The sequence below is a fragment of the Garra rufa genome, chromosome 8, assembly GCF_049309525.1.
Source record: "Garra rufa chromosome 8, GarRuf1.0, whole genome shotgun sequence".
Taxonomy (NCBI): domain Eukaryota; kingdom Metazoa; phylum Chordata; class Actinopteri; order Cypriniformes; family Cyprinidae; genus Garra; species Garra rufa.
Window position 1 is genome coordinate 11784993 of NC_133368.1, and position 136027 is coordinate 11921019.

Here is a 136027-nt window from a genome sequence, read left to right on the forward strand (position 1 = left end):
CTTAATTGACATACAAATCTAACATATTTTTCCTTAATATATACATGTATGTGTGTGTGTGTGTTTATATATACATAAGAAATATACACAGTACACACTTATAGTATGTAAACATAAACTTTTATTTTGAATCGATTAATCACGACTAATCGTTTTGCAGCCCTACATGCAACCAAATAATTAGTTTGTCATCAGACTGATTACAAACTTTCATGTAAGCAACTCAATCGTTAAATCGAACATGAATAAAAAGAATTTGACTATTTTTGACATGTATGTATGCATACTTTTACATAATAAGGATGTGTGTTTAAGTTTAAGTTTCATGAGTTACTAACTAGCCAGTGGAGGAAAATGCACACTTACTTAAAATATTTATTAAAAAAGCTCTTCTAACATATATGTCAGCTTTCTTTTTAGACAGGCCATCAAGGCAAAAACTTCAACATGGTGACTGGGCACAGCATCGTTTTCATTTTTTTTCTTTGGAATAATGCACATGTAAACAATTAAGTGAATCAAATTTCAACATTTATTGTTTATATAAACAGAACTTTCATAACCTGAAATCGATTGGATTTATTTGGATTGAGGAAATTTAGTGCAATTTAGTAAACAGACCTAGTGTAAACAAGGTTTGATCCCAAAAAATTGAAGAATTTAAGGTAATGAAGCTTTTGGACCCCATTGATTTTCATTGTATGGCCAAAAACAGATTTTCAAAATGTCTTTTGTTGCATTCTCCAGAAGAACAAACACTTGGAACAACATGAAGGTGAGTAAACGATGACAATTTTCATTTTTGGGTCAACTACGCCTTTAAATTGGATTATGGTGATCACATGACTTATGGGTAACATATGGGAACTCCAGCTGCTCCAGTAAGACAGAAACAGAGCGGGGAATATGAGAAAACGGAGAAAAATTACCTAAAGAGTGAAAGTTGAACAATCCGCACCTTTAGCGCTATACAGCCTACAGCAGGCCAGTTATCTTGGGCCATCTGTGTGTGTGCGGTAGACCAAAAAGATTGAAAAATGTAGGTCTAAGCTATATGATGGCCCAATGTCAGGCTGTTATCACATTCTCACATAGCCTGAACCGAAACAGTGTGCAGGAGCAGTGAGATCTTATCTGTGCACTGCAGAAGCTTGCGTGAAAAAAGCAAAGAGGGATTCGAAACAGAATCTGATAAAGCTGAGAAAAAAAATAAATAAGAAACAAGTGTCACATGCAGATAGCTTGCTCTCGAGCACATGTTTGGGTGAGTGTGTGTATCCATCTGTTGTTGTGGGTTAATAAGGCCTCAGAACTAAATCTCTTCCCGAATGCTTGCTCAGGCTAATTATAATACATCATTTGTTTACGGCCTGACAGATATGTTTGTTCAAGGACTACGAACTGATGGCATGTTTGTTTTTACTAGAGTGCTCCGGCGCACGCCTACTTTTTCAGCGGCCTTGGTTTCGAAAGTATTTTTCCCACTCGCTTTTCCCATAGGGATTTTAAAAGGTCTTTGTTAAAGAGTTATAAGTCATAAACCAAACCAGCTATGAGGAGAATCACAACACTGTACTACAGACTGTGTAGTTAACAGCTTTAATAAGGGAAAGAACTACAATCCCATGAAGATTGCGAATGACAATCGCATTAAAAACAATGGAGAAATACAAAAAATTGAAAATTGAAGGAAAAACAATACAGCAATATGTTCTCCAAATATAATGTCAAGAGAGCACATGATGAGTTGTATTTATAGCAACATTTTAAAGTAAAAATACAAACTTATAGGGCTGCGCAATCGATTCGGCTTCAAACAATCATGAAAATACTGTAATTGAGATAAAACGATTATTGCGCCCCATTCCGCCCCTTTCCAGTGGTGCGCTTCCGCTCCTCCATAAAAGCCTAATTTCGCATGCAAATCAGCAAAATCATGTAACGTGACTTTCATAAAACAGGACGTGCTTAATTTATTAAAGTTTCTTTGATGTTTGTTTTTAAAAGCGAGAATGAGAACTCGCGCTGTTCTGTGTATGCGCTCAGAGACGGAGCAGAACACGGACATGTAAAGTTCTTTTAGCTCAGTTATGTCTTAAATGATCATAAACAGTTGAGAATAAAATACGTGTGTAACAGTATAATGGATCCGTGTGGCTCTTAAAGCGGCAACAAATTATGTTCTTTCGTCTCTGTGCTTAATATTAATGAAACGTAAAAATACAACGAGAAAAATTACTCACTGCTCTTAAATGAAGGACTTTTGTAGTTTTAATAAGAAACAAAGCATGTTTAACTATTATAGTGAAGACGCTGTTTTATTTTAGATTCAAATAATTACATTCGATTTCTGTAGTATTGTTAGCTTATCGAAATTTAGACTTGCATAAAAGTATTCAGTATTTTTTTTTACTCTATTTTTTCTGCTGTGTTGCTATCTTTAAATTAATCACTAATATAAAGTCATATTCGTGTTAAATATTTGTGATTACAATATTGACCAAAATAATCGCAATTATGATTTTTGCTAGGGATGTAACGGTATCAAAACTTCACGGTACGGTAATACCACGATATGAATGTCACGGTACGGTATTTATTGAATCATTTACAGGAAAAACAAAACTAATGAAGAGACTCGAAAAAAGTGCCAGAAGTGCTTATTAAACAGTTTACACGAACACTGAACATATCAATGGCATACAAATTAGCCATCTATCACTTTGAAACAGGAACTTCAATTTTAATAACAAAAAATTATTAAACCATGTAAAAAAAAAAAAAAATAAAAAAAAAGTTTCAATTTAGTATTCTTGAAAACTCAGAAAAAATAGAAATAGCAGCCTACTTATTGCAGCTGGCCCATGTGCTGAATGAGTATTTGAGAACACTCACCTCATTCACTCACACACTCACTTATTCAGGCAGAGACAGGTTTTTTTTTTTTAAAGGAAATCTAGCATATTAACATTATCTGGTAAAAGCTGGGATCTCTGGGCATTTACAATGTCCCCTGCAACAGAAAAAACCCTCTCACTTGGGACCAGAGTATGTGAGCGGAGTGGAGCGGCAACAATTTCCCCTCCGCGCTCTGTGCATTTAATAATCACTCCGCTCCAGCTCCAGCTCCGCTCCGGGTTCACAATTTTCCGCTCCCGCTGCACTCCTCGCTCACTGATGTCAGAAACACCGCTCCGCGTCAAAAAAAATTCAGAAATAATGTTTGAAATATAACGGTCCTGTTCATAACTTATATTAAAATAAATCCTAAAATAAAATAACAGGAGAGTTTGGAACACTAGTGTGCAAACTTTGTTCCTACCACATACCAAGCTAATAACATCAGCATTAAAAGAGTATAATTGCTGCTTTATGCAGTGCAAAGTTTGTAATGAAAATAAAAACACATTTTCGTCAGTTATTTTACTTATGGATCGCTGCATTTCGTACAAATTTCTGCTCATTCGAAATCGGATACCATTACATTTGTTTTAATGCATTAACAGAGTGATTGCGTGTGAAAATGATGTCCATTGCCGTCATCATAGCCTTCACATTATTTCTGATTTGAGTGATCCATCTCTATCAAGCGAAATATGTTTAGCATGTGAATTCCTGCTTAATATGCAGTTATATTACGGTCAGTTGGCGTGAATTGTTCTCATGATGGAGCGATGGTGGAGCGGTCCATAGACATAATAGAGATAGACGCCACATTGGCTGCTGGAAACGAGAAATGCGGCCGCCATCTTGGACCGGTCATACTCTGGAATTCATTACATCGCGTAGCAGCAGCAAAAGTGAGAGAACATGCCTGAACACTGTGTAGGATAGGTGTGTGTGTGTGTGTGTGTGTGTGTGTGTGTGTGTGTGAGCGAGAGAGAATGAAATACTCCAAGTAGACTCTAATGTAATATAGTATTTCTTCAACTCATTAAAATACCTTTACCGTCACTATCTGTTTCTGCTTCTCTATCATATTTATAGTGTGTGATTTGCAAAATTCCTATCATAGCCTACACCTCATATGGTTATGGTTGCGCTTTTGTCCAAAGTGACATAAATACAAAACAATATAATACTTAAATTTAACAGGGAACAGATTGAGATGTCAGATTATAGGCTAGCTAATAAGGAGAATAGCAAAAATGAACAACGTCAATTCAGTCAATAGCATAATGAAATAAACAATAAAAATGAGGGAAAACAGCAATAATCAACAATGTCAATTCAAGCAAAATATTAGTGATGTGACGTTAAACACCGAAAGCTTCGAAGCTTGTATCAAAAGAACGAAACATCTCACAGTGAAGCACTGTACCCACGTGACTGCTTCATATTCTGATTAAAATAACGCGTTTCAAGTGTCATTCGCTTTTTGTTAAGAATGCATCATAATACGAATAAATATGTTATTTACAGATTAATTCAAGTAAAATTACATTTATTTTTTATTTCTGACAGTTTTCGTAGCACAAATTGATGTATTTGATGAAACTGTCCAAAATCGCTTTGAGATCTGGGACGCAAAGGCAACTTTTCCCACCTTTGAACACAAGATGTCATTAGTGTGCAACGTGTTGAAAAGCTTCGAGTAATGAACCTTTTTACGATACAGTTGAGGGGAAAGCCTCAGTGCTTTGAAAAGCTTCATTTTACCATCACAACAAAATATAATAACAGCATGGTAAGACTACATTAAGGAGAATATCAGTAATGAACAACAATGTCAAATGAATAAACAGCCAAGTGAAAATAGAATAAAACTATACAAACCATAACGCATTAGAAGTGCTTAAATCCATGTTGTAAGTCTTTAGACCCTCTTAAAAGACCTAATACTATCACAAGAACGGAGATATTCATTATATTACTGTTAAGCTCACTATCAATATTAAAATATGCCAAACCATGTGTCATGTTTCACAGCTATATTTATGACCTTTGCAGCTAAAAAAAACGCGTGAAAATCAGTTCGATATTCCGTGAGGTATGATTAATTAAATGCGTTGACAGCTCATTACACCTGCCAAACAGATTACACTGAGTGGAGCGGGTGACCGGTCCAAGATGGCGGCCCCACGTCTCGTCAGCGCCAGTAGGGAGTATCGGTCGATGGGGCGTCTACTCTCTATATATGTCTATGGGAGCGGTCTTGGAGCGAGTTAAAACCAAGACGCTCCGTCTTTTCAAAAATCCGCTCCTCCCTCCATTCAGAATCACAACAGACCGCAAAGGATGATGGCCACGCCTGGGCTGATGGGAATTGTAGTTCCCGCTACCTCCCGTTCGCTCCATTCGCCTGAGCAAACTTTTCTCAGAAGACCTATCGTTTTATCGAGTCATGCGACCACGGTAGTATCGAAAAAAATTGCTATTGCGGTACGACGGTATTTACAATACCGTTACATCCCTAATTTTTGCCAAAATCGAGCAGCCCTAATCGTAGTATTGTGCTACAGTGTGCCTCCCTCTCAATATACTGTACAACACGACATACATTCATTCACAGGACACTGCACTTATTTGTATTCGCAATCACAAAAGTACATTATTTGCATGTGCTTCAAAGCCTTGCCGGTGAAATAACATTATTTCGTCCGCGCGCTGTTTCGGCATGCGCTTAATGAGTGCGTAAACCTGAAGCCACACATGAACCTGAAACTACAGATCTGGCCATTAAAAATGCGTCTATTTTCACGCGGCAGCCTGCAATTTGGAACGCGTGATCACGGATCCCCCTGCAGGCGCTTTTTCTGATTTTTTTAAAACATTGTTACGCTTCATATAATATCCACCAGGTGGCGCAAGGAACAACATTCTGTAGCCAAACACCATGGCCAGCTCTAGGGGGCGTTGGTCACAAATACCAGTACAATAGTCCAATGATTCCTCTTTCCTGAAATTATGGTTCAAACCAATAGCAAAAAGATATTCATAAGCAGGTGCAGTTGTATTGTTCTTTTCTTTTCTTTCTTTGTTTTCTTGACGAACATTTAGTAGACTTCATCGGAAATAGAAATGTTAATTTGGGTTATTTTATTTTTCCCAAACGACAACTGACGTCGTTAAATTATTTATCGACCGACAAGATTATGTTAAATTACAATTAAATTACAATTATTTAAATCTTTGATATTTCTGTTTTCACATTTTTATTATTTAAAACATTAATCTCAACATGAATTTATGATTTTGATTGCACTCATGTCACTTCTGAGCCTCATTAAACACACGAAAAGGTAAAAACAAAGGTAAAAAAACTAAATTCCCCTGTTAATCACTTTGAGGAGTCAAATATCACCTCGTAATGGGCAGGCAAATTTTTATCAGAGTTTTGAGTATTGTTTAGAATGCGCTCCTAAAATTTTGACTGTGCTCCTAAATTTAAGTTAGGAGCACAAGTGCTCCTAGCAAGAAAAGTAAGCGTAGAGCCCTGAGCCATTATTTTATTTATATTGTCAGACAGCTAAAACATTTTACAAAATGTGTTAAATCAGCTACACAAAGGCATTGGCATGCTGAAAAGATTAGTCTATTCTTTTTTTTGTTGAATGATAAATATACTTAAAAATCACTTTAACTCTGCATTTACAGTCGTTTTATATATTCTATTAATATTAATAATATTGTATTCTATTGATGTTGATTTTACTAGTAATATTCTAATCTGTATTCTACCTCAATTGATAATTGTTTGGAAAGTATTTGTCATGTTCTGACAATAAACCATAAATAATAATTAACTGTCTGGTTTTTCTTTTATTCAGGAGTAAAAAATCTGCCCTTAAATTTGATAGATATAAAGATTTGACATTTATCGTGATGATTATCGATATCGACTGATATGAAAAAAAATATCGTGATAATTTTTTCTGCCATATCGCCCAGCCCTAGGACTGTCACTAATGATTATTTTGGTAATCGCATAATCTGTTGATCTGATGATTAATCGAGTAATAGGATAATTATATACACACACACACACACACACATATATATATATATATATATATATGTAGAGAATAAAAATAGACCTAAGTGAACAATAATTCAAATAAAGTATTAAAAGCAAGTAATAATATGGTTTCATTGAACAAAACTGTTAAAATACAGCTAATGTACATTACGCATTATAAAAAAATTGTAATAAAATATAATAAAAATTATTTTATAATCCTTTTTTTATATAGACTCAACATTTAATAACATTTAAATATTCACTTAATCTTTAATATTTGACCATTTCTTTACGACAGAAATGCTACAGCCAATTTCTTGAATATGTGGACATCAAAACGCGTAAACTCAGAGTGAGGGTTAAAAATTTTACAGTTAGCGTATTGAGAAAAACATTGATGTATTCTCCTGTGTTTGCGTAGGTTTAAAAATGATTTACCTTACAAATCTGGTGAAATGGTGCATGTTGCAGTCCCAGATGAATGTTATAATAAACCCAAACTCAAAGCAATATGCAGAGATGGAGTTTGCAGAGATGGTTTGAGATGCTCCACACATGTAAATGATAACAATTTGTATAGCAGCATTTACTGTGAGCAAAGCCGCTCTGAGAACCTACACGCATATAAATAATTAAAGTGCATATATTAAACCTGCATGGCATATATTTATTTAATTAAACTGTAGTGCTTTTGAATTCACAATTAATCGATTATTCATCAGAATAATCAACCAATTACTCAATTATCAAAATAATTGTTAGTGACAGCACTAATATACAAATATTTAAACTCTTCTGGTGCAATTTGCTTGTCGCAGTTCTCTGATTGGTGGAAATTTCTTTGCAGCATTATGGGTAATGTAAGGTCTCACAATGAATTTAAACATGAAGATAACTTGAAATAATACAGACTTAAGATTTCAACAAAAGCAAAAACCATTGACTAACAACAGCGTAACTCACAGTAGGTCCGTCTTTAACAGTATAAAATATAAAAATTCCCCTAAAAATTAATAGGATCTGAATAGTATTTACATGAAATATGAAATCCATGTAAAAAATATTTTAAAAAGCAACACCAAAACAACTATATAACAACACTTGTGTTCTATTTTAATAAAACTGAATGCATTATTAGTGTTCTTTTGGAATTCTGATTATCTCTAATGGAAAATGCAAAAAAATAACAACAGGGTTTAAAAAGATTGTTTACACCGAAATAAAAATTGTCATCATTAATTCACTCACCTTCAAGCTATTCCAAACCTGCATGAGTTTTTCTTCTGTTAAACACAAAAGAATGCTGGCAACCAAACAGCTGCTGGTAGCCATTGACTTCCATAGCATTCTAAGTCAATGGCTACCAGCAACTCTTACAGGTTTGGAACAAAATGAGGGTGACTTAATAATGGCAGAATTTTCATTTTTGAGTGAACTGTCTTTTTGACCACAAAAGAAGATATTTTTAAAAATTTCTTTGTTTTTGTCCATACAATGAAAGACAATAGGCACCAAAATGGTTTGGTTACCAACATTCTTCTGCAGAAACAGAAGTGGGGGAGGTGGGGATGAACTATCCCTTTATCTTAAGAGGAAAGTGTTGCAACTGGTTGCAGGCCTTTGATGGAGCAAAGGAGCTTGATTTCTACTGGCCCAGAGAATTTCCACAGTACTGAACCTTGCTCAGCAAAGCTAGGCTTTCTGACTAAACCAGCGTTCACACCTGAATGCTGAACTAGGTCAGACTTTGATGCTTTGAGCATGACTCTGTGTGGGTGGGGACTGCAAAGGTAAAAATGATTTCTAAGAATTCAGCACGGAAAAAGAGCACATTTACCCCAAGCCTGAACCCCAGCGGCGTCTTTATGAGAAACAGGAGGACATTAACATGAGCAAGTGATGGCGCTGGCTGCTGCATGTGATCTGTGCGGACAGCATCAGCAGGGTCAAATGATTTCCTGAAATCAACAGATGTTTATGAGATCACTGGCTGTTCCCAGCTTATAAAGGGGAGTGGCTGGGTGCAAAACTTAATACACAAGATGTGATTCCTGTCATAACACCCTGATTTGAATACTTAATTCTGTGTAATACTGTCAGTGATGCTTTAAATACGACCTATCACGATTCTCCAACGCTGACATACACCGCCAAACCGCCATTTGACTATTTATTAAACGTTTTGAAGCGTTCACGACGTCTGTTAGTCTGCAATCATGTAGATGTCATATCTGGTGCTTATTTCTCATTTTTGGTTTGATGATTCATTTGTTTTCAGTTTCAGGCTTCGCCTGGATAGCATTACGAGTGAATAGCCGCTAATTTTATTAAAAGACAACGCGTGTGAAAGCGTTATCTATAATATGTTTATAGTTAATGCTAAAGCCTGACGCTGTCATTAGAGACGCAGCTGGCTCGCGCATTAGCATCAGGCCTGAGATAACATCAGTCGTGATCCGCACCTTTGGCACCATTCGATGGGTTTGTACCTACTCTGCGATACGGGATGAATGCTGGAAAATGACATACGAATGAAAATGAAGCGCGTCTCACCTTGTAGTGACAGAGCCATGCAGTGGGCAGCTAGCTGCTCTTACGTCCGTTCATTTCATGAAAACAAGACGAGCAGGCGAACATAATCAAACCCAGAGCGGCGGCTGGGAGAAGACGAGCGCAGAGACAACGATGGGAGTAGGATAAACTTGACAAATGAGTTTAAAATACGATTTAACGTAGGTTTTTATTGTTGTAACATTATTTCTGTCGTCTTGTGTTATCTTGGAGTGGATTATATTAAAAAATAACAGGTTTGCAGTATCAGTTTTATAATATTTACCAGACAATTTGTATAGTTAGCATATGTTTCGCTCTTTAAACTGAACAAAATCTATATTTAGAATTTGAAATGTTAGTCTTAGTTAACTACAGCTATTTTGTTTTTATGGTAGCACCAGCTTTTCTGATTGGTGGAACTTACTTCAGAATTATGGGTAGTGTAGTCCTGCACTGGGTTTTTAAGCTAGTAATCACACATTGTGGCTTCTACAGAAGCATATATCATCACTTAAAGGGTTGTTCACCCAGAAATTTAATTTCTGTCATTAATTACCCACCATCATGTCGTTCCAAACCTGTAAGACCTTCGTTCAGCTTCGGAACACAAATTAAGGTATTACTGATGACATCCAAGAGCTTTCTGACCCTGCATAATTTTAATTTAATGTAATTTTATGAAGCTATAAAAAAATTTTTTGTGCAAAAAAACAAAAACAAAACAAAAATAACTTCATTCAACAACTCTCCTACTCTGCGTCAGAGAGTATCACGACACATGTGCGCACTTTCCTCTAAACGTGAACAAAGTGTGTTCTGTGTCAGCAGCATGCGTTGTTTACATGTGAGGAAAGTGCGTGCAAAATGGCGCTAGGCTGACACAAAGGAGAAGATTTGTTGAATAAAGTTTTTTTTTTTTCTGCACAAAAAATTGTTCTTATAACTTCATTAAATAACGACTGAACAACTGATTTCACATGGACTTTTGTCGATGTTCTTGGTACCTATTCTGGGCCTTGAATGTGGAAGGAGCCTTGCTGTCTATGGAGGGTCAGAAAGCTCTTGGATTTCATCAAGAATATCTTAATTTGTGTTCTGAAGACGAACGAAGCTCTTACACGTTTGGAACAACATGAGTAATGACAGAATTTCATTTTTGGGTGAACCATCCCTTTAACTCTGAGCTTATGGTAGATGCATTTCATTGCTTAAAAGCAATTTGTCTTGAATATGAATGACTGATTCTTACACTTACTCTGTGATTCCTCACATTCATTTTTTTTTTTTTTACTGTCTCCATCTCAAACCGGAATCTATGTAATCTAAAACTTATTTTGTACAGAAATGAAATGCTCTTCATGTGAATAGTCAATAACTATGCCTCAGAGATACAGTTCAAAGGTATGTACAGTATAGGTATAAACTGTTATCTTGGAGTGGATTATATTAAAAAATAACAGGCTTGAAGTATCAGTTTTATAAATTTTACCAGACAGTTCTGATAGTTAGCATATGTTTCACTCTTTAAGCAGAACAAAATCTATATTTAGAATTTGACATATTCCTGTTAGTTAACTACAGCTATTTTGTTTTCATGGTAGCACCAACTTCTCTGATTGGTGGAACTTACTTCAGAATTATGGGTAGTGTAGTTCTGCACTGGGTTTTTAAGCTAGTAATCACACGTTGTGGCTTCTACAGAAGCATATATCATCACTTAAAGCAGGGGTCACCACACTTAGTCCTGGAGGGTCGGTGTCCAACAGAGTTTAGCTCCAAACTTAATCAAACACACCTGAATGAGCTAATCAAGGACTTAATAGATATGCTTGAAACTTCCAGGCAGGTGTGTTGAGGCAAGTTGGAGCTAAACTCTGCAGGACAACGGCTCTTCAGGATTAAGTTTGGTGACCCCTGACTTAAAGATATAAAATAATAATAAAAATTCTGTCATTAATTACTCACCTTTAAAGTCGTTCCAAACCAGTAAGAACTTCATTCATCCTCAGAACACAAATTAAGGTATTCCTGATGAAATCCAAGAGCTTTCTGACCCTGCATAGACTGCAAGGGTCCTCCACGTTCAAGGCCTAAAAAGGTACTAAAAACATCGACAAAATGGTCCATGTGACATCAGTGGTTTAATCGTAATTTTATGAAGCTATAAGAACACTTTTTGTGCGAAAAAAAAAATATCACGACACATGCGTGCAAAATGGCGCTAGGCTGATGCAGAGGAGATTTGTTAAATAAAGTTGTTGTTTTTTTTCAGCACAAAAATTGTTCCAAAAACTGAACCATTGATGTCACATGGACTATTTTGTTCTTGGTACCTTTCTGAGCCTTAAATGTGGAAGGACCCTCGTTGTCTATGGAGTCACGGAGCTCTCGGATTTCAGCAAAAATATTTTAATTTGTGTTCTGAAAATGAATGTAGGTCTTACGGATTTGGAACAACATGAAGGTGAGTAATTAATGACAGAATTTTCATTTTTGGGTGAACTATCACTTTAACTCTGAGCTCATGGTAGATGCATTTTATTGAAAAATCAATTTGTCTATGGAGAAATTGAATGGGTTTCTTATATGAATGACTGATTCTTACACTTACTCTGTGATTCCTCACATTCATTTTTTTTTTTTACCAGATGTCTGTCTCCATCTCAAACAGGAATCTATGTAATCTAAAACTTATTTTGTACATAAATGAAATGCTCTTTATGTGAAGAATCAATAATGAGCATCAGAGATGTATACAGATATGTATTAACTGGCAAATGAAGTTTCAGTGTAGTCAGTTGAACATTACTTCATAAAGGCATCTACCCTGTGTTTTTGTTAGAGACTTGTAGATCAATGCTTCCAAAAGTGTGAACAGCATCGCCCGGTGAGCCACAGAGGTACAGCAGGTTAGTTGTGACTTAGGTTAAATCAAGATAAAATATTAAATTAAAATATTCTCTAATCTCTCTATCTCTCTATAAAACAATTAACTGTATTGTTTCCAGATCTGAGGTATATGTGTGAGGTTAATGTTTTTAGGCACAACTATCCACCTTATTCTTCAGTGCAGAAGTAAGCGTATAGGCGGGACTTCCGGTTCATTATCCGCTATTGGGAAATAAGGAGAAGAATAACAATGTGGATGAGACCAGAAGACCCATAAAATTTACAAATGGCCATGGCCACTCTTACGAGAGAAATAAGGTGGATAATGTATGTTTTACAAAATCTTTACCATAATGTCATATAGCATTATTGAAAAAAAAAGTCTGTTATTCTATTGTCTTTCTTTCTTTTGTCGTAAGGAAATTATGTTTTTTGAGGATTTCTCTCCATATAATGGACTTCTATGGTGCCCCTAAGTTAGAACTTCCAAAATGCAGCTTCAAATGGCTCTAAACGATCATAGCCGAGGAAAGAAGGGTCTTATCTAGCAAAACAATCGGTTATTTTCTAAAAACAATTATAATTTATATACTTTTTAACCTCAAATGCTCAAATGCTGTGTAGAGATAAAAAGTATATAAATTGCAAATGTTTTTAGAAAATACTAATCGTTATTCATCGATCATTCAGAGCCCTTTAAAGCTGCAGTTAAACTGCATTTTGGAAGTTCAAACTCGGGGCACCATAGAAGTCCACTATATGGAGAGAAATCCTGAAATGTTTTCCTTAAAAAACATAATTTCTTTACGGCTGAAGAAAGTAAGACATGAACATCTTGGATGACAAGGGGGTGAGTACATACATTATCTGTAAATGTTTGTTCTGAACTCCTTTAATGTATATTTAATGTACTTAAAAACATACAAATTTAAAAGAATAAGTCAAACATTAAAGACACAAAGTGTACTGTGTATGCATTCAATTTTATTGAAGAAGGAAGATATCAACTGGCAGCGTTTTACCACCTCAAAATGTACAACAAAATCGAAACACTTATTTAATCAGGATACAAAAATACACATCTCAGTGACCTCCATATTGTAATAAATAGTTAACCATGCATCTACGATAAAAAGGCACAGAAAACAGTCACTTAGTAGTCATAAAAATTACCTACTACTTACCAAAATCATCCAGATATCAATACAAGTGACTACCGTAACATTATATCCCAATAGTGAAAACACATACACATCAGTTGTTTAACCTTAATAAATATGCAAGTCTTGTAAATATACCTATACATGTAGTCTTAAAAATGAAACTGTGCCATTGTAAACACAATGTAAACAAATGAAACTCACATCGCACTTCTCTTAACTGGATACAAATCATGTCAAAGATATGTTACCTTGCTCTACAAATTGCTCTAATGAATTCGTTTGTGAAAAAACAGGCAGTTTGCAGCTTTACCTTCGCCATCGATAAGCCGAAGCCCACTGTCACTCACGGTCCAATGAAAAAACACTCATGTGGTGGCTTGAGAACTGAACTGAGGTTCATGTGATCATGTGCACATGTATTCAGTGTGGCATGAGAGGAAGACTGCACTTGTGTGATTTGAGTCTGTCGTGAAACAAATGAACTATACAGAGGCACCATATAAAAGGTCAACCTGCTACAGCTGTCAAACAGAGATTGTGTAAGGCCAATTAAACCGGGCAGCTTTCGTAGTGTTCTGGAAATGATCTTGGGTCTTTGGTCATGATTCTAGCTAGTTGGGGAAATTACCTTTTGTAATGCGGTCCGTCGGAAATGCATATCAGTACATTCAGTCGTGTTTTAGAATGCGTGGAGGTACGTGCACATAGGTTTCAACAGTATAAATCCACAAAGAGAACTGCTGCTATAAATGAACCATTTGATGGTCAGATCAAATGTTTATCACAAATGTTTATTTAATTAGGTCACCTATGAATAAACCCAGAAGACATTTTCGGCACTGCTTTAAGGGGTGTATATGACTTTCTTCTTTCAGATGAATCTAATCAGAGTTGTCCTGGCTCTTCTAAGCTGGCAGTGAATAGCTGTTGAGATTTTGAAGTCCAATAAAGTACATCTATCCATCATAAAAAAAAAAATCAGTTAAATAAAGGTCTTCTCATGTGAATCGATGCGTTTGTGTAAGAAGAAAAAAAAAGCATAATCTAACAACAGTTAGTGGAAACTTGGAGATTATAGTTTATAAAGGGAGCACTTTTTATGATGGATTTATGCACTTAATTCGACTTCAAAATCTCAACAGCCATTCACTGCTATTATAAAGCTTAGAAGAGCAAGGACATTTTTTAATATGACTCCGATTGTATTCGTTTGAAAGAAGAAAGTCATATACATCTACGATTGCTTGAGGGTGAATAAATCATGGGGTAATTTTCATTTTTGCGTGAACTATGCCTTTAAGCTGGCCAACATATTTCATAAAGGAATACACAAGTGAAAGAGAATGTGTAAAACTTGATGCGCATCCCAATCTGCTGAGGTTTTTGCTGGCGCAGATTTGACGTGGGCCTGCCGATGGATTAAACAGCCAACCTGAAATGCCTACAGGCAAATGCTGAAACCTCAGTAGATGCTCGCTACTGAGAAAAGACGGGAAGCGAGAGACATTAAGTTGCCAATGAAACCGCAAACGGACAAACATGGATTGCTGAAATAAGCAGGCTGCACTGTTGGCTCTCAACTGCTAGAAAACCATTAAAGGAGTAGTTCACTTCCAAAACAAAAATTAACAGATATGAACAGATTTACTCACCCCATTGTCATCCAAGATGTTCATGTCTTACTTTCTTCAGTCGTAAATAATTATGTTTTTAAGGAAAACATTTCAGGATTTCTGTCCATATAGTGGACTTCCATGGTGCCACCGAGTTTGCACTTCCAAAATGCAGTTTAAATGCAGCTTCAAAAAGCTCTAAAGGGCTCTTTATAACCTCAAACACTCATCTTGTCCAGCTCTGAGTGAACTCTGTGTTCTCCGCTTGCTTTATGACAGTTAGGGTATGTTGAAAAACTCCCATCTCATTTTCTCCTCCAACTTCAAAATCGTCACACAGAGTTGTACATATTTAAATGCAATATGTGCATTTTTTTTTTAAGAAAATAATTGTTAGTTCCTCTAGATAAGACCCATCTTTCTCAGCTGGGATCATTTAGAGCCATTTGAAGCTGCATTTAAACTGCATTTTGAAAGGTGCTTCACGATGCCATAGAAGGACCATTTTTGTCTAAATGGTTCCATAAAGAACCATTAACATCTGAAGAACCTTTCTGTTTAACAAAAGGTTCTTTGTGGCTAAAGAAAGTTATTCAGATTATAAAAAGGTAAGAAACAGATGGTTCTTTAAAGAACCTTTGACTGAACAGTTCTTTGTAGAAGCAAAAATGGCTCTTCTATGGCATCGCTGTGAAGAACCTTTTAAAGCACCTTTATTTTTAAGAGTGTATGGAGAATAATCCTAAAATGGTTTCCTTAAAAAACAATTTCTGTACGACTGAAGAAAGAAAGACATGAACATCTTGGATGACAAGGGGGTGAGTACATTTTTGTTTGTTTCTGGAAGTCAACTACTCCTTTAACTTGCATGTAGTTAGCATAGAAATATAAATACGCTTATCAACTTTTAAAAGAAAGGAGAAAATGTTTTTCTCATGTTTGAGTTTGTACATCCAGCATTGTGTGCCCAATCAAACTGGACGGTATTAAGTTCGTCTTTCATTTGGTGGAAACTAGGCATATTGCGCAGATGCCAATATGGACAATGCCAAACGACATTAAATACGGGTTCACTTACAACAAGAATAAACATGGTTTGTACAAACCACAATGTGTTTTGTGTGGTGAATTATTGGCTGCCGAGAGCATTAAACCATCAAAACGTAACTGACGTTTAGAAACCAAACACACAAGCTATAAAAAGTGTAAATCACACGTTTGCTTGCGCATTCACAAAATTGTCAGTTCATGATAATATCAATGACTTTAAAAGACATTTTCTTGTTTCTTTGTGTAGAATAAACTACGTTTGGCGCCATGTGATGTTGTAATTATTACTGATTAATGAATGCAGTCTCATTTCTAGTCTCATCGTTTGATAATAATGCCTAAACTCTCACCGAACTCTTCCAATGTGTATTTTTCTTTTTAAAAACATCCTGCTCAGTTCCACCCAACAAACCAAAACCAATCCTCCATATTTGTTTGAATCTCACGTCAGGTAAATTGTGGCTAGAATTGGATTTCTCGGTTGGGAACACGTCTTTTCCGACTCTCGCTCTGTGTATATATCAAGTACTGCTTTGATGTTATCGAACACCCTCTAGAGGGACATTATAATATAACATAAACTAAAATCCACTGTTATGAGTCCCATGTGCACCGTCGGTCGGGTTGGCTTATGTAGAACTACGTGTAGCTCCGAGCTTGAAATTTTCCATTTTGCGGAAAAATCGAGGCACAACAGTTTTATAGTCGGTGTGAGAAAACATCCAGCCGTCTAGCAAATTATCCTGGAAGCACGGTTTGACAGGATCAACGATTTGCTTATGGAAGATTTATGAATTTTGGAGAGAGAGAGAGAGCGAGAGAGAGAACATGGCATGATTCGTCTGACCCAAAGTCCACCTTAATCCAAAACCGAAAAAAGAGGAGTGTGTGAAGTTTATCTTTTTTAGTTTTCCATGGAAAAACCTCACGTCATAAAGCTTCGTAGAGAATAAATGTATCAAAATAAATACAATATTGCACCTTCCATCGAGTACAACAGCACTTAACGTGTAAAGGCGATTACTAAACAGAATAATTCACAAAGGTGTTATGGTGCTCTATACACAAATAAATGTGTCATCTGATAATATCGTGTAAGCGTTCTATTATACAAAGGCTTTACTCATAACTGGAGTTAACAGTTTAGACTTTTTAAACGTATGTACAGTGCATATATTAACAAACAAACAATCTCTTATACCCTGTAATGCCACCGACCAAATGTAGATGATCCTATCGAACTTGCACTGGGTTCCTGAACTCAGTAAATATCAACTATGTAAAGTTGCAGCTCAACTGCAATTCCTTATTCCAAACAATAAAAGTCCTATTTCAACTAATACATAATAAGAAGAAGTTTGAAGCTAAAAAGAGTTGTGTCGCTGTGTTCAATTGTTTCTGAACCGCTTCAGATTTGACCATTTTGGAGGGAAAACTAAACTTTTTCGCTTTGAAAACCAGGGGACATTCGCTTTGGTACTTATTTCACCGACTTACCTAACGTCCTACTGTAAGATTAAAACGTTTCTTACTGATAAAGCTCATCTGACAATAAATATGGCACATAACACCGCTTTTGACACAAGGTTTCCATGCAGACAGATAAATAGAAATAATAAATCAGCAGTCTACTTTGACCAAAGGGATGCTTCAGTAGTAACAAATGGCGTTATACTAAATTCATATAAAACTTGTTCAAGTGTTAGTTTGTACAATAAAAAACAAGACGCAGATCATGCAGTAAAACAGCTATCCAAATATAGCAAGCATACCATGCATCAGTATGTCACTGGCGAAGGAAACCCCTTTTGACCTTTCCTGGACTGCGGCGGCGCACTACGTTGATTGCCGTTTGATTGCGATACTCCAGCAGTCTTTTTCCCGTCTCCTTAAAATGTAAACAGTGCTGTCAAAAGCAGAATATTGCTGACACATCACATCGCCCTCCTATTGTTGCCATCTACCGCAAGGCAAAGAGCCAGTGAGCTACTCAGAGGCCGTGCGCTCCTCTCGGGTTTGGAAGTCCTGTTCTGCTACTTGATTTGGAATCTGTTAAAGAGGCCGGAGGTCGCGTGCACGATGAGAATTGCATACCTGATTGTGCCGTCGATGCGATAGGGTGAGGAATGGCTTTTCTATGGGTCTAAAAGTCTCGGACGCAATCCTTGTCGTTTTGGCACCAGCGCTTGCTCTAAAACAAACATTCCTAGCTTTTCTACAAGCTATTCCAACATAGATCCACGCTTCCCACACCGGAGCTCCCGCTTCAACTCCTCTTCGCCCACGAACGGAATGTGTGTTGACGTCTCTCTCACAGGTCCACCATCGAACTCTTGGCCAAGTCTTTAGTTCCCTGGAGAATTCTCTTCATATGACCCACCTTCGAGATCCCCAGATCCTAGAGGAAGCAGACAAACAGAACACTCTCAAAAAGGATGTGTTAATTTTTAACACATTGTTTGTGTTATGTCTACTTTAGCACATTTTGTGTTATTTTGTGTTAAATGTGTGTTAAAAACGAAAAAGAAAAAAGAAAATATCCAACACAGTGTGTCCAACACAATATGTGTTAAATATCAGCCAATCACATTGCTGCTTGCGTCACTTCATGAGCCGTTATTCTACTGACACAAGCAAATTTCCTCGCGCTTCAAGTTTTCATTGTCAGGACATAACTTCGATGTGTGAAGGTAAGAGAAATGTTTGTATTTGCCATTATACGTTTTTAAAATGTCTTTTGTGATCGTTTGTAGATGGTAGCCGGAAAACTGCCTCACGAATGGCCATGCGAGCTGCGCCCGAGCCTGCTGCACATCTCAGCGGTGGGAGCTTATTTTAACAAGCTTTATAGTTTCTTTTGTTAGATTTATTGTGAACAGAATCGCTTTTAATTCATCATTGACACGTTGTAGTGCTTCACATGAGGAAATCTATGTCGTTGATCACGTCTTTCTCTTTGAAAATGAACAGCTTCGTGGTGCCACGTATGGTGCAAATTGCCCTAACGTTAACATAATCTCTGATGCTTAAAGGTGCCATAGAATGGAAAACTGAACTTACCTTGGCATAGTTAAATAATAACAGTTCAGTACATGGACATGACATACCATGAGTTTCAAACACCACCGTTTCCTCCTTCTTATATAAATCTAGTATCTGCAAAAGACCAACGAAAAATAGGCCAATTCCAACATAACAGGTCTGTTACGCAACTTCCGGGATCGTTAACGGTACGTTTACACGGGGCGCTAGCGTCAACGCTTCCCATTGACTTGAATGGGTAACGTCACGCGTTGCCGAAAAGAATTGTGGACTGGCGTTGCTCGTGGCAGAAGTTGAAAAATTCTCAACTGCCGACGGAAGCGACAGCCAATTAGATCGCTCTATGCAAATACAGTTGCCAGGCGGCAGCCAATCACGTTCCTGTCTAATTTCATTGGCTGACGCTGCTATGACCATTGCGTCAGTGCCAAACTTCAGCCATGCCTTCCGTCAAGCGTTGACGCTGACGCCCCGTGTGAACACACCGTAATAGTTACGCCTCCAACATCTGCATCGCCCAATCATCACTAACGTCAGCACCTCAGTTGAACAAGGTAAAGTCTAGAAGGGATACAGCTATGGCTACTGGGCATGCGCACATCAGTCTAACGTTATTTTTGTCACACTGTACAACAATAATACTTTTTTTGTATTATAGTAAGGGCTAAGTTTAGGGTTGGGGTAGGTGTAGACGTTAATAAAACACAATCTAATAGGTAGAACAATTAATTTCATTGTTAGTTTCCGGTCTGAGCTGTATACCCTCTAGCCACAACTGTTAAACAAGGCGAGTCACTCAAGGGACACGGTTAGCTTAATGCTAGCGCTAGCCTGTTAAATTGCTATACATAGGATTTCACTTACCACATAAACAGAGAGATGCATTGTAACTTTACACAGAGCACATGCATCACAGTAATCAGACTAATATATCCGCGATTCAAAACGGCAGATTCAACAAACTGCATATTAAAAGCGGCTAGAGCTCCTAATTAAATATATATTTTTATCCATGTGCGAGCTATTGAGCTCTGTGAAACAGCCAATCAGAGCAGAGCTCATTAATATTCATGAAGCTTCCAAATAACAGAGCCTTTCATTCTAGGGGCAAATCCTAGGGTTGTAAATGGACCTGTAAAACCATTTCTGGAGATTTTTTGCCCTTTCCTATGCCATATACCTTCTATGTAGATATCAGAGAACAATTTAAAAATATTGTATAAATGCATTCTATGGCACCTTTAAGCTTTTCTTGCCTTTTTAGCTATCGCTATTTTACAATATTCGTTATGTGTAGCCTATAAATAACAAAAGTATCTTTATTTTACTCTTGCAGCTTTGAATGGAAGACACTCTTGAAGTGCTTGTGGCAGTTAGTGACGAGACTGGAGACAAACGAGAGACTTCATCTCACGACCCTCACCACCACTTGTACGCAGATGAAAATATGTAAATAAAACGATTAATGCTTAAATGGTTGTCAAATACCACTTTTTTTTATTTAAAGTACAAACTTTATTAACCATTAACAACTTTTCACTCAAGGAACAATTAAAATGTTTAAACTGCTGTATTTTGATTGTTTACCTCTCTTTTTTTTAATTATTGTGTTTTTATGTAATTGTTAGTAGCAGGTTTAATAAATGGTGTATAAACTATACGTTAGTTTGCTGTGTCTTTATTGCATACAAGATTTATTCAAAAATAACACATATTTGACACAAATTGTGTATTTATAACACATAGTGTGTAGAAAAAAATCAACACATTTTCTGTGTAAGAAGGAATAACACATTGGTTGAGTTAAAACTAACACAAAATGTGTTGTCCTTAACTAGACACAAAGGTGTGTTAGGAAACAACACAGGTTGTGTTGTTTTTAACACATCCTTTTTAAGAGTGAAGCACTCAGAATGAGCCGTTTGCAGAGCTCACACTTGTCTGACAGTCTTCAGGAGTTCTTAATTACGTTTGGGTGTTTGTTTTGTAGAATAAAACACCTTTATTTCACTACAGACATCATAAACCAACTAAGCTGCACTTTTTAACCCAAGTTTAAACCAAGTGCTTTTTAAAGCACAAAGCATCAAAGCTTTATTTTAGTGTCTTTGCTACACAAGTTACAAGTACGTACCATGGTAATAACAGCAAATTAGGCATAATTACAAGCAACTATCCCTAAAGCGAACTCCAAGCCTAAAGCTATAGTAAGTACAGGCTTTAATTATTGTTACTTAGTACTGATTTGTCTAACTACACTGTAAGAGGGACACCTTTAAATTAAAGGGATAGTTCACCCAAAAATTTTAATTTTATGTTTATCTGCTTACCCCTAGGTGACTTTGTTTCTTCAGTAAAACACTAACAAAGATTTTTAACTCAAACCGCTGCAGTCTGTCAGTCATATAATGGCAGTCAATGGGATCCACAGCTTTGAGAGTCGAGAAAACATACACAGACAAAACTAAATTAAACCCTGCGGCTCGTGACAATACATTGAGGTGTTGAGACACGAAACGATTGGTCTGTGCAAGAAACTGAACAGTATTTATTTCATTTTTTACCTCTGATCCACCGCTATGTCCAACTGTCCTGAGCGTGTTCACAACAGCCGGCACGTGCTGCGTCAACGTGCTCTTGCATAGTAGATGCATATGTGGAAGCGATCTGTTGCGCGTATACCTCTCTCATTGTGTACACAGTGCATAGCGGTTACTTAAAATGGTAATTACTTGCGCTTATCCTGAATCTGGCAACCGATTAAAAACGAAAAAAGATTACGTTTTCTTGTGCAAGCTCATCCGGGAGTACTGACTTTTCACCGACTACTATGCCAGAGCATGTTGACGTGTTTAGGACAGTTGAACATTGTGGTGGATCAGAGGTAAAAAATGATATAAATACTGTTTCGTTTCTTGCACAGACCGATCGTTTTGTGTCTTAACACCTCAATGTATCATCACAAGCCGCAGGGTTTTGTCTGTGTATGATTTTTTAACTCTCAAAACTGTGGATCCCATTGACTACCATTATATGACTGACAGACTGCAACGGTTTGAGTTAAAAATCTTCATTTGTGTTTTACTGAAGAAACAAACCTACACCTACATCTTGGATGCCCTGGGGGTAAGCAGATAAACATCAAATTTAAATTTTTGGGTGAATTATCCCTTTAAGTTCAAAGTCAAATGTAATTTGAAAATGAAAACAAACAGCATTTAAATAATTTATGTTCCATGCAATAAAATTTGATTAAAGAAAATACCATCTGTATTATCTTTTAGACATTATTAGCATTATTAAAGTAATAAATGAACAATGATCATTTAAAAACAAATATACTCACGTTTCTTAAAAGGTAATACCAATGTTCAACCACCTTTGTATTGTTACAATGTCTGTTACTGATTCCATATGTTTTTGATGACAAAAATTGTAGTTACAGTACTAATGTAATCCATTACATTACACTACTTTTTAATTACTTTTGCTCTAAATCTTTTATCACATTGATTTAAATAGGATGATCTTGTACCATATCGACATAAAAATACAAAAAGAAAGAAAAAATCATAAGTATAAGTATAAGTAGCACGAGTATATTTGTAGCAATAACCAACAATAAATTGTACATGTTAAAATGATCAATTTGTCTTTTATGCCAAAAATAATTAGGATATTAAGTAAAGTTCATGTTCCATGAAGACATTTTGTAAATGTCCTACTGTAAACATTTCAAAACTTAATTTTTGATTAGTAATATGCATTGCTAAGAACTTCATTTGGACAACTTTAAAGGCGATTTTCTTTATATTTTGATGTTTTTGCACCCTCAGATTCCAGATTTCCAAATAGTTGTCTCAAAATATTGTCTTATCCTAACAAACCATACAACAATGGAAAGCTTATTTATTCAGCTTTCTGATGACCCTTAAAAATGGACCCTTATGACTGGTTTTGTGGTCCAAGGACACATATATTTCATTAATTGTTATTAAGCATCACATTACATCGAGGTCTCCCAAACTGGGGTTTGTGAGTTTAATGAAAAGCTAATAATTAAATTATACAAATGTAAAATTAAAATAAATCTAAATAAAACACTTAAAATGACAAAATATTATACTTGTTTACCTGCATCTCATATGAAACTGTGAATAATATGTAATCAAGTAATCAATAATAGAGTAACTGTAGTCTGATTACAAGTGTTTTAAAATGTAATGCAACCTTAGTAAAAAAGTAATATTTACTAACACACTAGAGATTTACTGATAAACATTTTCATTAAACTTTATTTGGAGTACTACTTGTGCACAATGCACATTTCTTAATATTAAGCCCAAAATGTGTTTTAATGTCACTAATTATGAGGATTGTATGATCTTTAAATGCAAGATATGTAAAGTGTATCTGAAGTATATTTGCAGTAGTTCCAGTTTTACTTCAATATATCTTTAGTTGGACTTCAGCACTACTTCTGGCCATTTAATTCTGATTCTGATTACGTAATCCAGATTATATGTAATCGGTTACAGTATATGTAAATGAACAATGTGTACTCTTTCTCACACCGAGATATTCTGTTCATTTGTTAGCAAAAGTCAGATGGATGATGGATGTGTCATCTCATAAACACCTTTGTGAAATTTGGCCCAGCTCACAGACTTTTGGATCGAGTCCAGTGCATTATGTGTGTTGCTGTTTCCCTACTTTTTGGCAATATGAACACTATACGCCTTTTTCTCTAGTCACATAGCAATGCTTCTTTAAATTTCTTTATACTTTCAACTACATGGTCATCTATATTTTCTTAAAAGCCCATTTTGCCAGTGGTGAATTACACCTTGAAGCAAGACTATTAGTTCAAATAAATGCTATGTGAACAGGGAGTCTTAAATGTGTGTTTTGCAGTATTGACAATACATTTAAGTATAATCAAAGTCAGGCAATTCCATAATCATTTTAATATGACCATCAGTCAAACTGTCAGTTTAAAATGATTATGGAAAAGCCTGACTGTGGTGTCTCCCAAAAGTATAATGAAACCATCTAAACAGCAGGTTTGAAATAAAGCCGCAGAAAAAGTGACATCTAGTGGCAGTCAAGCTAATCTAAATGAGACATTCATTTTGTTGAAGCCTTATACCTTATTTGCTATTATTTTAATTATATACTACTGATCACATTTGTATCAGAATCAGCCACAGCAACACCAATATCAGTTGACCAACAGTTAAGAAAACCTAAGAACCCTGGTTAAGCTCGGGTTAAAACAATGCAGCTGATCCAGTGACAGCAAATGTCACAATACCGCTTCCCTGGTTTACAGCTGAAACACTTTGATCTATTTATGTCCCAATTAGGCTTTCAAAATATGTTTGAGGACATCCCTAAAGACAGAATGAGGTTAGACCAGATAAATGGCAGGGATGTTTGAAATGGGGGGACATAACAGAGGCGTATAAATGGCACAGTCCAAGGTTCACTAGTGCTTGTGATAAGTGTGACCAGAGCACCTTACACATACACATTTAGCACTACACAACACTGAGCTGCTTTCACCTACCAACTGGAAGGTGTGATTTAAGAGGGTTTATAAAACATATCGAATGTATTATGACAAATTTATATTTCTTTAACAAGTGTACATGAAAGCGTCATTTGGTTTCTGGTGAGGATGTTTATAGTACTCTGTCACTGTGCTAAACTGTATAATGAACTGGACAATTCAGGTGATAACCCTAGACAGTTTTACTGTTTAAAATAGCTCCACTATACAGCAATAACCTATAAAACATTGTAAATGAGGCCCAGTTAACATCTCATAATTGCATCAGTCTCAGGAGATTTGATTATAAGTGTGCAACACTAAATACAGATGTACAGTTGAAGTCAAAGTTTACAGAATCTGCAAAATGTTAATTTTCTACCAAAATAAGATGGATCATACTAAATGCATGTTATTTTTAATTTAGTACTGACCTGAATAACATATTTCACATGAAAGATGTTTACATATAGTCCGCATAAGAAAATAATAGTTGAATTTATAAAAATGTTCAAAAGTTTACATACACTTGATTCTTCATACTGTGTTGTTACTGCTTTTTTTGTTTAGTGACAGTTGTTCACGAGTCCTTTGTTTGTCCTGAACAGTTAAACTGCCCGCTGTTCTTAAAAAAAATCCTTTAGGTCCCACAGATTCTTTGGTTTTTAAGCATTTTTGTGTATTTGAACCCTTTCCAACAATGACTGTATGATTTTGAGATCCATCTTTTCATACCGAGGACAACTGAGGGACTCATATGCAACTATTACAGAAGGTTCAAACGCTCACTGATGCTTCAGAAGGACAAACAATGCATTAAGAGATGGGGGGTGAATACATTTGAACAGAATGAAGATGTGTACCTCTTAATGCATGGTTTTTCCTTATGAAGCATCAGTGAGCGTTTAAACCTTCTGTAATAGTTGCATATGAGTTGAATATGAAATTTAACTTATTTTGTCTCTTGTGGACTATATGTAAATGTCTTTGTTGTGAAATATCTTATTCAGGTCAGTAGTAAATAAAAAATAACATGCATTTTGTACAATCCCTCTGATTTTGGTAAAATAATTAACATTTTGCAGATTCTGAAAGGTGTATAAACGTTTGTTTTCAACTGTTTGGGTCACAAGCTACTAGTTGCAGTGACAAAAATAGTAAATTTAGCGAATATGTGTGTAAAAATCATAAGAAACACATCTGCAATTAATATAATTTAGTTAGTTGACTAAAATAATGCATACCGCTTGAAATATTGTCATATTTCTGGTAAAAATGTGCCAACTTTTCTGTACTAGTTTTTACTTTATAACAGCTTGTTAACATGCAGTAACACTGTGATATAGTGGGTGACACTATTGATTAAAAGTTTGGGGTCAGTAAGATGTTTTTTGAAAGAAATTAATACTTTTCTTCAGAAAAGATGCATTAAATTGATCAAAAGTAACAGTGAGATTGTTTATAAAGTTTCAAATAAAATGAATGAATGTATCATGGTTTTCACAAAAATATTAAGCGGAACAACTTTTCAACATCAAATCAGCAAATTGGAATGGTTTCTAAAGGATCATGTGATGCTGAAGACTGGAGTAATGATGCTGTAAATTCAGCTTTGCATCACAGCAATAAATTACATTTAAAAAGTATATTACCATAGAAAACATGCATTTAAATTGTAATAATATTACACAATATTTCTGTTTTTACTGTATTTTTGATCAAATAAATGCAACCTTCTTTCATTATTACATTAATATCTTACCAACCCCAAGTTTTTAAACAGTAGTGTATGTAGTCAAGAAAGTAGGGATGTGCCGCAACAGTGAATCCGTATTCGGGAAAGGCACGGAAAACAAATAACGTGTTCTACGGAGCCACTTAAGTGACATGGTAGCCGGTTACATTACAGTACATAAAACCTCACTTTCCACAGTAAGAAGAGATGACTGATAGGACGATGGCGAATGATTTGCAGATCCTCCGATTCCAATACCAGTATCGGAAATGCCACCGATACCACAAAAAATTCTAGCATCGGTATCGGTGAGTACTTGAACCCACGTACCGATCCGATACCATTTTCTTAAACAAGACCTAGTTATGCCCGCTAGCTTTGCTTAACACAAATCGGAAGTCAATTCTCCTTCGCTGCTCAGAATGCAAACACAGGAAGTTGTGCTGTGCTGCCACAAGCAACCACTGTTTAGAGCAGCGAAGAAGAAATACAAATGTGCTAGCAGTATGTCCGCCTTTTAGCAGCATGTTAGACTGGACCAACCAGCCAGTAAAACAGAAACATGTCTTATATGTAGGGCCCTGATTTCCACAATGCGGAAAACGTGGACGGTATCATGAAAACACTGAAAAAAAAAATCATAAAAACGGAATTTACAGTTTAACGTGGAATGTCACGGAATTTGTCAAAGTTTGGATGAATTAATCAAAAGTAACTCATTACGCTCATATCAAATCACAATATGTACAAATATTTGTAAATATTATGCCGCAAAATGACTATTTAAATATGAATTCTGTGTGTCTCTGTTTTAATGATTGGCGCAGACGTGCGGTTTTGTTTACAACTCGTACTGAAGTGCGCGTGACACTTGTGGTAATATTACAGGGCTCCAGACTGCAAACATTTTTTCTGTCGGTGCGACTAATTTTTGTGAGCGGTCGCACTGGCACGATCACCGTGACCACAGCATAAAATAATTAGAGATGCTCCGGTACCCTTTTTCCTTTCCTGATACCGATTTCGATACCTAGGCTCAGGGTATCAGCCGATATCGAGTACTGATCCGATACCTGGGTGTGTATCTGAATATACACCTGTAGATACTAGCCCTGTGTGAATTGAGAATTGGGCAGAATTTGAAAGATTCTCACTAGATCTCGCAGCAACCTTATTCATTGTGCGGTGAATTCAAACACTTCTCACTGGATCTTGCAGCATTAAACAGTGTCGTGAAATCAACTTTGGCTCCAGAATAAAGCTGTTCTGGACTCGTGCAAGTTTGTTTGCGTTGTGGTCTGAGCTGATAAACGCTTGGCGCAGTTTAGTTTCGCTTTCGTTTGCCATTTGATGTTTCTCATATGCAACAGAAATGCCAGCGCTTATGCCTTGAACAACGTGGTAATAGCGCCAGTGCGACCGCTCACAAAAATTAGTCGCACCGGCAGAAAAAATGATCGCAGTCTGGAGCCCTGTAATATTACCGCAAGTGACGTGTGCTTCAGTACCAGTAGTAAACAAAACCTCACATCTGTGCTATTTATTAAACAGAGACACACAGAATTCATATTTAAATAGTCATTTTGTCGCTTAATATTTACAAATATTTGTCCAATTTGATTTCAGTGTAATGACCTACTTTTGATTAGTTCATCCAAACTTTGACAAATTCCATGACATTCCGCGTTAAACTGTAAATTTTGTTTTTATGCCTGGATTCCGCGATTCCGTTTGCATTTTCCGCATTGTGGAAATCAGGGCCCTACATATGAGACATGTTGCTGTTTTACTGGCTGGTTGGTCTAGTCTGACATACTGCCAAACAGCGGACATACTGCTAGCACGTTTGTATTTCTTGAACTGACTTCTGATTTGCAGCATTAAGCAAAGCTAGCGGGCATAACTAGGTCTTGTTTAACAAAATAGTTTTGGATCGGTACATGGGTTCAAGTACTCGCCGCTACCGATGCTAGATTTTTTTTTTTGTGGTATCGGTGGCATTTCCGATACTAGTATCGGAATCGGAACAACTCTAAAAATAATTCTATCAGTTCATACAGGGCTAGTAGTATCTACAGGTGTATATTCAGATTAGAGATGTCCCAATCCGATCACGTGATCGGAAAATCGGGCCCGATCACGTGGTTTCAGACTCGATCGGAATCGGACGTTACGTCCCGATCAGGACTCGGATATATATGTATATATCAGAGGTCGCATTAACCGAAAATTGTCCGTCATTGACGGAATTTTTGTTGGAATGACCGAAAAATCTGAAGGCCGTCCGTCACTTCGACAGATTACACTGAGGGTGATATAGTGTAATTATTAGCTGTAATTCCCACCCCTGTCCAGTTGGTGGCGAGTGCGCTCCAGTGTGGCAACAGAGCACTTGCTCCAGAACTAAAACGACACTGTTACTAATCTTTTGCCTTTTGCTATGCGTTTGATTAAGCACAGGCGCAGTAGTACTAAGGAAGCTACAAAGATCTATCATGCCACATTAAAGAGCGCCAAAACGGTATTTATTGCTTGAATTTCCTAATGATATTGAATTTGAAATTTGAGACTTTGTTTCATTGCGATTTATTGGATGGGAGGCGCACCTGTACCTGTTAGTCATCGACTGAAAACAGCATAGACCAAAAGATCGACTGGGATTTACTGATCAATATTGCTCATTAAAATGAGAATATATTAAAATAGATGTCATCGGTGTGGTGTTGAACATGAAAAGTTAAGCAGTCTCATCTGTTCTCTTCAACATATTAAAAATTAAAACGTGAACAAAAATAAATGCAATTATATGTGTTATAATTAAAATATGAAAATTAAAATGACGGGTAACAACGAATTATGACGGAATTTTTACGACCCTGTCCGTCAAAATGACGGGCAATGTAACAGTCTAACGCAACCCACTAGTTAGACCCCTTGACTGCACACAGAAACACAGCAAACATTGTGGCACTTTTATTTTTTTATTTCTAGGTGCTATTTGTTTTTATATTAGACTTTTTTTATATTTACTGTTGTACTAAAGTCCAGAAGTGAAGAATTTACGTAATTTATTACTTGATTGTTGACGCTACCTCACAGAAGTGCTCTGTTTGTTAACAGAGTTGTTGAATGTTAAAATAAGGAACATCCAGGATCTGTTTCGTCGCTCTTCTTTATTCTTTTTGCTTATGTATTATAGAAGTATCGGATCGGGACTCGGTATCAGCAGATACTCAAAATCAAATAACTCGGACTCGAGGGCAAAAAAAACCTGATCGGGACATCCCTAATTCAGATACACACCCAAGAATCGGAACTGTACTCGATATCGGCCGATATCCTGAGCCTAGGTATCGGAATCTGTATCAAAAAAGGGTATCGCAACATCTCTACCACTGACAAACATCTAATCTTGTAAAATGTATGGAAAGTACTGCCACTCCGTTGTATAAACAGAGTATGTGTGATCGCCAATCTCGAAAGTGAAAGTAAAAAAGCGAGCGCACAGGCCCTGCATGTAAATAGCGGCTCCCTATAATTGCGAGTGAAAGCACTGAATATATTTTTACACTCATCTCGTATTTATTCCCTTTAGGGGTTCCGTAGTACACGTCATTTCCTTTCCAAACACAGTATTTGATCACTTACAATCAGATCACCTGAGACGCATGTGTGAGCAGGTGTGAACAGAGCCTGATTTGTTGAATCACACACACATAAACATGTTGACTGTACTCATGAGCTACACAAACAGAGGCATGTCTGTGTGGAGCTGCCCATCCCACAACCACATCTTCAGATCCCTGCTGGCGTCCTTCGAGCCTAGCCGACTTAAAATAGCCCTACGTGCGTCAGGCGGTTAGTCGTGTCAGTATTCGAAGACCCGAACGACACTTGCACAGAGGAAGCCAAGCAGAGCAGTGCAGCACAAAATAGCAAACAGGGTGACAGGTAAGATGACAGAGAGAAAGAAAGAGAGTCAAAGAGCGAGATGGACAGAGAAAGAGCGTTTCGGTCATTCTGAGGGACATCGTGAGGCACAGAAAGGGGTTGTGTGTATACCTTGAGGTCTCTCCTTTCCAGGTGCAGGAGCTCGGAGCCGCGGATGTCGTGGCGGATGAAGGTCTCTTTGTATTCCCCCAAGCTGAGCTGCTCCAACCAGGCGGCCACCTCCTCAGTGCCCCACCTCTGAACTACATAAGTACAGAGCGAGAAGCCCCCTTCAGTGTCCAAGCCCCGTACACTCGCAGGACACAAGCAAACAGGGTCAGGCCGAGAGGAGGAACAAGTCAAAAAACAACCACAAAAGGAAAAAGGGGACCAAAAAAAATCAAACAGGAAAGAGAAGACACAGAGAGAAGTGGCGGCAGCAGCTGGCAAAGAGAGGGTTAAACAGGTTCGGTTTGGTCACTGGCACACCCGGAGGCGTTTCTGGCATGCAGGTTATCACAGTGGCACGTCCACCATCATCCCATTAAGAGCAGACACAGAGACAGGAGAAAGAGGAGGAGGAGGACGAGGAGGAGGAGGAGGGAATGGGAGGCTGAAGCCTGTGCGACTCTAACGCCCTGCGCTCGGATCGGATCGTCCGCCGACAGGACGGAAACACACTGCACTCTGTTGTTGTTGTTGATGGCGTGTTAAATCCCCGCAGCAGACGTACATGTCAAAGCCAGGGTCAATCTATGTTCAATTTAACAGTGTGGACTGTGGACGCATTTGCGAATCTGTTATGACATTCGCCTGGATAAACACGCCTGAAAATGTCAAAGAATATCATGGATTGTATTTTGTAAACAGCTAAAGAGCCTATTTTGATCCCCTTGCAATCCTTTTTGGAGAGTGTGTACTATGTTTGCACTATCCTCGAAATCTGGTCTGTTTCAGCAAGGATTAAAGGTGATGTGTGTAATTTTTTGGATATGTGTGTGCAGACAACTCCTGGAAGAATAAGTTGCTTGAGGATAATGGCATCAAATCTGCACTAATAAATAATCTATAATCTGCAAATTATATTATTATTATTATTATGTTTATTATTATTATGATTATTATATCTTATATATATATATATATATATATATATATATATATATATATATATATATATATATATATGTGTGTGACCCTGGACCACAAAACCAGTCATAAGGTTAAATTTTACAAAACTGAGATGTATATATAATATGAAAGCTCAATAAATAAGCTTTCTATTGATGTATGGTTTGTTAGGATAGGACAATATTTGGCCGAGATACAACTATTTGAAAATCTGGAATCTGAGGGTGCAAAAAAATCAAAATCCTGAGAAAATCACCTTTAAAGTTGTCCAAATTAGGTTCTTAACAATGCATATTACTAATCAAAAATTACATTTTGATACATTTACAGTAGGAATTTTACAAAAAATCTTCATGGAACATGATCTTTACTTAATTTCCTAATGATTTGTGGCATAAAAGAAAAATCAATAATTTTGACCCATGCAATGTATTTTTGGTTGTTGCTACAAACATACCCCAACGACTTAAGACTGGTTTTGTGGTCCAGGGTCACATATATAAGACAAATTAGAACAAAACATTAAGTACATTAAGTGTATTATTGTTTTTATTATTACTATTATTATTATTAGTGATGATATTAATGTGTAAAATATACATTGCACATTAAAGCATAATAATAACAATAATGATAATGTGTAAAATATATAGCATATATTATTATTATTTTTATTATATACACAAATACATTTTTGCCCATTTTTGGAGGCTAAAAATTGAATTTTGCCCCTATTAGGGATGCTCATATTGACCGTTTAACCGTTAACCGACAGTAAGAATTTTAACCGATTATTACTATCAGTTAAACGGTTTAAAAGGGTTTTTTTCTATTCTTTTTTTTACGTTTGCTGCATGGTGAAAGAAATAATGCTATTTGTAAGTTATCTGTTTACTCACGCGCGTGTCGACACGTGCAGTGTGGCTGTACAGACATATTTCGCTTCACCTTTACTTAGTAAACTGATGTAGTATATGCAACTCAATGACAAGTGGCATTATTGGGTTATTAGAGAGTGAATCCGTGAGTGAATGTATTCAAATTCTGAATGAATTATAGTCTAGATAGAAAGTGCGCAATAGGCGCTCCCGTTACAATCACTGGACATAATGTCAACACTTTGTTTGTTTTAATAAGAGAGTTTGCGAAAGTGTAGAAATCAGCAAAACTGAAACCGGCACTTTGGTTGGTGAATGGATTGTAACATAGCCTCCTCTGATTGGCCACAGTGATAATCTACTAAACATACATGTCTGTGATTGGCTATTGCTGAACGCTGTAAAACACGCGCTTCTCCACACGCATATGACAGTGGATGGAAGTCCCGAACCGCAAATTGAAAGGGTTTTTGTGATGGTGTTTTTTTCGCGGATCTAAGAGTTAACAGGCAGCGGTCCTGCCTATCCGTACAGCATGTGGACATGTTAAAAACTAGGCACACTGAGGTATTGGCTGGCCTGCTATATATTTTTTTATGTCTGATGAGAAGAATAAGACCGGTACAGTTCTTCAAAGCGCATAAAAGGATTCAGTGTGTTTTAGTTTTGTCATCTTAATTAGGTAGTTATTTAATTTATACATATTTAGTGTAGGCCTATTTATATTATTCTTTTTTTTTTCATTCAGATTTTCTCTGTTCTCAGAACCGCTGCTGATGCGTGATAATTTAAGTATATGTCAATGCAGTTTTTGTTGTTGCTCTGAGTCTGTATGCTGCTGTTTGCACGTTAAAATAAAACATTTGCTTGTATTTTTAATGTATCATCACAGATACTCGTGCATTCTATTTTTATTTTAAACTAATTTATTATTCTAATTTTATCAGTTAACGGTTAATGTTCGGATAACGAGCAGCGGTTGTCGGTCAGGAAAATTAACCAAAATGAGCATCCCTAGCCCCTATCGTTAAAGTTTTGGTTTTGTTAATTTTTTCTATTATTATTATTATTATTATTATTATTATTATTATTATTAATGATATTAATGTATTAATTTTACAGTGCACACTAATAAATAATAATAACAATAATAATGTGTAAAATATATAGCATATATTATTATTATTATTATTTATATACACAAATACATTTTTGCAAATTGTGAGGCAAAAAAAATAGTGTTTTCACCATTATGAGTTTTGTTTTGTTATTTTTATTATTGCTATTATTATTAATAATTATGATATAAATATGTAAAATATACATTGCACATAAATAAATAATAATAATGTGTAAAATATATAGCGTATTTTATTATTATTTTGAATATACACAAAAATATATTTTTGCCACTTTTTGGAGGCTAAAAATATATTTTTTTTCACTATTATGAAAGTTTTGTTTTTATAAATTGTATTATTACTATTATTAATATTAATTATGATGTGTAAAATATACATTGCATATTAAGAAATAATAACAACAACAATAATACTGTGTAAAATATACATTACAAATTAATAATAATAATAATAATGTGTACATTTTTTAATATATACACAAATAAATTTTTGCCTATTTTTGAAGGCTAAAAAATGAGTTTCTTCATCAATATGAAACTTTTGCTTTTGTTATTTTATTATTATTATTGTTATTATATTATCATTATAATTAATGTATAAAATATACACTGGACATAAACAAATAATAATAATAATAATTATAATGTGTAAAATATGTAATATATACACAAATACATTTTTGCAATACATTTAGATTTCTCACCATTATGGAAGTTTTGTTTTTCTATTACTATTATTTTTATTAATGATGATATTAATGTTATTAATGTTATATATTAATATTAATTTTGGAGGCAAAAAATAAATATATATATTTTTTTCACCATTATGAAATTAAAAAATCAAAAACAAAATGATGTTGGGCATGTGCCAGTCAGACAGTCTTTTCCTGTCTAAACGGTCCTGGCCAGATTAAGCTGCACTGTAAACCAGACTTTAAAAAGTTACAAAAAACGTTCACGTTGACTTCCTTACGAATAAACACTGTGGCACTTTCCAAAAATTGCTGTATTTGTTTAAGTGGCTCGATATGTCAATGTCTGCTTCAACCAATGGGATGAGTTTGGGGCGGGACTATCAGAAGGAGCGTTTGGGACACCTGCTCAGAAAACAATCATTACTATATACATTTCTGTTCAGTGCTGCCAGTGACAGGAATTACACACTTCACCTTTAGGAGTTACACGTGTAGCAGTATGACATGTTTGGGTTTGTGTTGTTCCCCTTCTGTGCGGTACACCTTGGTTTGTGCCTGCTGTTCATGTGTAGACACATGGACTGTTTCTGACTCACAGGACAACACCATGACCAGAGGAGTGCAGGGGTGCTCATGGATGGTTGGGTTGGACTGAGGACCATTGGACATGAACAGAGAGTCCTCTCAGAAGAGGATGTACAGTACATGCTGTATGGCGCTCTATAGCATCATGTCACTGCCTCCATGGACCATCACTTCCTTTAACAGTTCCCCACACTGTCAGCAGTCACGAACAATCCAACAATTTTTTACAGTCTGTGTCCTGCATCTTTGCAAATTTTCCAATCAAAACAGCAAGACGTAACACTAAAACACTTTTACATGTCTATGAATGAACAAAACGTGAGCCATCCATGATTTTAGTGTTTGTCACATGTGAGGATATTCAAGTATATGTGGACACACACACACACACACACACACACACACACACACACACACACACACACACACACACACACACACACATATGCAAACTTACCTGACTGTGGGCTGGACTTCTTCGGGGCTTTCTCTTTCTTGAACTTTGGCACTATACGAAACATCCCACTCCGACTGTTTCTTTTTCCGTATTCGAGGGAGTGATCCTGTCTCACACAAAATTATTTGTCAGTCTCAGAGTCGAAGAACAGTAAAACATATTAGTTAGTCTATTATACAAGTACACTACTGATGAAAAGGTTGGGTTCAGAGAAAGATGTTTTCATGTTTTGAAAGAAATCTTCTACAAGGGCTGAATTTATTTATTTGACCAAAAATCCAGTAAAAACAGCAATATTGTGAAATAGTTTTACTATTTAAAATAACTGTGTTCTATTTGTGAAATATTTTAAAATGCAATTTATTCCTGGAATGTAAAGCTGAATTTCCAGCACCATTACTCTAGTCTTCAGTGTCACATGATTTTTCAAAAATCATTCCCATGCTTGTATTAATAATAATGTGATACATTATTATTAGTGGCCACACACCAAAGGTGTTTAGACACCTATTATATCCGTTAGTTTTCTCTTTATTATTCTTTGTTCTTATTTTTCCACTTGAGTCTATGGCAGCCTATAGAACCGCTTGTAGGAAAGTTGTGAAATTGGGCACATAGATAGAGGACAGTCTCAATACTAACCATAGCAAATTTGGAGTCTCTATCTCAAACTCTCTAGCATCACCTATAGGCCAAATTTGCACTCTATTTCTGCTAATAACTTTTGAGGTGTAGAAGCAAAATACTTATTTCTTCTGATTCCTTGGCTCATGCATATCAACATTTAAATTTCTACAGGTCACGATTTTTCATAATTTTATATTTTGAGAACAATCTACTTTTTTCGAACTCGTCATAGAAGTTTTGTCCACTTTTCACCAAATTGGCTTGGATCATCTTGGATCATGCTGGCAAAAAGTTATCAAAAGCTTTTTGATATACCAAACCATTTTTAAAAAGCAAGTTAACGAATTTGACGAAATGTGCGCAAAAAAATGGACTATATGTTCACAACATTTTAGCGGATTCAGACTAAACTTTAACTAAAGGTTATATGTTATACCAAGCATGACCTGAATGAACATGAGTAGTTTCAGCACGGCACTATCTACTAGTAAAAAGCTATAAAAATTTGACATTTTTGTTGATATTTTCTGAAGAGTTTGACCATTTATTTGTAACATAAATTTTTTGTAACATTACATCTTTACTGTCAAAAGTTTGCATCCCCTTGATTCTTAATACTGTGCTTCTACCTGAATGATCCACAGCTGTGCTTTTTTGTTTAGTGATAGTTGTACATTAGACACTTGTTTGTCCTGAATAGTTAAACTGCCTGCTGTTCTTCAGAAAAATCCTTCAGGTCCCACAAATTCTTTGGTTTTTCAGCATTTTTATGTATTTGAACGCTGTTTTTTATGTATCCAACAATGACTGTATGATATTAAGATCCATCTTTTCACACTGAGGACAACTGAGGGACTCATATGCAACTATTACAGAAGGTTCAAATATTCACTGATGCTTCAGAAGGAAAAACGATGCATTAAGAGCCGGGGGTGAAAACTTTTGAACAGAAAGGAGATGTGTTTTTTTTGTTAGTTTTTTTTGCCTAAATATCACATTTTTTCATTTAGTACTGCCCTTCAGAGGCTACAGAAGATAATTACATGTTTCCCAGAAAACAAAATAAGTAAAATTTACCCTGATTTTCAAATTCAAAAAGTTTTCACCACCCGCTCTTAATGTATTGTTTCCTTCTGGAGCATCAGTGAGCGTTTGAACCTTCTGTAATAGTTGCATATGAGTCCCTCGGTTGTCCTTGGTGTGATAAGATCTATCTCAAAATCATACAGTCATTGTTGGGCAGGGTTCAAATACACAAAAATGCTGAAAAACCAAAGAATCCTGAAGGATTTTTCTGAAGAACAGTCGGCAGTTTAACTGTTCAGGACAAACAAGGGACCGTCACTAAACAAAAAAGCACAGCTGTGGCTCATTCAGGTAACAACACAGTATTAAGAATCAAGCGTATGTAAACTTTTGAACAGGGTCATTTTTATAAATTCAACTATTATTTTCCCTTGTGGACTATTTGTAAAATTTTGAAATATCTTATTCAGGTCAGTACTAAATAAAAAAGTAACATGCATTTTGCATAATCCCTCTTATTTAAAATAATTAACATTTTGCAGATTCTGAAAGGGGCATGTAAACTTTTGACCTCAACTGTATGAATACATACTAGTGTAGTTCACATTTTGGAAAGTAGATATTTTCAAAAGAACAAAGGAATATATTTACAAAAGAAGATATTTGAAAGAACATCAAGTTAAATCAACATTGGACTTTCACTGTACACACTGTTTTGTGTTTTACAGAATAAAGAAAGTTATACAGGTTTGTAATGACATGAAGGTTAATAAATTGAGTCAATGTCCATGTCTGATAACTATCCCTTTCTCACCTCCTCGTCATTGGGCTGTAAGATGTGGTAGAGCCAGGGGATCTCTACCAGCTTTCCCAGTTCAACCTCAACACTCTGCAGGGCACTGGACAGCAGCTCTTCATGTGGAGGGTCCAGTTGCTAGAGAAATGAACTCACAGACTGAGACAGCGCTTATAAAGAGCTCACTGCTCACAAAACAAGCCTCAGTCCATTTACAGTTTATTTATCCTAAAAGTAGCAATAAGCCATACTTGAAAGTTGCCTTTTTTTATAAGACTGTTCGAGTCAATTATGTTTCATTTAAAGAAATAGTTTATCCAAAAATGAAAATTTTAACTCAAAAGTATGAGCTTTGTATTAGATGCTTCTCCTAAAATGCCTCCAACAGATATAAAAACAAATGTAAGATTTCTCTACTTACTCTGCATCTCAGTGCAGTTTAAGATAAATATTGTAAATGGTAAAAAGATCTCATTTGTGATTATTCTGTCTTATGGGAACCTGCTTTGCAGCACCATTAACCTTTATGTCTTAGAAAAGGTGAATGAAACGGAGCTTAAAAGGATTAAATCTACTCACCAATGGCACTCGTCCTACTAGAAGCGACTCTGTCTCGTTGTGCAGGGCCTTCACGGTGCTGGCCACCTCAATGGCAGTGTTTCTTGTCAGGCTCTAAGGAGAACAAATGAATCAGACATGAGAATGTACTTATAATTACGTGACTTATTTGAACTATGAGGACAACGGAGCACAGTAATTTGGTTTCTGAAGTGAAAACAAGACAGATTTTTAATGATAATGCAAATAGGGTTTCATCCAAATTCTCATGATATCTGAAACTGAGTAAGCGTTTATGCTTTGGAAAAAGACCTTCAGTGCTGGCATCGCTCACCTCAGGGAACTTAGGGTGTGTTTTGTTGATGGCGTGTGAGGAGGCGTTGACAGCGTGGGCAAGTTCCTGCTCTAGGAGTTGGTAGTTTTTGGCAGCCTCACAGATTCTGGTGATGAGATCCTCTGCGGCTCGAGCGCACATCTGGATGAGCGTGGCCTCCTCCTCTGTGGCCAGATCCACAGAGTGCTGAGGATACAGATGTGGCCTCAGTGGAGGCTTGTCGTATTTCAGTTTATCCTCCCAAGACTTCAGCGTGTTTTCAAATGCCTTTATTGAAAAACAAATACAAGAGCCATTTATAGTGATAGTGAGTTTTTAAAGCCAATGTTTAAGAAGGATAAACACACTGAAACTTAAAAACCATCTTATAATTGGAAGATATAAAGTGGCAACTGATATTTATATGCATTTCATGTAAGTAGTCTTCTATACTGTTAAAAAATCTCAATGATTTACATAAGAAGAATTTCATCTTACTTTTCGACCATATATATAACAACTAGTGGTGGGCCGTTATCGGCGTTAACGCGCTGCGTTAACGTGAAACTCTTATCGCGCGATAAAAAAAATATCGCCGTTAATCTATTCTCAAATTTGGGTTGGGAGCTGGGTCTAAACTACGCAAGCTATGATGACTTTAACCTTGATAGTTTAACGCGGATGTATACCGAAGACTATAGAATATGGTCGCGCGTTTAAGTCTCCTCCGCCAAAACACAGACGGGATCGCGTCGTCCTCCATTCATAAAAACCGAATCGTCGTTCGTCGTTTTTTGGATTCATAAATCAAATGTTGGTCAGTCACTTAATTCAAATCGCGATATGGACTAGTGTATGTGAAAACTGAAATGCAAAAATGAAATTTAATATGAATCCGATATGTTCCGTTTGCCTATCTGTATGTATTAGAGGATGGATACCCGAGCCGAGCCCGACGGGACCCGACGGAACCCGACGGGTCGGGCCGGGTTCGGACAGATATTTAGAAAGGATGCTCGGGTTCGGGTCGGGCTCGGTCACCTCAGCGCGATAGTGCGCCCGTGTTATAACGGCGCTTTTTGCCCAGTGTGCACTGATGCTCTCATCTGTTGACATTTCCGAACGCTTTTTTTACAGTGGCTTAATAAAAGCGGGCTTTCCACACAAAAAAGTGCATGTGTCATTAGTATGAGTAAAAAGAGATTTTAACTGTGTCGGGCTGGGATCGGGCTCGGACATAAATATCTTAATGCTTGTCGGGCTCGGGTCGGGTTCGGTTACTGCTCTGTCGGACTCGGGCCGGGCTCGGACAGAAAAATGCGGCCCGATCCGCACTCTAGTATGTATGCATTGTGGAGACAAGCTTTTACTACACGCATACTGAAACACACGTGACGCTCCCGGTAATTTTTGGCATTTTCATCTCACATGAACAGATAAACTCAATCTCCCAAACTGCTGTGAGTGTCACTTTTACCGTTTCATTTTTATGAAAACTAGCATCATATCATACTGTATGACACAGAAACTTCACGGCAACCTGTCAAAATAAAAGTATGGTGTAACATGTAATGGGCTGGGTAGGTGTTGACGTTAAAAAAACACAATCTAATAGGTAGAAAAAATAATTTCATTGTTAGTTAGTTAGTAAACACAAGTACATCTAATTGAACATAATTTACTTTCATCAACAAATTATCATAGAACAGCTTTATGAGCTTTATGATCCATTCTCAAAGACTTTAAGTCATTATTTGGGTAGCACACATATTCTGAATGCCTTCAGCAGAATTCAAATGAGCCATTTTAATCTAGATTAATCTAGATTAATTCCAAGATTTAATCTAGATTAATCTAGATTAAAAAAATTAATCTATGCCCACCCCTAATAACAACATTTGCACCAAATTGTATATTTTGCTCAGTTTGGGCCTCTGAATAAAACTCAGGTGTTATTTATATAATATATCTCAAAAATACATACAGTTGAGGTCAAAAGTATACATCCCCCTTTCAGAACCTGCAAAATGGTAATTATTTTACCAAAATAAGAGGGATCATACAAAAGGCATGTTATTGTTTTTTAGCACTGACCTGAATAGGATATTTCACATAAAATATGTTTACATACAGTCCACAAAAGAAAATAATAGTTATCAATTTATAAATAAAGACCTTGTTCAAAAGTTTACATCCCCTTGATTTTTAATACTGTGTGTGTTCTTACCTAAATGATCCACAGTTGTTGTTTTTTGTTGTCCTGAACAGGTAAACTGCCTGCTTTTCTTCAGAAAAATCCTTCAGGTCCTACACGTTCTTTGGTTTTCCAGCTTTTTTGTGTATTTGAACCCTTTCCAACAATGACTGTCTGATTTTGAGATCCATCTTTTCCTACTCAGGGACTCATATGCAACTATTACAGAAGGTTCAACTACTCACTGAGGGGGTGAAAACTTTTTGAATTTGAAGATCAGGGTAAATTTAGCTTTTTTGTCTTCTGGGAAACATATAACTATCTTCTGTAGCCTCTGAAGGGCAGTACTAAATGAAAAAATATGATATTTAGGCAAAATAAGTAAAATGTACACATCTCTATTCTGTTCAAAAGTTTTCACCCCCTGGCTCTTAACGCATCGTTTTTCCTTCTGTAGCGTCAGTGAGCGTTTGAACCTTCTGTAATAGTTGCATATGAGTCCCTCAGTTGTCCTCAGTGTGAAAAGATGGATCTCAAAATCAGTCATTGTTGGAAAGGGTCCCAATACACAAAAACACTGGACAACCAAAGAATTAGTGGGACCTGAAGGATTTTTCTGAAGAACAGCAGGCAGTTTAACTGTTCAGGACAAACAAGGGACTCATGAGCAACTATCACTGAACAAAAAAACACAGCTGTGGATCATTCAGGTAACAACACAGTATTAAGAATCAAAGGGATGTAAACTTTTAAACAGGGTCATTTTTGCGAAACTATTGTTTTCTCTTGTGGACTATAAGTAAATGTCTTTTATGTAAAAATATCTTATTCAGGTCAGTACTAAATAAACAATAACATGCATTTTATATGATCCTGTCACATTTCACGTCTGTTTTTGTCTCCCCCTGTCATTTTGTGAGCATTTGGTTTAGTCCTCGTTTGTGTCATCACCGTCACCTGTGTTCAATGATTAGTCACCATTTATAAGTCTGTCTTTTTCTTGAGTTTATTGTCGGTCCTTAACGTTGTGTGAAGTGTGTGAAGATCTCTGTTCCTGCCTGTTCCTGCCTTGTTCCTCTTGAAGATTGATATTAAATATAGTTGTTTGTTTGAAGATTGTCTATCGTCTCGTCTCGTCCTGCACACACCCGTAACAGATCCCTCTTATTTGGGTAAAATAATTAACATTTTGCAGATTCTAAAAGGGGATGTAAACTTTTGATCTCAACTGTATGCAAACATTACTGCATCAAAGATGGGGTCAATAAGATTTCCTTTTAAAGAAATTAATACTTCTGTTCAACAAGGACATCCCTGGTGAAAAAAACAGCTAAAACCAGCCTAGGCTGGTTGGCTGGTTTTAGCTGGTCAACCAGCCTGGTTTTAGCTGGTCATAGCTGGGAGGCAGGCTGGTTTTAGAGGGGTTTTGGCCATTTTTCCAGCCTGGCCAGGCTGGTCTTAGCTGGTCAGGCTGGGAAACCACCAGCTAAAACCAGCCTGACCAGCCTGGCCAGGCTGGAAAAATGGCCAAAACCCCTCTAAAACCAGCCATTTCCAGCTTAAACCAGCTAAGACCAGCCAACCAGCCTAGGCTGGTTTTAGCTGTTTTTTTCAGCAGGGATATTACATTGATCAAAACTGACAAGTGAAGATGTTTCTCATGTTTTGAAATATTGATTCATCAAAGACTCCCAAAAAGTATATTACAGTTTCCATCAAAATATTAAACGGCAAAACTGTTTTCAACAAATATCAATCATTAAAAGAATATTAAAAGTAATATTTTATAATATCTCTGTTTTAAAACAAATAACTGTTTCAAATAAATGCAGCCTTGGTGAGCAGAAGAGACTGCCTTCAATAACATTAAAAAATCTGAATAATCTTGAGTGTTTATGAAGCAATTTAAAAAAAAAAAATTCCTTTAACTGTGCTGATCCACTGTTTTATGGTAAGACTTTGGAAATAAATGTCCAATATCATGATTCTTTCCCAGAAATGCTCACCCGATCTCTTGTCAGCATCTGGGCCCGGTTCTTATGTTGAATCTTAATGACTCCGGGAGGTTGAATCCAGGCTTCTCCATCCACTTGCACTGGCACTCCTTCATCTCCCAGGATGGTGATCTTCACCGTGCGACACTGTAAGGGTTGAGGTAAAATGCACACTCTATCACCATAATTCACATCGTTTACAGATCTGTGTCATTCATGTGAGGAGTGTTTACCTGTGCGATACGGTGATGCTGCAGTTTGATCACTCTTGAGACAGCCATCTGCATACTGCCGAACACAGCGACCACTTCCAAAATTTTATCATCAAACGAAGGGGCACAAAATATCTGCACGAAAAGACAAAAAAACAATAATCATGAAAACAGCTCACCACCACAAGAGGGCTCCGTACAGGCCCTCAAGATAAGATTTTTTTTTAAGATTTTGAAAATGAGTATAAAGAATATAAAATTTCAGACTATACTGTTATATGTTATAGGGGTAAATACTTTTCTGTTTGTACAACAACAAAAAGTCCTCAAATGTCATGTTCAAGATCACAGGCATCTAAGCGTTCTGCACTCTGCCCTTCTGTAACCAGACCTTGTAACACTCAAAGCGTATCCGGAGGTAACCTCATTCTCAACGAGGCCATGTGAGCTAAAACAAACCAGCTGCCAAAAGGACACTTGTTGCGAACAAAGACCCATGTCACTCTGGGTTCAGAAGGTTTTGTCCAGAGCCAGCTGCATGTTAAACAACACGAGTCAACACAGGGCCTGCTCATCCTCTTAATTAAACAACTCTGCATCATTTCCTCTCTACACTGTGTCATATTTCAACTTTTAACTGACGTCTAAGGATTGAACAGCTCAGAGTTAGGATGGAAATGCTGTTTGATGAGAAAAACCGCTCATGACCTCTAGCAGCATGACTTACGTCATCTTCTTTGGTGCCGCCCCAGAAGTTGGTTCCCCCGGCGTAGCTGGGGATGTTCAGCACAGCGATTCCCTGGAGACTGGGGAGTGGGATGTACTGGCCGTCACACTGCAGAATCAAGCACACAACCATGAGGAGCCCTGAACATGGAACTGGGGCATCGGTCAACAGCCAACGCAACTGTTTGACCCACAAGTGCTTCAAATTCTATTTGAGAAGATGTTCAGTTCCAGCAGCTGTTGTCGTCAAAGCAGTAGATAATCATTTGTTGGTTGTTCAGGCTTGACAACATTTAGCACTTTCCACAAATACTGTATCAACAGGTTACTTTTTAAAGCATAAATCAAGGCATTCATTTTTCAGTTTTCACCACTGAATACATTTTTTTTTTTAATATTTTTTCTTGCAATTCCGAGTTTATATCTCACAATTCTGACTTTTTTTCTCAGAATTACATGATATAAACTCAATTGCAAGAAATAGTCAAATTGCAATTCTGACTTTTTTTTTTTTGCAATTCCAAGTTTATATCCCAAAATACTCTTTTTTTTTTTCTTGCAACTTTTTTCTTAGAATCACATGATATAAACTCACAATTGCAAGAAATAACATCAAATTGAAATTCAGAATTTTTTGTCTCCAAATTCAGAATTTCTCGGAATTCCAAATTTATACATCTAGAAATTCAGACTTTTTTTCTCAGAATCACTTGATATAAACTCGCAATTGCAAGAAATAAAGTCAAATTGCAATTCAGGATTTTTTTTTTTTACACAATTCAGAATTTATATCTCGCAATTCTTGTAATTTTGACTTATTTTCTGCAATTCTGAGTTTATATCTACCAATTCGGACTTTTTTTTCTCACAATTCTTTTTGCTCAGAATTACATGATATAAACTCAATTGCAAGAATTTTTTTTTTTTTGCAATTCCGTGGTAATATCTTGTAATTCTGACTTTTTTCTCACAATACTGACTTTTTTCTTGCAATTCAGACTTTTTTTCTCAGAATCACATGATGTAAACTCACGATTGCAAGAAATAAAGTCAAATTGCAATTCAGAATTTTTTCCTCACAATTCAGAGTTTATATCTTGCAATTCTGACCTTTTTTCTCGCAATTCAGAATTTTCTTCTCGCAATTCCAAATGTATATCTCACAATTCTGACTTTTTTTTCTCGTAATTCTGACTTCTTTCTCAGAATCACGATATAAACTCGCAACTGCAAGAAATAACGTCAAATTGCAATTCTGAATTTTCTTCTCGCAATTCCGAGTTTTTTTTTTATCTTTCTGACCTTTTTTCTCGCAATTCTGAATTTTTTCTTGGAATTCCGAGTTCATATCTTGCAATTTACAGACTTGCAATTCTGACGTTTTTCCTTAATTGTGAGATATAAACTCGCAATTTTGAGTTATAGTCCAATTCTAAGGGGAAAACTAATTCTCAGAGTTTTTACAATTCTAACATAATAACTTGCAATTGCTTGCTATAAATTCCGAATTGTGAGATAACAACTCACAATTGTGAGAACAAAAAAAGAAAAGTATGTTTATATCTTACTATTCTGAAAACAACGACTGATAAGTTCTAAGAATTATGAGTTATATATATATATTTTTAATTGACCTATGTTGTATGCTATTAGTGAAAATGGCTTTCATTCAGCTCACCTCCAGCTGAACTTTCTGCTCCAAGTTCTTGTAGGTCCGCTGCAGAAGCTCTTTCGTCCCCAGAACTCCATACCACATCATGTTTTTAGTGCGACTTCTGGACAGTCAGAGAAATACTAGTCAACCTTTGAGTCCTTGCAAGTGGTGTTTTGGTAAATGCAGTATATGAAAATAAGACTGTGCTTCAATCCTGAACTACCTGCATTTCTCCGGGTGCTCCTCACGCTTGTTGTTGAACTCCAGTGAGATCTTGGCATCTAACCCAATCCCAAAGTAGTTATTCATCACACACTTCTCCAAATAGCCCTCTCTGTAAGAGAAATGACTTCTGTAAGTTACTTTTAAAATACTTACGAGTACTTAAACAAGAAGAAAGGAAACTAAAGCTCTTACAGTGAGTCCAGGTCAGGATCTATGAAGGGTGTGGCACCAAATGGATCTATGTTGGCAAGCAGCATCTTACTGATTATGGAGCTTCCAGCTATAGAGGCAGCGAGACCTGCCCGCAGACCTGAAGACCAACCAAAAGATGAATGCGAGATTCCAGATCAGCAAACCATGATTAGAATGATATTTTATTTAAGGACCTATCATCATTTACTCACCCTCATGTTTTTTTTTACTTTGTGAAACTTTCTTTTTAGTAAAACACAAAAGAAGTTTTACAGAATATTCATGCTGAAAGCTGAAAGGTGCCAGAAGCTATAATAAGCAATATAAAATATTTCGTTAACATGATCTGTATGACTTGCGCGCTATAGCTTTGTGTGAAATGACTGAAATGTAGGACTATTATTTGTATTATTTTCAGCAAATTAAAATCTACATTTCGGTCTGTTCCTCACATAAAGCTTCCAATTTCAAAAAGTACAATTTAATATACTTTAAAAAAACAGTACTTATTATGGAAATAAAAGCTGTTCTTAAAACAATATACTTTAGTGTAAACATAATGTTTGGACATTTAACTACATGTTAATTGCAATTAAATGAATATGTATTATAAATTTGTAAATTTATATTAAATGCAAATAGCTGAACTTCAGAGTGCTTTTTGACCTAATTAAGTAGTACATCTTTATAGGTAATTTCATAATTTTTCAACTGCTTTTGAAATATAATTATAATGTACTGCTGAATACAATGGCAATAATTTATGGTAAACTGAAATATACTTAATGTACATTTCTATGTATTTTGGTTTGTTAGTCAACACATCAAAATAATTAGTTTAAAGCACCACAAAAGTGTGAAAAAATGTAAAGTACAATTATTACACTGTGCTCTTTTTAAGTAAACTTAAGTGTGCTTTTATTTTATTAATTATATGTGACCCTGGACCACAAAACCATAAGTAGAAGAGGTATATTTGTAGCAATAGCCAAAAATACATTGTATGGGTCAAAATTATCAATCTTTCTTTTATGCCAAAAATCATAAGGATATTAAGTAAAGATCATGTTCCATGAAGATACTTTGTAAATTTCCTACCGTAAATATATCAAAACCTACTTCTTGATTAGTAATATGCATTGCTAAGAACATTTAGACAACTTTAAAGGTGATTTTTTTTTTCTCAGATTCCAGATTTTCAAATAGTTGTATCTTGGTCAAATATTGTCCTATCCTAACAAACCATACATCAAATGGACAGCTTTCAGGTGATGTATAAATCTTAGGTTTTTACCAGATTCAACTTAAAAACCTAAGTTCAGCAGCTGTTCCTTAAAATTTTTAAGTTAAATCAGCTTAAAACTACAAGTCATTTTAACTTAGTACAATAAAAATGAGTTGATTTCACATGTGAGTTTAAATAACTTAAGTTGATTTAACTTAAAATTTTAAGGCAGCTGCTAAACTTAAGTTTTTAAGTTGAAACTGGCGAAAAGTTTTTACAGTGTGGTTTTGTGGTCCTTGGTCACACATTATTATTATATTATCCACAAGTACAGTTTTTTAAAATTACACCTAAATACACTTGACTGCACTGTAAAAAGTTTTCACAAGATTCAACTTAAAAACCTAAGTTCCGCAGCTGCTTCAAATTTTTAAGTTAAATCAGCTTAAAACTTTAAAGCATAAAGTCATTTTAACTTATTATCATAAAAATGAGTTGATTTAAGTGTGAGTTTAAATAACTTAAGTTGATTTAACTTAAAATTTTAAGGCAGCTGCTAAACTTAAGTTTTTAAGTTGAAACTGGCGAAAACTTTTTACAGTGTGGTTTTGTGGTCCTAGGTCACACATTATTATTATATTATCCACAAGTACACTACTTGAAGTGCACATTTAATATACAAGTGTTCTGCAGACTTTCGGACTACACTTATTAAACCTTGATTGTTTTTTAAAAGCTTGGCAGCCGCAGGTCACTATTTACTTTCATTGTACGGAAAAGAGCAGCTCGGACATTTTTCCTAACATCTCCATTTTGTGTTTACTGGAAAAAGCTAAAGTCATACTGGTTTGAAAGAGCATGAGAGTGAATAAATGATGACAGATATTTCACTTTAGGGTGAACTATCCCTTTAAGTATTTTCCGGTCAGCAGCAGCGGAGTAAACATGTGGTCGTACCGGGACAGATGATGCGTGTGTTGAGAACAGGCAGGTTCTCCTTGCTTGTGGTGAAGGGAGTGATGGAAAAGGAGCCGCAGGACTGCGTGCTGCGACTAACACGCCTCTCTGGCGGCGAACACGGTGACTTAGCCACTGCAGAAGCACAAAAACAGAACAAAACATGAGCTCAACACACTCATTCATCACAGAAATATCTGCCCAAATGCCCATTACACAGCAAAATCTAATGCTGTTTTGTTTTGCTCAGTTTTTTCCAGCACGTGAGAATAACCCGTGCATTTTGGTCACTGGCTCTCAACACCAAGTGAAAAAGCTGGTGTAAAAGAGATATTCAGCAGAACATAACCCACATAAACAAACTAAAACACATCACGGGCACTTAACAGCCCCAGAGAGACTGAACCAACTTAGAGAATGAAGGCAGTGTTTCATGCCCCACTGGAAGCATGAGCAGACAGCAGGCCTCTGTGTAAACAGGAAGTGCCACTGTCCAGCAAACAAAGATGTGTTCTCTATAGACAGAAATATAGCACAGGGATCCTCTGGGAAACCTACAAACATATTCGCAGCTATAAACACTACAGTCTGTAAGCTGAAGGAAATCCCAAACCTTCTGAAGGAAAAAGATTGCGTTATTTCGCAATTCTGCAAAACAAAAGCTTGTCTCCGCATTTAAAACAGTCTGGCTTTATGAAAACAACTAGAACTATAATGTAATGAGTAATGTGATATACTGAGACTAAAGGCCTTTTCAGGGATTAACCATAGAACGAAACCCACATAATAACAATAATAATAATTATAATAATATTTTTCAACATTCAACAGTAACATGAAGAACAACTAAAAGTAGTGCTGGGCAACGATTCATTGCAATTAATCACATCCAAAATAAACGTTTTTGTGTACATAATATATTTGTGTGTAGTGTGTATATTTGTTATGTGTTTATAAATACACACTTGTTATTTTTATATATTAAATATGTTTATATATAATATAAATTATGTGAATATAAATATATACATTGAAATACACGTAAATATTTTCTAAATATATATTGTATGCGTGTCTTTATATACATAATAAATATACACAGTACACACACACATATATATTATTATATAAACAAAAACTTTTTTTTGGATGTGATTAATCGTTTAATTGATTAATCATTTCCCAGCACTAACTAAAAGTAATTCTTTGTTTATAAAAACAAACCCAAATATAATAATAATAATAATAATAAATGTTGCTGCATTTCTTTTTTTACAAAAAAAAACTAATAATAACAAAAACAATAATAATAATAATGATAATAATTTATGTTGCTTAATTTCTTTCTTTTTTTTTAAACAAAAGAAAAACTAATAATGACAACAATAATAATGATAATAATTTATGTTGCTGCATTTAAAAAAAAAAAACTAATAATAACAACAATAATAACAGTAATAATTTGTTGCTGCATTTCTTTCTTTTTTCTTTTTACAAAAAACCCCTAATAATAACAACAATAATAATGATAATAATTCATGTTGCTGCATTTCTTTCTTTTTTTTTTACAACCCCCCCTAATAATAACAACAATAATAACAGCAATAATAATGATAATAATTTGTTACTGCATTAAAAAAAAACTAATAATAACAACAATAATAATGATAATAATTAATGTTGCTGCATTTCTTTCTTTTTTTTAAACAAAAAACACCCCTAATAATAACAACAATAATAACAGTAATCAGGCCCGGCTCCACGGGGGGGGCCAGGGTGGGCCTGGCCCACCCAATCAGAAGCTTGGCCCACACTACATAGACTTATAGCCAATCACAAAACTGGTGCGACATTCAGTTGAGCTCCATATTTTTTTCTTACCGCCTGCACCCGCAAACATTCTAATATTGTATATAATTTTGCACTGTCAATCGCTTTTAGATGAGTGTTCGCGCTGTTATTTTTACTTTCGATTTTGCGATAACGCGTGAGCAGCACATCTTATACAGGGCTCTACAGTGCGACCATTTTCGACTGAAAATTACTAACGTTACATGCAACTATGAAAAAATATTTAGGAGCACCATATGCGACTGACTCGATCAGCATATTTGCGCTCAAGGGAGCTTCAAAGGTTTCTACGTGTTTTTGTAACGTTGAGTAATGTATCACAGACATATCTCATGAATCCTTTCAAAAACAAAGTGTAGAGAGAGTGTAAATAAGAGACTGATTGTGCAGTGTATAGAGCGTCGTTGATTATAATAGGGCTTTGTGATCTCGCGAACTAAGATGAGTGACAGCTTTTAATCATTTTTATGGGAGTTTGTAAATGAGATATTGATTTAATACAGCAGTTAAATAAACAAGAAGTTATTATTAAGTGACTTACATTGTCTGACTGTAACACTATTCCTGATTTTACTCTGTTTCGTCGTCAAAAGTAATCTGAAACAAGTCACATCTAAGCCGCTGCGCATCTCCATTCAAACACAGCGGTGTTTCGTTTATAAATGAACGTGCGTTTTTAAACGAATCTTGTGAAATGATTCAATTCCCAATTCATAAAGACAGTCACTTGCTTTAATCCTGAATGAACCATCTGTCCAAACGAATCAAATTAATGATTTGATTCAGTAATTAAATCAATCTTTTTGCCGCCACCTGCTGGCAGATATTTTCAGTTATTTAAATATTTAATACTTCTGTATTCAAAATTTTCTATTTAAAACATTAATCTCAACATGAATTTATGAAATTGATTTCACTCATGGCACCTCTTGAGCCTCATTAAACATATGAAAAGGTAAAAGCAAAGGTAAAAATGTAAATCACTTTAAGGAGTCAAATATCACCTCGTAATGGAAGGCTAATTTTTTAATCAGATTTTTTATTATTGTTTAGAATGTGCTCAAAACAATTAGGAGCACAGTCAAAACTTTAGAAGTTAGGAGCACAAGTGCTTCTAACAATAAAAGTAAGTGTAGAGCCCTGCTTATAATAACAGATATTTGTCAGTACGCACAAGTTTTTTTTTTTTTTAAAAACGCTACTTTTAAACTGTTGTCATGGGTTGATTTCCCCCCGTGGTTTAAAGGTTTGAAATATTGCAGAAATTAAATTTCAGTAAAATGCCTGTATTTAAATATTTTGCATTCTACCTGTGATAAAACAGAGCTGGATGTTTTGTAAAGGGCAACTGGTAGGAAGCTGTGTTTTAGATCAATGTGCAAGACTGTAAAATGTGTATTTTAGATATGGAAATGACGTATATAAGTTGATATTTGGGATATGGGGTAATAAATAATACTCTATTTTCACACACTAATTTTGTTGCTTTTATCACTGTATTAAAATGATGTATGTAGTTAGTTACCACAATGATGTATGTAGTTACCACCCCCAATCATAACCCCTGCCCACCTTGAATATCCCTTGGCCCACCCTTCATCTCAATTCTGGAGCCGGGCCTGACAGTAATAATAATGATAATAATTTATGTTACTGCATTTCTTTCTTTTCTTTTTTTACAAAAAAAAAAACTAATAATAACAACAATAATACTAATGATGATAATAATTTATGTTGCTGCATTTTTATTATAAAAAAGTTATAATAATGACAATGGTAATATTAAATAATAAATAATGTGTAGAACAACTAAGAGTATTTCTTTATTTATAAAAATAAACGCAAATAAAATAATTATAATTTTTAATTATAATAATAGCAATAATAATTGAATTTTTTAACTAAAAGTAATGTGTAAAATGACTAATAGCAATTTGTAAAACAACTAATAGCAATTTAAATAAATAAAATAAAATAACCCCAACTAAATAATAATAATAATATCAATAATAATAATATTAAAATAATGATGATAAAATAATGTGTAAAACAACTAAAAGTAATTCTTTGCTAATAAGAATACAACCAAACATAACAATAATAACAACAACAATAATTTATGTTGCTGCATTTTTATTATAAAAAGTAATAATAATAATAATAATAATAAATAAATAATTAGTAAAACAAGAGTATTTCTTTATTTTGAAAAATAAACCCAAATAAAATAATAATATTAAGTTGCTGAATTTTTAAAATAAAAGTAATGTGTAAAATAGCATTTTTTATATAAAATAAACCCAACTAAAATAATAATAATTATTATTATTATTATTATTTATGTTACTGCATTTTATTATAAAACTACTACAAATAATAATAATAATAATAATAATAATAATGTGTAAAACAACTAAGCGTATTTATGTATTTATAAAAATATATCTAAATAAAATAATAATAATAATTTTATAATAACAATGATTTTTAAAAACTAATAGTAACATGTAAAACAACTAAAAGCAATTATATGTTTATAAAAATAAAGCCACATATAATAATAATTTATGTGGCTGCATTTTTATTACAAAAACAACAACAACAATAATAATAATAATAATAATAATAATAAATGTTTCTATTTTTTTATTTTATTATAAAAAACTATTTTATAAAACATTTTTAGTTTACCCAACTAAAATAATAATTGAAAAAAAATATATTTAATAATAATAATAATAATAATAAGAGTAACTAATAACTAAGTAATTCTTTCTTTATAACAATAAACAAAATAATATAATATAATACAATTAGTTAAAAAAAAAGTAACACGGAATTGAAATAATTTACTACAATGAGTTTGTCACTAGAGGGCAGCACTAACCCTTTCAGGCACAAACAAAACTGAATCACAAATCACAAATCACAAATAAAAAGCACAGTTAGTCAGTAGGCTTTTTACCGCCATAAATGTCTCAAGTAATAGTCACATGATCTCATCATGTTGCACATGAGTGGCATCTGGTTATCATCTTGTAAATTAATCAGGGTATTTCGTATTTAAAATTAAATTTCGTGTAAAAAACGCAAATTTTGGCAGTCTGGTTAAATAAGGAGTCTAAAAAGAGATCACGTGCATTGCACTGAGGTGAAGAAATGCCTAGTTCAGAGTTATGTACAAGTGTTATTTTGGCAACTGTAATAAATATATGAGTATTCCAAGCACACAGAAAATGTGCATACTATGCAGAGTACATCATTCCAGTCTTTGTAAAGAATAGACTTTTCATGCACAAACAGCTCCAGTGAGACGAAATAAAAAAAACATTCTGGCACTTGAATGCCCCCCAATAGAGGATTGAGCTTTTAAGGCCAGTAAGCAAGAACACTTTGTGTCTCATAGGAAACAGTTAACAGCGACAGCATGTCTAAGATTGAGAAGTGTGGACTCACAGGGCAGAGCTTCCAGTTCTTTAGTGTCCTCGTCCTTCTCATTGTCTCGGTTTTCCTCCTCACTGTCCTTCCTGAAGTCAGTGGGAGACTGCAGCTCCTGCTCCTCCGTGTGAGCGTTCTGCTCATCCACCACTACAACGCACACAAACACAGCCTCCTTATTCATGCACTATCTTCACACAGTGTCATAATAAATGCCGTGTTTTTTCAAGGAGGTATAAATTTACACAAAATTGTGAGCATTAAAATTTTTAATGTGCTTCTTGCATGTCATCAGACTAGTTTCGCAATCCTTCCTTGTCTTGAAATTGCTTCAGCTCTGAATTTTTTGACTGATATCAAGAATTATGATTACATCATTTCACACTGACTTTACACCACAGTAGCAGAAATGCAACTAGCATTGCTAAATTCAGTTTATTGCCGTGAATCATTTGTCTCTTGAAATAAATTCAAAACTCTATTTTGATTATTTTGCTTCATCACTAAGAAAGGTTCTTGGATGTCCCCATGTGACATGTACTTAAGTAAATATGGCTGTTTGTTATTTCTTTTTTTATAGTTTGTATGTAAAGTTAATATTTTTTAAATAACGTTATTAAATAATAAATATTTAAAGATAAATAAAAATGTCATTGTATTTTATTATATCATATTAGCGAATGCCTTTTGTCTAATATAGCTAATATTACATATAATAATAACATATTATTATTATTAATATTAAATATTTAAATATACACAACAATGTTATTCTATTTATTTTATTATATAATATTAAGATAACATTTAACCATATTTTAACATTAAAATGAGCTGCATCTGAAACATTTTACAATCTTCTTCTAAAGAGAAAAAATATTTCATTATTACTTTTTTAATATTTTGTATTTAAAACTTTATTTTATAATAAAGGTTTTGTGTTATTACATATATATGTACACAAAATGTTATTGTATTTATTTTATTATATCATATTAAGATCATATTTATTTTTTACATTAAAATGTGCCGCATCTGAAACATTTTACAATCTTCTAAAGAAAAAAACATTTAATTATTAGTGTTTAATACTTTGTATTTAAAGCTCATATTTTTATTATAAAAATTGTATTACGTATATATGTACACAAAATGTTATTCTATTTATTTTTATTATGTCATATTTAGATACTATTTAGCCATATTTTAACATTAAAATGTGCTGCATCTGAAACATTTTTACAATCTTCTAAAGAAAAAAGCATTTACTTTTTAGTTTTTTAATACTTTGTATTTAAAATGTACATTTTTATGGTAAAAGTTTTTGTTATTACATTTATATATGTACATAAAATGTTATATATTTATTTGATCATATTTAGATCATATTTAATTATACATTAAATTTTATTTTATTTATTTTTCTTATATTAAGATAACATTTAACCATATTTTAACATTAAAATGTGCTACATCTGAAACATTTTACAATCTTCTTCTAAAGAGCAATTTAATTGTTTTTATTTCTAGTATTTAAACAATATTTTAACATGTTTGTTATTACATATATATGTACACAGAATTATTATATGAATGTTTTACATCAAGTTATATAAATGTCATTATATCAAAGATCATATTCAATATTTTAATATACACAAAACATTTATTTTATTATTTTTTATATAATATTTAATATTTAAATATATTGGCAAAGACTTAGAAACAGAAAATTACGACCTATTACTAAAACCTATGGATTTATTGACGCATGTGTTGATCCTCCATTTAGAAAGATAGAAATCCCTGAAGATCAGGAAGAACCCTCAGGTCTCATCCATTTGAATATAATCGATTTAAGTCATGTGATTAGTCTTTAAGAGACGCTTATATCCAGAGAAGCATTCTGTAAGCAACAAATCACTGTTTATTTCTATTCAAAAGACAAAGCAGGACAAACATACTTCTCTCCGCCTGCTCGATGATCTGTCTGAGCGCTTTCTTCAGGCTGTTGGCTCTCAGCACGAGCTGTTCGCGGGGTCTGAAGAGCTTATGCGCAGAGCCTTTCTCAGTCTCATTCTCCTTCAGCTCTGTTAAAGACTCTTCGCTCAGATCTTCCTCTTCCTCCAGCTCCTCCTCCTCCACCTCCTCCTCCACGATGGGTGGCGTGGTGAGGGCTGAGGGCGTCATGGCCTGGGCCTCCAAATTCAACGTCTGCAGGAGGGAGTCCAGCTTCTCGTTCAGAATTGCACACTGCGGACAGAGAACAAAGACAATGGTGTTGCGTTAATAAACAGATTTATTTGGCCATATTTCTGTCGAGTAATGACTGAAAAAGCTCACTTTGAGGGAAAGTGCATCAGCTTCCTCTGTACTGTCACTGCTTCTCTCATAACACTTCCCAACTTTGGCCACAAATTCCTTCACCGTCTCACACAATACCCTGGAGGAGATGAGAGGAAATTGTTTTTTATTGTTGTTTTACTTTGTTAGTGGTGGAATATGCAACCCTGGACCACAAACCCAGCCATACGGGTCAATTTTTAAAATTGAGATTTACATATCATCTGAAAACTGAATAAATAAGCTTTCCGTTGATGTGTTGTTTGGTAGGACAGGACAATATTTGAGATACAACTATTTGAAAATCTGAGGGTGCAAAAAAATCTAAATATTGAGAAAATCGTCTTTAAAGTTGTCCAAATGAAGTTCTTAGCAATGCATATTACTAATCAAAAATTAAGTTTTGATATATTTGCAATAGGAAATCAAATTTGCTAAATATCTTCATGGAACATGATCTTTACTTAATATCCTAATGATTTTTGGCATTGAAGAAAAATCTATTTTGACCCATACACTGTATTGTTGGCTATTGCTACCTGTGCTACTTAAGGTGAGACACTGCAGGTGAATTGGGGTAAAAAAAAAACTAATACTTATTGCCTTACTAACCAAGTTGCTTGATTACATTATTAATTGCAAACATTTTTTGTATTACAAGTATTCTAAAATGTTAGGTTTAAATATGCAAATGCACTAATTTGCATACATTTCTAGTACAAAAATCTAAACACTGGATGAAGTCAGTTTTTTTGAGATATTACAGTCAAAAGTTTTTACAGAGGGAATTTGGGGTATCTCATTTTTGTCACTCCATAATTCAGCAAAAAACTTGGAACAGACGGAAAACACTATATTTTGACAATTATTTGGGGGAATAAAATGTATATAATCAAGTAAATTATATATGAACAAATCCCTAAAGTAAAAACTTCCAGGATATAGACAGGAATATAAAATGTAAAGTTGTGTGTAAGTGCTACTGAAGAGAAGATTTATGACTCAGTGTAGAAGAAAAAACTCATTTTGAGAAAACAGCCTTTAAAAATATGTATTGTAATTGAAATCTAATGACACAAATAGATAAAGTGCTATAAAAGAAAACTAAACAGTCTCTTTGGATGTTTTCTTTCCACTAGTCTAAAAAAAAAAAAAAAGTCCCAAAATCTCAAACTTGACAGGTGCAAAAAACAAAAAAACAAAAAAACCTTAAGACTGGTTTTGTGGTGCAGGGTCACATATGAACTGTATAGTGTGAGAGGACTTACTTTGATGAAGATATGACCACTGAGTGTTGATCTGAGTTCAGGATCTTTGTGAGATGAGCAGCCACTGAATCCTCATAAGCAGATATCTGTAACTAAAGCCACAGATGCACGTCAAGAGCCATTTTCCACATTATAAATTGCAAGGCAAGACAGAAAAAAAATATAGAAACTAAATCACCTCACAATTGGTCTTTAATAAATGCTACATAATATTTTGTAGCATTTTAGTATTATAAAAAAAAATACTGTTCATTACAATAAAACCCAAGTGTGTTTCTTTTTTAGTCAGTAATTAGCAAGATCCTACCGAATATGTTCTCATTTTATGATTTCAGTCGTTTTGGTGGGGAAATTTGCTGACTTGTGCAATCAGATTACTTACTTGTCACTTACTGCAATTTCACAATCAAAAAAGGACAATTGCCAATAGTGAGTGAACCTAAACTAAGCAGCTTTGTGTTGATCAACATGGCAATATATTCCATCTTCGAAATGTGAAATTCCAGATTGTGTGGATTCCTATTGAAATAGCTGGATTTTGCCAATGAAAATGTGTTGAACATTAGTAAATGTGACCACACTTCTACGTAGAATGGATTCACACATAGTAAAATGTGTTAAATGAAGCTAAAAATACAGCTAAAATGCATTATCAAATTATCCACATTGTTTAAAAAATGAACATTCAAGTATAAAATAGTACGGCGACCATACATACAGCTGAAATCAAAATTAGAGAGCACTCTATAAATACTTGATTTTGTTCTTAAATATTGTTTATCTTCATCACTCAAAATTTTTGATCCACTAACATGTTTGGCAAAATAACCAGACAATTTCAACTGTGGAAAACACAGTGATTGATCAAAATTAGAAAACAGGAACCACTGTAGCATGAAAGAAGATTATAACTAATATTTTGGAGGGTTACAGTAGTCAGAAATTAGTTTAAAGTTAGAGGCCCTTGCTTTGAATGCCTTCAGCACATCTATTTCCAGTGACTCTTGCCTGGACATTTCACTATTTCATTGTTTTTAGCTTCACTGTCTTGCATGAAAATTGCAGGCTGATTGGGAGATGCTTTCAGAGAAGTAACTGCATGTTGCTGAAGGAGGTTCTGATAAACGTTTGCATTCACCCTGCCATGTATCTGTATAAAAGGCCAAACTCCTGCTGCAGAAAACATCCCCCAAACTATGACACTTCCTCTTCCACCTTTCACTGACTTCTTTACGCACTTGGGCTTAAGTTTGTCTTCAGTTTGACGCAGAACAAAATGTTTCCCATCAGACCCAAATAAATTCAATTTGCTCTCATCACTAAAGTGAACTTTGGACCAGTTCTTCTCTCTTCACACAACATTCTCCTCAGCAAAGGTGAGCTTAGCCTTTGGATTTCTTTCTACTGATGAGAGGTTTGGTCACTGCAGAGTATGCTTTCAGTCTGACTTCTAAACATGCCGAGACAGACGTTCAGCACTGAACTATTGAGCAATTCCAGCTAGTGTGCTGAACCGATTCTCTATTGAGAGTCTCTGCATTATCCTGTCTTCTTGTGCATTTGTCTTAGATGGACGATCAGCAATTTTGGGGGATTTGAATGAATTAAGTGTCATTGTAAATCTGCAATATTCAAGAAATCACAGATTTGGAACGACCAACTTCTCTTGCAATGGCATCTTCCTCTTGGACAACCTCCTGTTGCAGGGTTTCAGTCAACTAAGTAGCCCATCATCTTGGAGTCTCAGTGAAAATTGGAGGAATGCTGCCAGTTAAATAGGGTTTGTCATATAATTAAGAAAATTAGCAGCAGGTGCCAGAATAACACCAATAACTTGGAGGATTCTATACTTGTTTTCTAATTTTGATCAGAGTTCTCCTTTAAGTTTTTTATACTGTGCTTCAGAACACATTTATTTATGGAATATGCTTAAAAAACCCTTCTACTCCAGTTAGGATAACTTAAAATAGGACTAAGCAGTGAAAATTAAGAAATTGTAGGCTGTTCTCTAATTTTAATCTCCACTGTACACTTTCCCCCAGGATTTCTAAACTATGTATGGCTTTTGTCTTTGTTTTCCTGTTGTTTTCATATTTGCTGAAAGTAATGACTGAAAAGTAGTTTTTACCAAAGTTACTTTTATTCAACCAGCAAGGTTTTTTTGACTGGAAATGACACAGGCTTCTCCCAAAAGATAATAAGACGATGTACAAGAGGCATCATTGTGGAAAAAAAGTGGTGAAGAAATGGTTAGCAGACAAAAACATTAACGTTTTGCAGTGGCCCAGCCAGAGTCCTGACTTAAATCCAATTGAGAATCTGTGGAGGGAGCTAAAGATCAGGGGGATGGCAAGGAGACCCTCCAACCTGAAAGAGTTGGAGCTCATCGCTAAAGATGAATGGGCAAAAATACCAGTGGAGACATGCAAAAAGCTGGTCAGCAATTGTAGGAAGCATTTGATTGCTGTAATAGCCAATAAAGGCTTTTCTATTGATTATTAAAGGAACACTCCACTTTTTTTGGAAATAGGCTCATTCTCCAACTCCCCCCGAGTTAATAAGTTGAGTTTTACCGTTTTTAAATCCATTCAGCCGTTCTCCTGTTCTGGTGATATCACTTTTAGCATAGCTTAGCATAGATCATTGAATCCTATTAGACCAATAGCATCGTGTTCAAAAATGACCAATGAGTTTCGATATTTGTCCTATTTAAAACTTGACTCTTCTGTAGTTATATCGTGAACTAAGACCGGTGGAAATGCAAAGCTTCAATTTTCTAGGCTGATAAGATTAGGAACTACACTCCCATTCCGGCGTAATAGTCAAGGAAGTTTGTTTCCGTAATAAGGCTGAAGCAGGAGCAGTAATACCACGCAGCACATGTGCAAATGCTAAACTAGCTGGGAACTCATTTCTGATAATACTCCGCCTGCTTCAGCCATATTACGGCAGCAAACTTCCTTGACTATTACGCCGGAATGGAAGTGTAGTTCCTAATCTTATCAGCCTAGAAACTTGCAGCTTTGCATTTCCACCGGTCTTAGTACACAATACAACTACAGAAGAGTCAAGTTTTAAATACAACAAATATGGAAACTCGTTGGTCATTTTTTAACGTGATGCTATTGGTCTAATAGGATTCAATGATCTATGCTAAGCTATGCTAAAAGTGATATCACCAGAACAGGAGAACGGCTGAATGGATTTCAAAACGGTAAAAATCAACTTATTAACTCGGGGGGAGTTGGAGAATGAGCCTATTTCCAAAAAAAGTGGAGTGTTCCTTTAAGAAGGGTATGAATAATTTTGGACATGCCACTTTTTGTTCAAATGTAAATAAAAGCTGAGAAATAATTTTTTCCACAATGATGCCTCTTGTACATCGTCTTATTATCTTTTGGGAGAAGCCTGTGTCATTTCCAGTCAAAAAACTTGCTGGTTGAATAAAAGTAACTTTAAGTCAGAATTTGCCAGGGGTATGAATACTTTTGGGCTTGACTGTATAATGTATGAGGATTGTAGAGAGCACCTGGCAACAAAGCCAAAACCAGGGCATTTTAGGCAATTTACAAATCCTGGCAAGGACTTATCCCGGAAAAAGAGGACATATGGTCACCCTACAAAATATAGTAACAGTTTCAACTTATTTATTTATATTCAGACATGACTAAAAATAATGGCTCAAAGAAATAACTTATAAGTTTGAGCTCAAAAGAGTCATTTGTTTGTGAAGCAGACTACAGTGGGTGTGCCAAATGTTTTCTTTTGTATGCAGTGAGGGAAACACCGTTGAAAGATGTGTTGTCTTTTTATTGTCTTTGTTGTATTTTAGTGGCGCCTAGTCTTAGATAAAGTGTAGCATGTCACACTGTGACATGTCAACAGTCCTTTTATTGGTGTTGATGTAGATGTATGCATTGGCGCTGATGTGTTGCTGGTACCTGGCCGTCCTCTGCCTCCTCAGGTGTGGTGGGGCAGCTTTGTTTGGGAGGTATTTTAATCTCATACGTCATTATACTCCACCTGTAAACAGCAGCTGTAGATGTAGCTAACAACACGAATATTATACGTGTGACATAGTTGTGGTCATGCTAGTGTGCGTTCTGTACCTGTCCAGCATCTTCGTGCTGGCTCGCTCCAGCTTCTCCAGTATCTGAGGGAGTTGAGTGTCATCATCGCACGACGGCCCCCAACCGAGCACCCGCGCCAGGTCATTCCCGGTGCCCAACGGCAGGACGCCCAGCTGGCACTGCCAACGAGAAACGATTCAGATCACCGAGCCAGCTCATTAAGAAATCCTCATAAACATCTGCTCTGATAGTCTTGTGCCAAGTCATAACCATACTGTGACAAGTTTACTTTTAATCGACAGAACATGGTGTAGTGCTTTTCAGTTACCTGTTTGTGAAGATTTAGTTTATCGATTTCAGACAGGACCCAACCAACGCTTCCATCTCCACCACACACGAGGATCCGGAAGTTGTCAAACTTTTGGAACAAGCGAAGACTTGAAGAGAGAAAAGAACAATTTAACTTAAACTCAAATGCTACTTAAAAGGTGTCACAAAGTTAAAGGAATCAAGTGAGATTAGGTTTGGGTAGTTGTTATGATTGTTAAACTATTTTAAACAGTATTTTCTAATACTTTTATAATCATAATGCCTGAAGTTTTTATGAGCTTAGACTACATTCATATGTTTTTAAGATACTGAAAAAAGCACAAATGTCAGGGCATGTCAAAACTTCTTCAGGGCCCCAAAACACCCTCAGACCCCAGAGGGTTAAATGGAAAAATTGATTTGTCCCAGTGTAGGATTATTAAAGTGAGTCAAAAAGGTAAGAAAACGTACTAAAAATGATTATGAGACCTGAAAAACATACTTTCTATTATACTTTCATATAAAATTACTATATTGATGTATAAAAATCCTATCATATGTCAATAACTCAAAACAAGTAAAAACACTGATTTGCTTCTAAGATAATAGTCAATAGGTCACTTCCAATGACTTCTGGCAAACTGGTCTTACCCTAAATGAGGTCCACCGTTGACCAGGTCAAAGACCTGAGCCGGATTGAGCAGCTGTTTGAAACGACGCAGGAATTTTACCCCTTGGTTGTCTCCGCTTTTTGAGTTGACAAACACTAGGAGTGGACTAGCGCATGATGGGGGACATGTTGCCTTCCAGAAACCTGTCACAGGAAAAGACCAAAAAGATAAGAAATGTTTTAGCTCTAATACTGATACTTTTTCATCAGGCAGATACCATATTTTGGTCACATGATATAGCAACACCGTCCTTTGAAAGGAAAATAATCCTAGAATGCACTGCATTGCCCCAAGATCATATAATGTAAATGATGTCTCTTACAGAAATACGTAGTAGAAAACCCAAGACGTTATTTAAAAAATCTACATCAATTTTATACACATTTTGGACTATGGGGTCAGCATTATTTCAATGACGTCAAATGGTTGCACTTGGTGAGCTACTGGTGCTACCTTTTGCTATTTTTACCACAACACAACTTTGAAAATAAAATACTGATACGTTGCCACATTTTGCTTGTTTTTTCAGTCGAAGGCCAACAAGAGAAGTTATGTAAGTCTTCACTGCTTTCTTAGCCATTAGAAAAGGTTAAAAGGAATGGGATGATGCCTGTTAATTGAATACAACTTCCTAAAGACCTGTGTCTTTGTTCTCTCCACTTTAGCCCTGATGCATTTGCTACTGAAAGAGCTTACAAATGGCAGAGACGAGAAACGCTAGATGCCATGCTGGCAGGATGTAAACATGGCGATGCTTGACATAATACCACAGCCACTGAAGGAGTTTCTCAGCACAGATTTCACATGATATCCGGGGGAGTTTAGACTCCTTGTGGGAAAAAATCAATAGTATGCCATTTGGTTTAAGCCTTTGCTTATATCCATTACCACCTGTAAGCTCTTTCAGTAGCTGTGGTCATAAATAGCAAAATAGCAAAAATAGCAAAAATAGCAACAGGTCGAGTGCAATCATTTCACATCATTGAAATAATGGTGCCCCCTATAGTCCAAAATATGTATAAAACATTTTTTTTTAAATAACGTAAATCTTTCATGGGTTTTCTCCAACATATTTCAGTAAGAGACACCATTTACATCATATTAGGCCATTAAAGTCCTAATACCTAGGGTTCCCTTTAAGAGTATCACATTTTTATGCTGTTAACATTCTAAATGCCAAACTGTCACTGATTATTTGTAAAAACCAATTGTCTGTAAAATGTATTTGAAGTGACACACTAAAATTCATGGCAATTGAAACAGCAACTGAAAATATTCAGCTAAAAAAGACTTCTTTCCTAGTGATAAGAAGAAGAGAAAAGATTAGGAAGATGCCTGTGGACGACAAAAACTTCCTAAAGACCCGCGTCTTTGTTCTCTCTACTTTAGCCCTGATGCCTTTGAGGCTTTTAGTAGACCACAGCTACTGAAAGAGCGTACAAACGGCAGAGACAAGAAACACTAGATGCCATCCTGACAGGATGTAAACATGTCAACGCTTGTCATGACGCCGCAGCCACTGAAGAAATTTCTCAGCGCAGATTTCACTCGATATACGGAGGAGTCTAGACTCCTTATGGGGAAAAATCGATGGTTCGGCATTTGGTTTAAGCCTTCGCTTACATCTATCACCACCTATAAGCTCTTTAAGCAGCTGTGGTCATTGTATCAGTATTTTATTTCAAGTTGTGTATTCTAAATTGTGTTGTGGTAAAAATAGCAACAGGTAGCACCAGTAGCTCATTGTATAAAATGAACATATGAAATGGTTTTCTATTACTTATTTCAGTAAGAGACATCATTTACATTATATTAAGCCATACAAGTCTTAATACCCAGGGTTCCCCTTTAAGACTATCACATTGTTATGTTTCTACCATGCTAATGCTAAATGTCAAACTGTCACAAAATATTCAGCTGAAAAACTTCTCGTCCAAATTACCGAATGACCAAAACAGTGATGTTTTTATTATTTCCATTAGTGACTAGTAAAATTTGTTTAGCTGAAATAATGATAGATAACTCATTGCTGAAGAACTAATTTAAACTAATTAAAACTAATTTAATTTCTCACCTGAAAACACAAGCTGAACAGTTCAATAACCACGCAAGTTTAATTACCAAAACTTTATTTTCAACTTTAGTTTTCAGCTCTTTCAGTGTTTAGGTACATTTTGGTGCATTGCCATTTTAACGTATTAAAAAAAATTACTAAAACTAAAGTTTACTAATACTGCATTATTAGCTTATCTTAACACTGAAATAATTCAGTTTCAGAGTTGTTTGAACAGAGCTTATATCAGTTTATGTGTTCCCTACAATGGCAAACACCACGCTTACCAATTAAACTACATGAACTAAATGCCAAAACGTGCATGCTAAAAAAAGATAATGATGAGATTTTTGTTGACTCCATGTTGCTTAGGAACAGTTTTCTTCATGCCTGGACACGGATGAATCACAGAGAAAGGAGTGGAAAGTGTTTTGTGCTGCAGCACAAGTAAAAGCAAAGCATCAGCCTATTATGTTTTTACTGTAAATTATGTTTACTATAGTGTGTAAATAATCTGGCACTATAATTTCTTTGTCCTCAGAACCAGGCTGAGTGAGGAGCTGCCATCAAACATGCTTGCAATCGAGATGATCACACGCATGCATGCAGCATGTGCCATGAACAGCCTGAACATGCCAGTAGCTGCGAGCAATAACCCGCTGTGTTTACGAGATTCACCATATGCACCATTTGGATTTTCACATTCCTGTCTCTCCGCTGCAGACGTATGGGAGGAATTGTTTGCATGTGCACACAATGCATTCATTCTGGGTACCTGCATGCATCTATGTGTGCTGCATTATGTTGGCTCTAAGCATGCATGAGTGTTAGCAAAGCTGACAGCTGCCCTCAAGCGCAGGTTTGCGAGTTCTCCATGAGGCTGCGAGCGGATACTGGCGCGTGGGTGGACGTCTGTCAGTAGACCCCTTTAGGTCTAGAAGAAGCCCCGCCTCCTCTTTCAGCTCGCTCTCTCGCTATCTCTCCCAGAGGCAGGCTGAGGCAAATTGAGTCACGAAGCCTGAGCACGTGCCAAAGGCAGCCCTGAGCGAATTAAGATGCAGCTCTCCTCGCCACCTAGCACTGAGGCGGGGGATTCCTTACACGTGATGGACTCTCCTACTTTCCCATTATATTCTCATGCTTTCTGTATCCCTCGTTGCTTCTTTAGCAGTTTAACAGGGTTCAGTCGGTCCATGCCTCCGTTCATTTTGTCTGATTTAAACAGCCAATTAACAGGAGCCACAACAAAGGAATCCAAAAATATATCAGGCGAAACTTCACAGCCATTGATTTTCATTACATTCCTGTCTGGCCCCAACTAATCTCTATATCCGATATGTGCTCCGCCAATTAAAGTCGCAGGAGCTTTGAGGTTCTGATCAATAGTGGATGTCCTCAGCGCTCACACACGGCCAGATGAAAACCCTGAAACATCCATTGCTGTGTCCAAAACTAAGCTGCTAATTACTTAAAACCCACGGACACTAACAGTGATAACTATATTATCATCCATTATCAGTCTGCAAAGTTGTTATTCAAACAAGCTTATTACACATAAAGATATTGCTTCTAAAAACTCAAAGCCACCTTAACGAGTCATCATATTTTCGAATCTTCTGCCTGATACCGATGTGCCTCACTAAGTAACATATTAGCATAATCCCTGCCTGCCCACAAAATATGAACAGTCTGACCTGCCCACAAACACTTCCACTAGTTAGTGTTTTTATCATGTTGAGAAGATGCTGCGAAAGCAAGTTTGTTTGTATTTATTGCCGAAAGTTTATGTGAAGAATCAGTGGTTAAAATATATATATTTTTTTTTTCCATGATACCAAAGCAATACAATTCAAGCCATTTGTTGTGTGCTCATCATTTTACTGAGGACTGCTTCTCTAATATTTGCTTTTATCTTTTTTTTTTTAATCTTCTTTATTTGGACTAACAAGCGTATCCCAACCACAACCTGTAAGTACAATTGAAACGTTATGTGTACATTTTCAAGTGAGTGCTTACAATATAATTTTTTTGTGCTAATATGTGATGTATACCTAGTGCATCTTTAGGTTTTCAGGTAAACCACAATGTTACTGACTTGCTGAAATAGTTCTGATAATTCGCTGTGAACCCACTATTTCCTAAGAATGTGTCGATTAATGTAGACTGTTGTGGTTCTAATTACTTTGTTTAATAATAAAAAATGTAACTTAGACATATTTTGGTTTACAAAGTCTGTTGTTTCATCAGTTAGTCACGTTAGCACTCAGCTAACGTATCCACCAATATTGATTTGTAAAGTGTTTATAGTTTAGCAGCTAAAAACTTTAGCTGTGGGCATGATTGACTTGCATAAGTGTTAAACAAAATGTTTTTACGTCATTATATTTAAAACAGATTGGAGCACTACTCAAAACTAGCTTAATCGCGTTTCGAGGGGGATCTCCCAGTAAAAATCGCATTCCAGAGTGTAAAATACACACTTTTTGTCAGGGTTTCCCTGGTAAATTAGCATTCCATGGGCTAAATGTGACGTTATTGGGGCTGCTTCAACCCCCAAATGTCAAAACAACTGCGGACTTGGCAGCACAGATGGTAGCGCTCACTAACTTGCTCAAGATCTCCTCTCTGTGCCAATCACAACAGGCCTGGCCAGCTGACCAATCAGAGCAGAGTAGGCTTATGGAAGGGAGGGGTTTACAGACATAAAGCTGCTTAGAACAAACCGTTTCATTGACAAATGACTTTATGTATAAATGAATATTCTGAAAAAAAATGACAATGTTTTCTGACCTTAGATGCATTTAAACCTGTTGTAGGGGACTCCAACACAATATGAGTACACTTTCAAAAACCACATGACCTGCTCTTTAAAGATGGATGAATTCTGATTGGCTGTCAATGGTTTTATCATTCATCAGCTTGAAAAATAAAACCTTCTGAAAGTGATTCCAGTGATATTGTTCCTCCATGTCGCTATCGTTTTTAGTTGTGATGTGGAGTAGTTGTGTAGTTGTGATCTCCAATGAGAAATAAGCACCTTTTTGTTGGTCAGAATCACAATTTTTATTTGAACATGAACAAAATCTGTGTGAAAATTTTCGCCATCACGCAAAACGGAAGCAATGAGTAACCGCACTTTAAGGCATGTATATTAATCATCAGGCATCACAATGTTATGTATATTAGAACTATAATTTGTAGCAAAAAAAGCAATCAGAAGTCATTTTCAATGTGAGCTGATGTCTGAATAAGTTGGATTCTGCAATTAACTAGGAACCTCTACTAGCAAACTTTAGCCAGTGATAGAGTGAAATCAGTCGTTTTGAATGCTACAAGTGAATTTAGGCATCGCAACATGATTATGTACATCATAATGTACAATATAAAAAAATTAATATTTATTTTGAGCTCTGCAAATCATTTAATTTAATACTTTTACAACATTAATTATAAATAATGTTTAAAATGAATAATTAATGTAATGTTTTTAAAGACTTACTAAGCGGAATAGATGATGAAAAAGGCTAATTTAAAGCAGGACAAATGAGCATGCTATTAAATATACAATATTTACCCATACAGGTGAATTAAAACATGGTAACATATGGCTGCACGAAATCTAATTGATTTTTTTTTTTTTTTTTCAAATAAAAATTGAGATTGCGAGTTAAAATGAGATTTAAAAAAGCCACATAATTGCTATGCTTGATTGTAGGGCTCCACAAGTTATTATCAATAATTTTACTATTTAAATAAATAAACAGTGTTGGGAAGGTTACTTTGGAAATGTAATAGGTTAGAGATTACAAGTTACCCTATTTAAAGCCTTCATCACTTGAATTAAGGCACAGCCACCACAAAATGAGACTTCGAAATCGTTCTGAGATTAAATACTGATTTAAAATCATAACAAGATTTAGTTTAACAGCTATGATATTGTTTTTGAATCACATCTTTGCATAGCTATGACAGGAAACACTATCATCTAACAATGCTTTGGAAATAAAGCATACACACCAACCCAAATAGGAAATAAAACCTAAGCATGTGTCTTAAATTCCTAAAACATTTGTGTATTGTATTTTAAAGCACCCTAAATATTTTTTTCAGCTTTCAGACAAAGCCACTGACTATTTTTACACCTATTGTAGAGAATGAAGCAGCTCTAAATAGCATTCATACAGCTGTCAATAAAAGGCAATGTGCAATTTCCTGGAAATCAGTGGCATATGCTCCACCACAGGCTGACTGAGCAAACAAGCAAGGTATGAATCCTCAGCAGCAGGTTAATAATGCAGAAAGGGATGGAGAAAGAGAGAGCCGGGCATGGAAGAGTGCTTTTGTTTGCTCTCGTCTCGAATTTTCCAAGCACATGGTCCACCAGAGGCTGTTATGTTTACATGCGTCGGGACAAGATGCTCTAAGGGAAAGTGACTTTCCACACCGCTCTGACATATACAGCGGAGATGGGAAAGAAAAATAAAGGAACGTGGGCGCAGAGTGTCTCTCGAGACAGGAGAAAACACATCTTATATGTATGGTCAAATCAGAAGAGGTCAGAGGTATGATGAAAGAGATATTGCTCTTCATGCAGCCTGGGAATTAGCAAAGTTAATGAGATCCATCTATAGCAGCCCTCCACCTGAGCTCTTCCCAACACTTCACATACACACACACACACACACACACACACACACACACACCAATACATAATCATACATTATGTCCAAAGTGGGATCATGTTTAAGCACACAATCAGCCAATCACTCATTCTTGACCTTGACCTTTTCAAATGAAAGAGTTTCATGTACTATCAAACTCAAAACTTCTCCCCAAAACAAAAAACAAACAAAAAATAAAGTGAAAAAATTGAAAACACTGGGAATTTTTTTTAAAACATTTAAAAAAAAATCTAAAATAATATAATAATATAATTTATATAATTTCACTGTACAATAATAAATAGTGGTTTTAGTGAGATTATAACCTCCAAAAATGTGAGCCATGATAGTAATATAATAATATTAATAATTAAAAAAAAATACTATGGCCATTTAAATAATTCTCACCCAAATATTTATTGTATAAATAATATAATTAAAATCAATTAATTAAATTAATATTTTGTGATAAGACACATATAATAATAATAATAATAATAATAATAATAATAATAATAATAATGTGTTATTTATAAACACCTTTCCAAAGGTAAAGGTTGCTTATATAATAATACATTTATTTAAAAAAAGTAAAAAATTTATAAATACTATGGTTATTTAAATTCTTTTCATCCAAATACTGCATATTTATTGCATAAACAATATTATTTAAATTAATGAATTAAGTTAATATTTTCTGCAAAGACACACATAGTTGTAGTAGCAGTAATAATATTAACAATAAAAATACATTAATTTTAAAAATGATTAAATACTATCACTTATTTAAATTATTCTCACCCAAATACTGCATATTTATTGTATAATTAACAATATTTAAATAAATGATTTAAATGTATATTTTCTGCAAAGGCACATGTAGTAGCAGTAGTATTAATATTAATATTAATATTAATATTAATAATAATAATGTGCTATTTATAAACACCTTTCGCAAGGCCACAGGTTGCTTATATAATAATAATAATAATAATAATAATAATAATAATAATAATAATGTGCTATTAATAAACACCTTTCCCAAGATCAAGGTTGCTTAAATAATAATAATAAGGTGTTATTTATAAATATTATTATTATTTATTAGTAATAGTAATAGTAGTAGTAGTAATAATAATAATAATAATAATAATGTGTAATTTATAAACTCATTTTCTTAAGGTCAAGGTTGCTTATATAATACTAATTATTATTATTATTATTATTATTATTATTATTATTATTATTATATTATTAAGTAATAATAATAATAATAATAATAATGTGTAATTTATAAACTCATTTTCCAAAGGTCAAGGTTGCTTATATAACAATAACAACAATAATAATAATAATAATAATAATAATAATAATATTAATAATGTTATTTACAAACACCTTTCCCAAGGTCAAGATTGCTTACATAATAATAATAATAATACTTTAAAAAATAAAAATGTGTAAATACAATAACCATTTTAATTATTCTTACTCAAATGCAGCATATTTATTGTATAAATAACATAAACAATAAACATAACATAAATTAATAAATTAAATTCATATTATACAAAAATGCATATATTAATAATTGCTTATATAATAATAATAATAATAATAATAATAATAATTAATAAAAAAAATAAATATGACAATTTTAATTATTTCCACTCAAATAGAGCATATTTATTGTGTAAATAATATTATTAATATTAATAAATTCCATGAATATTTATCAATATTTATGTATACAAACTCTGACTTGCATAATCCAACTTGCATTCAAAAAATAAACTCTTACCATCTGAGTCGATGCTGTTGAGGGCAGTAGGGGGGATGATGGACACTTTGCACTGGCCGAGGGGACACTTGCGGGGGTAGAGATCCATGCATGCCGTGTGCACCTGTCCAAGCACAGACGGCTTTTAGAGTTCACAAGCTCTTTGAACTCAAGTACTCATAAGTGATTCTGGGATATGTAGTTCTTACCATAGCCTTGCACCACAAACAACGCCAGTCCTGCAAGCGCAGCACGCTGCCACAGGTTTTGTCGCAAACGGCACACTTAGCACTGACAGGCAGGTTGCCTTCCAGCCACTGGTGTGGCATCGCAATCTACAGGAATAGAGCGTAATAAAAATGTACAGCAGCAGATCCATATGTTAGGTTATGCATTGGCTCACTGAACTACAAGCTTTATGAGACTCACCCCATCCTCGTCCTCAATGATGTCCTTCCCGATAGAGGCCAACGTTGTCCATTTGCAGTTGTTGGTGGCCCTGACTGCACATCTTTTGTGGGCCTTGAATTTACACACTGCAAGAGAGTAATGTTAAACTTGCCTATGAGACTGGCTAGCAGTAACCTTGAGCTGCTTCTACAGCAATCAAGTATTTTCATGTCAGCGGAAGAAATATGAGGCGATAAAAGACGCCACAAGCTAAAATTAAACTGCACAACATACAGTGATCAACTGAGGGGAGGGTTAAAGACGTACCAAATGCTAACAACTAACTCCTTTCTTTAATCAAAGAACAGGTTCTTATAAATTGGACAGCAGAGAGTCACTGTACAAATAATCATTATCTGTCATTTTGAAGGATTGGCTTTTCTTTCTTTTCATTTTCCTAAAAAATCATTTTATATGCATTTAAAAATGTCTAAGGCTGTCTGTGTTGATAAAAAAAAGACTTTTCAGCATCATTACTCCAGTCTTCAGTGTCACATGACCCTTCAGAAATCATTCTAATATTATGATTTGCTGTTTAGGAAATATATATATATATATATATATATATATATATATATATATATATTTTTTTTATATATAAATAATAATTAATATTATTTAAATAAATTAATTAATATTTTGTGCAAAGATGTGTAGTAGTAAAAATAATAGTAGTAGTAATAATAATAATTAATTCATACATTTTTATTCATCAATCATTTAATTTAATTGATGACTTGATGAGAAAAGTGTACATGTCTTTATTATTAATTTTGATTAAAAATAAATGAATACATAAAAATAAATATATACATTTAAAAATTTAAAATTAAATTACAAATAAAATAAAATAACTGACCACAAACTTTTGGTTATTTACAACTCTATTTGTATATGTAGATTTTGCATTGATATTACCACTATTTACATTTTCAATAAGCACATTTCTTTAATGACACTAAGTAAACCAGTTAAATTTTTTGTGCACCTCATCTACAAGTCTACATTTCTAATCTCTATTGGCATTCCATTCTCTAGGAGTATTTCTAAAGTAGGAAAACAATAGACTGGCTGTCTTATTTTTTATCCGTCGTGACAAAGCATTTTGAATTACAGTTGTAATCGAAATTATTCAACCCCCTTGACCTGCAAGATATTTTGCTGCAGAGAACAACATTTTGTGAAAACAATTCAACAAAGGCATCAGTAAACTATTAAAGAAAGTTTATTAATACACTTTTGAGTAATTCTGAGAAGTAAGTTGATGAATAATGAAAAAAAAAAAAAAAAAAAACGAATTAGCTCTAACCATTTATGTTCAAAATTATTCAACCCCTGAAAGTGAATTTGGTGTAGAATCTTTTATTCTTTAAAACCACCAATAAACACTGCCTGGAAGTGCTTAGATGCTTCTGTCACCTTTCTGCTGCAATCTTGGGCCATTTCTCCCCTGAAAAAGCTTTCAGATCACTGATAATCTTTGGTTTTTACTTTGCCACTGCTTGCTTCAAATTCAGCCATGTATTTTCAATGAGAATTACATCTGGAAACTGAACAGGCCACTTAAAAACATTCTATGACTGATCCCTGAACCAAGCGCAAGTAGATTTGAATGTATACTTTGGGATGATTGTCCTGCAGGAAAGTCCACTGATTATTAGCTTCAGACTTTGCACAAAAGGCATCACAATGTTTGCCAAAATGGTCTGATACTTTAATAAATCAATGATATCCTTTGTATGGTCATGTTTTCCACTTCCTGCTACAGTAAAACAACCCCATAACAGGACTGGCCCACCTCCATGTTTGATGATGGAGATAGTGTTCTTCTGCTTATAAGCTTTGTCTTTTTTGCACCAGATGTACCTCTGATCCATACGTCCAAAAAGTTCCAGTTTGGACACATCACTCCATAAAACATTCTTCCAGAACTCCACAGGTCTATCCAGATGAATTTTGGCATGTTCAAGGCAGCCTTTTTGTTCTTCTTGGTCAAGAATGGTATTCAGCAAGATTCCTCAACATGAAGACTACACTTGTCTAGTGTTCCTCTTGTACACAGCATTGAAATATTTTTCCTCGTTTTGTCGGGTCATCTTGCAAGTCTTTGACTGTACATTGCAAGTTTTTCTCAGTTGATCTGATCAAACATTTTATGATATTGTGCTTTTTTGTTCAACACTCTCAAAGGTTTTCTGGTTCAACACACTTTAATCTAAGGAATACGGCTGCCAGCTGTGTCTCTAGGAACTTGTAATGTCTTAGAAATCTTCATGTAGTTTTAGACTTTATAATATAGCAAACTATTTCTTCTCTATTGATTTTGTGTGAGCTCTGTTGACTTTACCATATTTGCTACTCATCTTCAGCACATGCATGGGCTAAGAGTATACTATGTGTAACACCCCAAGCTAATTCCATTTTTAATAAGTTTGTAAAGGCTTAAGACAATTTTTTAAGACAATTGTGTTCCTTACCATAAAAATAACTGTCTTAAAACAGCAATGTTGAATAGGGGTTGAATAATTCTGACATAGCTGTGTTATTAAAAAATCCTATGACTCAAAAACATTACATTATATATTGACATTATCCCTTTTTAATATGCCAGAAAACTGTTGTAGATGCAATTTAGTCCTGGATCTTCAGAAAGAGCAAAAAACATTTGTAAAGTACTGCAGTCTCTGGGGGGGTTGAATAATTTTGATTGCAACTGTATGTATCGATTTCTTCTAAATTCTGGAAACTTTGCCTAACTCAGCCTCTAAACCACACGGGCACTGTTTTTGTCCTCACCAGTGGTGTGGGTGAGGTCCAGCAAGCTAATGGCCGACAGTTCTTTGTTGATTTCCTCTATTAAATTGCATTGCAGGTCTAATCAAGTTAGCAATGTTCATCTGGTCGTTTCCAGAAGGAGAATTAAGTGGCTGATTGATTAGCTGGCTGGCTTCCTCCTCCATAATGTACGCTTCAGCACATTATCGTGGCCACCTCCATTCCTACGAACTTAAAATGTACAGTACACTCAGCCATTTCCCGACACAGATGCCGCAATCAGTGCGATGTCCACTACAAAACATCCTGTACGTTCAGGGTCCGAGCTGTTCTGTACAGGCAGGGCTGATTGGCGCCCACAGTCCAAGAATCAGAGCCTGAAAAAGCCACAAATCCATTTAAATTAGCCTATCTCAATGTCTGAGCGCATTACGCCTCCATATGCTGCTGGGGCTTCTAATGTCCTGCAGGATTACACAGATTTGTGGTGACACGGCTAATCACGCCAGCGCAGAGGCACATTTAGCCCAGCCAAGCCCTGTCAGCCGGGACGCCACACATTCACCGCAGAAAGTGTTTCCTCTCCCTGGCGTATTCCAGCACTGGAGTGGATACTGTATGGGGCTGTTTACAGGAAAGGAAACCTGGTGCTCACGGTGTGTCCGACGCTGAGAATTTCCACTTTCTGCAATGCCGTTTCTCAATAATAAATGAGGAGACTCGTCTATTGAGACCAGACAAGAGAGTGCATGTCCTCTTCAGAGAATCATAATGCTAATCAGAGAACGCTTCATCTCGCTTGGGCTCCGCACTCATCTTGTAATCAGAGCTGGTCTACGCTCAGACCATTTTACATTGCTCTGAAAACAAATCTCCAATAAATCACTCTAATGTCATTTTCAGGGCTGTTAGTAAACCATTTACAGACAATTCAGTAATGCCAAGTGAACGTAAGACTGTTTACGATGCGCTGCTAATGGACAGGATGTCTCTGTCAAATTAGAGAGTGAGAAATATCGAGTTTGCCTCTTTTGTTGGGGCCCATGTCTCACATCAGTCCTTATTGATTGGCTGCTGCAGGAAATCGAAGTGAAATATAAGCAGCAATGATCGTTCTAAACTTCAAGTCTCTCAACTTGGTGAACCCTGCTGAAAAGACTGGTGTAGACCTGCATGAATTCCCACGCTGGACCAAACTAGTCAGAACTTGCTGGCAAAGCTGGTTAAGCTAGTCAAGAAGTCCTGTTTCAAAGTGCCTTGTTTGGCCAACATGATTATGTGTAACCAAGTCGTACTGGTGCTTGTAAGACTGGACAAGAATCTAAGTCCACAATAATTTTTCAGGGGCTTGGTCTTTTCAGGAGCATTTGAACTCTTTTGACTCTGACTTGAGTTCTCAGTTTTGAGTCAGACTTTTTTGGTCTTAATCTTGACCTGGACTCAACCCTGTGCTGTTCTCATTCTTGACTTACACTCAGCCTTGTTTAGGTCTTAGTCTTGATTCAGACTCAACCCTCTTTAGGTCTCAGTCTTGATTCTGACTCAACCCTGTTCTGGTCTCGGCCTTGGCTGATAATCAACCCACTTCAGGTCTTGGTCTTGACTTATATTCAAACCTGTTTAGGTTTTGGTCTTGACTCAGACTCAACCCTCCTCAGGTCTCAAACTTGATTTTGACTTAACCCTATTCTGGTCTTGGCCTTGACTAGAATTTAACCATCTTCAGGTCTTGGCATTGACTCGTATGCAACACTGTTTAGGCCTCGATCTTGACTGGATTCAGCCCTCTTCAGGTCTTGGCCTTGACTTGTATTCAACCCTGTTTAGGACTCGCTTTTGACTCAGACTCAACTCTCTTAATGTCTCACTTTTGACTCAGACTCAACCTTCTTTAGGCCTCAGTCTTGATTCTGACTCAACCCTGTTCTGGTCTCCACTTTGACTCAGATTCAGCCCTCTTTAGGACTCAGATTCAGCCCTCTTCAGGTCTTGGTTTTGACTCGTATTCAACCCTCAACCCTCTTTAGGTCTCAGTCTTGATTCTGACTCAACCCTGTTCTGGTCTCTGCCTTTACTAGGATTCATCCATCTTCACCTTGACTCAGATTCAGCCCTCTTCAGGTCTTGGCCTTGACTTGTATTCTACCCTGTTTAGGTCTTGGTTTCGAAACAGACTCAACCCTCTTTAGGTCTCAGTCTTGACTCAACCCTGTTCTGGTCTCGGTCTTGACTCAGATTTAACTAATTTCAGGTCTTGACCTTAGCTCGTATTCAACATTGTTAGGTCTCGGTATTGCTTCAAGACTTAACCCTCTTTAGGTCTTAGTCTTGATTCTGAACCCTGTTCTGGTCTCGAGCTTGACTCAGATTCAGCCCTCTTCAGGTCTTGGTCTTGACTCGTATTCAATCCTGTTCAGGTCTCGGTTTTGACTCAGACTTAACCCTCTTTAGGTCTCAGTCTTAATATTGACTCAACTTGACCTGGACTCAACCCTGTTCTGTTCTTGGTCTTAACTTAAATTCAACCCTGTTCTAGTTTTAATTTTGACTCAGACTCATCCCTCTTCAGCTCTCAGTCTTGACTTGGATTCTGTCATGATCTGGGCTGTGGGGCTTCCCTCAGCCACCTGAGGTCGCTGTTTTCCTTTTCCTGCACTGCACTTTTGATAGCATTCACCTGTCCTTGTCGTTATCACTGATTACACGCACACCTGTTCACAATCACTATCTGGACTATAAGAACACTCATTTCCCACTACTCAGCCGGGCTACATTGTCTCCTGTACTGTCTTCGTGTGTCTTCAAGTCTGTCTGTGTGTTCCCGGATCCTGATCTTGACCGTGTTTCAGTTCTGTTTATTTGTGTTTTGTTTCATTAAAATCCTTCCCTGCATTTGGACCCAGATCTCCTTCGTTTCTCGTGACAGAATGCAGACATCAGCTATGGGTCCAGCGGGGAGTAATTTTTTTTTCCTTTCTGAGGAGGCGGCGGCTTTTGAGGCGGCGTCGGCCGCTCGATTCGAGGAGATAATCTACCTCCAACTGGCTGAGATGGAAGCCTGCAGGGCTGAGATGGCGCAACGGCGTTCCCGCTTTGCGGTGGGGGCGGAGTGGCTCTTCCGTGAGAAGGCGGAAGGGTCCGTTGTCTCCGTTCCTGTGAACGCACCTCCTGTTCCTGGCGCTGAGGCGGCGGCGCTCTCTGTTCCGGACGCGGCGGTGACCGCTCTCTCTGTTCCGGACGCGGCGGTGACCGCGCTCTCTGTTCCGGACGCGGCGGTGACCGCGCTCTCTGTTCCTGGCGCGGCGGTGACCGCTCTCTCTGTTCCGGACGCGGCGGTGACCGCTCTCTCTGTTCCGGACGCGGCGGTGACCGCGCTCTCTGTTCCGGACGCGGCGGTGACCGCGCTCTCTGTTCCGGACGCGGCGGTGATCGCTCTCTCTGTTCCGGACGCGGCGGTGACCGCTTTCTCTGTTCCTGATGCGGTGGTGACCGCTTTCTCTGTGCCGGACGCGGTGGTGGCTGCTGGCGTTCCTCTGGCGGCTATACCAGCTCACGTTCCTCTGGCGACTGACATTCCTCTGGCGGTGAGGCCGGCTCGCGTTCCTCTGGCGGCGAAGCCAACTCGCGTGACTCCGCTGCACGGGCCTGGCCCGCCATCCCTCCCCCTGATGCACCTTCCACCGTTCCTCCTCCCTCCAGATTTTTTGTTTTTGTTTTGGGAACGTCTGGAAGCCGTTCCCTTGAGAGGGGGTACTGTCATGATCTGGGCTGTGGGGCTTCCCTCAGCCACCTGAGGTCGCTGTTTTCCTTTTCCTGCACTGCACTTTTGATAGCATTCACCTGTCCTTGTCGTTATCACTGATTACACGCACACCTGTTCACAATCACTATCTGGACTATAAGAGATCCCACTACTCACTCCGCATTCATGTCTGCATTGTCTTGTGTCTGTTATGTACTTTTGTGTTCTTGATTCCCTGGCCTTTTGATCTTGTTCTTGGTTTTGTTATTTTGTGTTTTAGTTATTAATTTTGTGCCGTGTTGGCCTTTTTGTTTGTTTGTTTTGTTATATTCATTAAAAATCACTTACCTGCATTTTGGACCCAGACTTCCTTTACTAATCCGTGACAGATTCAGCCCTCTTCATTGGTCTTGAGTCATACTTAACCCTGTTTAGGTCTTAATCTTGAGTTACACCTTAAGTATCGGTCTTGACTTAAACTTCTGCTCTTGGTCCTAACCTACTTAGGTCTCCATCTGGACTCAGACTCGAATAAGCTGATCTCGACTACAATATCAAGCTTGTTTTGATTTTACAAGAATATGAACTAATTACCAATGAACTACACTTTGGAAGTCAATAAGCTGATATGATTAAGAAATAATGTTGCACGCTTGCTACTATATATTGAAAAAACCTTCATCTGCGACTATAGCTGCCTTCAAGTCATGTTAGAATGATCTCATTGTGGATAATGATTGTACTATTTAATTTGCATGCATACAGTACTGTGTACTATTAATGAAAATTTGAGATAAAGCATGTCAGAAAAAGCCATTTAATGAAGCAAATAGCCTACATTGCAGCAGTGCAAGAAAGATAAATACATTAAGCAACTACAGACCTAAATCTTAATTTTGTTGCATTAGTGTTTAAAAGCAAATATAGGAATTTTGTCAATAAGCCAAAAAGGCAGGAAGAAAAATGTAAGTGCTTAACACAATTTTTGTTTTTGCTGACCAGATCAATTTAAATGCACATTTCTAAAGAACTTATCAGGAGGACTTGAAAGATTAGATTAGATAAAAAGTAGAATATATTTACAATCTAACACTGATTTTTTTTTAAACAGTTACTATTTAATACAAATCTGAAGGAAATATTTAAACATCATTTTACTAATCCAATGCATTAAGTGCCATCCATAGAACAAACAGTCCAGAGTCATAACTGTTACAGTATCTGTACAGTATTCAGCACAGCTAGAATGCTACAATCAGCATCCAGGACTGGAATTATCAGTTTTGTAAATAATCTTTCTTGTTCACTCAGTAGTCCACTTTAATGCCATTGTCTGTGAACAGCCGAAACAAAAACAATTTCCATGTGAACACAAGCGGCTCACAGGCTTGAAGATGGTAATGAGAGGTTTGTTGAAAGAAATGAGATCATCTTTCCACAGTAACACATACAGTAATTAATACTCAGGAGTGAGTCTGCTTGTTGGAAACGCAAACGCCGTGACAACAGCACTGGAAAGTGCTCCTTAATTATCGCTCACTAGACCACTGCGACCACACGCACAACCACACAAATCCACTTTTGCCTAATGCAACATGACTCCAGGAAACTGTCTTACTAAATGGCGTCTTGATGTTTTGGTGGAAAATCAACATTAGGAAACATTAGGATGACGGTGATGACGAGCCTTGTATTATTCACAAAGCAGTGTGAGCTTCACTTGAATTTCTCATTAAAACTGAGGCGCGAGTGAGAGGCTTACTATTTTTACTTCCTGCTATGTGAGAGCCAATGACAGTCAACTGAGTTTAATGAGCACCATCTGCATATCTCTGAAAGTAATTAGCACTCTCTTTCCACATGATGTCACACCATTAGCATGCATAATGCATGATCCTGGATGTGGTATTTTTAGTGAGTGTTTTAACCTGCCTGCATGTACTTTAAGGTGACATAACTCAAAAATAGTCACAAACCTCAACATCAACATTTTATATGAAAACAAAAACATATGTAAATATACATAAAATAATCATGAATTTACGAAGTAAAGTATGTATATTTAGCTGCTCTGATTGGTCACCATTTCTGTCACTATTTTAAACATTTTTTTATTTTTTCATTTTATTTTTTATTCTTAAAGCATGTTCACTTTGTTTACCATTCAATAATACATAATACAAAATTGCTTTTGTAATCTTGTATCAAACTCTATTGCATTATCAAATTTTAAGTCAAAGTTTCAAATAAATACCATCGGATCACTTTATATTAGAACTCCTTGTGGCAAATAGAAATAGATAGATATTTTTATGCATATTTTCAGCTTGATTTTTGTTAAGGTTTTAGTACTTTTGTTGCATTTTTTATAATTGTTATTAATTTTTTAATGTCTATATGTGATCGTGGACCACAAAACCAGTCATAAGGGTCAATTTTTTGAAATTGAGATTTATACATTATCTGAAAACTGAATAAATAAGCTTTCCATTGATGTATGTTTTTTTTAGGATAGGACAATATTTGGCTATTTGAGTATTTGAATATTTGGCAAATTAAGTTCTTAGCAATGCATATTACTAATCAAAAATGAAGTTTTAATATGTTTACAATAGGAAATTTACAAATATCTTCATGGAACATGATCTTTACTTAATATCCTAATGATTTTTGACGTAAAAGAAATCATTTTGACCCATACAATGTATTTTTGGCTTTTTCTACAAATATACCTGTACTACTTAAGACTGGTTTTGTGGTCCAGGGTCACAAATATGAACAGTTTATTTGCAAAAACAGATCACTCAGTTTTTTAATTTGTTAAAAATTGTGTTTTTTATTATTTTATTATGTTTTTATTGTGTATTATTTTTACTTTATATCAACCCAACTGCAGTTTGATTGAGAACAATTGGAATGCACAATGAAAAACATGATTTTTTGAAACTGGTTATCAGTAACTCTTCATATTTTTTTGTCATTTTTATTTATGACTTTTATTTAATTTTGGTTATTTTAGTACTTCAAGTTAATCTTAACGAAAATGATAAATGTTGCCTGAAATTTTATGTTTTTTTTAATTAAGTTTTTCTTTTTCTTTATTTCAGTTAATGTTCATTTTGTTTTAAATAGTGATTTTTTAGTTTTACTTTTATACTTCTAGTTAATGGTATTATATTATATTATTATATTATATTATATTATATTATATTATATTACATAATTCTTTAAAATTATAAAATAAAATAAAAAATTAAATAAACCATTCATATTTTTTGTTTTGTTTTAGCTTTTCTATCAGAATCCACAACTCCTTTTGAACTACAACCAGCTGAAAAACATGCGTTTTTGCCCACATATGGTGTAGCATATAACAGTATGATCAACTAATCTTACTACTGATCTAACCAGACAAACTTTAACTACCCAGTTACTTTCAATCCATCCCCTCGATTCCATCTTTTCCATTGTTCCCCTCCATTCCCCCTTTATAAGATCCAAATAATTGCAGACAGATAAAATCCTATCTCATTCTACAATCCCATTCTTACTGTTGAATATCCTATTTTACTCAAAAAATATGTCAGATTACTGAAGCACAATAGGCTGTGATTGGTGTCTGAAGTTGACTTTTAAGTGTTTCTGCGGCAGACAGGTGGAGTGTTCAGGAAACCTGTTTGAAAATGGTTTTTATATCTCCACTCTCAGCCGCTTTTATCTGACTGATGTGCGTTTTAATATAAAAGCAAACACATCATATCCTTGAAGTGCAAATTACAAACAAATAAAAGACAGATACCCGGCGTCAGCGCATCGATTTATTATTGCATTGCGTTTCCGTCCAGATCTTTTCCCCACCTCAATTAGCTGTGCTTCCACACTAAGTAGCTCTGACCAACTCTAATGCAGCCCTGAGTCCATCCCTGACCACCCTTGACCAACTTTGATGAAAATATGACACCTATGGGGAAGAACAGCGAGCTGAGCGAAGCAGCTCCATAATTAAAGTTGGATTACCCGACGTACGGGTTTGAGAAATAGAGAGAGACACTTACCTTCACAAGAGAGGCCATGAGAAGTGACCCCTGAGAGGCTGTCCCGACAGACGTTACAGAAGGTAGGGCGAGCGTGGGAGCAGGCATACCAGTTGTGCATCCCTGAGAAATGTTCCACATTAAACTGTGCCGTCTAGCAAAGGAGAAGTTAAGACAAATTGGCAGCGCCAGGATAAGACTTTTTCAGAGCCCTCAAAATAAAGGCTATGTTCAGCTCTCACACACATGCAATGCACAAACTGGCACACATTTCATAGCCGCAGGTGTACGACACGCAACCCTCCTGCATGCAACACCACAGACAGCTGGTTTCCCCCAGGCATGGGCACCTTAACAGGACAGTGATTTAAGAAGCCAGTTGATGTGTCTTGAATGTTAAAACAATTGAGACGGGAGGGCTGCGCCCCCAGTTAGGGGTGCCAATGGAGCGCTGGAGTTCTGGGTGTGGTATTGCAGAACACGGGGGCTGAGAGTCTTACATAACCATCTTCATCTCATATCAAAGTGAGCATACAGTCAACACTCAACGCTGCAGTCCGCACTTTTATTTACTGGTGTGAGACGATAAGAGCCAATACATAGGCACATGCACAATTAGGGACTTAGCAACAAGAAACAACAAAAGAACTATTTAAATGGATAACATGATATTTATGCATAATATCTCATTATGAGAGAAGAGGAAATCCCAAAGTAGGTCTGTTTAGAAGCTGGATTTCAACACTCGAAGCATTTGGTGAAATATACAGGACCTGATTGAAAGCAGTTAAGGGATTCTAAGGCATGCGAGGAGGTGTGTTGAGAAAAGCAACAAACGTGCAAGATGCAACTCAAGTCAAACTGCGCTCTTACCTCGTAATGCTCTCTGGACTGAACCGATTTCAGCGAGCTGATCCAGTCCTCCATTTCTTTCCTGTTCTCGGCGCACAGGATAAGTCTTCGGAACGGTGTAATTACCTACAAGGACACAGAGATCCAGGGTGATGAGAGTGGAGCGTCTCACCCTCCTGCCTGACTGACTGCGACTGACAATGAGATCCTTCCCGCTCTTTAAGACGATGCTCGGGACAAGCCCACCCCCCCCCCCACCCCTCCTCTTCTCCTCTTTAACGGCCACCTCCACCCCTCAGGTCTTTTCCTCTCGACTCGTTTCGGATGCTTGAGCGAGATTTAGGCTGACAGGCGGAGTGCCGGAGAAAATGCTAAAAGCCTGTTTCATAACAGGGGCAGCCTCCATGCGAGTAAACCCCTGCGCTTTTAATACGGCCATAATTTATTGATAACGCCACCCTTAACATCTCCACACGCCGACGGCGTGCGGCAGCACAACAACTGTTTTCGCTGCAAAGCGCGTGGTGAAGCAGGAAGCAGGTCTTTGGGGAATTACAGCATACCACCTGCACTGAAACAACATCGGAGATTCCAGCATAAATCATTTTCTCATTTTGGCCACTCCGGGTTTAAAGATGTGAGATACACGTTTTAGATTTACAATGTTTTATAAAAGTTCAATGCAAAATATGACATTCGGTGCACAGTTCTCTTAGGTTAAAACAGTGGGAATTCCAATTTACAGTTTTGATTTTGATTTTCCATTCTCAGATGTTGCTCCTTTATAGTTCAATAGGTTTGACTTAATTCTTAGTTAAAGGAGAAGTTCACTTCCAAAACAAAATTTACAGATAATGTACTCACCCCCTTGTCATCCAAGATGTTCATAGAAGAAATTATGATTTTTGAGAATAGCATTTCAGGATTTCTCTCCATATGATGGACTTCTATGGTTTCTCAGAGTTTGAACTTCCAAAATGCAGTTTAAATGCAGCTTTAAAGGGCTCTAAACAATCCCAGTCAAGGAAGAAGGGTCTTATTCAGTGAAACGTTTTATTTTCTAAAAAAACATTTACAATTTATATACTTTTTTAACCTCAAACGCTCATCTTGTCTAGCTCTGCATGAACTCTGTGGATTCCAGTTCGAGACAATTAGGGTATGTCGAAAAACTCCCATCTCACATTGCTGTTTTACCTTTTTTTGTAAAGGGCGTTTGACCTTCTTTGCATGTTCACTTTATAAACACTGTGTCGGTACTTCTGCAGCGATGTAGGACGTTTTTGAAGTTGGAGGAGTCTTGAACTGGAGTTCACGCAGAGCTAGACAAGATGAGTGTTTCAGGTTAAAAAGTATATAAATTGTAAAAAAAATTTTTTTTAGAAAATAACAGTTTTGCTAGATAAGACTCTTCTTCCTTGGCTGAGATTATTTAGAGCCCTTTGAAACTGCATTTTGGAAGTTCAAAATCGGGGGCACCATAGAAGTTCACTATATATAGAGAAATCCTGAAATGTTTTCCTCAAATAACATAATTTCCTTACGAGTGAAGAAAGAAAGACATGAACATCTTGGATGACAACGGGGTGAGTACATTATCTGTAAATTTTTGTTTTGGAAGTAAACTACTCCTTTAAAGGGATATTTTACCCCAAAATTTTAATTCTGTCATAATTTATTCACTCTCATGTCGTCCAAACCCATAAGACTTTTGTTCATGTTTTTTAATAAAAACTGAGAGATTTCTGTCCCTCCATTGAAAATTCCTTCCACCGCATTTTCAAGCTTCAAAAAGTTTATAAAGACATGGTAAAAGTACTCCATATGAATCAGGTGTCAGGTCTTCTGAAGAGAGATGCAGATGATGAACAGATTTAATTTAGGCTTTTATTTAAGGCTGGGCGATATGACCAAAAAAAAAACTGATCATGATAAAATGTATATATTAGTCGATATCGATAATTATCGCAATAAATTTCAAATCTGTAATTCTTTAAAGGCAGATTTTTGCTTCTAAGTGAAAGTTGTAGAAACCAGACAATCAATTGTGGTTTTAAAGTACTTCCTATGGTAAGAACATGACAAACAAATGCATTTCTAGTAATTTTACAATATAATACAAAACAAATATCTTAATATAAAAATTCATTTCTTAGTTTCTGTATGTTCTAATGAGTGATATTGTTTCAAATCATGAAATTAATTTGTGTTGTCTGACTTTGATGACGTGTATCTTAAGCACAGTTTGCAGCATAAACATTATATCGAACATTTATCAAACTCTTGAGATCATTTTATCAAGGAAAATTTAAATCTCCCAGCCCTACTTTTATTCATATAAAATACTGATCATGCATACACTCTTAAAAATAAAGGTGCTTCAAAGGGTTCTTCAAGCAATGCCATAGAAGAACCATTTTTGGTTCCACAAAGAACCATTCAGTCAAAGGTTCTTTAAAAAACCATCTCTTTCTTACCTTTTTAAAATCTAAAGAATCTTCTTTCGCCACAAAGAACCTTTTTTAAAACAGAAAGGTTCTTCAGAAGTTTAAGGTTCTTTATAGAACCATTTAGACAAAAAAAAGGTTCTTCTATGGCATCGTGAAGCACCTTTATTTTTAAGAGTGAAGGGTTCTTCAAGTGATGCCATAGAAGAACCATTTTTGGTTCCACAAAGAACCATTCAGTCAAAGATTCTTTAAAAACCATCTCTTTCTTACCCTTTTATAATCTTAAGAACCTTCTTTCGCCACAAAGAACCTTTTGTGAAACAGAAAGGTTCTTCAGATGTTAAAGGTTCTTTATGGAACCATTTAGACAAAAAAGGTTCTTCTATGGCATCGTCAAGCACCCTTTTTTTTAAGAGTGAAGGGTTCTTCAAGTGATGCCATAGCAGAACTATTTTTTGGTTCCACAAAGAACCATTCAGTCAAAGGTTCTTTAAAAACCATCTCTTTCTTACCTTTTTATAATCTTAAGAACCTTCTTTCGCCACAAAGAACCTTTTGTGAAACAGAAAGGTTCTTCAGATGTTAAAGGTTCTTTATGGAACCATTTAGACAAAAAAGGTTCTTCTATGGCATCGTCAAGCACCCTTTTTTTAAGAGTGAAGGGTTCTTCAAGTGATGCCATAGCAGAACTATTTTTTGGTTCCACAAAGAACCATTCAGTCAAAGGTTCTTTAAAAACCATCTCTTTCTTACCTTTTTATAATCTGAAGAACCTTCTTTCGCCACAAAGAACCTTTTGTGAAACAGAAACAGAAAGGTTCTTCAGATGTTTAAGGTTCTTTATGGAACCATTTATACAAAAAAGGTTCTTCTACAGCATCATGAAGCACCTTTATTTTTAAGAGTGTACAGCACTTTATATGTGATAAGTAGAAGCTCAAATGTCCTTGCTTGATGCAAACAATGAGGTTTGGTCCTAACATCATGCAATAAAGGTTGATTCACATATTTGATGTGCTCTATGTATGTGCATTGATCAACACCGACTTTCAACAGAAGGACAAAAATCTTGAAGGTTTCATAAAATTATATTCATTTAGGTTTCTAGGACAAATACATCTTATGGATTTTTTTTTTAGGTGAACTATTCCTTTAAGTGTCAAGTTCTGTGCTGAAAATATGAATTGAAACAGACAAATAAGTTGATTTTGATATGTATAGTAAGAACAATAAAATTAATGTGGACAGCTGAGATCATTTGTATGCAGTTCACATTTTGATTTCAGACACTAGCCTGAACAACTCTGAGCACTGCTTGAGACCCTGGTTATATATTTTTGAACACACATCAAAAAAACTGTTTTCCATTCTCCCTTTGCTCTTGAGTCTCATTGCTGTTTTGGAGAAATTGAGATTTTGCTTGTGCCAAACTGCATATTTACTTGTTCTATTCTCTGCATCCACAATGAGCTGTCATCGCAGATCCTCCTTTAGCACAAGTGTCAGTGTTCTCAGCTAATTATAAAGAGCTGTAAAAGAACCTTGTATTCCTGGCTGCAATAATGAGCTCGAGTGGATGCGATAGATAAAACCCATCTGTTCCAGTTATAAATGCCTCAACCATAAGTTGCCTCACTCATTTTTGGAAAATCAGCCATAACCATCTGGCATGGTGGGGAATGAGTCTCTAATTAGGTTTTGCCTAGCTGGCTACTACAGTTTTCAGAAGTGTGGTTACCAAATAAACAACGCCATACAATCTCCCTATGAGAAAACGCAGTGGCTGTAGCTGCCGCAGGAGTGGATTACAGGGGAATGCGCTGAAGATATCCAGTAAGAGCAGCAGAGGTGCTGAGAGAGAATTACAAACGCAACCGAATAATGTGGATGTCAACGTTGTTGCTCATTATGTTTGCCATTTGAACAGCGGTTGAGGATAGTTTCATCCATGGATTGTTATTCCTTGCTGTTTTTTTCTGTGCTATTGCATCTAAATGTTTTCCACACCACACTCTCAGCTCGTCGTGCTTTCAGGGTTGTACTCGCCTCTTAAAATCCACAAACTCATTAGTGGCTTCTGTCTCCACCGCAGAATGACTTCCTTTACCATTTGACAATAAAGTAAAAGTCAAAAGGCATTAGAAGCATTTCTGGCATAATAATGTTGATTAGAAAATTATTATGCCAAAATGAGTCATCATTAATAGAAAATTTTGCACTTATGCAAATGCATATAGGAACCTATGTTCCCAAGTTCTGTTTTTATTTGTTTCCTTTTTTTTTTCATTTAATTTTTTTTTTCTGGATTCCGTTTTTTTTTTTTTCATTTACGTTTTTCTAGACTGTATAGTTAAATTAAAAGATATTAATCAAAAACATGTCTAATTAATTGAGATCATGAAACTTACACAATTTAACAGCAATTTATTAAAAGTTTAACAAAAATTAAACTTTTTAGGCCTTACGAAATGTTTTATTTTTTCTTCCCTTTGCATTAATTTTCTGGATTCTTTTTTAATGGTTTCATTAAATAATGAAAAAATCTAAAGCATCTCTAATTAATTGATTTTCATAAAAAAATATTATTATTATTATTTTTTTTTTTTTTTCAGAAATACTGTGCTGCATATTTACATTTTTTTTTTTACCATTTAAATTTTTCTGGATTCCGTTTTTTTTTTCCATTTAAATTTTTCTAGACTCTATAGTTAACTTACAAGATCTAATTAATTGAGATAATGAAACTTAGACAGTTTAACAGCAATTTATTAAAAGTTTAAGGCCTTATGAAATGTTTTATTTTTTTCTTCCCCTTTTCTCCCCTTTGCATGAATTATTCTGGATTCTATTTTAATGGTTTCATTAAATAATTAATAAATCTAAAGCATCTCCAATTAATTGATTTCCATAAAAAAATATTTATTATTAATTTTTTTTTTTTTTTTTTTTCAGAAATACTGCACTGCATATTTACATTTTTTTCTGGTTAATATATTCTGGTAAATATTTTTTCTGATAAATAAGGTATTTTCAAAATAAAAAGTAAATATTTTATATTATAATAATGTATAATTAATTAAGTAATTCATAAGGTTTTGGGGTGTCATGCCATATGACATGTATCACCAAAACTGACCTTTCAATGTTCCGTTTCATTTGTTTCCAAATTCTTTTTTTTTCCATTTAAATTTTTCTAGGCTATAGATAACTTAAAAGATATTAATCAAAAAACATGTTTAATTAATTGAGATAATGAAACTTAGTTTAACAGCAATTTATTAAAAGTTTAAGGCCTTATGAAATGTTTTATTTGTCTCCCCTTTGCATTTATTTTCATAAAAAAATATGTATTATTAGTTCTTGTTTTTACAGAAATACTGTGCTGCATATTTACATTTTTCTGGGTAATATATTCTAGAAAATATTTTTTCTGGTAAATATTTCTTAAAAAATAATGTATTAATAATAATTGTATTATTAGTAGTAGTGCTATAATTACAGTAAGTAATATATTTCTGTCACAATTTCTTCAAGTTAAACTGTACTTTTATTTTTACGAGCTGCTGCGAAGACAATGTAAGATATTTCTACATGATTATTTGCATACAAATTATTATTTTTTTAATGTACAAGTTTTGGAAAGTGTCTACAACACCAGTTTTTTTAATTTATTTCACTGTGCATTTATATATATATATATATATATAAAATTATTATTATTATTATTATTTCATTTTAAAGTGCTCCAAAAACTGTGTCCATAATAAACCAAAAGGAAAAATCTTTTGAAAATATAGTTTAAAACACAATACATTTTTAAGAAATGTTTAAATGTAATGAGTTGTGACATACTAATATGTCATGCGGTATAACTATCTACTAAAAACAAAATAACTTGCATTATTGTTTATTTAAACCCATGAGCAAACACATCTTAATCATTATTTTACAAATAAGATATTTAAATGACTAATTCATAAATATAAGTGATTCATAAGGTCATGCCACATGACATGTATCATCAAAATTGACCTTTCAATGTTAAAAAAGGTCAAATTATCATATATTTTTAAGAAACTTATTAAAACACAGTCTTGAAGGTCTTCTTTACAATTTCTTGTTTTATTTATTTATGTATTTTTGCAAGTTTATAGATACTGCTGGTTGCACCACATGACTTTCTTTCGACAAAGCTTCTTTAACTGTATCACCCTAACAATTTTCATAAATAAATTATTTGATTCAGATCAAAAATTCAATCTCAATCGACATTTCACTGCAAATGCTGTTGGTAGAGGTCAACTTGAACCCAAAATATTTATTGTAATGACAACACACATCACCTAAATGCTAACTGAGAACAAGCTTTGCAGTTTCATTTCTATCAGTCATCATGATTTAATGAAATAACCTCCTTTGAGGTGACTCTTTTGTCCAACCAGATAAGGTCATTTGAAGCACAGAATGTCTCTGGCAGCTGTCCAATCATCTGAGGAGCCTCTTCCACAGGAAGACATTGGAATCTCGAAAGCCTCGTTCGTAAATACCAGCCCGTGCCAGTGCACCACGCAGCTGCTATGTAAGGCTCCGGTTGTCCTTCACTAGCTTGTAAATGACAAGTGGTCTGCGAGGCATGTTTAACAGCGCAGCGCGGAGCTGTGAAGGGCAGTTCAGTCCGAGAGCTGCGGCGTAGCTCCGCACAGCTTCATGTTTATTTATATGTTCACCATAGATACTGCAGATCTAAACCACAAGCATGAGAGGCTGCGTATCTTCTACAAAAACAAATAAAGAAGTCACACTGTCCAGGCTGCACTGTCAGCTGCAGAAAGAGCCGCTGGAACTTTCCAGGTGTGTAATTTCATTACTTATAGAGATATCGGATTCATTTTTGTTGCCAAAAAACATACCTATCAATTTCCATGCCCGGCCATGATGCAGTAATCACATTAGCATTCATCTTTCTCCCTTACACAATCAAACGCGGGCAACTCCCAACTCATCCCTGCCAGCCACTTACTCTAAAAGCCTCTTCAACCGCTCGTGCTGAGGACACGGCAACTTCACTGAGTGATGTCTCTTGTGCGCCGTGCCGCAGATCATGATTACATTCAAATGGAGTTTAGACAAACTAGAAAAAGATTTTAGTCTTTTACAATGACGGGGTGCCAGTGCTGGTGCCCAGTCTGATAACGGTTCTGGGCTTTATAAAATGGCTTCACACAAGGAATGGGTCACAATAGTCGACTAGTCAAATAGTTATCCCAAATTGTCATTGAAAACTACAAAGTAACAAGAGCTGACACTCGAGAGCTGAAATGTATCAAAACAACACTGCAAAAAATGATTTTCTTACAGCCTTTTTGACTTATTTTCTAGTACAAATATCCAAACACTGTGGAATCCAGATAAATTTACTAAAAGTACAAAATGACTTAAGATATTAAACCTTGTTTTCTGAAAAAAAAAAAAAAAAAAAATATCCAAAATGTGTTAATTTTTGCTTAAAATAGGGTAAGAAATGCCTTGAGGCAAATGGAAAACAAGATTATATATTTTTTTCCCTTTTCCCTTTTTATTTATTTTGTTTAGTTAGTTTTTTTTTGTTTTGTTTTGTTTTTAAAGAAAACGTGTCTTGGTTTAAGAATGTTTAGATATTTGTAATGAAAAACAAGACAAAAATACTAAGAAAGAATTTTTTTTGCCTTTGTGAAAAATAAAAAAATGCATATTACCTGCTATAGTTCAGGATTATTATAAATAACTAAAAATAATGAGTTTCTATGAGTTTCAATGAGCTTCTATGAGTTGCGCCCCCTCAGGGGCCATACCCATAACTTCCACCTCTCCAGGTGGGGGTGGCATATCGCGCCCCCAGCCTGAGATTAGGTCCGAGAACCATACTCGGGCCGGCCAGTACGGGGCTACTAGCAACAGCCGCACTTGATGCCGGCGTACCCTTTCCAGAACTCCCGGGAGCAGAGCAGTCGGGGGAAAAGCGTACAGACGAAGCCTCGGCCACGTCTGTACCATGGCATCCAGTCCCAGAGGAGCTGGAGGAACTAGAGAGTACCAGAGGGGACATTGCGATGTCTCTTGAGTCGGAAAGAGGTCCACCTGAGCCTGGCCAAACACTCTCCAGATCTGCTTCACTACTTGAGGGTGAAGCATCCATTCCCCGGGCCTCGGCCCCTGCCTCGACAGGACGTCTGCTCCCACATTCAGATGTCCAGGAATATGGACTGCTCTCAGGGAGAGAAGTTTTCCTTGAGACCACAGGAGGATCCGGTACACCAGCTTGTATAAGGGGCGTGAGCGGATACCTCCTTGATGGTTTATATAATAAACTACCGCAGTGCTGTCTGTACGGACCAGCACGTGACGGTTTCTCAGGTCTGGAAGGAAACTCTTCAGGGCCTGGAGTACAGCCAGCATCTCTAGGCAGTTTATGTGCCAGGAGAGATGGTGATCGCTCCACAGGCCTTGGGCTGAGCGGCCGCTCATGACCGCTCCCCATCCGGTAAGGGAGGCATCTGTCGCTAGCGTGACACGGCGACAAGGAGCTCCCAGAACCGGACCCTGAGAGAGGAACCAGGGTTTTTTCCACATGGCCAAGGCACGTAGGCAGCGCCGCGTGACCTTGATCTTGCGGAATGGGTTTCCCCTCGGGGAGAACCCCCTGGTCTTGAGCCACCACTGTAGTGGTCTCATGTACAGCAGACCAAAAGGTATCACGTTGGATGCTGCTGCCATAAGACCTAACAGTACTTGGACCTGTTTGACAGTGAGTGACAGGCCTAGCTTGACCACATTTACTGCAGTAAGGATCGACTCGATCCGAGCAGGTGACATTCGTGCCTGCATCGTGGTCGAATCCCAAACTACACCTAGATAAGTGGTCTTCTGTAATGGAGAGAGCACACTTTTCTTGGCGTTGAGTCTCAACCCCAACTCTTTCATGTGAGCGAGAACAACACCTTGATGTTGAACCGCTAACTGTTCCGAACTGGCCAGGATCAGCCAGTCGTCTATATAGTTTAGTATGCGGATGCCCTGGAGTCGCAGAGGAGCCAGAGCAGCATCCACACACTTTGTGAAAGTTCGGGTTGAGAGAGCTAGCCCGAAAGGAAGCTCTCTGTATTGGTAAGCTTTGCCCCTGAAAGCGAACCTGAGAAACTTCCTGTGTTGTGGAAGGATGGAGACGTGAAAGTATGCGTCTTTTAGATCTATCGTGACAAACCAGTCCTCGGACTTGATCTGAGACACGATCTGTTTGACAGTCAGCATTTTGAACTTCAGTTTTTTGACTGAGCGGTTCAACTGCCTGAGATCTAAAATGGGCCGAAGCCCTCCATCCTTCTTGGGAACAATGAAGTACTGGCTGTAGAACCCGGACTCTCTGTACTGTGGAGGGACCACCTCGATGGCCTCCTTCCTCAGGAGAGTTTCGACTTCCTGTTCCATTACCAGACCCTGCTCGGGGCTCACCAGAGTTGGAAATACCCCGCTGAAAGGTGGCGGCTTGGCGCCGAATTGAATGTAATAACCTTTCTCTACAGTGCGCAGGACCCACGTAGAAATATTTGGCAGTAGTTTCCACGCTGCCAGAAATTCTACTAAGCCAACTCGAGGCTGGCTTCTGGATTTATTTGAGGAACTAATTCGGTGACCTGTAACAGCGTACTGGCAGGATGCACCTGAACTAGTTTCTCTGAGGACCCCCGTAGGGGTTGCGAACTCTCCAGGTCCGCTACGTTTCCGGGCGGAAGGGCTAGAGAATACTGTTCGCGGGAGATTGCCGCGCCCTGTAACACTGGCAGGGTTAGCTGACGAATCTCCTGAGGGCCCCGAGGGGGTTTGGTGACCATAACCTGTGGTGCAACGCAAACCCCCTCGAGAGGGGCTGCCCTCATCGGCCCTGAGACACAACCGTCAGGGCCGTTTAGCCGAGGACCTCTTAGATTGGAGGACGACCCTCAGGTCAGGCCTCTTCTTAGAGGCCCCCGACTTAGAGCGTCGCCGGCCGCGCCCTCTAGGCCTAGCCGGAGGAGCGCGAGCGGCAACGCTCTGCTTTTGTGCCTCTCTATATGAGGAGCTCGTACACGGCTGAGGCTGCTCCCGTCCAGCAGCCTCAGAAGAGTAAACACGGCGAGGAAGATATGTCTTGAACGCCGCCGCCTGCTTGCGGGCCTCCTGGTGCCTAGTGACAACTGTGTCAACTGAGGCACCGAAGAGGCCAGCGGGCTGCAGGGGAGCGTCCAAGAGCGTGGCCCTGTCCTTCTCTTTTAGATCGGACAGGGTCAGCCACAGGTGCCTCTCCGCGACCACCACGGCTGCCATGGACCGCCCAACAGCGCGGGCGGTCTCCATGGTGGCGCGTAGAGCGAGATCTGCCGTGCGGCGCATGTCAGAGACATTTACTTCTTCGCCGTCGCTCAACTCTTTTAGCAGGTCGGCTTGGTAGGCTTGTAGGACTGCCATGGTGTGAAGGCAAGCCCCAGCCTGACCTGCTGCCGTGTACACCTTGCCCATCAAGCTAGATGTCACTTTAAGTGGCTTGGTGGGCAAGGACGGAGCCTTCAAGGACGATGCCGAACCGGGGGACAGATAGCTAGCCAGCGTCTGTTCTACCCGTGGCATCGCCTTATACCCACACTCCTCCGCGCCTCCCACATTTCCATAGTTCTCAGCGGGGTTAAATAGGCGGAAGGAGTATGGCTTCTCCCACGATCTGGAAAGTTCTTTGTGCAGATCGGGGAAGAAGGGAAGGCTCCGTTTAGGGGGTGCTGACTTTGTCCGCAGGAAGCGTTCATCTAGACGGCTTCGCTGCGGCTCATGTGGGTGTTGTTCTGCGGGCCAAGCGATGTTCAGCTTGGCAACCGCACCAGTCAGCACCTCCAAAAGCTCCTCATAGTGAGGCGAACGGGGGGGCGGTTGGGGTTCTTCAAGGCTCTCCACATCAACCTCCTCGGAGGAAGATAGAAGAAGCCCTGAAAACTCCTCTTGGGGAGAAGAAACCGCAGTGCGGGCTTCCACATCCAAGGCAAGGCAAGGCAAGGCAAGGCAAGGCAAGTTTATTTATATAGCACATTTCATACACAATGGTAATTCAAAGTGCTGTACATAAAAAGGAATTAAAATCACAATAGCATAAAAATCATAAAAATTTTAAATAATAATCACAACAATAAAAACAAAATTAAGAACATTTAAGATGATTTACAAAAAGAAAATGATTTCAAATTAATTAATACAGTAAAATGATTATACATAAAATAATGCAATCTGTTCGGACGTAGCACAGTGCTCATTCAATAAATGCACAACTGAACAGATGAGTTGATCCAGATCCAAGAGGAGATCGCTCGTTCTGCTGAGAGAGGGCGGAGATAGGGGTTCACCCGTCTCCATACCCTCCAGCAGATCGAGCTGCGAACCCCACGAGTGCAGCTGACCCGCGGGGTGCGCTGGTGAAAGCCCCCTCCTCGAAGAGGGCTTTCCGGGAACGAAGCACCCGCAGTGGAAGACGCTCACACTGCGGACAGTCAGCCTTTTCTAGGGCTGACTGTGCGTGCTCCGCTCCCAAGCAGACAACACATAGACTGTGTGTGTCCCCACCAACAATAAAACGTTGGCAGGGAGGAACACACCGTCTATGTGGTCGCTGAATCGCCACAACTTTCTTTTCCCTAGTTGCTTTCATATTGCTCAAATAAAAGTGGTACAAACTGGCAGCGAAAAACAGCAATATGAGACAGACACAAACACAGAGCGCTCTCGCTGAATGACAAAAGCTGCCGCTGGTTTCAAACGCACGTGCTTTATACTTCCTGGTCGCTGACGTCACCGCGCCTGTGACGTCACTCCCGTCATCTATTGGTTGTTAGACATGACTCAGAGTGCTGCCCGCCAATGGCGTTCCCCATAGCGTTTCTGACGCGGCTCGAGTTCCTGGAAGGGAACAGTCAAACGCTCATGAAGTGATTTTCTAAACAGTTCTAGAGATTGTTTATGTGTTGATGTACTCATATTTTGAGGCAGCAGAGGCGCACATGCACTTCAGCAAGCGCCACATGCACTTCAGTATGTGTGTAGTAAACGAAAACCGTATATCTGCGTCATTCATTCGCACAGACACTTTTGATTTATTCATCCACACTTTGATAAACGTAATACAGTAAATTACATTTTAATTCCACGATTCCATCCATCCACCCAAATCTCAAAACCCCTTCAATCTCTTCTGATTTTGAAATTAATTCATTTGCACATTACTACTCTGCATGACTGATTGTTTGTGTACGTTTGTGGCCAATTTATGTAGTAACTGTCAGTCAGTGAAACTGCAGGTCGAAATTGGCAACCAGCACCATTTTGGTAGAAATTGCTCAAAGAAGTGATACAGCTCAATGAGATAGTCTCCACTGACTGAAGGGGCTGATTGTCGTCTGGGGAAAGTGAAGCCGTTCCAGTTCAATACTCAGGAAAGGGCAGTCACCGCAGCAGAGACGCAGAGACTTCTAAGAGAGCATCCAAGTGTGACAAATGCTGCTTTATTTAACGCAGGACTGAGTCTGACCTAATCAATGACACTATAGAACGGTCCAGAGTCAATAGATTAAACATTCATTAAGCTCAGGGAGAAAACACCACCAAAATCCTGCTGTACAAGATGAAATGTCCTTATTTTATCTTAACACACAGATATAATATGGTTTTATGTATATTTATCTATAATAAAGTTCTTATTTCAGAATTTCAAATGAATGCAGTTCTTTTAAACCATGTTTTCCCTGTAAATAGTAAGCAGTGCAACTGTTTTTGATGATACGATTTATAATGTTTCTTGAGCAGCAAATCAGCATATTAGAATAATTTCTGAAGGATCATGTGACACTGAAGACTGGAGTAATGATGCTGAAAATTCAGCTTTGATCACAGGAATTAGTGATGCGCGGATGGCGGTTATATCCGCGGGCGCTGCGGATAATCCGCGGGTCGGGTGGGTCGGGTAATAAAAAAATGCATTCTGATTATTTGCGGGTGGGTCGCGGGTGGATGAAATAAATCAATAATGATGCAAATATTAACTACATTTTCTAAAACTTGAACGTGTTTTAAATATGTTTTTCATCAGGCAGAGACGATTTCATTTGTGTGCGTGTGTGTGTTTGCCTGTTCTAAAAGTTTGAAGGGAGTTATGCCTGTGCTAATGCTATTGAGCACGGTAATGCAGCGGTGTAGTGCATTGGTCGCTTTGCGTTTACCCACGTCTCTGATGCGCATCATTCAGAAGTGTCCTGCATTAGCCAAAATCATGACAGTCCAACACACGAATAGCTAATTCAGTCGCATGTTAATAAATTGAAATATTCCCTAAAAACGCCCAGTAAAGACAGTGATGTGGTCAGGACCGTGGCGCCGGCTTCTTTTGAAATATATTTGACGATTTTGCCTGATGCGTCCATGCTGCCTGTTCATTCTTACGCGAAAGCATTTCAGGCTAGGCGCGCAGTGGTAGGCTATAATTATTATTGATTACTTATTTGAATCAGTAGATTATAATGAAAACAATACCTTAAAAATGAAAAGAAGCAGATTTTTACGCTCAGACCTTTCTTAAACTGGTGAACCCCTGTAAACTTCAGTCCAAGCATGCGTTCAAATACTAAGTTCAGAGCGGCTCTAATAGAGAGAAAACCCGACCGATTTCGTCAGATTGCAGAGAGTCGCATCCAGATGTCAGTTAATGTTATTCTTTGCTGCATGGATTTGGCTTAAAATCATGAGTGATAAACGTATAAGTGTGCAGCGATTTGCGGATCAGCTGAATTAATCTGCTGTTAACATGAACCATCAATTTATCATATCATCATGCAAAACTAAGAATTACAATAAGTGTAATATGACGATCGGGTGCGGGTCGGGTGCGGTTATCTAAATCAGAGAAAAATATAGGTGCGGGTGGGTGGCGGGCGGATAATTTATTTGAAGCTGCGGATTCGGGTGACGATTGAGCCCATCCGCGCATCTCTAACAGGAATAAATTACATTTTAAAAAATCAATATAGAAAACTGTCCTTTTAAATTATAATAATTTTTCACAATGTTACTGCTCTTACTGTATTCGTAATAAAATAAATGCATTAGTGAGCATAAGGTGTTTCTTTCAGAAACATTAAAAATGAACTGTAGTTTATATAAACAGTATTGTCAGCTAAGGCAATCTGGCATAAATAAAGGAAAACTGTGCGGTGTAATATTTACTGATCCCTGTTACATGTTAGAAGCACCTGCTTCATCAAGGTTAGCTACAGCCAATACAGAATCCATCATCTCTGTCAGTTTTCACTGGTACACACTGTTTTCATACCACAGGAAAGAGATACTGCATTTAATTAAAGCACTCCCTCTACGCACCCCTTGAAGTCTACATTATTTTATATTAGCGGGCCAACGGATTCCCTCTGGAAAAAATTGATTATTATTTCATTAGATGTAGCTCGGTCTATTTATGGACTTTAATCTCAGGCGTGTCAGGCCCATTATTCTTGCCAAAGATCATTAGGGGTGTATCAACAAAGTCATTTTATAATAATATTTCCAATATCAATCTGCTTCTATCATGTAAATTTCATTATCATTGTTCCTGTATTGATCTGGTATGCCGTACCTGACCTTATAAGATTATTCAATCCTAAATAAGCGACATTAGATGGAACATCTCAAATAAAGCGCTAGCACACAAGTGTCTCTCGCTGATTTAACTGTTTACAAGGACTGTCAAAATGACACTGACAGAGTATTCTTCTTTGTCCTTTTAAAACAAGCTAAATTCCCTTTATGAACACTGTTTTAATCATTAGGCATGTCACAATAATTGTATAGACTACATTGAATAATTCTTATAGACTGCTATGGAGTCAAATCAATGCCAGAAAGGGAAACGCACAGGAACGTGAAGCGCAAAGGAAAAAACAGAATCGCGAGCTCACACTTGACTTAAACAGAAAACAAAAGAGCACTGCAAATGAATTAGTAGCTATAGCCATGGAAAATATGTGTTGTAAAATCACTGCTTTTGCTCTGTTTCAATTATATTATACAATTCTTTTTTTTTGTTCGCAAACTTATTTTTTTCTCATTGTCTTTTGCGATTCTTTGTTTGTTTTTTTTGCAACCCAGTTTTTTCTCAATACTTTCATTTTGGTTTGCTAAACTTTATTTTCCTATGCAATTCTTTCAATTCTTTTGCAAGTATATGTGGAATTAATTTGACTCCATAGGAGTACATGAATTATAGAAACTACATTGAAAACATTTCATAAAAAACGAATAAATAAATATTAAAAATATACAATGAAATTAAAACATTTTTATTGTAGCAGCCTCATATAACTACATTGTAAAAATAAATTCTCAAAAGTTCAGAGTATATTTTATAAACAAAAATACTACTGGTAATACTATTTTAGTCTTTCTAAAAAGAAATTTGTCTTTTAGTTTTTTAAAAAAAACTATTTTTCTCGCAATACTTCATTTTCTTTTGCAATTCTTTATTTTTGTTTGCAAAAAGCATATTTATTTTTTCTCAATACTTTCACTTCTCAAAACTTTAATTCCTTTTGCAATAGCTAAATTCTTTTGCAAGTATATGTTGCATTGATTTGACTCCACGGGACTGCATGAATTATAGAAACTACATGGAAAACACTTCTAAATATAAAAATAAATAAACTAAATTAAATTAAAATTGAAATAAAATTAAAACATTTTCACATTAGCAGGCCCATTTAAACTGCACTGTGAAAATACCTTTTTTAAAGTTGCAAATGTAAAAATTTCCTGGAGTATATTTTACAAATAATAATATTTTAGTCTTTCCAAGAAAATGTTTTTTCTCAAAATACTTCATTTTCTTTAGCAATTCTTCATTTTTTGGTTGCAAAAAGCACATTTGCTTTTTCATTTGTGTTTTCACATTTGTTTTAATTTATGTTTGCAATACTTGTGTATATGTGGCATTAATTTGACTCCATAGGTCTACATGAACTATAGAAACTACATGGAAAATACTTAAAAAAAAACTAAATTAAATAAATATTAAAAATATAAAATTAAATTAAACATTTTCACACTAATAGGTCCATTTAAACTGCAATGTAAAAATACTTTTTTTCAAACTTAATAACTATAATTAAAATAATCATAATAATACTATTAATAATAATACTATTTAAGTCTTTAAAAAAAATTCTCACACTACACTCTTAAACATAAATGTTCTTTACTGGCATTGATGGTTCCATGAAGAACCTTGAACATCCATGGAACCTTTCAAATGCAGAAAAGGTTCTTTATAGTGGAAAAAGCTTCTTTAGATTTTTAAAATGTTCTTTAAAATGGCTCTTTTAAGAATTAATCACTGAAAGGTTCTTTGAGGAACCAAAAATGGTTCTTCTAAGGCATCACTGCAAAAACAACCTTTATTTTTAAGAGTGTACATCATTTTCTTTCACATTTTTTGTTTGTTTGCAAAAAGCACATTTATTTCTTCTCAATACATTCATTTGCAAAAATGTATTTTCTTTTGCTATCTTCCCCAATTCTTTCGCAAGTATATGTGGCATTGATTTGACTCCATTGGGCTACATGAAAAAGATTTTTAAAAATTCAAATAAATAAACTAAATTAAATAAATATAAAAATAAATTAAAACATTTTCACACTGTCAGGCCCATTAATGCTGAACTGTAAAAATATTTTTATAAAGTTGTATATGAAAACATTTTGGAGTATATTTTACAAACAAAAAAAATAATACTATTAATAATACTATTTTAGTCTTTCTACTTCAAAATTACTTCAAACACTTGTTTGGTGCAAGTATAATAGCTAATTTGCTACAGTAAAAAATGCTATAAAGCAAATCATACACCACTCTTTTCAGCGTAAAAGGAAAAAAGGTGATTACAAAAGATATTTACCAGAACATACAGACTTTCACTTACATATTCATGCAAATTTGAACCTAAAATCTCATTTTGCATCAAGTACTTACATGCAATATGTTGCTTACGTAACTTACATACAGATAATGACATTAACTCTTTTAAATGCTGCACTGAAGCTGTTCTAAGTCTCTCCCAATTCCGTACCATCTAACGATACGAGATGCATCAGTCTGCACCATTAAAACGTAGCAGCATAAATCCAAAATGACAAATGCATTTGTGTGCAGCCCCTTAAAAGCTCTATCCGGTGCCAATTGAGGATAATGGAATCTTGCTTTCGAGAGCTGGCGACAAAAAGCACTTGCTGCTGGAAGCTTTGCCTCGCTCACGTGTACCTCAAGGTGCAGCGTCCTGCCTTTCCTCTTGCATGCTCAGAAACCCATGCAGACAATGTCAGTGTTAAGAAAAACAGCTCACATTGAGCTCATCCTCAATCTAAAGACAAGTTTCCATTCCGGTAGGAAGCAGAACCCAGACCTGCAAATGCTGTGTGTGTGTGTGTGTGTGTGTGTGTGTAGTGCACTCACCAGCGATCCGCTCTCAACTGCACCGCTGCTTCTGTAATCGTGAGCTGATGCCTGTGAGTGCGCTTGTGAAGGCTGGTTTCTCCGGGTCGCTCTCGCCCTCCCCAACCGCTGCAGAACCCTCCGCCGCTCAAGGAACAGCCCACCGGAGACACATGCAATGTCACATGCACCAGCACACTGAGCGCTTCCACATGGCGAAACACACGAGCACAAATTGCGACGGACGAATAAAGAACAATTCCTACATACCAAGCGGCAGTCTTAAAGACGTCGCATGGGCTTAGGCTGAACGCTGCTCTCCATTACAACTCCCTCCGGACCTCTGGCCAAGTCAAGCAGAAGCGAGTCATTAAGGAGAGAAGGCTAGCTCTTCCCATCATCCCTCATCGCTCACTGTGCCTCTCTCTGTCCTCCTGTATCTTTCTCTCCCCCTCCGCTTTTAACTGCAGCCCTTCACCGGGAGGTGTTTGTGAGTGACATCACTCCGAGGATTTCCTTTTGTTCCGCAGACAGATCACTTCTCTCCCTCTCTCTCTCTCTCTCCCTCTCTCTCTCTCAGAAACGCACAGTGCTGGGAGCTATTTTTAGCAACAGAAAAAAACAGCATGACTACAAAGCAGTAGGTTGCTACACTGAGAAAAATACAGCAAAAATGGAGCCCAAAGTGGCTGCGTATTATGAAAAGGTGCCTGCTGTAGAAGGGAAAATCACAAAGGAAATCCATTTTGTCTCGATAGCTTCTCCTAGAGTGCAATGAGATAAAGAGACTTTCGCTCATGTCTACTGCTTTTCAGGTTATTCTCTGGAGGATAAAACCCAAGAATCTTTTTAATAAGGCCGCAAACTCAGATGACCTGGGACCACAAAACCAGTCATAAGGGTCAATTTTATGAAAAAGATGAATAAATAAGCTTTTCATTGAAGTATGGTTTGTTAGGGTGATTTTCTGAGGGTGCAAAAAATTAAAACATTGAGAAAATCGCTTTTAAATTTGTCCAAATGAAGTTGTTAGCAATGGATATTACTAATCAAAACTTACGTTTTAATATATGTGACCCTGGACCACAAAACCAGTCTTAAGTCGCTGGGGTATATTTGTAGCAATAGCCAAAAATACATTGTATGGGTCAAAATTATTGATTTTTCTTTTATGTCAAAAATCATTAGGAAATTAAGTAAAGATCATGTTCCATGAAGACTTTTTGTAAAATTCCTACTGTAAACCTATCAAAATGTAATTTTTGATTAGTAATATGCATTGCTAAGAACTTAATTTGGACAACTTTAAAGGTGATTTTTCTCAGTATTTTGATTTTTTGCACCCTTAGATTTCAAATTTTCAAATAGATGTATCTCGACCAAATATTGTCCTATCCTAACAAACCATACATCAATAGGAAGCTTATTTATTGAGCTTTCATATGATGTATATATCTCAGTTTTGTAAAATTTAACCTTATGACTGGTTTTGTGGTCCAGGGTCACATATTTATGATAGGAAAAATTACTAAATATCTTTATGGAACATTATCTTTACTTAATATCCTAATGATTTTTGTCATAAAAGAAAAAAAGCGATCATTTTGACCCATGCAATGTATTTTTGGCTATTGCTACAAATATACCCGTGCTACTTAAGACTGGTTTTGTGGTCCAGGGTCACATTTGTGCTTAAGATATTGTACCACAAAGTCTTCTCAATATGAACTCAAATATTTCTCATCAAATTACTCCATAAAACAAATGATCCAAGCTACGCTATCCATACTAATTTAATTGATCATACTCTTTCTGTCTTATTTGCAACTATTTTTATTTCTCCCAAGGAAATCCAGGAATATAATATAACATATATTAATGTATATATAGTAATGTAACATAATATATTTTGCATTATGAAAATGTGTCTGCTGTAGGAAAAGAAAAGAGCAATGAGGCTAAGTGCAAATGGAGACTTACATTTACTGCTGTTTTTTTTTTTTTTTTTTTTTTTATCCTAAGAATATATAATATATTATAATATAATATAATTTCCAAATTTTAAGAAATTTGCATGACTACAAAGCAATAGGTTAATACAGAAAAAATACAGCAAATAATGTATCCTAAAGTAACTGCGAATTATGAAACAGAGATCCATGTTGTCTTAATACTTTCTCCTAGACTGCAATAGTGTGTAACTTTTTAGACTTTGGAAGATAAAACCCAGTAATATCTCAAAAATTTCACAAGCTCATATTGTACAAGAAGTCTGTGCTTAAAAGTCACTCACAATACAAACACAAAACATTCTTATTAAATTATTCCAAGCTACGCTTTTTAAATTAACTGTATAGATTTTACTTTTTTATAAATGGATAATAAAATTCAAGCAGTGTTATCCATATTAATTTTATGGTCTTATTACTTGAAGGATTAATTCACTTCCAGAATAAAAAAAATCCTGATAATTTCTCACTCTCATGTCATCCAAGATGTTCATGATTTCTTTTTTTAGTCAAAAAGAAATGAAGGTTTTTTTAAGGAAAACATTCTAGTATTTTTCTCCATATAGTGGGCATCAATGGGGATCAACGGATTGAAAGTCCAAATTGCAGTTTCAATGCAGCTTCAAAGGGCTCTAAACGATCCCAACTGAGAAATAAAGGTCTTATCTAGTGAAACGATCAGTCATTTTCTAAAAAAGAAAATAAATAAATTATATACTTTTTTAACCACAAATGCTCACCTTGTACTACCTCGATTTCACGCATTGCGTGGTTACATTGGAAAGGTCATGCGTATTTACAAAGCAAACGTGCAAAGAAAGTCAAACAGCCTTTACAAAAAAAGGTAAAACAACGATGTTGGACGATTTTGTTGGGGGAGAAAATGAGATGGAGTTTTTCACCCTACCCTACCTTTTTGAACTGGAATACATAGATGAAGAGCTAACCGCGCATGACCTTTCCAACGTGATTACTTAATGCATGTCATTTTTCAGAAAATGTTTAGTCTTTTCACCCTTTTTCCTTGGCTGGGATTGTGTAGAGACCTTTGAAGCTGCATTGAAACTGCAATTTGAATCTTCAACCCATTGATCCAATTGAAGTCCACTATATGGAGAAAAATCCTGGAATGTTTTCCTCAAAAACCTTAATTGCTTTTTCAACTGAAGAAAGAAAGACAGTTATATTGTGTACTAAGACCGGCGGAAAATGTAAAGATGTGATTTTCTTGGCCGATAAGATTAGGAACTACACTCCCATTCCGGCGTAATAGTCAAGGAAGTTTGCTGCCGTAACATGGCCAAAGCAGGCGCAGTAATATCACGCAGTACATCGCAGCACAACGTGACCAACTGCATGCACAGGGAGCGTTCCTCTTTGGAAGTTACCTAGCTGGGAACTAATTTCAGGCGCTGCGTGATATTACTGCGCCTGCTTCGGCCATGTTACGGCAGCAAACTTCCTTGACTATGACGCCGGAATGGGAGTGTAGTTCCTAATCTTATCAGCCTAGAAAATCGCAGCTTTAAATTTTCTGTCGGTCTTAGTACACGATATAACTACAGAAGAGTCAAGTTTTAAATAGGACAAATATGGAAACTCGTTGGTCATTTTTGAACGCAATGCTACTGGTCTAATAGGATTCAATGATCTATGCTAAGCTATGCTAAAAGTGATATCGCCAGAACAGGAGAACGGCTGAATGGATTTCAAAACGGTAAAAATCAACTTATTAACTGGGGGAGGAGTTGGAGACTTTGCCTATTTCCAAAAAAAGTGGAGTGTTCCTTAAACATTGAATGTGGTAATAAAGGGGCTTTATCTGTATGATGAGGAAAAATCACTTTGATAAAGCAAAGATACTTACATATATTAACAGCATACAGTTAATAATATGTAATGTTTGTGTTTGTTGTAAGATACTGAGCCAGGCATATGATAAAAGAATGATTGACTCGAACCCTAAGATCTTATTCGAAATGCTGCGTAAGTAGATGTATTGTGGAATTTGGCTATTAACATGTAACATTTTAATTATTTTCAGCTGAAAATAATAAGTGAACGAAATTTTGATGAACGTCATTCAAAGATCCGAGTTAGTAAAAAGATCAGATCTTCCCATTACTACTATATGGAGAAAAATCCTGGAATGTTTTCCTCAAAAAACTTAATTTCTTTTCGACTGAAGAAAGACAGACATGAACATCTTGGATGACATGGGGGTGAGTAAATTATCAGGAAATATTTATTCTGAAAGTGAACTAATTCTAGTATCAACAACACTCTCATTTGAGACTATTTTTATTTCTACTACAGAATTTAGGAGACACATCTGTTTCTACTTCAGTAAAACATTACAGAGAACTCAATTACGTCTCCTGTGACATAAAAGAGCAACCTCTGAGCAATATAATTCTCCTGTGGGTAAACCTTCAAGAGCCTCAGGAGGACCATTAACCACCACTGAGCAAATTCCCTCAAAGGTGAAGTGTGTCGTTTCTGCACACCAGTGTCAGCAGAGTCACAAAAACAATGTTTTCGAAAGGGTTTTGAGTGGGTTTGGCATGCTTGGAAGTGTTTAATGCATTTCTGAAATCTGCAGATCGCCTCTCTTGCAGAACAAGAACACATACTTTATTTCTAAAAAAAGCCTCAACATGGGCCTCTTAATAATTTATAAGTATAATGAGCATCTGTTGTTTGTCCTGGCAGTGGGTGATTTCGTTTTTCTAAGGGGGGAAAGCATTTGTGGAGGAGGCGGAGTGTAGCAACTACCTCAGAGCACGTGCGTTACACACGCGTCCGCACGGCTCCCCTCGCCCGGCCCACTGTTAAGCAATATGCCAGCCATCAAATCATCCAAAACATGCTCAGTGGAGCACTAACATCTCTGCTGCTAAGAATAACCCCTCGTTCTCCTCAGAGCGTTCTTGGTCCTCCGTTGTTTCTTTTTATAGCCGTGCCTGGGGAGCTGGCCTGCAGTTTTTAGAAGGACACGACCACAGTCGCTGCTTCGCGGCCCGTTTGATCTTAGCTGACAACATTTGTTTACTTGCTCACAAACACACATTATAACCATGGAAAAGCATGACAATATAACCCCAAGGCAACATTTGCATGTTTCACAATGTAGAAAATAAGTAACTTTCATTGATTTTGTAAGAATAAATGTTTCCTGGTTCTCTGAAGCGTAAGTCGTTGTAGCTGGATGAACTTCTATAGTGGTAAATGAAAGACTACCAAAAAAATGCTGTGCTTCCATTTGGTACAATAGCAAAAGAAAAATTCACAATAATGTTTTTAAAAAAGGGAGAGAAAATGTAAAAGATTTATAGCAGTCAGATGAGAAAAAGATATCAAATTTTCTTTTATTTTCTTTTTGTAACTTAATGCTGAGATAACAAAACACAATGTATAAATGTCAAAAAAGAGCAGTTTTCATTTTTATTTTTAACATTTTTTACAAGTTTTGCTGGATTTATATTAATAACTGGGGAAACATCCCATTACAGTCCATAATGAACAGATTTGGATATTTATTATATGTATATCCCAAACCAAAGTATATGGAACATGCAACTTATACCGAAATTAAATAATAACTCAATTATAATATAATATAATATAATTTTCCAGCCTTTTTGAAGATATTTATCTGTTCTGAAATGGTAAAGGATAACAGAGATGTGACATGACTTGCAACTAATGCTGAATGAAATAATAACTAAATAATAATATAATTTCACTTATCAAACAATTTAACTTTTTTATATTTTAAATTCTAAAAAACGATAAATAGATAAATAAAATAATACTAATAAAACGATACACAAAGTTCCATTTCAAATCAAAAGATTTGCAAACCCCCTCTGAAATCCTGATCTAAATCAAATGATTTGCAAACCCCCTCTGAAATCCTGATCTAAATCAAAAGATTTGCAAACCCCCTCTGAAATCCTGATCTAAATCAAATGATTTGTGATCTGCGCTCTGAAGTTCCAATCTGAAGCAAAATATTCCAGAACCTGCTCCAAAATCCCAATCTAAATCGAATGATTCGTGATCCGCTCTCCGAAGTTCCAATCTGAAGCAAAATATTCAAGAACCGGCTCCAAAATCCCAATCTAAATCAAATGATTCGTGATCCGCGTTTTAAAGTTACAATCTAAGGCAAAATATTTCAGAACCTGCTCCAAAATCCCAATCTAAATCAAATGATTCGTGATCCGCTCTCCGAAGTTCCAATCTGAAGCAAAATATTCAAGAACCAGCTCCAAAATCCCAATCTAAATCAAATGATTCGTGATCCGCTCTCCGAAGTTCCAATCTGAAGCAAAATATTCCAGAACCTGCTCCAAAATCCCAATCTAAATCGAATGATTTGTGATCCGCTCTCCGAAGTTACAATCTAAGGCAAAATATTTCAGAACCTGCTCCAAAATCCCAATCTAAATCAAATGATTCGTGATCCGCTCTCCGAAGTTCCAATCTGAAGCAAAATATTCAAGAACCAGCTCCAAAATCCCAATCTAAATCAAATGATTCATAATCCGCTCTCCGAAGTTCCAATCTGAAGCAAAATATTCAAGAACCGGCTCCAAAATCCCAATTTAAATCAAATGCTTCGTGATCTGCGCTTTAAAGTTCCAATCTAAGGCAAAATATTCCAGAACCGGCTCCAAAATCCCAATCCAAATCAAATGATTCGTGATCTGCGCTTTAAAGTTCCAATCTAAGGCAAAATATTCCAGAACCGGCTCCAAAATCCCAATCCAAATCAAATGATTCGTGATCTGCACTTTAAAGTTCCAATCTAAGGCAAAATATTCCAGAACCGGCTCCAAAATCCCAATCTAAATCAAATGATTTGTGATCCGCTCTCCGAAGTTCCAATCTGAAGCAAAATATTCAAGAACCGGCTCCAAAATCCCAATCTAAATCAAATGATTCGTGATCCGCGTTTTAAAGTTACAATCTAAGGCAAAATATTTCAGAACCTGCTCCAAAATCCCAATCTAAATCAAATGATTCGTGATCCGCTCTCCGAAGTTCCAATCTGAAGCAAAATATTCAAGAACCAGCTCCAAAATCCCAATTTAAATCAAATGATTCATGATCCGCACTCCGAAGTTCCAATCTAAAGCAAAATATTCCAGAACTGGCTCCAAAATCCCAATCTAAATCAAATGGTTTGCGATCCGCCCTCTGAAGTGCCGATCTGAGGCAAAAGATTCATGAACCCACTCCAAAATACCTATCTAAATCAAAAGATTCACGAACCCGCTCCGAAATCCCAAACCAATTCAAAAGATTAATGAACCCTCTCTGAAGTTCAAATGACTCGCGAACGCACTCCAAAATCCCGTTCTAAATCAAATGATTCACGATCCACGCTCTGAAGTTCCGATCTGAAGCAAACGTTTCACAAACCCGCTCCGAAGTTCCGATCTAAATCAAATGATTCGCGAACCCACTCCAAAATCTTGTTCTAAATCAAATAATTTGCGTTCCGCGATGCAAAGTTCCGATCTAAATTAAATGATTTGCGAACCCCGCTCCGAAATCCTGATCAAAATCAAATGATTCACAATCTGCACTCTAAAGTTCCGATCTGAAGCAATCCGCTCCGATTCACATTCAGTTCTGATTTACAATCAGTTCCAATCTGATGCAAAAGATTCACAAAACTCAAATTCACAAAAGTTTGAAAAGCTCCATTTCACCCTTAATAATACATGCTTTTTAAAATCATAATTCTAACTCTTTTAATTTAATCTGGTTTTTGCTGGTGAATCACTTGAAATGAATGATCAAAGTCATGAGTTTAAATCAATTGGAGCAGTTCCAGCTTAAATGACTCACTAAAGTGATTTGGTTCATCTGTTTCTCTTTTTGCATCTTTAGCCATGTTTACATGACACTGTCAGTACTACTACTGGCTTAGCTCGCTAGTTTTATGGCACTGAAATAAGTGGAAAAAAGTTCTACAGTACTACAGCACAAGCCAGATTTTGGTGAATAATTATTAATGAAAAACACAACACATTAAACAGAATTATTGCCAAATACGCATTTTTGCATTTCGCTTTAACACCAAATCCTCCACCATCATCTTGTCAGTCATGTCTCCTTACCCTGTTTATGTGATAAGTGAAATCAATGGCTGAACACCATGTAACACTGACTACTGCGTCAACCCTATCCAGTACCGCAAAACTGACACACTTAACCTCGACATTTGTGGAACTGACTGACTTGTTGCTATGAGAACTGCACGATCCTGTAGTATCTTGGCAGACTAATAGTCAATATTATACATCTAATGTGCTGTCTATTTGTGGTATATTGTGGATATTCACTGGTGTTGACATAAAGCATGGAAATGGTCGCTTACCGTGAAACTGTTGTTGACATTCTTTGTGCTTGATTCGGCAACACTGGCATCTGAAAGATCCACCTCATCGAAAATAAGAGACTGTGGACAGGAGGAGAAAGAGGAGAACAGTAAACATGGACTTACATTGATAAACAAACATCTTATGCACAGTCATACCGAATACTGTTTTACTGAAATGACACGAAAATGAGCTTATTGAGCTACTCCTTATCCTCTGCACTACCATGCATATGTGCTGAATGAGTTTAAGATGGATCGCAGACAGCTGGGTGTGTTATGACCTCCTCCATCAGCGCAGACAGCAGGAACTGAAGGCCTGAGATAATAATAATGCCACACACCACCTTCAGTGACCAGTGGAAAAACCTCAGGACGTTAGAAACTACTGTTGACTAAACATTTGTAGGATGTAACAATGTAATTTTCTCACGTCATAATTAGGGCTGGGAAGTATGAGCAAACATATTATTACATATTATATTATGAGTCATTTATATGATTGAAATGGTGTATACCATCATGGAAATTTAATATACTATTTAATACTATGATTATTTTCTCTTTATGCTGGAATTTGATGGGCGTAAACCAAACAATTATTCAGTTCAAAAATAGCATTACATTATGTAAAAACATTTTGGACTCATTTCTGACTGAATAAGCCGCATTCAAAAAGAGTCAACGATAAATAAGAGAGCTCAAGACAAAGAAAACAAATACAGGTTCCAAGTTCTTAGACATTTTTACAAACATTTAAAAATGTTCAACTAATATTTAAATTGAATTACTTTACAAATATCATGTGGTGTAACCATCAAGTATAAAGTAATAACATTTTCCTTAAATACAAATGTGATTGCACACTACCATTTACGTTTCAAGTTTGTAAGATGTCTTATGACTAGATTAAAAAATACAGTAAAAACAGTAATATTGTGAAATAATATTATATTATAAAAGCCATGTTTTCTATGGTAATATAATTTAAAATGTAATTTATTCTCTGATTTTCAGCATCATTACTCGAGTCTTCAGTGTCACATGATCCTTCTGAAATCATTCTAATATGCTGATTTGCAACTTAAGAAACATTTCTCATTATAATGCTTCATATTTTCATAGAAACAGTGATGCATTTCTCAGGATTTTTTTTGACAAATAGAAAGTTAAAAAGCAAATAATTTATTGGAAATATAAATATTTTGTAAATCTAAATATGAACATTTTAGTACTTTTTGATTAATTAAAGGCATCCTCACTAAATAAAAGTATTACTTTCCTTAAAAAATATTGACTTTCATAACTGATATTTTAACATAATATAAATGTTTTTACTGTAGCTTTGATTTATTTAATGGGCTCTTGCTAAACCTTTTTTTTTTCCATCTTGCTTACCGGTACATAATCTTTATTCCAAAAGTAAAAAAAGTAAAAATAATAATAATAATAATAAAATTCAAGGTATAGTTTTATTTTTTTTTCATGAATACAGTATCGTTACTTTCTAGGGGCGTTTTACCATATGCGACCCCGGACCACAAAATCAGTCATACAGGTTTTGTTTTTTTAAAAATAAGCTTTCCATTGATGTATGCTGTTTGTTAGGATAGGACAATATTTGGTTGAGATACAACCAAAAAATTTAAATTCTGAAATCTGAGGGTGCAAAAAAATCTAAATATTGAGAAAATCTACTTTAAATTGTCCAAATGAAGTTCTTAGCAATGCATACTACTAATCAAAAAATAAGTTTTGATATATCTATCTATCTATCTATCTATATGAGTGAGTGTGTGTGTATGTGTGTATGTGTGTCTGTGTATATACCGTCATACCACCCAGCCCTATATATAATCAAGTTTTCAAGGTATGAGATACGCATTTGAAGGATAAAATAAGTATTTCCTGGCTTCCTGAGACTTTTCCATCAAGATTCAGCTTTAATCAGTGAAGGTCCAGTGTTTGGGTGGTGATTGGCAGATATTTGACTAAATGATGGTTGTATACTCAGGCAGTGTACACAGTGTGACATCCTATTTATGATCTGTAGGCTTGGCCACTCTACAGCACGAAGTGCAGGCCTTCGGAGTCCATCACAGACTCGGCTGCCAAGCCAATACAAACAAAAAACCCCTTGTCTGAGCACAGCGCTGCGATCAGCCACCTCGTTTCTGCCTGTGAGGTCTGTGTCGTAACTCCCAGCTCTCTGTCGCCATGCGCTAGTGCCACTCCATGTCATTCAGGAGCTATGCAGGAAGTGCTAGCTTGCGTCATGGCAGCTGCATAGCTATGAACTAATGATTTGGGCTAGATTTTAAGCATCCACTCTTTCTCTCCTGATTCAGATCACCCAAAGCCTGAATGCCATCCGTAACCACAGAAAGTGCAGCTGAATGGGCAAAGAACATACGAATGAAGGCGAACACACTCGTGGGTAAAACATCTCCCCTCAGACACGGACAATGACATACAAGGCACGTCTCCGGGACTTTCCTCTTCAGATGCCTAAACAGACAAGCAGACGCGGAAATGACGTGATGCCGCTTCGGTTGTGCCGCAGCCCAATGAGGAGAACGGGCATCCCGAACAATGCCAGCGGGGTGATGGGCGGTCAGCAATGTCATTGATGAAGGCTAGAGAGATAAAGAGGGGGGTCGCTGCTGTTGCTGACCCGAATCGCCACCAAGCCTTCCTCCGAACCACTGGCGCCAAGGGCGGGCGGCGGACGGCGGGCACCGGTCCAGCAGACGGAAAGCACCCTCCAGCACACGCGGCTACGAGAGACACGATACTGCCAGCGGGCCAAAACGCCACCCGCCTGCCGTAGTGCAACCACACACACACACACACACACACACACACACACACACACACACACACACACACACATACACATACACAGTGACATTAAAGGCATGGTGCTATGCAAGTGCCCATGTGCAGCTCTTCAGCCCCTCTCAGCACAGGCATGCCCAGTATCTGAGGTCCTGGGAGGAACCAAGTTCAAGCTAATTTTTTTCCCCCTTACCTTAGATCACTTTGTAGGGTTACTTATTGTAGGGGGCTTACTGTACACTGTAAAAAATGTTAGCATTGTTATAAAAAATGTTTTAACACAACAACTGGATTTTCTTGATCAGTAATTCAATAAAAGTGCAAATAAAAGTGCAATGGTTTACTGTTTTTAAGGCAGGTTTGAATTTTTTTACAGTGTAGTGAGGGTGTAGAATCAGAGTCAGGATATAAATAAAGAATAAAGAAGAAGTCACCTTGGCATCCTTGGCATAGTATAGCGTCCGTCCCCGCAATTTGAAATAACGCTTTTTCCAACGCTGGAACGAGCTCGTCTGTTTCAGAAGCAGCCCTTCCTTCACACTCGTCTGCAGACAGATAGAAGTAGAACAAAAAGTCAGGAAGCATTTAAGCATTTACACACAGCACAAAATTACTAGTGGTGATGACAGATTAGCTCTGTATGTTTTATTGTTCCAGAGCTTAGACACCTCATTTGGGCTAAAGTCTAAAGTAGCATTATATCCAGGCAGAATCCTTCAATGCCAGAATGCTCAGTAAAGAAAAAAATCAAACGCAATCAAATACAATCTAGAGAATTGGGGGAAGGGAAAATGAGGAGCTAAGCATGGCATGGAGCACCAGACCAACTGAAACAATGTGTAAAGGAAGCAATTTTATGATGATTTTTGTCAAAATGACAGAAAAGTAATGTAGAACTGCTAGTATTATGATTTAATGGCTTATCACTTTTGACCAACAGGTGGCACTGTCATCAAATCAGTGTGGTGTGTTTAGTGTGAGGTGACAAAGGCACACACAAAGTTTGGTGTCAATATGTCAAAGCTTTGCAGAGAAAAAGCCTCAGAGTCATTTTGGCATCAAGCCTAAAATTTGTAGCAGCACTGTACAAAAACGGTTTCATCTATCAACATGAAATTCATAACTTTTTGTCAGCACATGCTGAAGATGATCTGAGTCAATTCTGGGCCAACAGTCTAGGAAGAGTTCGAAAAAGTAGGTTTTTAACATAAATCAATAAGGCGAACAGGAAGTTCGGCCGACTATGGTATAATTGGTGTCTATTTTGTTGGCATGACCCAAAGAATAATTGGAGGCCAGTTTCATTACAATAGGCTAATGCAATCTACAGTCATTAGCGTTCGACTCGGCATGGTCCTCCAAATCTAATGAGACAAGTTTCGTGATTTTTGGCCAAACCATTGGGAAGTTCTAAGCAAAAATAGCCATTTTTCGTATCTTCTGACCACTAGGTGGCACTGTGCCGAAACACTGCAGGTAGCCTCAGGTCATGCTTGTTATAACACACACGGTTTGGTCTCAATACGCCAAACCGTTGCGGAGATATAGCCTCACATCCATTTTTGCGTGCTTTTCGTAGAATTTGTTCACACGTTATTCGAGAACGGTTTGACAGAAAATCTTGAATTCCATGTTTTTTTGCTAGCATGGTCTGAAGATGATCTGAGACAATTTTGGTGAAAATCAGACAAACTGTCTAGGACGAGTTCAAAAAAGTAAGTTTTTTTAAATAATTAAAAATACAACTTTCCCGCAAGCAGTTCTATGGGCTGCCATAGACTCAAGAGCTGAAGAAGAATAATAAGAAGAAGAACGCTAACGGATACAATAGGTGCCATCGCACCTTCGGTTCTTGGCCCCTAACTAGAAAAACAAAAGAATAACAAAAAGACAATGAGGGTTACCTTATTAAACAAGATTAATCCAAAGCATATTATATTAGCTTATAGTCTTACATGCAATAGATGTTTCACATTCATATCAGAGTTCACATACATATCAAAATCTTTCCTGAAAATAAAAATATAAGGAGTTTTCTTTGAAAATTTACATTTATGATCGTCCGAATCGAATGGTTAAAAATCAACTTGTTTTAAGGGGGTTGGAGTGGGTGAAATTGAATCTGAATCTGCACAAATCAGATTGGAGGGGCAGGCCTGATAGTGGAAAAAATTCCTGAGCCTGAACTTTTTTCCTTGCCCCCGAGGTGAGTGGGGTGGAGGTACTATGTATGCGATGCACTTTTAACACATAACATGTTGGCCCCTGGGCCCAAATATATAAACAGCCTATGTATAACCCTGATCATCATTATTGTCAAGTGGCTCTTTTTAGATATTTTCGTATTTGCATTATGCCCCCAGTATTATTCAAGAAAACACAGCATTTTCTTCTCAATATGTTCAGTGCCTAGATTGACATTATTAGCCCATCTTAGTACAATCACTGGAAGTAAATGCTACAGATGCTACAGCCATACCAAGACAGGTCAGTAAGTGGCAATAATAGTACTCCAAAGTACACAGGAATTGATTAATTAAAGAACATAAAAAGGACACACATTCATTTTTCTTTAACAAATTTAATTGCAAAATATGCACCATTCAACTGAAAAACCATAATAAATAAATGTACTGTAAAACACAGTATGGGATTAACAAAAAACATTTCTCCTTCCCTTTATTTCTTCCTTTCTGAACGTAGTTTTTGGTCCAAAACATGCAAATGGTGCAAAACATGCGAGCTGCCGTGTGTAAGAAGAGAGCTTGCATGCTGCCTGGAGACAGACAGATGCGCCAGGGTGGGTCTATCCTCCGCTTATTTCTTACATAAAGTGACGAGTGGGTGGGCGATAGTAAATGACAGGTCAACAAGGTTCGCAAAATTTCTAAATCTCTGGTAGCCCTTTGGGCAGGTACTCTTCAGATTTTGGTAGCCCGAAAATTATTCTCTGTCACGAGGGGGCACGTTAGGAGCGCTGAAATATTACGGTTTCCCTAGTAACGGCTGAAAGCAAAGCAGCAACGACACGTTTCTGATGACAGTCGGTTCCCTTCAGATACATTCATATAAAGACATCAGTGCCGCGTTTTGACTTTGAAACGTGCAGTGAGCATATTTATTCAATGACATCATTGCCTCTTAAAAGTTTAATCCAGCCCTATCGCGATTCTCGTCTTTCCGTCCCCAAATGTAAGACCTCTTAAAATAATTAATCCTCTTCTTTTACTATTTAAAATATTTACAACTTTTTATGGCCTTAAATTTGATACAACTAAATTGAGGAGTTTTTAAGGACCTGCAGGAGCCCTCTATTTCAGGATAGCCCGTCGGGCAGCCGGTCAAACATTTTGGTAGCCCGACTGGAAAACACAATAGTTCCGGGACGTCGGACAAGCGATTTTGCGAGCCCTGTAAATATGCCTTTATCGATATCTTTAATGTATTTCCCTTGGCTTCATAAACATAGCCATGACTTACGGTTTGAGTTGCCAGTATGAGACAATTGTACAGTATGGGAGCTAAAAACACCTTCGCGCAAGGAGCATTGCCTTAACCTGTATCAATCTATTTGACAAAGACACAAGGCCCGCCCCTTCCCTACTTCTGATTGGCTCATCGGCTAGTATATTGTTTGAGTCGTTGAGCGTTAAAGCTGCTCTCTGACCTGCGCATCTCAGATTTAGAGAAATGTTACGGTGTGTTCACAAAGGGCGTGAGCGTCAACGCTTCCCATTGACTTTGAATGGGTGACGTCAAGCGTTGCCGAAAAGAATTGTGGATCCGTCGGCGGCGCTTCACTGGCGTTGCTCGCGGCAGAAGTTGAGAATTTTTCAACTTCTGCCGCGAGCAACGCCAGTGAAGTGCCGCCGACGGAAGCGTCAGCCAATCATGATCGCTCTATGCAAATACAGTAGCCAGGCGGCAGCCAATCACGTTCATCCTGTTCAAGAGCAGTAAACTGTCTAATTTCATTGGCTGACACTGCTATGACCATGGCGTCAGTGCCAAACTTCAGCCACGCCTTCCGTCAAGCGTTGACGCTGACGCCCTGTGTGAACACACCGTTAGATCAATATCCGCGAATCTGATTTTTTTTTTCCCGCAGCCACAGTACGCCGGAAATCCGGTGTGGTGCCGGAACGCTATCACCCCTGGAGGGGTACCCTTCGGTTGAAATCGCATTTGGTTTAGTTTTTCGCGTTTAAAATCATATTCTGGGATTGAAGGGGCCTGTCCTTCAGACCATTGCAGGGGAGGCTTCAGGACATTAGGGCGGGATAAGCCAGGTCTGGAAAAATCGATTCACATATGAATCGTGATTCAGTCTTAGTTGTAGAACATTCTATATCAGCCACTTAAAAGGATAAATTTAAGTCATTTTCTGTACCCTTATGAAAATTAAAAAGGTTTTACTACAAAAAAAAAATAAAAAATACACGGTTTCTATAGTTAAACCATGGTAACCACAAATTAACTTGGGTTTTGCTACACTAACCATAGTTCAACCGTGGTATTTGTTGTAGGGATGCACCGAAATGAAAATTCTTGGCCGAAGCCGAACACTGAGCCAAAGGCCGATTACCAAACACAGTTTTTCATGTTTTTTCCTTCATGTATTTTGCCAAATTTTTCACCATTGCATAAATTAAATAGCCAAAATTTACTTAACACTGAATGTTTTTAACATTCTAGTAGACATTGTAGCCTACCAAGAAAGCACAATTTAACTTAAAATTAATAAGTTAGTAAAATAATATTCTTTGGTCTCTTTTACACCGAAAGAGCATTTTTTTGCTATTTTCGGCCGAATAATTTCGGTTGCCGAAAATTTGGTGCATCCCTAATTTGTAGTAAAACTGTTTTTATACAAATGGTAGTCAATATCCAAAAAAAAAAAAAACATGGTTACCACACTTTTACTATAATAAAACCATGGTTAATTTTCATAAGAGTAGACAGCATGGCAGCTCAGGTTTGGGAAAATGATCAAAGTCTGGTGAAAAGTAGAAAGTAGTGTGAACCTTTCATTGACACTGACAAATCAAAGGCACGTTCCTCTGTCAGATGGAAAAGTTTTCTCCTTTCTTTGCCATTTCCTGTGAATACATTCGTACCAGGGCCGACTGAGTGACATGAAACAGACAGAGCAATAAAATAATCCTCTGTCCAACTAGCTAGCCAAGTAAGCTAAATTATAACCTTAAATATGAGCTGTTCGTACATACACACAATCCAATTTTAACCCAGCTATGTAAACAATGTTATATAATGTACCAAACAAAGAGGGGGCATGTGAGACTTAACATAAGCATAAAGGAAGCAGAATTTGAAACTCGATATCAGCTCTGGATGTCCACAGGGACATGTGCACAGTGCGGGTCTGCCCTGCAAGAGGAAGGAACAGGAAGCCTTGCCAAGATCAAGTGCGCTTCAACACCAATTTCATGCTCGGGAGGGGAAAGACAAGGCAAAAGGCGCACAAGAAAGGAAGCCCATTACTCAAAAGATCCTGTCCTGCATAGTGCCACCATCCCCTTGGCAAGCGTCAACTTACAGAAGCTACAGAAGGAAAAGCACAAGACCTCAAACCTGAGATCTACACTCTTAAAAATAAAAGTTCTGTACTGGCATCTAAGGCTCAGTGAAGAAAATTTAACATCCATGAAAACTTGAACAAAATGGAACACAAAATGGTTTTTACACTCTTACATATATTAAAAAAAAAAAATAAAATTCTGGGTTCCCCTAAGGACGTTTCAGCGAACAGATTTTAAAATAACCCTTTTTTCAGTTAGTGTCAAGATTTTTATTTTAATCTAAAGAATTTTTTTTTTTTCCTGTAAGAACCTTTTGTGCAGTGGAAAGTTTTTGGATATTAACTCTTTCCCCGCCACTGGTGGAATTTTCCAGCAATCCATGTGTTTACTGTTATATGGCAAGTGTTTTTTAATATACATCTTCTGAAATAGAACAGAATCTCCAGATCCAAATACAAGTTAACATGATCATTCTTTTGACATACAACTAAATATTCTGGGGGCCATCAAAGTTGAGAGTGAGAAAATTATGTAAAATGCTGGCACTTGTTGGCAACTTTTTTAAAAATTGTGACAGAAAGGAGTTAAAGCTTCTTCATGGAACCATAAGTGCTAATAAATCTTTATCTAAATATTTATTTTGGGAAAAAAGTTCTTTAGCTTATAAAAGAATCTATGTTAGCTTCACACATAGAAAAAAAAAACTACTGTAACTTTACTGAAAGATCCTTATGGAAACCAGTTTCCATAATTCAGACTTTTTACTCACAATTGCGAGTTATAAAGTCAGAATTGCTAGATATGAAGTCAGAATTGCAGGATATAAACTCACATTTGCAAGAAATAATCTCGCAATTGCCCCAATATCCCGCATTTCTGACTTTATCTCGCAATTCTGACTTTATAACTCGCAATTATATCTTGCAATTCTGAGAAAAAAAGTCAGAATTGTGAGTTTATATCTTGCAATTCTGACTTTTTTCACACAATTGCGAGTTATAATGTCAGAATAGTGGAATATAAACTCACAACTCGCAATTCCGACTTTATAACTCGCAATTGTGAGTTTATATTTTGCAATTCTCTGAAAAAAAGTCAGAATTGCAAAATAATAAGTTAAAAATAATAAATAATAAGTCAGAATTGTGGAATATAAACTTGCATTTGCACGAAATAAACAGAATTGTGAGATACAAAGTCAGAATTATTCTGATTTTTTTCACTTTTTTTCTGAAGTTTTTTTCTTGCAATTCTGAGAAAATATCAGTATTTTTTCAGAACTGGATTTTATAACTTACAATTCAAAGTTTATATCTCACAATTCTGAGAAAAAAGTCAGAATCGTGAAATACAAACAAGCTATTCTGAGAAAAAATATGCCCAATATCCCCCAATTCTGACTTTATGTCGCAATTCTGACTTTATAACTCGCAATTGTGAGTTTATATTGCGCAATTCTGAGAAAAAAAGTCAGAATTGTGAGTAGGGATGCACCGATACCAATCGGTCGATAAAGCTTGCGCATTTTGTCAGTAAAGCCGGTTCTGTAATCAGCGGTAAATGCCATCAGGTGCGTGATTTCACGTTGAGCCGTATATACTACACACAGCCGTTGTTTACCGACGAGCTGCGCATAGCAATGTTCATTATCAGTGTGAATGTGCGCAGCTCGTCAGTGAACAACGGCTGTGTGTAGTATATACGGCTCAACGTGAAATCACGCACCTGATGGCATTTACCGCTGATTACAGAACCGGCTTTACTGACAAAACGCGCAAGTTATCGACCGATACATATCGTGCATCCCTAATTGTGAGTTTATATTGCGCAATTCTGAGAAAAAAAGTCAGAATTGTGAGTAGGGATGCACCGATACCAATCGGTCGATAAAGCTTGCGCATTTTGTCAGTAAAGCCGGTTCTGTAATCAGCGGTAAATGCCATCAGGTGCGTGATTTCACGTTGAGCCGTATATACTACACACAGCCGTTGTTTACCGACGAGCTGCGCATAGCAATGTTCATTATCAGTGTGAATGTGCGCAGCTCGTCAGTGAACAACGGCTGTGTGTAATATATACGGCTCAACGTGAAATCACGCACCTGATGGCATTTACCGCTGATTACAGAACCGGCTTTACTGACAAAACGCGCAAGTTATCGACCGATACATATCGTGCATCCCTAATTGTGAGTTTATATTGCGCAATTCTGAGAAAAAAAGTCAGAATTGTGAGTTTATATCTTGCAATTCTGACTTTATAACTCGCAATTGTGAGTTTATATCTCGAAATTCTGTGAAAAAAGTCAGAATTGCAAGATAAAAGTCAGGATTACGAGATTTAAACTTTTTTCTCATAATTGTGTGCTTGTAACTTGCAATTCTGACCCAGTTCTGAGGGGGGAAAAAGACAAATATTGGCTGTTTAATTTATGCAATGGTGAAAAAACTGGCAAAATACATAGGGGAAAAGTGTTTAATTTTGTTCAGCTTCGGCAAAGAATTTTCATTTTGGTGCATCCCTATTTACTACAAACAAAACCAAAAAAATATTTTCTCAGAATTGCAGTTTATATCCCTTAATTCTAACTTCATCTCGCAATTCTGACTTTATAACTCACATTTGTGAGTTTATATCTCAGTGAGAATTGTAAGAAATAAAGTCAGAATTGTGGGATATAAACTTGCATTTTCACGAAATAAATTCAGAATTGCGAGTTATGAAGTTAGAAGAACTTCTCACTTTTTTCTCAAAATTGCGTTTTTGTATTTCGCGATTCTCACTTTTTTCCTCACAATTGCAAATTTTTGTTTTGTTTTGTTTTTTCTCCCCTAATTGTGAGATATGAACTTGGACTTGTAAGTTATAAAGTCCAGTTCTTAAAAATACTGATATTTTCTCAGAATTGCAAGTTTATATTCCACAATTCTGACATTATAACTCGCAATTGTGAGAATTGCAAGATAAAAGTCAGAATTGTGGGATATAAACTTGCATTTGTACGAAATAAACTCAGAATTGCGAGTTATAAAATCAGAATTACGAGATTTAAACTCACAATTCTTACTTTTTCTCAGAATTGCATGTTTGTATTTCACAATTCTGACTTTTTTCTCTGAATTGAAGTTATAAAGTCCAGTTCTGAAAAAATACTGATATTTTCTCAGAATTGCGAGTTTATATTCCACAATTCTGACATTATAACTCGCAATTGTGAGTTTATATCTCACAATTCTGTGAAAAAAAGGCAGAATTGCACGATAAAAGTCAGAATTGTGGGATATAAACTTGCATTTGCACAAAATAAACTCAGAATTACGAGTTATAAAATCAGAATTACGAGATTTAAACTCGCAATTATCACTTTTTTCCTAGAATTGTGTGTTTGTATCTCACAATTCTGACTTTTTTCTCTGAATTGAAGTTATAAAGTCCAGTTCTGAAAAAATACTGATATTTTCTCAGAATTGCAAGTTTATATTCCACAATTCTGACTTTATAACTCACAATTGAAGGTTTATATCTCGCAATTCTGTTAAAAAAAGTCAGAATTGCAAGATAAAAGTCAGAATTGTGGGATATAAACTTGCATTTGCACGAAATAAACGGAATTGCAAGTTATAAAGTCAGAATTATGAGATTTAAACTCGCAATTCCAACTTTTTTTCTCAGAATTACGTGTTTGTATTTCATGATTCTGACTTTTTTAATATAAACTTGGAATTGTAAGTTATAAAGTCCAGTTCTGAAAAAATACTGATATTTTCTCAGAATTGCGAGTTTATATTCCACAATTCTGACATTATAACTCGCAATTGTGAGTTTATATCTCACAATTCTGTGAAAAAAAAGGCAGAATTGCACGATAAAAGTCAGAATTGTGGGATATAAACTTGCATTTGCACAAAATAAACTCAGAATAGCGAGTTATAAAATCAGAATTACGAGATTTAAACTCGCAATTATCACTTTTTTTCAGAATTGCGTGTTTGTATTTCACAATTCTGACTTTTCCAATTCTGAAATATCAGTATTTTTCAAAACTGGAATTTATAACTTACAATTCCAAGTTTATATCTCACAATTCTGAGAAAAAAGTCAGAATTGCGAGATATAAACTTGGAATTGTAAGAGTTTATATCCCACAATTCTGACATTATAACTTGCAATTGTGAGTTTGTATCTCGCAATTTTGCCTTTTTTTCTCACAATTGTGAGATAAAAGCTAGATAAAACGTCCCAATTACCGTTTCATTTATATTCGGGGCGGAAACGAGCTTCCATAAGAAATAGTTCTTCTATATGGCAATGCAACAAAAACTCCCTTTTGAAACCTGTATTTCTACACTCCTAAAAATAAAGGTTCTTTACTGGCATCGTTGGTTCTATGAAGAACATCAATGGAACCATTGCTCAAAAGGTTCTTTTGGTTACAAAATGTTTAAAACATTTAACTGAAAGGATCTTTGAGGAACCAAAACTGGTTCTTCTATGGCATCACTGTGAAAACCACCTTTGGAAACCTTTATTCTTAAGAGTGTAAGATTATACATCTTTAAACCTTCTAAGCGAAACTTTCCTCAAGATCATCAATTTTGCAGAGCCGGATAGTCTCCTGTGAAAGCAACACTCCAGACAACCCGATGCAGTTTTCAAAGCCAGCGCATGCGGTCTCCGCGCGGGCCGGAGGTCTTTGACATGGCGGGGCGAGAGGAAGGCAGCCGGAGAGAGATGGGGACCAACACTGAGGGTCATCCTGTCGGCCGGTCGCCTTGGCTACACTGTCATTTCACATCATCCCAGCCCCAACCGACAATAAACAAGGGCCATAGACCTGCGAGCAGTCACGCTCCTTCCTGTCCATTCATCTACAAATATAGCAGGAACATGGAAGAAAAAAAAACAAACACAAATCCACAGGCATATATGGGAGGACGGCTATTTATAGCAGAGGAAATATGCTCTCTGAGGGGAGAATTACAAACAGAGACGCAGGGTTCGATCTGACATCCTGGTGCACAGCTGTGTCAACTTAAACAGCGAATCCATCCGCCAGCGCACTCAGTGACACCACGTTGCTGTTAAAACACCTCCTCTGCTCGGCTACAAAACACCGAACTCGCTCTGCCTTTACTAAATATACCTGCTTGACATTTAACGTGCTGTTGGATGCTAAATGACGGTCTGACTGTTGATGAAACAGTGGAAAACTCACTCATAACCCCTCCAGAGGTTAAGTCGTGTCTGCACTGCATGTGAGTGACGTGGCAACCTATAGCGTTCCTATTATAATTAATGAACATGGCTGTATAGACTGAGAGTAAGTGTGTGCTGATTATAATGGGAGTGTACTTGTTTTGTCACGCCATGTTGAATCGCTCGCAGTGTAGGTGGGGTGTGAAACTGTTTAAATGGCATTTAATAGGTACATTAATCAGATTAATTCACTAAATGTTTCGCAATTCATCAAGTCTGTTTAATAAACAGCTCTCAGCCACAGTATATGAGTTAGCCATAGACCGCAGAGCTGGAGGAAGAAACTGTCGAGATTAGTTTTATTTTAGTATTTTTTTATATACTATTTTAACATTTAGCTTTTTTGATTTAGCTTTTATTTTCAGTTAACGTTAAGTTTTAATCATTTTAAAAACTGTGTTTGTCAGTCTAGCTTATTTTTGGTTTAGTTTTTTATATATAAAATATATACAGTAAGATTTTTAATTTTTATAAGAAAAATAAGTCTATAAGAAAAAAGTAATATGTAACAATTAAAAAAAAAAGTTTTTTCTTTTAATATGCTTTCAAATCAAATTTATTTCTGTGTAACTTTTTGTAACCTGTGATACTTTTTTCATGATTCTTTGATGAATAAAATGTTAAAAAGAACGGCATTTATTTAAAATAGAAAACTTTTGTGACAATAAACACAAAAAGTTTGGGCTCAGTAAATGTTGTCTTTCTTTCTCTCTTTGAAAGAAATTAATACTCTTATTCAGCAAAGATGTGTTAAATTGATAAAAAGTGATAGTAAAGACTTATATTGTTAGAAAATATTTTGATTTTTGATTTTTATTCATCAAAGATTCCAAAAAATAGTAAGCAGCAAAACTGTTTCCAACATTGTTAATAACAGTAATAAATCAGTATATTAGAATGATTTGTGAAGGATCATGTGACACTGAAGACTGGAGTAATGATGCTGAAAATTCAGCTTTGCATCACAGAAATAAATTATATTAAAATAAAAATGTTTTTTTTTTTATTGCAATAATATTTCATAACATTACTTTTTTCTGTATTTTTTTAATAAAATAAATGGAACTTTGAAAAAAAAAAAAAAACATTAAAAACCTTACTGATCCCAAACTTTTGAGCGGCAGTGTAAAAATATACCAGGTTTTCAACCAGGTTTTTATTGTTACAATGTTGGTAAATTATGTAAATTTTCAATTAAAGTGGGGAACTCTGGATTTTCTTTAAGCTTTGAGTTTCCGAGTTCATGTCAGTAAAAAAATATCTCAGACGCAATGGACACAGCATCTGTACTAATAGTAAATTTGTTAAAAAATTTGTTGTAAATAATTTTCTTCATGTACAAAACAATACAGTATTATAAAATTACAATTACAATGAATAAAAACATAAAGTAAAAACACAACCGATGCCCATTTATTAATTTTTTTAATGCTTTTTAACCAGAAAAGGTACATTTTGTTTCTAGCAAATTACTTCTACCAAAGATATTCGAATGCACCTGCCGTCAAAATTACAACTTCCCAACAACATGAACTTCAAAAGTGGACTTGAACGCACAATCTTTCTTCTTTCTACCTTCAACCAGATATCCCGTTTATCTCTCAGTAAATGTCCACTGGATGACACAAAACATCATTTTATGTAATTTTGTTAAACCTACAGATCAAACTTCTGCTTTTTTTGTTTCCCCAATCACAGACATTTGGATTCACAGATGAATGGTGCCAAATTCAAAAGTGCACCAATGCTCAGTCATCTAGCACCAATTAATTTTTGTAACATTTCTTCTCAATAGACATCCAAGTTTTATTAAAGTCCAAACGGATCGCCATTTACCTTCATTACAGAAAAGAAAAACATCTATTCTGCTCAGTGTCTTCTTTTGTGTTCCAGAAAGATTCATACAAGTTTTTAAAGAATAACTCAAGACAGCATGTTCATTTCTGGTTGAACTGTCCCTTTAAGAAACCACTTCAGCTAGTTTTTATGTTGAATATAGATTCCACTCACTCATGACGTCACATCAGATGGATGTGAGGAGAGAGTTAATCTAATTTAGAGCCACTTTTCTCAGAAGTCACTTTGCGAAGACAGTGCATACCAAGAACATAAATACAAAGATGACTGTTTTTCATTTCTGTGTCTCTCACACACACCAGTAATTCTGAGTGTACTATTCGTGACCCTGGACCATAAAACCAGTCGTAAGTGGCATGAGTTTATTTGTAGTAATAGCCAAAATACACTGTATGGGTCAAAATGATACATTTTTTTAATGCCAAAAATCATTAGGATATTAGGTAAAGATCATGTTCCATGAAGATATTTTGTAAATTTCTTACCGTAAATATATCAAAATGTAATTTTTGATTAGTAATATGCATTACCAAGAACTTCATTTGCACAACTTTAGAGGCAATTTTCTCAGTAGTTAGATTTTTTGCACCCTCAGATTTCAGTTTTTCAAATAGTTGTATCTCAGCTAAATATTGTCCGATCCTAACAAACCATACAGCAATGGAAACCTTATTTATTTAATTTAAAAAAATGAATATAACCATAACTGGTTTTGTGGTCCAGGGTCACATTTTATTTGAAAATGAGGGGAAAATGTTAAAATTACCATACAAGCACAATAAATACACTACTGTTCCAAAGCTTGGGGTCAGTAAGACTTTAAATAATAATAATAATAATAATAATAATAATAATAATAATAATAATAATAATAATAATACTTTTATTTAGCAAGGATGCATTAAATTAATCAAAAGTGACACTAAAAATATACAAAAAAATATATTTTTAATAAATACTGTTCTTTTGACATTTCAATTCATCAAAGAACGCTGAAAAAAAAAAACTAAATATATCAGTTTCCACAAATAATATGCAGCAAAACTGTTTTCAACATTGATATAATCAGAGATGTTTCTCGAGCAGCAAATGACAAGAAACACTGAAGACTGGAGTAATGATGCTGAAAATTCAGCTTTGTGTCACAGGAATAAATTACATTTACATGTTATTTTAAATTGTAAAAATATTTCACATTATTTGCTGCATTTGTGATCAAATAAATGCAGCTTTGCTGAGCATACGAGACTTCTTTCTAAAACATTACAAAATCATACCAACCCCAAGCGTTTGAATGGCAGTGTATTTGCTGGGTGTCTTTTCTGCATAAGCAAATGAAAAGGTTAAGGCTTTACTTTAATGTTCCTCTTTTGTTTGTGTCTTTTTGGCCACTATAGTTCCTTTTTCTTGTCTTCAGTTCCCTTCCTGTTGCCAAGTGGGATAAGAAGTGATCTATTAATAGACTGTTTCTTCACGAAACTGTAAGAGGGAGAACGGCTCAGTGCCAGACATACATGACTAACCCCACTGCGGTACACTGTACACCCACACCTCTCTCAACATCACCAAAACACACTCTCTCTCTCTCTCTCTCTCTCACACACACACACACACACACACACACACACACACACACACACAGTTACACCAGACACCAGTAGGCAACTCAAACACGACTCACTGTAACCACACACCACACCCAGTGTTTCCCACAGGTTTGAAGGCAATGTGTGGTGGTCAGTCCGGGGGGGGATGGGGGTACGATTGGATTTCCTAATTCCTAAAGGTTAATCATTTAAAAAAAACTGTTAAAAATTAGTAAAACAGAACTTTTATAACATTAATTTAACATCATATACAACAGCCTACTTGCTGCACAGTCTGCAACTTTTGTTAGGGCACCTTATTTTGCGATATATTACTGATATTTAACAAATCTATTTCTTTCTCCCCCTGACCTTGTCTTTCTGCTTGAGCTACACTAGTTGAAGCCTGAAAATATTGTAAACAATAACATAACTAATTGCACTGGTCGGACTAAGCTCTGTTTCAGACTGACACCTCCGGTTCAGGATGGTCCTCATCCTCATCACGTGCCTTTTTCAGTCGCGGAAAATACTTTTCAATACTCATCTGGATTGAAGCAGCAATCATTCAGTGTAAGAGTAAAGAAACGACATAATTTATAATACGTTTATTTGATTCACAGCTGCTACATATAGTGTTTTGACCTCGACAACCCAACTAGGCTAGTCTACATTTTACCGCAAACTTGCAACTAGTTAACTTTCTAAAGAAGACGCAATCGCGTTTGCTAAGGGTCGGGACTTACAGTAACATAAACAAACTGAAACTGTATTCAGAATTTAAAATATTTTATAGCACTTTTTAATCTGTGATTGTGTGTTAAAAGTGTTCACGAGATACCAACCTTTCGCCAGCCGTCTTCCCTCCACATATGATCCAGACAGATGCACGGAGGGGAGGGGCTGTGTGCGTGTGTGCGTTTGAGGGAGAGACGCGTGAATGACAGAGAGATGAAGAGAGAGTATGGAAAGGAAATGCAGTTGAACGAATTCACTGCATGTTTTAAATAGCGTACAAAAGAATAACGAAACGCAATATCACGGTTTTTTTTTTTTTTTGGTCGGTGTTGAATCTGTGGCGGTCTATGTGTGGGAAACACTGACACCAGACTATGACACACACACATACAACACAAGCTCAAACAATGATGGCTGCTTTTCTGAAAGGACACCACCACCATGTTTCTTCAGAAAGTGAGTGATATAACAGACGGACATCCTGTGAGTGAGGATATCCAGCCTCAGTGCTTTGCTCTCTGGCACATGCCTACAATATTCAAACCAGACACACAAACACACACAAGGGGCTTGCTAGTGCAGTATGAGAAAGCAGGTTTGCTGCAAACCCCAGAAATTAAAAAAAAAAAAAAAAACTCTATCCCCCAGACAAGGCTTAAGCCTATAGTCCCAGACTAAAATGTTAGTCTGAGCTGTTTTAACTGAAAGAAGCTTGCACTGACTGAACGTGAAACATGCCACTGCCTTTGTTTTTGTCTCAAGATGCACACCAGCAATGTTTTTCTTTTTCTAAGGCACATTTATAAAAAATAACTTAAATGTCCTAATTGAACTGTGGCCTAATCCTGGTTTAGTCTAAGCACTGTCTGTGAAACCAGGCCTATAAGAAATAGTGGAAACTGGAAACTGACGTGACTTGTTCCAGACAAAATTTGGTGTTTCTTCATTTTTGGGCATTTTAAGGCAGCATTTTTTTTATTAAAATGTATTTAAATTTTTTTATTATTTTTTATTTTTATTTAGATGCTTATTAATATACTATTAATAATTAGTTATATTAATATTGTAATATTAATATTTCTAACTTTTATTTTTATTTCATTTTAATTTCAGTTCATTTGGTATGTGATTGTAATTTTAATTTTGTATTATTTATTATATATTTTTTTTCAATGTATTTAATTTTGTTATTTATTTATATGTATTAATTAATTTCAGTTTCAGCTACAGTAATAGATAGTAATTTAGTACTTCAACTTCAACTTATATTTCAGCTGGTTTCAAAGCTTCATTTTTTACACCTAATATGTGACAACAAAACCAGTCATAAAGGTCATTTTTTTGGAAATTGAGATTGTTAGGGTAGGACAACATTTGGCTGAGATACAACTATCTGGAATTTGCAGGAACAAAAATCTGGAATCTGTAGGTGCCAAAAAAATCTAAATATTGAGAAAATTGCCATTACTAAAAAAAATAAGTGTTGATATATTTATGGTAGGACATTTACAAAATTGTCTTTACTTAATATCCTAATGATTTTTGGCAATAAAAAATACAATTTTGATTTTTGACCCATAGAATGTATTTTTTGGCTATTGCTACAGATATACTTGTGCAACTTATGACTGGTTTTGTGGTCCAGGGTCACATATTTATATTTACTTTAGCTATATTTAAATGAATGGATATGTTTTAATAGTTGTTGTTGTTTAGATATCAATAAAATTAAATAAATTCAATTACATGAACTCTTTAAAACAATGTGGTGGAAAGACGTGAAAGACTTAAAAAAGAAAAAATAAACAAATAAATAATTATATTTTAATTAATTAATTTATTTTTATGAAATGATTGATTGTAAATAATGTGCAATATTTAAAATAAATATTTTTATTTATTTATTTATTTTTAATAAATAAATTATTTTAAACTAATTTTTTGGTTGTGATAGAAACAATGCCAAACTATAAGATTGAAATCTTTGCCAAAATCATTAATCATCAAAGTGACTGTCATTAAAGAAACATCTGATTATTTCACTAAATCTAATTTAAGGAAATAAGGTAAGGAAAGGAATTTAAGATTTAATAATAAACATATGCTTTTACTGTAATACAATTTATTAAAGTGAATGGAATTTTGTTCTCTCACTGACTCTGGGTTATTGCTGTAGGAGAAACACTTCACCTCTCTTGCAGGGTGCGTTGACCTTGTACAAAGATGCTTTCAGCAACATGTGTTCTTTCAGTGGGGCTTCAAATGAACCGAGTAACCCTTCCAACCATCTACAAGTCGGATAATTCAAGGCCACAAATATGTTTGCTTCTTCAGCACCTCTGCAAAGCCAGTAAAGGAATGCATGGTAGATGTTTTCTAGCTCAAAACTATTAGATGATAAACCAGCAATAAGCAAGTCTGAGAGTGAAACTGGTGCATGATGGCATAGTTACAGCCAATTACAACGAATGTATACCAATATAGAGAAGTACCAAAGAAACTGAGGTTACTCAGTGTAATGCCATTGAAACACTGCTCAAAACCATTTTTGATTATTGTATTTTTTCAAAATCCATATTTAGGCAGCTTCAAATGAATCCACACAACCCCAGCTGACAAAGAAGGGTTTTTCAATCAAACAAATGCTCACCTTGGTCCAGCCTACTGACAAATAGTCAGTAAAAATTCACATCTTGTTCTCCTTTATGTTAATTTATAGAACTGTAATAAGGACAGAATTAGCTTGAATTACATTAATGGTAGTCTGCATTGTGCTGTACTGCGTATCACAATGAGTGCTACAGCTTATTTTCTGGAGGCTGAGAGAAAGCTCTGCAAATCACTAAACGAGGCAGAAATGGAACAACACAACTTGTGGCATGACAGGATAATTGCAGGCCTTGCTTTTTTCACCAGGGACTTTAATGAATGTATATGTTTTAGAGCAAATGCAGGGATGTACGAGTGACCAGAGATGACTGAAGATCTACTGCTGACCCATATCACATGAACACTCAAGCATGAACACGTGTTTTTATGCATTTCAACACTTTACAAGTAAACTGCGTAATTTCAGTGCTACTGAAATCAATACAACGCAATTGCAAAAATGGGACTTTTTGATGGCTGATGCAAAGGCAATATTGGCCTATATAATATCACACTATTTAAAGGAATAGTTTACCCAAAAATAAAATTACGTCATTAAAGGATAGCTATTGCCAAAATGCAACCTGGGCTATTTTTTTTACTGTAAACAAGACAAACTTGTATCTTAAAGCATAATTATGACAAACGAGCCGTTTTTGAGATTGACCGTGATTTCGTTTTGTGGTCAGTGGCCGGTGAATGGGAGTACTAGGGGCATAACTTTGAGCGCATCAAAATTGATATTTGTACAACTCTAAGAAGGCTCGACACACCATGAAACTTTGCTCGAAGTATCGCCTGGGTCTCTACACATGAACTCGAGCATTGAGAACATTGTTTGTGTACACAGAGTTTACTAAAAAGAAAGGTTTTGAACAACTTACTTTCACTGTTTGAGTTTCCGCTCGCGGCCGTCTTGCCAGTCAAGAGGTGTTGATCGCCGAATGCGAGGAGAGTAAAGATGGATAGTTCCTGAAGCATATTTTCATATAAATGCACGGCTAATTAATTGTTTTGTCGCAAGTGAAAAACAATATTAACCTTCTAGTTGTGAAAAGAGCCTCATATAAGCCTAATATTTCATCCTATGGAGTCCATTCATTCGCATTCGGAGATCAACACCTCTTGACTGGCAAGACGGCTGTGAGCGGAAACCCAAACAGTGAAAGTGAGTTGTTCAAAACCTTTCTTTTTAGTAAACTCTGTGTACACTAACAATGTTCTCAATGCTCGAGTTCATGTGTAGAGACCCAGGCGATACTTCGAGCAAAGTTTCATGGTGTGTCGGGCCTTCTTAGTGTTGTAAAAATATAGATTTTGATGCGCTCAAAGTTATGCCCCTAGTACTCCCATTCACCGGCCACTGACCACAAAACTAAATCACGGTCAATCTCAAAAACGGCTTGTTTGTCGTAATTATGCTTTTAGATATGAGTTTGTCTCGTTTACAGTAAAAAAACAGCCCAGGTTGATTTTAAATTCTCAAGTTTTCCTGAGAATTTACTCACCTCCGTGTGATCCGAAATATGCATGTCTTTCTTCAGTCGAAAAGACTCCATATAATGGACTTCAAAGGGGAATCAACGAGCATTTATGGTTAAAAAATATACAAAATTCTGTTTTAGTTTTTAGAAAATCACCAATTGTTTCACTAGAGAAGACCATTATTCCTCACCCCGTTGAAATTGCAATTTGGACCTTTAATCCACTGATCCCCACTGAAGTCCACTACTGTACCTTGCAAAACTATTCATACCCCTTCATTTTTTTTTCACATTTTGTTTTGTTGCAGCATTATGTTAAACTGCTTTAAATTAGTTTTTCCCCACATCAATTTACACTCCATACACCATAATAATGACAAAGCAAAAACTAGATTTGCAAATTTTACTAATTTATTAAATTAAATTATTATTAAATTAAACACTGAAATAAGTACATTGCATAAGTATTCATACCCTTAACTCAGTACATCGTTGAAGCACCTTCACAGCCTCAAGTCTTTTTGGGTATGATGTGTCAAGCTTTGCACATCTACATTTGGCAATTATCTGCCATTCTTTGCCTCACCTTTTCACCTCTCAAGCTCTGTCAGCTTGGATGGGGGCTGGAAGACATTTTCTAGAGTCCTAGTTGTTCCAATCGTCTTCCATTATGGATAATGCTTCTGTGAACCTTCAATGCAGCGGATTTTTTTCTGAACTCTTCCCTAGATCATTGCCTTAACGCAAGTCTGTCACTGAGCTCTACAGGCAGTTATCTTGACCTCAGGACTTGGTTTTTGCTCTGATATGCATTTTCAGCTGTTAGACTGAGTTTTCTGAGAGGTGTGTGCCTTTCTAAATCAGACTCATTCAAATGAATTTGCCACAGTTTAACTCCACTCGAAGTGTAGTAACATCTAGAAGCAATATGAATGCTCCTGAGCTAAATTTCGAGTGTCCCAGAAAAGGGTATGAATACTTATGCAACGGCATCTTTTCAGTTTTTTATTTTTCATAAATTTGCACAAATGTTAAAAACCTATTTTTGGTTTGCCATTATGGAGTATGGAGTGTAGATTGATGTGGGAAAAAAAGTAATTTAAAGTAGTTTAACATAAGGCAGCAACATGAAAGCAAAAAAATGAAAGGGTATGAATAATTCCTGGAACGTTTTCCTCAGAAACCTTAATTTCTTTTCGACTGAAGAAAGAAAGACATGATCTTGGATAACATTTGGGTGAGTAAATGATCAGGATTTTTTTTTATTCTGGCAGTGAACTAATCCTTTAAGAGAAAATGTATTTATTTACAGAAATAAGCTAAAGTGGAGATGCTACGCTAAGATGTAGGCTTCCAACTGTGTTTGCCATTAGAACGACTGCTCTTAAAATAATCATCACTCTTTACGTCTAGACCATTTTTATAGTTTTGCACAGTACAAAGTAGTTCTTCAATCCACAATTACAGTGGCAGACAAAGTGTGACTGAGTGTTAGTTTATAAAAAAAAGTGTCAGGATAGTAAATGTGTTTATTAAACAGATAGCTATGACTTTATTCTGATTGGATAAGTGTGTTCAAACTCACTGTTAAATGCAGATAAACACACTTGTGAGCATGTATTCTAAATAACGAGGCAGGTTTATGATTACCAAGCAACACTGTAAACAGACTACAGTTAGACAAATGAGCTACATTACTTGGCGGAAGAACAGTTCATTCTGATTATTAATATTAATAAATATAAGTATTTGTTGAACATTTAGAGTCTGTTGCTGTCATTTTATATTAGCAGTAAGCCACTTTTAGGCAGTGTGTTATCGTGTGTGTTTAGCTTCTGAGCTGAAACTTTTTTCTTTGACTACTTTAACCTTGTTTTTAAATCACATCATCAAGAACTGGCTTTAAAAGAATTCTAGTTTTCTTTTCTCCTCATGAATGTGTCAGGCTTTGGCCACTGTGGTGAGATTCATCATTTCTCTAGACAGAACATAAGAACTGCAGGGCATTTGGTGGCAAAGCCGCCACATGCACAACTGTGCCAGGAAGTTGGGCTTGGACGGGCACATGGATTTTGCTGCTCACCCTCTGGCATTTTCGAATGGACAATGCATCAAATAACAAAAAGACTGAAGATGTTCCCATTATCAAGCTACTGAGAAAACAAATGTCCAGTGGTCTAAGCCAAAAAATTATGCAGACAAATGAAAGACATTTGCTTTACAGTAATCTAAAAATCTGATAATTTCATGACCATTTTTTTGTGGTAAGTGATCAGAAAACCTAAATATGGATAAATAACTGCTCTTCCTTTGCTGTTTGAAGTCAGCTTCAAGGCCTGGATTTATATGACATGAAATCTAGTGGTTATAGTCACCACGGTGCTAAAAATGTCTAAAAAACACCATAACAATAGTCCAAACTCATGCAGTATATTTCAAAACGTCTCAAGTCTTATGAGTAAAATGAGTAAAATGTTATTGTGACTTTTTATCATAAAATTCAAAAAAAAAAATCTCAGAATTGCAAGAAATAAAGTTGCAAATGCAATTCAGATTTTTTTCTCACAAATGCGAGTTTATATCTTGCAATCCTGACTTTTTAGAATTGTGAGATTATGTCTTACAATTCTGACGTAATAACTCACAATTGCGTGTTATGAAGTCAGAATCGCAAGATATAAATGTGAAATTCTGAGAAAAAGTCACAATTGCGATATAATTCTGAGAAAACTTAGCCTAGGTAACGCCAAACCACGTCATGATTCGTGGTCTGGGAACCACACGTTCATTTTCTCGTATTTGAGGCGTGGTTTACGAATGCCCAGAGCTGTTTATTGGGCACTACGAATGTCTATCAAATGCGCCTGTGCGTAGCTCATAGCCAATCGTTTCAATTATACCGGACGACGTACGTAGACTAAGAGCGACAGAAATTCATCAGGACAAAGTTATGCTTCATAAAATATTTATCAATCGTAATTCAACGCTGACTTTTTAGCATGCATTTGACCGAATTGTCTGCTTTTGTCTTTATTTCCGATCACATAAGTCTCTTATACTTATACTTTTATAATGGCTAATATTGTTCATTAAAACTGACATTTAACAAAAAAGGCAGAATTGTGCTTGTCATGTTTCATTTTATTATACATAGAGTAAAGATGTATTATACACAGTGCACATATAGCTTAAGTCACATATTAATGTTTCATTATTTTTAAAATGAGTACGAAAAGAGAGTTGTGGTTTATATTTTGAAGAAAACAAAGAGGCAGTGGTGTTTGATATCACTTCCTTTTATTGTAATTATTGTTTTGTAACGCGTTGCATGAACCACATTTTTGTCGCTATTAATATGTTTAACGTTAAATGAAACGGAAAAGAGGCAATGCTGTTTGATATAAAATATTTTGTTTCACTGTAATTTTGTACATTCCCTGAACTACATTTTTGCAGCTATTAATATGTTTAAATGAAAACGAAAAGAGGCAGAGGTGGTTGATATCATATTTCGTCTTATTGTAAATACATACATTGAAGCAGTGAAGATAACCGGAGTAGAAAAGGCAAGCTGACTGACGTTATCAAGTACACTGCTGTTGCATTTGCAGAACTGCAGGACTTGCATCCTCACGTCCTCGGGAGTTCGTACTCCCAAGTCAAACTTCCAAGTCGGAACTACGAAGGACGCAAGTCCGAACTTTGCGTAATTGGTATTGAGAAACGGTGTTGTGTAACTATCTAAGGGTGCATCTGCTTCGGTGAGTCGCATTGAAGGCGTCATCGTCTTGCTGCTCCCTCCCCGTTCTGTGATTGGTTTCCCTATCTGAGGTGAAAATTTGGTCCATGGACTCCAGGCTGCCTAGCAGCGTGAATAAAATCGCGCTGCGTGCAAGGCAGCATGGGGAGACCCAGGCTAGAGAAAACTCATGCCTGTCACAATTGTGATATAAACTCGCAATTCTGATAAAAAAGTTAGAATTGCGAGTTTATATCCCACAATTCTGACTTTATAACATGCAATTGCAAGATTATATCTCACGATTTTTAGAAAAAAGTCACAATTCCGATAATCTGACTTTATAACATGCAATTGCAAGATTATATCTCACAATTCTTAGAAAAAAAGAAAAAATTGCGATATAAACTCGCAATTCTGATAAAAAAGTTAGAATTGCTTGTTTATATCCCACAATTCTGACTTTATAACATGCAATTGCAAGATTATATCTCACAATTCTTAGAAAAAAGTCACAATTCCGATATTCTGACTTTATAACATGCAATTGCGAGAAAATATCTTACAATTCTTAAAAAAAAGACAAAATTGTGATATAAACTCGCAATTCTGATAAAAAAAGTTAGAATTGCGAGTTTATATCCCACAATTCTGACTTTATAACATGCAATTGCAAGATTACATCTCACAATTCTTAGAAAAAAGTCACAATTGTGATATAAACTCGCAATTCTGATAAAAAATTTAGAATTGCAAGTTTATATCATGATTCTGAAAAAAAGTCTGAATTGCAAGTTTGTATCACACAATTCTGATGTAAACTGATGTAAAAATATATCATATTTATATTATATATAAATATTTTTATTATATAAACACTATATTTTTCTTAAATATATTCATGCATTTGTGTGTATTTATACATAAATATACACAGTACACAAATACATTATGAAAACAAAAACTTTTATTTTGGATGCGATGAATCACAACCAATCATTTGACAGCACTAATTATAACATTATAGATGTACCAATCTCAGATGAAGAATTAAAAACTTTTCAAACTTCAAACTTCTATAATTCAAAAGTCATAAATTCAGATTGTACAAACATTAGGCCAAAGTTCAAGCTTCTGCATTTATGTTACACCAGTCTTTTTTATGTTCCCTAGTATTTCACACTGACATTTTCACTGACAAGTTTCGTGGGAAAAGAGATGCTTGAAGATTCTTCAAAATGTGTCCTTTTGCATTCCACAAAACAATGACTGGTTTGAAATATCATTAGGGGTAAAAAATATAAAGCGAATGTAAATTTTTTGGTGAACTATCCCTATTAGTAAGTACAAAAGTAGTTTGTTCCTTTACAAAACAAAGAAAATCTGACCTTTATCTTTTCAGAAAATGTGGCAAAGACAAAAAAAACACTCATCAAAAATACTCTAAGGCCATAATGATTAAGAAACACAAGAATCCTCGCTTTCGAAGACCTCCGTGACTCTTCAATAAGCGCGAATAGCACACCGAGTTATCACGGACATGCCGCTCTATTCTGCAAAGTTAAAAATACCACTTTCACAGAAACTTTGCAGC

General features: G+C 36.2%; 1 protein-coding gene across 1 annotated transcript; it reads right to left on the bottom strand.

Annotated features, from left to right (window-relative positions):
- Window positions 1-13367: 13367 nt before the first annotated feature.
- dgkh (diacylglycerol kinase, eta) lies at window positions 13368-82478 on the bottom strand. Its single transcript, XM_073845440.1, has 26 exons — window positions 82395-82478; window positions 81543-81675; window positions 70950-71056; window positions 70730-70855; window positions 70542-70644; window positions 62007-62169; window positions 61375-61483; window positions 61086-61225; window positions 60918-60999; window positions 56977-57068; window positions 55709-55808; window positions 55330-55618; window positions 53384-53515; window positions 48077-48211; window positions 45895-46012; window positions 45701-45811; window positions 45502-45598; window positions 43825-43932; window positions 43119-43232; window positions 42898-43032; window positions 38719-38985; window positions 38406-38498; window positions 37845-37964; window positions 35378-35483; window positions 30620-30750; window positions 13368-18627 (listed from the first exon to the last, which is right to left on the bottom strand). Exons 1-26 carry the CDS (start codon window positions 82446-82448, stop codon window positions 18541-18543), a joined length of 3252 nt encoding a protein of 1083 aa, XP_073701541.1. The 5' UTR covers window positions 82449-82478; the 3' UTR covers window positions 13368-18540.
- Between the last annotated feature and the right edge of the window lie 53549 nt (window positions 82479-136027).

Excerpts from the sequence above, each read along its gene's own strand:
- dgkh (XM_073845440.1), bottom strand. The coding sequence starts at position 82,448 with ATGGAGGACTGGATCAGCTCGCTGAAATCGGTTCAGTCCAGAGAGCAT. Across the intron at positions 45,812-45,894 it reads GATCCTGACCTGGACTCACT|AGAGGGCTATTTGGAGAAGT; the intron begins GTAAGAGCTTTA and ends TTTCTCTTACAG. Across the intron at positions 38,986-42,897 it reads AGATGCTGACAAGAGATCGG|GCATTTGAAAACACGCTGAA; the intron begins GTGAGCATTTCT and ends TTTTCAATAAAG.